Source organism: Drosophila hydei, unplaced genomic scaffold (assembly GCF_003285905.1).
Source record: "Drosophila hydei strain 15085-1641.00,03,60 unplaced genomic scaffold, DhydRS2 tig00008114-arrow-pilon, whole genome shotgun sequence".
Classification (NCBI taxonomy): Eukaryota; Metazoa; Arthropoda; class Insecta; order Diptera; family Drosophilidae; genus Drosophila; species Drosophila hydei.
The window spans coordinates 2,240,676-2,346,734 of NW_022045827.1; the positions used below are offsets into that span (position 1 = coordinate 2,240,676).

The 106,059-nt window shown below is 38.6% G+C and overlaps 9 protein-coding genes across 11 annotated transcripts; 5 read left to right on the top strand and 4 right to left on the bottom strand.

Annotated features, from left to right (window-relative positions):
• Positions 1–2,095: 2,095 nt before the first annotated feature.
• LOC111599065 (protein Star) lies at positions 2,096–33,754 on the bottom strand. The gene is made up of 5 exons (XM_030224386.1): positions 33,323–33,754; positions 13,680–14,854; positions 2,817–3,307; positions 2,592–2,756; positions 2,096–2,524 (listed from the first exon to the last, which is right to left on the bottom strand). Exons 2-5 carry the CDS (start codon positions 14,665–14,667, stop codon positions 2,291–2,293), a joined length of 1,878 nt encoding a protein of 625 aa, XP_030080246.1. The 5' UTR covers positions 14,668–14,854; positions 33,323–33,754; the 3' UTR covers positions 2,096–2,290.
• Positions 33,755–34,886: 1,132 nt separating this feature from the next.
• LOC111599064 (protein asteroid) lies at positions 34,887–37,937 on the top strand. The gene is made up of 3 exons (XM_023314584.2): positions 34,887–35,987; positions 36,058–36,214; positions 36,339–37,937. Exons 1-3 carry the CDS (start codon positions 35,185–35,187, stop codon positions 37,932–37,934), a joined length of 2,556 nt encoding a protein of 851 aa, XP_023170352.2. The 5' UTR covers positions 34,887–35,184; the 3' UTR covers positions 37,935–37,937.
• Positions 37,938–38,408: 471 nt separating this feature from the next.
• Positions 38,409–40,327, top strand: LOC111599111 (cysteine protease ATG4B). Its single transcript, XM_023314663.2, has 5 exons — positions 38,409–38,962; positions 39,067–39,409; positions 39,508–39,587; positions 39,644–40,192; positions 40,255–40,327. Exons 1-5 carry the CDS (start codon positions 38,785–38,787, stop codon positions 40,302–40,304), a joined length of 1,200 nt encoding a protein of 399 aa, XP_023170431.2. The 5' UTR covers positions 38,409–38,784; the 3' UTR covers positions 40,305–40,327.
• A 956-nt stretch (positions 40,328–41,283) lies between these two features.
• LOC111599071 (serine/threonine-protein kinase MARK1) lies at positions 41,284–48,649 on the bottom strand. Its single transcript, XM_023314598.2, has 7 exons — positions 48,430–48,649; positions 44,038–44,137; positions 43,851–43,968; positions 43,634–43,790; positions 43,452–43,560; positions 43,141–43,383; positions 41,284–42,411 (listed from the first exon to the last, which is right to left on the bottom strand). The coding sequence occupies exons 3-7, from the start codon at positions 43,904–43,906 to the stop codon at positions 41,600–41,602; spliced, it is 1,377 nt and encodes a 458-aa protein (XP_023170366.2). The 5' UTR covers positions 43,907–43,968; positions 44,038–44,137; positions 48,430–48,649; the 3' UTR covers positions 41,284–41,599.
• A 21,773-nt stretch (positions 48,650–70,422) lies between these two features.
• On the bottom strand, positions 70,423–75,254 carry LOC111599049 (DNA-directed RNA polymerase, mitochondrial). The gene is given in 7 exon segments (XM_030224383.1): positions 70,423–70,783; positions 70,838–72,060; positions 72,118–73,263; positions 73,327–74,080; positions 74,150–74,299; positions 74,355–74,763; positions 74,821–75,254. Coding segments are annotated over 7 exon segments (4,164 nt in total). The 5' UTR covers positions 75,173–75,254; the 3' UTR covers positions 70,423–70,653.
• A 127-nt stretch (positions 75,255–75,381) lies between these two features.
• Positions 75,382–79,694, top strand: LOC111599050. The gene is made up of 7 exons (XM_023314568.2): positions 75,382–76,659; positions 77,190–77,683; positions 77,739–77,987; positions 78,111–78,244; positions 78,309–78,828; positions 78,894–79,304; positions 79,487–79,694. Exons 1-7 carry the CDS (start codon positions 75,459–75,461, stop codon positions 79,625–79,627), a joined length of 3,150 nt encoding a protein of 1,049 aa, XP_023170336.1. The 5' UTR covers positions 75,382–75,458; the 3' UTR covers positions 79,628–79,694.
• A 908-nt stretch (positions 79,695–80,602) lies between these two features.
• LOC111599127 lies at positions 80,603–81,898 on the top strand. Its single transcript, XM_023314689.2, has 5 exons — positions 80,603–80,761; positions 80,833–81,130; positions 81,180–81,392; positions 81,466–81,621; positions 81,704–81,898. The coding sequence occupies exons 1-4, from the start codon at positions 80,603–80,605 to the stop codon at positions 81,600–81,602; spliced, it is 807 nt and encodes a 268-aa protein (XP_023170457.2). The 3' UTR covers positions 81,603–81,621; positions 81,704–81,898.
• Positions 81,899–84,025: 2,127 nt separating this feature from the next.
• Positions 84,026–102,233, bottom strand: LOC111599217 (protein pinocchio). 3 transcript variants are annotated; one of them, XM_023314815.2, is made up of 5 exons: positions 102,055–102,233; positions 100,920–101,190; positions 86,009–86,078; positions 84,730–84,979; positions 84,026–84,661 (listed from the first exon to the last, which is right to left on the bottom strand). In XM_023314815.2, exons 2-5 carry the CDS (start codon positions 101,188–101,190, stop codon positions 84,431–84,433), a joined length of 822 nt encoding a protein of 273 aa, XP_023170583.1. In that variant the 5' UTR covers positions 102,055–102,233; the 3' UTR covers positions 84,026–84,430. The 3 variants fall into 3 exon arrangements, with proteins under 3 accessions (XP_023170583.1, XP_023170584.1, XP_023170585.1); XM_023314816.2 differs by having other exon boundaries at positions 102,042–102,233; XM_023314817.2 differs by lacking the exons at positions 100,920–101,190; positions 102,055–102,233 and adding an exon at positions 87,488–87,907.
• Positions 102,234–102,308: 75 nt separating this feature from the next.
• On the top strand, positions 102,309–105,339 carry LOC111599216 (TBC1 domain family member 23). The gene is made up of 3 exons (XM_023314814.2): positions 102,309–102,560; positions 102,997–104,359; positions 104,417–105,339. Exons 1-3 carry the CDS (start codon positions 102,544–102,546, stop codon positions 105,113–105,115), a joined length of 2,079 nt encoding a protein of 692 aa, XP_023170582.2. The 5' UTR covers positions 102,309–102,543; the 3' UTR covers positions 105,116–105,339.
• The last annotated feature ends 720 nt before the right edge of the window (positions 105,340–106,059 follow it).

A 106,059-nucleotide genomic window follows, 5' to 3' on the forward strand; every position in this document is an offset into this window, starting at 1 on the left:
CCTTTTTTTACGAGATATATGTGTATATATATAGTTCTATATATGCGCTGTGCCAGATCAAAAGTCAAATTTCTACATCGTTTAATATATTCTTTTTTAGATTTTTTTTGGAATTTTTCGTTGCTTTATTTATGTTTTTATTAACTAACAAGTTTTTTCGTTTTTTGCTTACGTTTATAAATAATTTCGAGCTTAGCCTTTTTTTCTTGTGAGTGTATGTGTATGTTTGTATATGTGTGTGGGTGTGTGATGCCAAATTAAATATATATGTATATGCTTTAATGTTTAATGTAAATTAAGTCTACTTAAAATTTGGTTAAACGCTAATTTACACAGAAAAAAATACACAACTAAATTTATTACAACTAATTAGAACTTGTGTTTAATTAGCGCTAAGCTTAAATTTAAATGTGATGCTTAGTGTGTTGGTGTGTGTGTTTATGTGTGTGTCGTGTGAGTTGTTTTCTTTTGTACAAAGCGTTTTTATTTTTAAATAAATTGTTGTGACGGATTTGTTTAGTAACTGTGCGAGTTTTATGCTTGTTTAGCTGACTTTTCTATATATATATGTATATATATATATATAAGTGATATATATATATAATTCATATATGATCGGCCAGCACTGACAACACTTATAAGGCAAGTTTAAGAGGCGGCAATTTGTGGTTGACGGTTGTTGCACGTTTTCTACTTTTCTTTAAATGTTTAAGCTAAAAAATTTGTTTTTATTAATTTTATTTTTCGTTTTTTTTACAGTCTAAGTAAAAGGCACTGATTTGTATTTAAATATATATGTAATACGGCTGTGTGTGTGTGTGCGAGGTGCAACGAGTTGTTCAAACACAACAACAACCGTCAACCGTAGTGTGCGTGTGTATTGGTATGTGTGTGTGTGTGTGCAATGAAATATACAAAATAATAATACATTATGTAATTACTAAAAATGTAATTAAAATACGCGTGTTTTTGTGTGTTTTAACTGTTTTTGTTTATATCAATTGTAATTATTATAAATCGTTGTTGTTGTTCTACATTTAATTTACATACATTTATTTGCTAATACATAAAAATGTGCATGTGTGTGTTGGTGTGTGAGCTTTTGTGATTTTCTTTTTATTAGTTTTAAGCGCAATTAATTTTTTTAATTTTCAATTTCATTTTTGATTTTTTTTTGTATATTTTATTAATTATAAAATTTTGTTTTTATGCTGCTTCTTTTTATTGCTTACTTTTAACTATGAGTATGAGATGAGTTTTGAAAGCAGATTTTGCAATGAGTTTGTTTTTATTATAATTGTGTGTGTGTGAGGATGTGGATGTGGTTGTGGGTGTGGGGGTGTGTGTATGAATGTGCTTGGTTTGTATTTTGGTTCAATAATTTAATATAATTTAAATATTTGTTGTATTTAGTGTTTCTGTTGTTGTTTTGCTTCTTCTTGTTTACTTATGTTTTACTAAATAAAGCATTCATTAGTTAATAATTTATAGTTATGTAGTTTTTGTTTGTATTGTATTTAAGTTCTAGTATATCGTTATATATAGCAAAAAGCAGTTACAAATAATAGTTGCAAATTGTTTTAATTTATACATACATGAATCAAGACAAGTTTAGGGGCGCGCCTAAATTATGAAAAAATATATATACATATATATATATATATATATATATATATATATATATATATATATATATATATATATATATATATATATATATATATATATATATATATATATATATATATATATATATATATATATGTATATAACTATATATAGAGTATATGGTAGCATAGCTTATAGCAAAAATCATAATACCTTAGCTAGAGCTAGTTTTTCTTTTTCTTAAACGTTTTCCTTTTTTTTTGCATAATATAGCATTATAAACATAATTAATGCTTGCAGAAAAAAAACTATATAATATTAAACAATTTCGACACAAAAAATTAAAGAAATTAGAAAGAGAAAAAAAAACAAAAATCAATTACTTTTTTGTTATTGTTATCAAAGACAAAGAGAAACTAAACATACAGTATGCATATATATAGAGGTATATATATCATAATGGTTATACAGTATGGGTTGTATATAATATTTAACATGTATGCAGATAGATATATATATCGAGTGTATATATAATAATTATCATTATAACATAAACGTTTCTTGAGTTTATCGAAAGTATTTGTTTAATGCGCTGCTCTAAAATTTTGTTCGCTTTTTTATTCATTTATATTTAGTGCTTAATTCGTTGTTGCTGCTGCTGTTGTTGCTGCGCTTGCTGTTGTTATTGTTGTGGCGTTTTGAGCAGCAGTATATCCTTTTTGCGCGTACGACTGGCGCTGGCATTGAGTCGCTGATAGAAATAGTTGCGTCCAATTTTGCGCTGCAATTTATAAAATTTGCCCGCTAGGAACTTTGTTATGCTCTGCACATAATCACGCACATCCTCATGATCCTCCAGCAAATGTATCGAAATAATATCGATTCTGATTTTATCAAAAGGCAACGTCTGCAAGATCTACAATTGGAGAGTGAGGAGACTTATTAAAATCTATTTTTATGGGGTATTCATGTGGTTAACTTACCTCTAGCTCATGGCCCTGCACGCCAAGGCTGAGCAGATCGTATTCGGTGCGCTCACATGCCAGCATGATTGTGTAGAGCGGAAAGCACTTAACACGCGAGTTGAACCACGATGTCTCCTCGTCGTGCAAGCTATTTATGCGCACATCCTCATTGTGTATGGTTATCTGTGAAATGTATACATTAGTAAGTTACATTGATATAAGGCCATATGTGGTTGTGCTTACCTCTTTGGGATAGGTATTGGGCGAGACACAGGCATGCACCACCTGCATACGTTGCCTTTGCGCATTCTGTTTGAGCAACGCGAAATACCAGCGCGGCTCTGGCTCCACCAGCACGCCCATCCAGTTGAGCTGTTCGCTCAGCCAGGGCGCCGTTATGAGATGAGCCAGCGGCCCGCTTAGCGACTGGATGACTGCACCATTCAGCTTGCCGCCGACCAAGTCGGATACGTAATGCGCCAGCTGATCGGAGACGCTATTGCCGCCGCCGCCGCCGCCGTTGCTGCTGCTGTTGCCCGTGCCGGCGGGCGGTACAGCAGCGCTGGCTGCTGGCGCCTTCCCAGAGCTGGAGACGGCAGCGCTTTTGGCCATAGACATATACTTGCGCATATGGATCTGGCGCAGGAATGCAATGAGTGCGGGATCATCTTGTGATACGCTGTTCAGCTCGTAATCGCGCGACATATTCAGACGAAATTGCTGATGCCGAATTTCTGTTAAATGAGAAGATAAAGAAGAGAAGAGTAAGTAAGGCGTTCACTAGAAGTTAGGCGTATTACTAGGCGGAGTTTTGCATCTGAGTCACGGTTTCCCATGGGTTCTTCAATATATCTAATATTTCATCTGAAAGCTAGGATTACAAGACAGGTTTAACCCAAAACGTGAACCGGTTCGGTTTATAGAACCTGCTTAGCAGCTTTGATTATTTGCATTGTTTAGTTGCTCTTCTAAGTAATTAGATTTAATTAAAAGTTGTTGCACCACTGGACGCTGCAGCAGCACCACAGCGCCTTGAGTGCGATGGCGTGCGCCGCATCCACTTCGATACGCTCTGTTGCCAATTGCAGCGCATTGACCAGATTTGCATTGACCAAATTGAGCACGCGCGCGAGGGAGACTGACGAGGAACGTCTTGGCAATTGAAACACTGGACAGCAGTCGATTCAAGAATGTAATATTCATTCTTGTAATTGTTGCTCTTAGAATTTAAATAAGTAATATGCTGAGTATGCTTGAAACTTGTTTTATAGTTCGGCGTATTAAGATGTTTCATGACCAGGTGTTCCAACAGGAAATTATGGTTAGAAACGTTTCTGTCTTAACTTATAACAGCATCAATTCAATTTATTATAATGAGCATATAAAAAAGCTAACCTGAAAGGAAAAGATATGAATTATGCCCAATTTGTTTCATTTTCAAGCATTCCAGCTATATCAGCTATGTCTTCTACAAGAAGAACTAACCCATATCGAACTATAAATATGTTTCATAGCTCAATCATTTTGAAAGTTTTCCTCAGAATTTGACCTTTTCATAAATTGCGAAAAATATATTGTAAATTAGAAAAAACTGCATTAGGAAATCCGTTTTTTTTGCTAATGAGATGCCCTGACTATTTGGCATTAGTTTTTGGCCAAAATGTATGAGTCGAAGGTTAGATGGTGTTGCCAAAAGCGGCATAAAAAACGAACAAACGTCAAGAACTTTGGCAACGACCTCACCTGACTCGCAAGAGCCTTGAAACTATGCCGCAGCAGCGCTCGCTGGGGACCGGCCGGTAGGCACATAAAATATAATGAGCGCACGGCCTTTGATATTTGGCTCGTGAGCCCATTTCCCTGCCCTTTTAGTGCACATATACATATGCATATATATCTATATATACATCATATGTAGGTTTATATGGAAAAACAAGCCCAACGATTTGTTGTAGTTTAAGTTTTAGTTTCATTCGCGGTTCACTTCACGTATTTCATTTGCTTTTCACACTTTCCTTGTGCCAATTTACACTTTTTGTTTCGTTTTACCTGACCATAGCGAATAGTAGAAAATAAAATATAAAAAAAGAAGAAAAAAACAGCACAAAGTGCTCGTAAAAACCAATAGAAATTATAATATAAAATGTACTTCGTAATTGTGGCAAGTTGTTTGGCTTGGAGAACTGGCTGAAGGGGTTATGCATAGCTCGAGAGCCATGGACAGGTTGGCAACAAAGCCAAAGAGGCGTGTCGTGACAGATTGTCGTGAATTGTAGTGACGTTAGGTACAATTTGGCATGAAACGTAAATGCCATTTAGCCTAATGAAAGCGTAAGCTGTAAATTAAAGGGCGTATTTTAATAGCACTTTCTGATTCAATTACCAAGACAATTTGTCTTAGTCATAGAATAAATTGCAATTTCAATTGAGGTTAGGTACGAAATGGGATTGGAACAAAACATGTAATTGATAGGAATAACTTATATTACTTATATACATAGCTTAATGAATCCTTCTAAGTTGTAAATTAGTCTTATTTCTATTAAGGGTTAGGTACAAACTGAAATGGAACACAGCTGAGTTAATATTATTGAGGCTTTTATACTATTCTATATATTATATAAAATGCTTCAACTAATAATATATATTTAATATTTCTTCTGTTAAATAATAGAAAAAATTTGTGGAATACCGGAATGGAACACTTTTTATTGTTTACTATATCATTTTTGTAATTCAAGTGTTTATTCAAAAATAATTATGACTGACCATTGGTATTTATTGTAGCATTATTTGACTTCTATTGATTTTTAAACCCATTAAGTCTATTTTATGGCTGTTTATAATGGTAATCGATAAATCAAACACACACATTTGGTGCCGTTTTTTGCGCCCAGCTATAGTTTAGCCTTCTACTGTAGTTAGTCAGCTTTTGGGGCGCCCGTTCGCTCGAAGATCGACCCAGTTAGATTAGGCACGGTTCAGCGCGTTAAGGCCAATAAATCAGCGCTGTGCGCGTTATATATTAGCTGTTGGCACTAGACAACATAGCAGCAAAACTATTTAACAACAACAATTGCCTCTTATCGACAACACACACACACACACAACGAAACGACATGGAAACGAGCCATTTGGAATGGTAGCTAAACAAGCAATTACACGTCAAATGAGACCCGGACTTCAAAGCGGAGTTGTAGAAATCAATAATAAAAGTGGCAATAGAAATGAATTATACAACAAAAGCCAAAAAAAAAAATACTGAATAGAGGGAAACGGAGCTCTAAGCAGTGCCACACGCTATCCAGGGCATATATAAATATTACACAACAAGGGTAACATTGCCCCCTTTGGCCAAGAGAAAGGGAGAGAGCGCAGGAGAGAGGAAAAAGTTTCAGCTTTCCCTCACTTTTATTGCTGTTTGAATATTCTTTATTAAAGAACTTTAAGCGCGCTAGTAATTGAAAATGCATAAAAGTTGTTGTGTCTCCGTGTGTGTGTGTGTGTGTGGCTTTTGTTGAGTTATTGAATAGGGCGTGGTTGCACAACTTTTCTGCGACTCAGCTACCCTTGGCTAAAGTCCTGGCCCATCGCCCGAGGGCCAGACATCACTCTCAAGCCTCCGTCGAGCTTGACGTCTTTAAGTCGGCCGCCGTCGCTTAACCGCAATTAAACTGTTCGTTCGAATTATTTTTTGGGCCTTGCCCAGTCATTTGTCTTGCCACCCTGACGGTGGCCCATTGTACGCACCGTCAATGCCCTTCCCCTTCCCCTTCAGCTTCTCCTTCCCTTGCCCTTCCCCCCTTGCAAATTAGAAATGTCAGCGATTTTGACACCGAAATTGCTGCGCCTGCGGCCAGATTCCACTTTTTTCGCCTTTTTTCCACTCTTCCTTTATAATTGTTCCATTGAGGATTACCATATGCTCGCTTTTAATGGTTTTCAGGCGCAGCTGTCGCTGTTCCATTTCAATTTTTTTTCGTTAACAAACTGCGGTTAGCCCCAGCAGGCTTAATGACAGCTAAGCTGATGTTAATCGTTGCTAAGTGCATTTTTCTCTGTTTCATTCTATTTTAATTTGTGTAACTTTAGCTTTTCACTTTGGTTATTCAGCGAACTTGAACTCTGCTGCTGGTAATAGAATTAGTTCTGCTGGAATACATACTAGTTACTTTAGTTGTTGTAATGTTTCATTCCATTATGTTCCATTCTGGTTTTTTTTTTGCTTAAGCCAACACATCTAGTTTAAGTGTCTGCCATGTTTGTTGCAAATGCTGTGTAAGCAGCCTTGCAGCTGCCAATGTTCCATTCCATTTTGTTCTTAACTTATCATATTGCACATTCTTAGATCATATCGCATATGCTGCGGGTAGACACATTTATAAACCTTTCCACTTAACCACTAATCGCCCAATTGCCGTTGAGCTCATGAAATGCGATCTCCCGTTCCTAATAATAAACTCTGTCTATCATATATCACATTTCTACCACTAATAGTGGGCATAAATTTTCTTTTCTCTCTCTGTCTGTGTATTTTATATTCATATATATATATATATATATGAAATTTATGGAACTGCGCTGCTCTTGTCTCATAAACTTGGCGCACTTTCCTTTCAAATTACGGCCAGCAGCGGCGTTAATTAGTCCAAGTTTTCACTTGAGCGTTTCATTGCCGTCGCGTTACGTTTTCGATTCGGAGACAACAGCAGGTGCAGACGGGGGATTGGCCACCAAATTACTAAATTGTCGCCGTTTTGGCCAAAAACAAAATAATATTGTTGTTGGCCATTTTATGAGCGCCCAGCGCCAGCGACTGTTTCATATATATGCATTATAATAAACTTTATGGCCATTTTGTGACAGAAAAGTTTATTTTTTGTTTTTTTTTTTTATGTATATATTTTGGCGAAATTAACATAAAGCGGGAGGTTGGCATAGACAATGTTGGGAATTGGAATTGGAAATGCCTTTAATGGTTCAACAATAGCTAAAAATTTGCCCAAAAACTTAACATTTCGACTTTATTGCAGCAGTAAAATGCATAAAAAGAGCAGAGGAAATAGCTTCGGCAATTAAACTGTTATAGGTTTGTTTCATTTCCAGACATACCGAACCATGCCAAAATACCAGTAGTGAAATACAATATAAATGGAATTTGATATTTTTATATATTTATTGGCTAGCAAGTCAGAGATAATTCGTAAAAGGTGCTTAAGAAACGTTTAACTCAATTGAATTGTGTGTTTCATTGAAAATTATACCTAACCTCAACAAAATTTAACTGCAGATTTGAATTTGAAATTTCAATTGGAAAACAATTTAATTTTGTTACAATCAGAAAGGTCTAGAGAACAATAAAATTTGCATTATAGCTGCGTGACTTGCAGTCTTATCGCATGGCAATTGCCGCAATTGATTGCCCACTTTCATAAGACAAGGCACAGCCGAGAGGAGTTAGCGAGAGACAGGAAGGGAGAGAGAGAGAGAGAGTGAACCTCACACGTTGAAGACGCCACCGCCGACAAGAAATTGCGCAATTGCTCAAGTGAAACGCGCGCGGGGGTTGCAAAAACCTGAAACCCAAATGCGGGTGGCTCTAAGCCACGTTCCACAATAAGACGGCGGCGCAACCACTGAACCACTGCTAGGCGAGCGCATGCTGTGATAATGCTCTTTGAGCTTTGCTTTTCACATTGAGCACTCGCTGCGCTTCGCTCGTGGGGGAGTCGTCTCCGATCTGTGATAGACGCCACAAGCGGGGGTGGTTAATGCAAACACACACACACACACACACACACACAGATATATGCACAAAATTATGAATCACTAGACGATACCACAGGACGGCAACGACATCCGGTGGGCGGGGCAGCAGAGCAAGGCAGGGGTCGAGTCGGCCGCATTATAGTAATACGTGTGGCAAAGACTGCTTAGAATGGCAGGCAGCAAACGCAACGGGGCGTCGAAATTGTCGTCGGTGCATGCAACTTGTCGCAGCGTGCTGCTGCTTAACGGGAATTAAGTCATTATAGTGTGCGCGAGTATGTGTGTATGTGTGTGTGTGTGTATTTTCCCTTGTAAATTTCAATTAAAGCTGCAATTTGCAAATTGCCTTGGCAGACGTGTGAAGCTAATGCCTGATTAACATGATTAACGCACTGTGATTCGATTAGATCGCCACGCCCACAGCGCTTGGCCTCCAAATTAAAATAAAATAAAATTATATATATATATCTAAGTGAAAAAAACAACCAAATGTGGTGGCAACGTTTCAAGATTTGGGCTAATGCGATTTATGCTCGTGCTGCTGCTCGCTGCATTTCTTTTCTGCTGCGGCAGGTGGGGCTAATGACATTTGCCAGACGTCAGACGAATGCAACCTGCAAAAAGGCAATGCCAAGAATCGTGCAGCTGGGCCACGCGATGTCAACAATGCTAAAATGTGGCAACGTTGGCGCCCCGCCCACCCGCAACGCCCATTTGAGAACGGGGGGCGTGACAGTAGCCAAAGTGTAGTTGCAACAAGGCAAAGGTGCGCCAGGGCAAGCGATAAGTAGGCTATGTGTAAGAGAAACAAAGAGAATGTGAGAAAGTTAGGAGAGAGTGAGGGGAGCTAGAGAGAGAGATGGGGAAAGGGGAAATAATGTTAGCATAGAGTGTAGCATGCAATATATATAAGCAAGTTCAATGAGTTATTATATTATAGGTAAAAACATAATTTAACTCAAGAAGTTTTGAAGATATTACGCTAAAATTTGGTATGCTCAAATTTCATTTCACATTTAATATAAATAACATTTTATGTACTAATGACACACGCCTCTCATATGAGCTCTGTCAAGCACTCAACACATTACAACACATTTAATGATTATTGCGAAGTAATTGGTAATGCCTGACTAATAGAACTCTTTGTGCTGCTTGCAATAAGTTCAAGCAAACAAAAAGATAAGAAATATTCAGATAAAACGCAACGGCAGCTTTTAAAAGGCAAGGTATATGTACAACTACACAGATAAGATTAGTTGAGAAATGCAAAATAGAATGGAAAGTTTTTCTTTGATTGAGCCACAGCGCACACTCATCATATATCATCATCATCAACGTTCGTCATTATTATAATTATCAACTAGATGGATCATGATCAAAGCTGAAACGTGACATTTACAACGAGCTCGGGGATTGTAAAAGAGGCCGAGGACGCGAGCTCAAAGAGAAATGTTGTTACAACAATAACAGCGTAGGCAAGCACAAAAAAAAAAAAAAAAATATAAAAAAAAGAATATATATAAAACTAGAAAAGCGAAAAGAAAGAAAAAAAAACGCCGATGCCTAGTCTGGAATTTGGTTCGTTCTGTAAAGTCATGGTCGAGGTTGATTTTTGGATCAGAAATGCTTAGGCTTTGAAGCCACCACAAGAATTTGTCACTTTAATAAGCGCATTTGGGTTCACATTCTTTGGCTACTTTTTCTTCTACTTCTGCTTCTCTTATTTTGAATGATTTGAAGTTTTCGTCTGTTCTTCTTTAGGCCAATCGGCAGCAGCAACCTTTGTGCCACACGGCGCAAACGTGTTCATTTTTATATGCGGCTTAGCGGCTTTCGGCTAATTTATGCACAGCATGCTCATATTTGTATTATTATGGGTTATGAATCCGACGTATGGCTCGTATAAACCTAATAGAGCCATCAATGGGCTATAAAACTAGAGCTGCCCGCCAAATACAAAATAAAAAAAATACAAAACATTCAGGCGACAACAGAGCTGTCAAGCTGTTCCACCAGCCAACTGGCAGCTGCCACGCCCAGCAGTCCCAACAGCCCCACAGTTACAGTTGTGGCCAAGCCCCGTCTAGTCGACGTGGCGGCAGAGTCGAAAAAAGCAAAAAAGAAAAAGAAATGCAATGAAAGAAAACTGAAACAGCAGCCAGCCCTAAAAAGTGGGTGGCTATCAGCTGACTGACTGAGTGATTGAGTGATTGAGTGATTGAGTGACTGATTGACTGATTGACTGACTGTCTGCCTGTCTGGCAGTCTGCTAGCTGCAATTTGGCAGCGACTTTATCGACTTTTAATTCGCTGCACAATTTGCATATATTTTAATTTTTATTTTAAGACAAAGGCGCGCTGCTGCGGAAGGAATCGATCCAAGCTAAAGGAAGCACACAACAACTACGAAAGCTGTTGACAACAACAACAACAACAGACGACAACGAGCTGCGAAAATTACTTGTGCTTGAACGGAATTCACAATGCACTTCATTGCCAGCGACGCACAGTGGCGCTAAATGCACAAAAAACTAATGAAAATATTTAGTAAGTTAAAAGAATGAAGATATTCTGATGCAACATTATAAATATAATATTTTTAAGTGAAAAATTAGACCATAATGATTTATGTCGAAATGTCTTGAATAGGGATAATTTAAATGTTATATATTGAACTATATATTGAACTAAAAACCCAAACTTATATAAAAATCTAATTCATCAAAAAAAGTAAATAATTTTATTATAATATGATACGGCATCAAAATGAAATGTTGATGGTCCTATATAAGCTAAGATATGATCCACAGTCGACGTATCTCGATGTTATCTTTTACGATGTTACAGCTTAAATTTTAAATAGTTTTTATATCTTATATAGAGCATTAAGTATAGTATAGTAGTCATTTCATAAGCTTAAATAAAGTATGTTTACTTAATACAAATAAAGTTCTTGTACAACTTCTTTGATGAGCTCAACAATTGGCACATATTGATCGATTTGCCACCGTCTTAAGCATACTTTGAGTCACTGTGCAATCAGGCTGAGGCTGCTTCACAGCTGCTCAGTAATACACACTCACAATGGACTGCCATTGATATATTTTGGGTCTCATTGAAGTAAAGGAGAAAGAGGCGCGTTTCTTTTCTTCTTCTTTTCGTAACCACTCGTAGTTCGCCCTTAGTCACTTTGGGGGTATGAGTCAGCGAATGGTGATCCATCAGGCACTACGAAATAGCCACTGGGGGTGGGCATACAGAGAACTCTCTTAATTCATATGCAAAAAGCCAAAAGAAACAAAACAAAAATGAAACCAATTTCGCTGCTTGTTCGCTTTCATTGAGAAAACGGCACAAATTAAGCAAATTTATTTTGCCCTGTACTAGAGACAAGACTATATAGCAACTTACTATATGTATATTCCGCATACGAATCGGCGGCGACGACGGCGACATCGACGCAATAAAAACAAAATATTTTAGCGAATTAAAAGAAAATTGCCTCATCCGACAGTTATGCAAGGCTGTCCGTCCGCCCGTCCATTCGTCTGCCTGTCTGGCTATATAATTTGGATAGATGTAACTATAAAGCTAGCAAATCAGCAAATAAATGACTCATGCTTAAATAAATCAACTAAACAAGGCTTTTTACTAACTAACTAACTATTATAGCTTCAGCGCGATGGTGGGTGTATCAATTAAGGCAAGGTTTCTCAATTTCTCAATTAAAGCTAGCGCATTTCCCTAGCTTGATCTGCGGATATATATTATGTGAGACTGACTAATTCTTGTTGGATGATCGTGTAGAAACAAGATTGCCTAATGCTTAGCAATTCAGTTTCCCTTAATCTTAGCTTGAAGTTTTCTTTTCTTCAGTTTTAGATCAATTCAATATACGTCAGGAAAGGATATCAGATTCAGTCTGAGAAGTAGTTCCTGAGATTGAAAAAAAGACTTTATATTTAAAGTTTTCTTCTCAAAGCGAAATTTTATGTTTTTTTAATCACTAGAGAGATGGGGCTTTCCGAATATGATAATTTGATTTCAGAATTTTAAGAAGTTGAACAAATATATTTCACAATTATTATCATTTCAACTGCATAAGAGTTTAGTCTTTAAAATGTATGTCTTAATATCTTTAATAATCACTTAATTTCCAAAATTCTTCAAAGATCTTTTTGACTAACTCTATGTTTTATCCATATAATTCCATTGCTCTAGGTTATTCTATCCTTTTATCTATATATTCCCATCACTCAGGTTAAACTATCTTTTATCAATATATCATATATGCTCAGAATATTATATAATATGCCTTAAAGGAGTATCTTAAGGTCTTGAGGTCTCGCACACTGCTCCACAGCACACACTTTTACTTTGCAACACCTGAGCCACACTTGGGGCTCCAATGCAGTCAGTTTGCTGACTGTAGCTGTTTCTGCTGTTTACTGTTCGCTGTTTGCTCTTTGAGCCATTCATCAAATGGCAAATTAGAAATTCTTTTGGCGTTGCAGCGGTGGCCTTTGTAGGCAGGCACGTGTCGCCGTGGATGACGTTATGACAGCAGCTGCGCCACGGCTGTTGCCAAGTGAGACCTCATCAGACAACTTTGTTTGTTGTTTGTTTCTGTATTTTATTTTATTTTTTTTTTTTGTTGACAGGAAGCGCCACTGCGCCAAGCCAAGAAATACAAAAAAAAGGCAGAGACCCACAAAAAAACCAAGAGAAAAAGATCTATGACAAAAGATGCGCTAAGCATAAACTAAGCAGGACAGCCAGGACAGTGAGGACTCGGGGCTAGTTAGAAGGATGCGTAAACTAATCTGAAAAGTGTGCCCAGGAAAGGACAGCAGACAGCCAAAGGCAAACACAGCCTACATCCGGTGGAAGCAAACCCAAGAGAGAAAAAACGAAGAAGAAAACTTAAATAAAAAAAACCTGAAATTTAAATGAAGAAAAAAGTGAGCAGATGAGACATATGCCGAAGATATCATATTTATATGAATATATATGACATGAATACGAAGCTAAAGAAAACGAAGATTAGATACCCTAACGGTAAGATAAAGATACTATATGAGATCAGTATATACTAAACTCTATCCACAACTCATATAAAAACTGAATTTGTTTTTGCTTGGCTCTGAGTTAAGACTTTTCTGTTGCATAAGGAATATAAAGAACTTTGTAAGAAGCTGCATTACATAACCTTCACTTCACTAAGATCCATTCTCATAGTTATACATTCCCATGGCAATCAACTCTGATTTGGTATACCTCTAAGGTAAGGGTATATGGTCCAATGACAACTTAGAAGTGTGTATTTTGTCTCACCTGTCGTGTCCATGTAAACAATTAACGTGGCAAAGACCAGCGCAAACGAGAGCAGGCACAGGGCAATGGGCAATAGCTGGCGATACGGTGACGGGCTGAAGCGCGGATCAAGTTTCTTGCTCTTGTACGAGGAGGAGCCGGTGGCGCCACAACCCGCTGCAGCAGCAGCGGCCGCAGCATGATGATGATGATGGTGATGATGATGCTGCTGGCGACTGTTGCTCGACTGTTGTTTTTGATGTGGCTGGTGGTGGTGTGTGGCTCCAATTGTTGCTGCTGCCGCCGCTGCCGCTGCAGCAGCTTTCGACTGCTTGTGGCAGCAATGCTGATGGCTGTGCTGCAATTGCAGCTGCAACGGCGCCGTTCGCGTGGGCGTCGACAGCGGCGATGAGACGGTGCTGGCCGATGGTGAGCTCAATACGCTGCTCAAATCGCTAATGGAACCAGTTGAAGCGGCACACGTGGAGGCGACTAATCCGACCCCGCCTCCTCCCCCTCTGTCAAGCTGTTTGTGCGGCATTTGTCGGCTGTGGCGCTTGTGGCGCAACTGCACATGATCCGTCTCATCGTAGCCAATGTCTTTGGTTGTTGTTGTTGCTGTTGTTTGCCTCACAATCTGCTCCTGGCCAAAGTTGACATCATCCACATCCTCACACTCGATGTCATCATCATCGTCCACAGCCGCCAAATTTGTTCGCGCTGGCTGCGTTTTGCGCGTGTGACACGAATCGCTGCCACTCGCTGTTGCTGTTGGAGCTGCTGCTGCTGCTGCTGCTGCTGCCGCTGCAGTTGTTGTTGCTGCTGCTTTGGCTGCCGCTGCTGCAGCTGCTAGTGCCGCACAGCTTCGGCTGAGTGTGTACTTTTTGGGCGTGGCCTTCCGCCTGCTGCTGTTGGCGCTGCCACTCGCTGTGGCGGCTGTGGAGCTGCTCGGCGCTGCCAGCTGCTCAGCGGCCAGCGCTGGATGCGCTGAGTACACTTGCTGTGACATAGTTAACACAATTCTCTGCTCCTCTATAGCTTGCACTATCTCACTCTCACTCTCTCTCTCTCTATCTCTCTGTCGCTCTCACTGCAAGTCACGCCTACTTCGAGTGTCCTGTTGTGACTGTTTAGCTCCTCTCCTGTTGGCTGCTGTAGCTAATGCCGCGTTTTCTGCATCCTGGCAACCGACACGACTGCAAAAAATAAAGAAAATGAGAATCCAATTAGTTTTGTGCGCTTGCCAAAAAGAGTTGAAGTTATATTTGAAAGCTTTGTTATGGTGACTTAAGAATACCCTATAATAGTTTAGATGAATGTAGACAAGCAGTAGATATTGAGGATAAAACAAATTTTAAATACATTTACAAGCGATTAAATTTCATTTAAAATTTTTTGTTTATTTAATCATTAATAATATTAAAAACTTAACATTAATAATTAGTAATATTTTTTATATTTATCATTTTTAATATATTATTATTTAATTTTTATCATGTTTTATTTTTTTATTACTTATTTATATAATATTTTGTATTTTTATTTTTTTATTTCTTTATTTTTAAATTAATTATTGTTGTTATTAATTATTAAATTGTATTTTCTAATTTTTTATTTATTACTTCTTTTCTTTATTTATTAAATAACTTTTTAATGATTTTTAAAGATCTATTAAATCGCACATACCCTACACTTACTAATGATGCTGGGCATATAAAAACTAATTTGGCAAAGTGCATTGAACTGAACTCAAAATTGAGCTGAGTCCCAGAGCCTGTACAGCATCCTTCGAACAAGCTGTGTGTGTGACTTGGTAATCTTTTGTTAGCTGTCTGCGCTGGGCTGCTGTCTGAACTCATTTGCTGTTTTATGAATAGGCAAAAATACATTCAACAAGAAGGAAAAAAAATAACACCAAGAAAAGAAAACGTACCCAAAATAAAAAAAAAAATTAAGGAAAAAACTCAACAAGAGCCCAAGAGCAAAAGTCGTCGCCGGCGACGGCCCAAAAGAAATTGAATACAAACTGCACCACCTGTCAAAAATCGAGCGACGAGCATTGCCAGACGGTGGTGCTGCAGGAACAGCAGAAGCAGCAGCAGCTCGAGTCTTTAAGTGGTAGAGCAGCAACAGCGATTGAGAGAGAGAGAGAGAGGGGGGGAGAGAGACAAGGAGAGGAGTACGAGGGGTAACTGAGACGAAACGGGGCGATTGCTAAAGAATTTCAACAACAACGCGCGGTATTTTGTGAACCAAATTAAAAAAGACACAGAGCCAGCCAGAGAGGGGAAGAGAGGAGCCGAGGAGGCGAGGGGCGGTGGAGAGCGAGAGGCATTGCAGCGAGGCATGAGAATTATAAATGGAAAACATTGACGCGCAGCAGGCAGAAGTGGCAGAGGGCAGGGGCTATGGAGCAACCGAGCTGGTGGAGAGAGATGGAGCATCATAGAAGGTGGAGGAGTAGGCAAAAGCAGCGGCGGCTGCTGTCATGCTGCCAGTTGTACTCGCTGCTCTCGGTACTCGATACTCTCGGTACTTGGCTGCGCGCCTGCGCAACAGACGCTGTGCAAGCGAGACAATAAATGCACGAGACAGAGAGAGAGAGACAGGTAGTGATCAAGAGTGTGGCAGAGGGGGTGAGCAAAGCGAATCGAGTTCATCAACTGTGGCAGGCAGCAGATGTTTTTCCAATGTTTGGGCGGCTGTTGCTTGGTCGCGTTTTTTTTCTCTCTCTTCAACTACTTCTCTGCTGCCCCTGCTGTGGTTGTTGTTGTTCTTCTTCTTCTTCTGTTGTTATTCATTCTGGTAGTTGTTGCTGTTGTCTGCTGCTCGTTTTTGCTTTATGAACCATAACGTCTTCAGCTTGGGTTTTTTCGTTTGTTGTTGTTGCTGCTGCTGCGGCTGCCTCCTTAAAGCGTCTGCTTGGGGCAAGGCTGACCAAACGATACCCGTCGCCCGTTTTCATTTCAGCCATTTGCGCATTCATTTGACCATTACGCGTGCGCTCCTGGCCAAGACCCTAAGCCACAGCCAGTGCCCAAGACCCAATCCCAAGTCGTAGTCTCATGTCTTATATATGTATATATGTTTTGATTTGCTGGAATTTGTTGAAACATATAGCCTGTGATTAAATGCAGTCCGACCCTGCTGCTTCTGCGTTTAATGATACCTTCTGCAGTGTCTTTAAACGATATGATTCTTGGAATGTGCTCGCTCGATCTGAATGAATGCATGTAATATATGTTGCCAACTGCGCGAATTTAAATGATAAACGTTTATGGTGGACTGTAATCTAAGCTGCAGCATGGTTTTTTTTAATTTATTATTTTTATTCACATTTTTATATATTTTTATTTATATTATTATATATTTATTATTTTTATTTATATTATTATATTTATATGATTTAGTCCTAGAAGTGTATATATTTCGGTTGATTTATTAAAGCTGTTTAATGAATAAAGCTGTCCGAATGACAACAAAATTTGAAGAATATTACTTTCTCAATGTTAATATTCTTTTCAAATAGTTTTCAAAATATTGTTTCTTATTAAATTTTCTTGTCAAAAATTTACTGCTCAGTCGCATTACTACTACATCAAATAAAACATTACTGCTTCTTCATAACAATTTACAAAACACACAGTAAATTTAGTGCCAGTTTTTGTGAACTCCAAAGCCCATTTAACTTGACTCTAAATTATGTCTGCAATTTATAAAATTTGCTTACATTTTATATGTCTTAAATTGTATAATTACTACCTGCTCGTTAATGAGTAATTCTTCCTAAACGTTCGTTTATGCACCTCTCCTTTGTCTGTCACAATCAGCAAATAAATTGACATTAATAGCCCTTTAAATGCCATTAACTGTGCTTCACCGTAACTCCCTTAATCAATCAAGCTCAATTGCATATATCTCACTTGATTACCCTAATCTAATACATGCACTCGCTGAGATCAATAGACTCTTGTGCTTTCACAACTTTAAATTCAACAGCTCATTAATGACTTTATTAGCGGCAACAGTTTCGAATAAAACTAAATAAAAAAATCAAAACGAAAACATTTTAATTGTTTACATTAAAAATTGTTTCTTTCTTTTATTTGAACTGATTGCAACTTCCACGTTTGTTAATTCATTTTATTAGCGGCGTGACGCAAGTCGCAATTCAAATGTGTTTTCACAGCTTAAATTTTTTATGATTGAAAAAGCGAGGAGAAGAAACACACTTTAATGAGCTTTTAATTTGGTAATTAGTTTGGAGCTGCATTCGATTTGTTTGCAGCGATCACAGCGCATAAAAGTATCTATGCGTTGGCCAATGTATCTCATGGATATCAAAGTGCGCGCCGTGTGATTTACAGCCATGTCACACAGCGCATTAAATCGATCGATTAAAACTGGAGAGATTCTCGCTGTGAGCATATGCAAGAGTGTGCGTGTGTACGTGTGTACGTGTGTGTGTGTATAGCTTTTGTATTTGTGTAGCCTTGTGTGTTATTTTATTTTTTCTTGTGGCGTCGCTTTCATTGATGTTGAGCTCTTTTTTTCTGCTGCCTCGCTTTTTATATCTTTTTCGTCTGCCGTCTGTCTGGTGAAAATTTGTGCGACATGCGAAAGAGATTTTAGGTGACAGCGGCGCCACCTAAAAACAGCAACGGAAGCTCTATAAGACGATGATTTATATTATCAAATGAAGTGAGAAGTTCAAGTAAAAGAAGTGTCAGCAAAAAGAAAAACCATAAACAAATTTAGAGTTGGAGTAATCCGTTGAGTAGGCAAATTTTTTTTTTATATAAAAGTTTTTTTGTAGAAAAACTAAGCTGTTTAACTGAATCCCGATCGATTCAGCTCAGACTTGCATTATGTGTTTCTTGCATATGCTACAGATATATTATAGATATTACATTATCATTCTATACTTTTTTATATACTTTAGACGACTTTACTTATCAATATTCATTGATAACAAACACAAGCCTATTTAAATGTTAATAAAGTATATCCCTTATATAACTTGTCGAATTATTATCGATAACTGAGTAGTACATTCACATCACTGTACTTCCACAAGTATGCCCTCTACATCCTATTCACTTGTCTAAGATTATTTCTTTGTATATAGACCGATTCCCATTAGTTTCTCAGTCATGGGATAAACGATTTGGTTCGGGTTCATTGCAATCAATTTCTGCATTATGTGTGGTGCGACATATTTTGCGCCCTGACTTCCAAGAATTCGCTAAGCAAACAAACAGCCCAGGGGCAGCAGTGTGGCGCAGGGGCACAAGGCGAGCAGACAACATGTTGCCGAGTTGGCGATAGAACCAGCCCAACATGCCACAAGAACAATGTTTTGCGGTTAATGATCGTGCGACGACCAACGTTTCAAATGTAACAAAAAAAATAAAAAAAAACCAAGCAAGCAGAAGAGTAACAACAACACACAGGTACAAGATCGAGAGGGAGTGAGAAAGGGAGATATATATAGAGAGAGAGACGGAGGGAGGCGGGGTGAACTTAGAGAACGGCACAAGACATTTTGATAAACATTTACAAACGCACTGAAGCAGAAACTTCATAGCCACATCCAAACAACAAAAACAACGACGACACGAGGTAACCACCAAGTCGAAGACTACAACAACTACAAGAATAAAGACGATGACAGCCAGCCAAGTAAGAAATGAGAGAAGCGATGAGGAGAGCAGCAGCAGCAAAAAAACAACAGAAGAAGAATATGCTACGCTTTTAACCATATGGTTTATTTATACAACAACAACAGCAGCAACAACTCGACACACAGTGGTAGCAACAAAGTGGCAGACAATAAAAATGCAATTCTAAAAAACCAACAACCAACAAGAGCAACAACCACAGTGCAACGACTATCATCGTCCACAAAATGTTGCTTGGAATTTTGCTGCTACATTTTCTACACTTGCTTGTAAAACCTGGGGCCCCCGTTGACCAGAGCTGGCTGGCTAGTGGGACAGGGTTGCCAAATGCGAGGGCTGCTTAGCAAATTAATGCGAATTCTAATCAAATGGAGTAAAGATTACCAAGTGTGAAAATTTTTGTATAAGCCTAGGAAAATCGTTTTGCTATATAAAATGTATATAGATAATATTTAGCTTGTGTGGGCTTTTAATTTAATAATTAATATTATTTTATATGTAATATTAGATGAATATATTTTATTTTCTTTTATTATTTTAGTTAATATTATTTTATTTGAGAAACTTAACTTTCCATTACTTAAAATTATATTTTTAAACACTTTATCGGACATGTTGTTGTGCTAATTTCAACAACTCATCAAGTCCGCCTCGTGCCTGACCAGTCACCACTAAAAAGTTGTTGAAATTTACCGATTGTGGCAATTATTTAGTAGACGTTTGCACTCGTACTTGACCCTCGGACAGACCCTACCAAAAAAATGATTAAAAATGCAAGAAAAAAATGTAAACCTAACTGAGCCAAACGAAACGCTAATGAAAAAATTGCACTCGACGGTAAGTTAAGAAGGTATTTCGAGAAATTTATCGGTAACAAAAAAAAAAAAAAGAAACCAAGTAGCAACTGAGGTATGTGTGTGTAGCATATGCTGCCTGCCTGCAGTTAGGAGGGGGCGAGGAGAGCGACAGACCTCTGGTAACTGGCATTACCTATGTGTGGTCGTCTGCATCTTCTGCTGCTCCTCGCTTCCCTACTTGTTATCTACCTTGTTTATCAGAGCGGCGACGATGGCGACGCGTCGTTTAATTGTTTCTGCCGGAGGCGTCGCCGCATTTTGTAGGAGTTGCACAAGAGTGCAGCAAATGGAAAACAACAACAACAGATACAAAAAACAGTTATTTTAGCAAGTTGTTTTTTTGTATATATATTTGTTGGCAGTTAAAATTAGCGCGAGTGACTGGCGAATTGCCAGCAACGACTTTGTCGGAATCTAGGGTAAGCCCCCGCTCCGCCCAGCCCCGCCCCCGTTCCGCCCCTACACTTGAAAATTTGCAAATGTGTCTACGACTGCGCTGCTATTTTATTGCTTTAGCATGTCGGCAATATATTACCAAAAAGAAACATTTTATATACATGCATATACACTTGGAGAAAAGTGTTGAAAGATGTGCCCAAAAATGTATATAAGGCTGAATGGAATTGCTGAGCTAAAGGTTATATATAGCAATAATAATAACAATATTGAAATATATGTATTGCAGAATACAAATTATTCAAAACGTTTTTAAGAAGCTTGTTTAAAAAAAAATTTCTTTTTCTTTCAATCTTACTTAATTTAATAAATAAATATTAAACAAATATTATTATAAATATTTAACTTTATTTCTTAATGTTTTATATTTTATTTAGATTTTTTTTAAATTTTTGTAATGTTATTAATTTTTTGTTAAATTTTCATGTATATATTTTTTTCATTTATTATTGCTTGCTCTTGTCGCTTTCATTTCTCTCAGTGTTTGTTTACAAAAAGGGACATACGTTGTGGAACGTCTAGAATAGGACGTTATAGACTAGGAGGCAGTAAAATATGCATGCTATATACACATATATATATATATATATATATATATATATATATATATATGCACAACGGACAGTTGGCAGTTCTCGTAGTTCTCGGCTCGACAGCTGGCGTGTGCCAAAAAAAAAAAAGGAATAAGAGTCAACCGCGAACCGGAACTTCAAGACGTTGCCTGCAGGCAAGTGAAATTCCTTGTTGCCAGGCGGCGGTGGCGACGTTGCTGTCGGTTGCATTTTACATGCGCTGCAATTGGTGGTTCAAACTGATTTGCCACATGCCATAGAGCTTAGACAAAGTGCAGAGCCCTCAGAGTCCCAAGCTTATAAATCAAACCCAGCAGGTTGCGCTTATCTTAATGAGAAGTTGACGTGTTTGCATGCCAAACTAAATTCCAGTAAAAAGCACAAAAATTTGCCGCATTCTACAACAAAAATGGGCACAGATGGGCGAAAGTTATGGCCAAAACACACAGCTGTGGGTGGGCCCGACGAGTCAATAAAAATGTGTGGCCATTCAATTTGCGAATTGCGTCATAAACTGGCGCACAAAATAGATTTGCAAGCAATTTACGAGCTAATGGCGAGGTATTCGAGAACTCTAGCATCCATGTCAGAGGTTATTTGTGGCGTGGAATTAGAGCTAATGTCAGACTGAAAGACCACTTCATATATGTACATTTTAAAATGTGTTCAAGATTCTAATTGCTAGGCAAAGCCTGAGCAAGACTTGATTAAGATCTTAATATCATATATCATAAATTAATTCCAATATAAGCATTCTTCAGCTTGTTTTTGCAACAACTTGATTTGATCTGTAATTATGCAACTTGCTGTAGCAATTAAATTGAAGTCTTCTCTGTATAAAGCAACATTGTTTGAATGATTGCACAGCGCGTAGCTCATTTCCAGGGAAAAAGAACGTTATATTAATTTTACCACCCAGCTGAAGAGCAACAACAACAACAACAACCACAACAACGACAAAGAATAGCATAAATCACGTAGCATTGACGTGACTGCAGCCAAGCAAAGCTCAATGAAGCTGGTCACACAGCAGCAGTAACAGCAGCAATATCAGCAGCAGCAGCAGCAGCATCGGCAGCATGTGAAACAAATGCCAAACAAGTCGGTGAGACGCGTAATGAGCAACACGCACAAAATGAATAGAAATGGAAATGGATCAAGAGCAGCAAGCAGCGCGCAGCGAAATGCAACAACTACACACGTGCGAGCGGGAGAGTAAGACAGAAAGAGAAAGAGACAGGGACAGAGCATAATAATAACAACAACTGCAGCGCAGGTCAAGCAGGTACAAATGCAACAAGCGCTCGTTCGCTCGGCTGATTAGAAAGAGTGCAATGTGCGTGTCCAATGCGTTCGCTCTCTCAACATGCTCTCTCTCTCTCTCTCCCTCTCTTGGTAGTGCCGCTCTTTGTGTCAGTGAGTGATTGAGTGTGCGTGCGTATGCGTATGTGTGCTATTTGTTGAAAACATAAACAATATTTGATGGCTGCGCTGTTTGACTGCGGCGTTAGCGGCGACTGCTGCTGCTGCTGCTGCTGCTTCTTGTGTGTCTACACATGCATGACGAATGGTAAAAAGAATAGAAGAGACAGAGAGAGCGCGCGCACGAACAGAAGAGCAAAGGCAATGGGCGAGCATAATAGTTCACTTAATCAGGCTTGAGAGGATTTACCAGCGACGAAGACGTCGGCCAGGCACATTTATCAAAAAGGCAGCATCAGCTTCAGCAACGGCGAGATGGAGTAAACGAGAGAGCCTGATAGGAAAATTGGCCTGGCCAGATAATAGACAAATTGTTGCCTTTCAAACAAAAAAAAAACAAGCATGTTCGAGTGTGTAGATTCACACACATACATACATGTACACATTTTTGTAGCTATTTAGTTGGCCGTTTTGCCGCTGATAAGCGTCGGCGGCAGCAGCAGATTGTTGAGAGGGCTAAGTGCATGCGGGCAAGCGGGCCATTTGGGCAGGTGAAAAATGAAAATTGAGATTATGCTGAAGGAGTAGCCACCCCAAGTGAGCGAGCGAGAAGGGGAATGATTGAGCTCAGCCTCCGATTCGGGCTTCAAACACATGTCGCTATTTTCGCTGAGCAAACGGAAGACGTTTTTCTTTCCTTTTTATGCATGAGGAAACTGAAGTGGAAATTTTTCCTTCAACAGGATTGCAGAGGATATGTTATTCCTTTCAATGTCAGTGGCTGTGTGTGTGCGGCTGCATCTGGCTTTTGTATGCAACACGTTCACGTGGCGTATGCCATTGTTGCCAGACTTTTGGAATTTTTTCTCGATCTTTTCATCTAGCATGACATTTCGTTTTACGATTTCTCATAGTTTTTTCAGGGATTGCTCAAATTACGTTTAGTCAGAAATTTGGCTATGTGAATATATCTATGTCTACTGTCTGAGTTGTTTGGCAACAACAGCAGCTGTTAGTCTGATTTTTAATCTCTTGTTTTTGATATGCTCTTCAAACTATTTATTTTAAGTATTTTCAATTCTTGCGAATTCTATTCTAGCATCTTGTGTCTAAGAAAGATTATCGAAAGAATTAATTTTGGAAGCATAAACTATTTATATAAAGCTATTTTTTGTCTACATATTTTTATCAAATCATTGTTTTATGAAATCATAAAAATAATGTTTGTGGCAAAAATATTTAATATATATCAATGGTTTTTTAAGTTATTTTTATTGTTTGTATTTTATGTTTTGTTTTTATATTTACATTTATTTTTTATATTTTTTTCATTAGTAATATTTTATTTTTGTATTTGTTAATTTATTTATTTTTTGATTGAAAGCAAATTTCAGAAATCTAAAAACTGTACTCAGAGCGCCATTTTGAATATTGAGTTGCCTTGTAACGGTGCTTCCAGTTTGTATTTTATTATTTTTTTAACTTCGACTGTTCACATAATACGTTAAAGCGCTAAGCAACGCAGCCAAAGGGCAATAAATGTCAGTTAGCAAAGTGCAGAAGTCGTCGTCGTCGTGGTCGCCAACGATTTTGTCAATAAATCGTAATACAAACTCAATTTACGAAATTGAAATTGAAGCAGAGGGTTAAACGATGACAATGCACCTGCGCTTTAGAGTCCTGCCCTGTTCAATCGATCGGGGGTTCGGGCTTATACTCTGCCAGGCTCATCCTCAACGTTGATACATTTAAGTTCGTTTTTTTGTTGGGGTTAGTTAATGTGCAAATCAGTGTGAGGGTTGAGGGAACAGTTTGGCAATGGAACACACACACACGCAGAAAGGAAGGTGTGTGACCTCTTTGCCGTCTTCTTTTTAAACGCTAACGTGTGCGAAACATTAAGAAAATAACAAAAAACCCAACAATAACTAAAAGCATGACTGCGAAATTCGCATAAAAGTCTGAGAAAATATAAAACGGTTTTATATGCGGATTACAACAAAGCGCCTCAAATGGCAGCAAACTTTTTGTATACCCTATAAAATAAAGGGCAATGGGCCGAGTCACTCTGATGAGAATATACTGGATGACTAATAACAAGCTAAAATTTAATTTAATTAATTTTAGAAAAAATAATATAAAAATATTCTCAGGTAAAAGTGAAATACGAAATATTAAATTCTTGAATGATAGAAATATAAATATATTAGTTTCTTAAGATACGAAATATAAAAAATATGACAATAAAAAATTTAACATTATTTTAATAATTTTAATTAATATAAAGAACATCCATAACATTTTTTTAAATATACTATTTTTATTTATATTTAAAATATTTCAGCATATCCAAAAACATTTTCAGCACTCAATTTTATTTTTTTAAATATACTATTTTTATTTACATTAAAATATTTTTTTGTATTTTTAAACATAAATAAATATGTATAAATTTACATAAATATATTATATATTTACAGGGTATACAACAGTTTGAATTGCCATTGAATACGAAAGTTTTTGCAACCATTTTGTTTGACTAACCCGCTCGCGTTGTGGCGGCAAATCCGCGGCACGTGCGTTGCTTTATTTTTCAACCAGCTTTGGGTCAAGTTGTGGCGTGGGTGTAATTAGTGGTTGCCTGATATTGTGTGTGTGTGTGTGTGTGGCATGCAACGATCCTGGTCGTGGCTGCCACCGGGCGGCACCTTAATTTGCCAAATATATTTTTGCCCTGTGGCGTGATGATTTTGGTTTCATCAATTGTTTTTGTTATTGTGGCATGCCACAGCAGAGAAGCGCGTGGAGCGCATTGAACCCGAAAGTGTAACCAACTGGCTGCTCCTGTTGCAAGCAGAAAGTGTCTAAGTGTGTGTATATGTGTGTAGCCAAGCGGCGCATGTGCAGCGGCTTGTTGCAGGAAGCCGAACAAATTATGCCACAAACAACAAATACAAAAACTCATCCTCAGGTGCGAGCCGCAGACAGCGGCTCAAATGATTGAGCTGCGGTAATTTGGGTCCAAACTGCTAGCCATGACATGTTTCAAAGAACCGTCCAGCACCACCTTCCTGCACCCCTGCCCCCTTAACCGTTGCCTTTTGTAATTGAAAAGGTTGACAGCAAAATGGTGGCAAGCTCTACGTTTTAATTGATTCAACTGTACTAACGGCACATTCTCTCAAGCACTCTCGACTAAACCATCAACGGGCGATGCCCGGCTTAACAAACAGCACCTTTTAACTATCTTCCAGCACCTCTTAACTATTTCTTCTTTTTTTTTTTGTCTTTTAGCTCGATTTAAATGTCGCAGTTTTTGTGCTTTGTCATTGTCAGGGTTGTGTTTTAAATGAATGGACGTTTGTTTGTATTTAAATACCCTGTAAATGTGAAATGGTTCGAAAAGGTTTGACAAGCTCTCACTGTGTGTAAGAGTTAATCGAGTAGATCATATTTTCTTCTATTTTATACTTTTGTTTCTACATATTTTTATTATTTTTCTAATATTTTCTCACATTTTCTAATATCTTCTAAAGCTGCTCTACTTCTACTATTATCTTTATCTATTAGTTTTTACTATTCGAATACTATATATACTCTCGATAACTTTCTATATAACCCGTCAAGTCTACTTCTTACTCATTATAGAGGGCATCTGTTAGTCGCTCACGCTGCGCCTCAAACATGTTCTGTTATCTTTGTAAACTTGATTTGATCCACACACTACTACTGTCACGCCCCCCTCACACCTGCCGCCCATCAAGCCTACAGCTGCTGCTGCTGCTGGGGCTGCCCGCCTTTAATTCTTATCCATCTTGGGAAGTTGTTAAAGAAGAAAATACAACAGAAAAGAAAAAAAGCTGAGAAAACTTTTGCGTTGTCTGTTTTTGACTGTTTCTTCCGACTTGGTTACGTTTCCATTCAGAAACGGGGAAGAGAGTAAGTTAGAGAGAGAGAGACAGACAGATAGACACACACACACCTTTTCTTCCTCTTCTTGTTTTTGTTTTGGAACTTTAGCTTTCGGTTGAGAAGTTTTGTGGTCTAGAAAACTTGTAACCACAAAAGTTTAAATTTCAAAGGCACTTTTTGATTCTCTTCCCATTCTTCCCCATCTTCCCATTTCTTGGGTTACTTCTGCTTGGTCTTCTTCTTCTTCGTGTTTGTGGAACTGACGAATGTGACGCTTGGAGATATCATTTCGTTTTTTTTTTTCGTTATAATTATGGGAATTCTTATTGTGGTTTTTCACTCTTCGTGTGGTTTTTGGGCAAACGCAATTTTTGTTGTTGTTTTTGTGGTATAGGAAAGTGGGAGGGGGAGGCGATAAACTGGTTTAGGACAAAACGCAACCACAGGCCAGAAGGTAGAAAAGTGTCTGGGAATTATATATACATAATATATATACACATATATATATATGTATATGTATATATATATATATATTTATGTAAGTATGTTTACACCAGACAAATCACCATGCGTTTATATCAATCAAAATAACTGCAATACGAGACGAGATAAAGAAGTGGAGGAAGAGTAAGATGCACAGAGACGAAACTGTTTTGTTGCTTGTTTACACAATCGGCTAACTGCAAGAGTTTTGTGGGGCAAGATCGGTCTTCAGATATTGTTTGTAAACAGGCTGCACAAACGAGGGTGGTACGAAAAGTATTTGAATAAGAAAGCATCTATTATCGATAGACAGATACATATACGATGCGCAATGAACGGTAAACGATAGTCATCTAAAAATAATATAAAGGGAGACTTAAAGAGAGTAAAGAATTCTTTTTAATAAAAATTACTAAAAAACCACATTTAAAAATATTTTACAGAGGAAAAATTCTACTTAGTTTATGTATTATCATATTTAGAAGTTGAAATAAAGGGATAAACTGATTAAGCAGAAGAACCATCAATGAAGCTGACTGAAAGTTAATATATAAGATCGGAATTCAATTTTTAAATGTGATGAAATACTATAAAGCTGTGTAGTTTTGTTATTTACACCAGAGGACGTTGCCATAGAAAAAACTGGAACTGTCAAATTCGATTTATACCAAAACTATTATACTGCGCCTGAATCGATATTTATCGAAATTCAAAACAAAATATTACTGCCTATGATGAAATACTATGATACTGTGCAGCTTTCATATTTAAGCCAGAAGCTAAAGAGGGTTAGTGTCAATATAGGTTTATATTATATACGAACTATGAATCTGAACTATGAATATATCGTTATAGACAGCTATAGATAACGAATATTCAAATAAATATAGTTTTTCTTAAAAAGAAAGCAAGTGTCTATTTAAAAAATGTAAGGAATTTTCAATAATTATTGCCCTCTATATCATATATAAACTATTTTTATTCCGGGTATTATTTAGATAGAGTGAAAAACGCCTGTGGCTTTATGTGTAGTCGACGATGAAGAACACTCGCATTGCTTGGGCCAAATTGAAATAACACAAACAAATTGTGCAATGCGTTAGCTGTAAACTATAAAAGGTATGACTTATTCATAGGAAATATCTTAACTAAACCGAACGCCTCCAATACTCTTGATGACTGACTGCGACTGTGACTGTGACGGTCGACTGTGGGTGGGTTGGACTCATTCGTAGCTGCGCCAATATTTACAGTTCCACATTGATGGACATGTACAACATTTTGTTTGCCTATTTTGTTGAAATTCTTTTTACTTCTAATTCTGTTTGAAGCTATTTTTATAACTGGCTTACGAATTTGTAATTTGTTTAATGATTCACTTAGAGAGTGAGCTGACGAATTTTTTTATGAACTGTGGGAATTCAGGGCCCGCTCACTGGCAAGTATTTTTCTTTTCTTTCTCTTTTTTTTACCACACACACAGTCCCCATATATGTGATAGATATTTGTATTGACTTGTTGACCCACCTCGTTAGGCCAGGCATTCGTATAGACAGAAATCCTGATAAGATTATGGACAAGGGCATTGCCTCGAAATAACTTGGTTAAAACTTGAAAGCACTTGGCATGAAGTGCGGGTTCTATTAATCAGCCTTCAATTTAAAGAACAACACGAAAAGTTTCATTGACAGTGTTTAATTAGTTAAAATTTAATCTTAACAGTATTTGGACAGCGCGCGATAGTTTTAGTTCCCTGTTTCGGGCTATCCCAATCAAATGTTAATTACTTTAAATTAGCTAAAATGAAAAGAAAGTGCCCAAACTGAAACATATTGCCAAAAAAAAAACAAAATGTTGAATTTATAAACACACACGTGACGTCACAGAGCACAAGATCAGCATATAATAAAATTGAAGAAAAGTTTATTTTTGTGGTACGTCGTTAATTGAATACCCTTGCAGACATACATAAAGCAAATTTCAATTTTATCCATGAATGCTGTGCTTTTAGTCATAGTATTATATGGTAACGATATAAAGTGGTCAGCTGATTGAACTGATTGGAACATTTGTTTTTCTTGTAGCTATAAAAAACCGCTATACCACATTTTATCAAGTTAGGTTCACTAAAACTGAGTTCGCTTAGGTCTAAGCAACCAAATATAGAATAAACTTTCATTTTTCTTATATGCATCAGAAAATTAGTATTAATTTGTAGAAGAGAACAAAAATATATAATCAGATATGCAAGTGTAATTAGACTTTTCTTGTCTTTTCATAAATATATATTATATTAGTCCAACAGCTCCTATGGCAGCTATAAGATATGGTTTGCTGTTCGCGTCGATTTTGATCAATTTTTTTTATATCCATAAAAAGGAGCTATAGGAAAATTTCGTCAGTTTAAGTTCATTCATAGCCGAGTTCAAATAGGTGTGGCTAAGAAATAATCTATCTTGATAAGGCGCAACTGTTAAAGAACTATAAAACTATTGTACATAAGAAAATATTATGCAACAGGAAAACAATTGCTAAGTACATCTATATATACACATATATATACTATTATATACATGTATATGTATAGCTCTACTTATCGAGTCGTTTGTTTATTGTATGGCCTCATTCATGGTTCCATTCGCGATTGTTTCATGAGTTATTCGCAGCGCTTAAAGTAAGCGAATCAAAACAAATATCTACATTATATTCAATTAACGAGGCAATTCATAACAAATTTATTGCATTATTAAAATTGTCTAGACAAAAGTGAAAATTCTCGCGAATTATGCGCACGGCAACAAAATTAAAGAAATACTATTTTTGAACATCTCTCAGCTGAGAGATGGAGATAAATTTGAATATAAATTATAGCTAGAAAAGTGTGAGCTAACATTGACAAACAGTTAAATGATTTGTGCAAGCTAACCCACAAATAAGACTGATTTCTAAACACATTTCAAATGTATTATTTATGTTAATAAATAAAACTTGTATGACACCCTCAAATCATAATTTTCTTTAATGTTTCTGTTTTGGCAAATTTCCCAAGCATGGTTTTCTTATATGTAAGCAAAAGCAATCTTAAATCATATCAATATATTTTTTATGTTGAACTATTTATGAATATTTTGGTCATGTACTAAAAACTTTTGGCATTTATTGAAAGCAGAAAACTGATGACTCAGATATAATTATTATTGTTGTTGTTGTCGCATTACCTACTTTCAATATTTTGTGTTGACGCGCGCTGAATGTGTTTTAGCCCACTAAAGTAGACAGAGCAGCAGCAGCAGCAGCAAGAGCAGCAGCAGCCACAGCCGCAGACGCAGCAGCAGCCGATTGACAACTGTAAAACATGGCCAAGTATGTACGAATATGAATACGAACACAAGCACACAAATACATTTACGTATACGGCATGCAAATGACGTAAGCGCACGGTAGCTAAACGCCGCATAAATAGCCAAAACACTGGAGGCCAAATCGAAAAAAAAGAATAGAAAAAAAAAACAAACACTCAAACTCGCATTGGGCGAACAATTTACAATCAGCTAACAAGGGACACATGATTTATTAGCGGCAAACATTTGCGAAATTACAAAGCTGAAAGCAAAGGCGCACCCACACACACAAGTATACGACAGAAAAGAAAGAGAGAGAGAGAAAGAGAGCGAGTCAAGGAGAGCAATGCAAAGGCAAGCAAATACAGTGATCAATCGAAAAGTTGAAATCTTAAATATTATAATTATTAAAATAAAATTAATAACTGCGTTTTCAATGCATTTCATTTAAGGCAAAATTCCTGATGGTTCTTTCATGAATTTACATTTTCATAGTAAAAACGCCTCTCATCTTATACTAAAACGTTCCAATCAAATAGCGTCCACTGTATAACGTAACGTGAGCGCAGTACGTAAGCGTCTCTCATCAATCAATGTTGAATTCCGGCTGAGCTTTCAATTGATCGACGATCAATGCAAAACGTAAGCTCGACGTAAACGGGCAAGGTCGCCGCGTTTCATTCACAAATCCAATTAGGTTCCGGTTTGAAATGCGAGAGCATAGTATGAGCAAAAAGAAAGAGCGAGATAGGCATAGCGCGAGAGGGACAGCAAGAACGGGTTCAATGCAAATTGTTTATTAATAGTTTGCTCATTTTTTCTTTTCCTACGTTCTATCGCCTCTGTTGTTGCACGTGCTTACACCCGCAGCAACAACTACAACAACAAAGTTGCCGACAAGTCGCTGCCGACGCCGCTGCTTTTGCTTCTCGAGTTTTATTTTAAAATCTTTTTTTTTTTTTGTGGTGTTATTTTTGTTCTTTGCTTTGCTGCTGCTATGTGGAGCTTGTGAAAGGAAATAATTTCAAATTTTATTGTTGCTGCATTTTCGAGTGGAAATTCGAAAATGTTTGCAAGCTTTTCTGTTTTTTTTTTTTTCCTTTTTTTTTTGGAGTTAATTTTGGTTCTTTATTATTATTAGCTGTGCGCCGCCTTGCTCAATACCGAAAACATATCTAAACAGTAAATCGGACAGGAAATGCGCGCGTCGGTAATATAATTAAGCCAACTTGTAGGTCAAAACGTGGCTGACAGGCGGAGGGGGAGCTATTCGGTGTTGCAATAACTGTAAACGCATACACAGACAAAGACATACATAATCGTTCAAAAGCTCACGTCTTTCTGACAGCGGATGAGTGAGTAATTGAGAAAGTGTAGAGAGGCAGTGGGAGAGGAAGAGGGAGACATAGCGAGATCGGTGACAAATTACAAATGGCCGACAAATTAGTTGCAGCTTTAAACGGCAACTTCCGTGTAATCAGCGAAAGAACCAGAAAAACATTAGACAAATTTGCACATTTAATCAGAGACAATTGAATAATTGCGTGCATAAAATAACTGGAGTATAGACAAAGCATAACAACTGCTATGCCTGCATATACCCTGGAACAAGTATCAATTTCTTGTAATGTAGATATATATAATATTTATACAAAAATGTGAACTTTTAAACGTTTTTATATTATATTTGACCAACTCCAATATACCCCTTCTGTTACAACTTTGATCAAGTACAGGGCATGCACTAACTACCAGGAAGAAACCAGCACCTACACACTCACACACACACACATTCAAACTCGTATACGTATGTACTTAGGATAGTTGCTCTCTTGCCTTCAGGGGCGGCGGCAGGTGTGCGAGAGCGAGACAACAGTGCTGTGCCTAAGACAATTGTCAAGTGCTGCCTGCCACGCTGCTAGTTCTTGTTGTTGTTACTGCACTTCCTACTAGGAAATTCTATAGAAAAATGTGCAGACGGCGACAAACACCGCTTTCCAATGCAGTCGGCAAGTGTCATTTGAGACGCACACACAACCACACATACACACACACACTTAGATACAGCGCAAGATCTGTGCAGCTGTCACCGTTCATGAGCATGTGTGCGTGTGTGTGTGTGAGCATTTTATGCTCTTTTTATTGTATGCAGCAAAATGCATAAAATCAGAGAGCAAACAAACAGCAGCTGTCGCAACAGTAAAACTTAAACTCCACTTCCAGTCGAAACGAGGGATGGAGGTGAGGTGGGGAGGCGAAGCCTGCACCCCATGAACTTTTGTGCTCAATAATCCACTTGCCAAAGTGCCTGGACAATGGCAAAAAAGAAAATTGCATAATGCTGCCAAAACGCCATTTGGCAGCCAGCGGCAAATCAATTTAGCTTGATTAATGCAAAACAGCAGCAGCCGCGCCAGCGCCCTCTGGCGTCGAATTGTGCCAAATTGCAGCATTCTCAGTCCCATTGGAATGATCATCATCATTATTTATTTATCATATGCTTATTCATATTTTTCTGCTGGAAGCTGCGGGTGGCTAATTTTTGCGCATTTTCACATGTGTGTGAGTGTGCGTGTGTGTATGTGTGTCTGATTTTTCCATTTCTCTCGCCCACCTATGGTGGCATTCAACAAAAATTTGTTCAATTTTGGTAATGCGGGAAATTTTTTCCCTTGCTACCTGCTTCGACTAGTGGTCATGTGTGCGTGTGTGTCTGTGTGGCAGGCGTGGGAAATGCAACTTGTCGAAAGAAGGAAGGAAAAAAATTGCAATTGTCGACGGTGCAAGGACGTGTGAAAATGTGCAAATGACAGGAAACGTGAGCGTGTAGACGCCCCGTAGCTTCCAGCTAGTTCCTAGAATACCATCCAACTAACTGACTTCCAGCAACATAATTGAGCCATAGCAAATAAGTAATAACTGTAATAGTGTAATACGCACCTTTTTTGCTTTCGGGAGAGCCTCTCTCACACAGTGAGCGCGTATTCCAACACAGCAGCTTCCCGTTGCGTTGACAAAACGATCGAAGACAACAACAACGAAAAAAAACTTTCGACTGACAACACACGAAATTGTCAAAATTCCATAAACACGTACGAATACACTCACTCGCGAATATGACGTATGGAGCGTGAAAGAGTGAACCACTTGAGAGCTTTTGGATAATGCTCTTAAGTCGTGCGAGTGTTTGAAACTCGTATTTTCCTTTTTTATTTATTTACTTTTCTTTCTTTTTTTTAATTTTTGTGTGTTGAGTTGCCGATTTTTCACACTTTTGTTACGCTTTTGCCGTTTTTCTTTGATGCAACATAATTATTTATTTGCTTTGGGAGTAGCCACACAATTTATTTATTATAAATGCTTTGGCTCCCACACACAAACACACACACACGGGCACGCACACACACTGAAACATGTACGCAACGCAACGCACCGCGCGCTCTTTCTCTTTCGCTCTCCGGCGCTGCAGACATACATAGACAGAATATTCATTCACGATACGTTTACGATACGTATAAATGATCTGCGCGCTCGCTCACACCCATGGGGGCGAGAGCAGTGGCTGCGGCTGCCGATGTTGTTGTTATTGTTGAATTTTGTCTGTTTGTCTGGCGACTGTGGCTGTGGCTGCGGCTGCGGCTGCTGTTGTTGAAGAAAATCCAAGAAAAAAATAATACTAGTATATGAAATGAATGCGACCGTAAAGCAAAGACGCACAAAAGTAATTAACACGAAAAAAATGAGTGTTGTTGTTGCTGTTGTTGTTAATGCGCTTCTCGCAGTCGAAATTCTTATTCTATACTTTTCGCTATTAAGCATTAAATTTTTATTTATTTTGTTTTTTTTTTTTTGCTGGCTTTATTCAATTTTTCATCGTTTTATGATGTCTTAGACGTTGTCTACCTGTGCCAGCGCTGCCGACGCCGTCGCTGCTGCTGCTGCTGCTGTTTTACGTTGAACAAGCATACAAAAACAACACACACACACGAAACGTAAAGTGGGCAAAAGCAAGAGCTAAATACGATACGCTGCGGAACGAACGGAACCCGTATATATGCACGCGCTGCTCGCATTTGGAAAGGCACTCGAGATTACACGTCAATTGCACATAACGTGCCGCTCATATGAATTTACAATTTTATTTGTTATTTGGTTTTTTTTAGTTCGCTTTTTTCGTTTGCGTGTTGCATTTGATTTCGATTTTTAATTGCTGCTGCGGATTTTTTCACTGTGCCACAAAACCCACTCGCGTTACGCGTTACGTTACGAACGAAAGACAAGCGTTTTATCTGCTTGACAGCGACAGTCTGAGTGCAGTGTGGCTGTCAGTGGCTAACATTAAAATGTAAACCGCACACCGCAAAATACCAAAACAAATGTGCGCAAGGTAATGCGTTAACATGTTCCATTTTGCGTTAACAGAAGTGCGCAAGTGCTGCCCATAAGTGATCCCTATTGAACAGTGAGGGCGCGGACGAATTGGTCAGTTGCTTCCAGCTTGGGTTACTATTTGAAGCTTGGGAAAATATTGCACATAATCAAAGCAAAAAATGCCGAAAACCTTACTAAGCTAAGGCTAACTTTATTTCTGCACAAAAAATGGTTCATGTCTTGTACTATTAACAGACTGCAACAGGCGGATACGTTTTAACAGTAAATATTAAAGAAACGTATTTTTAGTATTATTTTTAACAGACCTGCAACAGGCAGCCACATTCATATTTAGGGGCAGCATTTTTCATATTACTGTGATAACATGTGTTTTCAACACGCGCTTTGTTTTGTTTAAATAACTATAAACAATGGGTGTTCGTGGCTTAACCAGCTACATCGCGCAGCGCGCCGAGATCTACCTAAAGCCGTACGAGCTGCACAACACCGCTCTGGTCATCGATGGCGACAACCTGGCCTGCAATCTCTACAAAGATGTCACCGGCAGCTACTCGGCCTTTGGCGGGGATTACGATGATTTCTATAGAGCTGTGCTGCAGTTCTTCCATGTGCTCGCCGAGTGCGATATACGCGCGTACGTTCTAATGGACGGCGGATATGAGGAGCGCAAATTGCGCACAGTTAGCAAAAGGCTAAGAGGAAAAATTGCCGTGATAAAGAAGATAAATCCATGCGATTCGATTACGCTCTTTCCGCTGCACCTGAAGGAGGTGTTCGTGGACGCTGTGCGGGACTGTGGCGTGCCCGTCATGCGTTGCGTCTTTGAGGCCGATGACGAACTGGCCGCACTCGCTCGCAAACTCAACTGCCCCGTGCTCTCCTACGACTCCGATTTCTATATACACAATGTCAAGTATATTCCATTGATTACGCTGACGGTGAAGGTGCTCACAAAGCGGAAAAGGGAGAAGCCACTCGATCGCAGTTTGCGCCGTAATGAGGTCAAGCACGTGGAGAAACGCACCAAGGCGCACAAAATCGTCTCCGGAATAACGACGACAAATGCCACAGCGAAATCGGAGAAATCCTTTAAGACCTATAAATATTTAGATTGCTGCATCTATCGCGTGGAGCACTTGTGTGGCCGTGGCGCACTCAGCGCCGAGAAGCTGCCTCTCTTCGCAGCTCTGCTGGGCAATGATTATATAGCACGGTTTGTCCTTGAGCTTAGATCTCTTATCTGATCGGAATCCATTCTAATTCCAATTTGTTTACCCTTGCAGCTCGGCGTTTAGCAACTTCTTTGCCGTGGGCATGGGCAAAGCGGGTCGCAGTCGCAAGCTCCAGAAGCAACAGCGACGCATTCGCATTATTCTGCAATGGCTGCGCGATCAGACAGCCGAATCGGCGCTCGCCAAGGTGTTATCCAGGCTGAAAAAGGTGAATTTAAAAGCGGAGACTAGCTGCTGCATGTAAAGCGTAACTGAAGATCTAAGGCTAGACTTATAGATTAGTATTAAATGTAATCCTAAAGCTAACAAACTCTCCGTCTATAACCATACAGTCACAACGCGATTCGTTGGTATCCCAAGTGCAGGCAGCCATATCTGGCTATTCGAATGAAATCTGCCACGCCTACGACTTCTTTGACAAGCACTACGAGGATGTCTTTCCGACCATTGAGCCAGCCAGCGAGCCAGAAGATGAGGAGGAGGAAGCACTAAGCGAAACAGAGCATGAAAATAATCTAGCAGAGGAAAGTTCGGAGGAAGCGGAAGAGGAGGTGCAGCAACCAGATGATGTACAAGAAACGGAGTTACAGCAAGAACAAGATGATGAAGAAGATCAGGAGGAGGAGGAGGAAGAGGGGGATGTGGACGATACAATAGAAGATAAAACGCTGCTGTTTCCACAATGGTTTCTCGACAAGCTCTATCCCGCCCATCTCTCTCGCTACTTTGTGGATCTGCTGCACCTGCGCAAATACATCAACAATCCGCAAATCGAGCATTTCCCCTACCATGATGCGAATGCTTTGGCTCTGCCCATACTCAACTACACCTTCGCCCTGTTGCATCATGTGGCGGGCGCTGAGGCGGAGCGCCAACTGGATGACCAAGGGCAGCCCGTATCCATTGAGTATACGTATCTAACGCGTGCGCTGCGCGTGACGAATGTACGCTATTATCGCCAGCCCATTGAGAAAGCACCTGCTCATCCATTCGAGCCCTCCAATCCGGATGCAATTCATCTACGCGCCGTCTTCGAGGCATTTGTGCCACATGCCAATGTGCCGCAATTGTTCGAGCAACTGGAGTTGCTGCCCTCGGATTTGCAACTTTACTTCCTGGCCATTGTCTACTGGCTGCACAGATCGGAGCACTGTGATATGCTCCATTTGCATGCGCTGCTCATCTGTCTGGTTGTAGTGCGCACCGTGGACGTGACCATCCCAGCCGAGCGGGATCCCAAGGAGTTTCAGCAACGCTTTGGCAAGATCCTCAAGCAAGAGCGTGCGAAGCGCGACTTGGAGGCAACCGAGGGGGTTAAGCGTGGCGTTAAGCCCGCCCTGCTCGAGCTGACTGTGCCGGAGCGCATGTCGCATGTGCCGAAGTCTGATTGCTTCTTGGTGCAGGAGAAGCTGCTGCCACATTTTCACATGCAGGAGATTTTCAAAAAGAAATACGATTCGTACTCGACGACCGTACTGCATTCATTTGCCGAGTTCCAGTCGGTGGTCTACCAGCTGAATGGACTCAATGCGCTGCTGGATCAACCCCTAAGTAGTCCGCGCATGAATCGTCTCTACTGCGGCGCCTTCATCTATAATCTTTACGATTTGCTGCGCAATCGTATCGATGTGCGTTACCACGTCGAGCACTTTCTGCTGGCGGATTCGCGTCTCATGTTCGACTTCTATTGCTATCTGTTTGATTGGTGTGCGCCCTTCGTGCCGAGCTGGAAACTGCAGTCTGAGGCGGACCACGCAGCAGCCAAGGCGGTGGAAAAGAAACGCCTGAAGAAGCAACGTCAAGCGGCACGCAAAGCGGCAGCTGAAACGGAGACAGCAGATCCTAATGAAGAAATGTTGGCCAAAACTGACAACGATGAAGACGAGTTTTTCGATTTAAATAACAAATTCTGTGTATTAAAAGTATAAATATTGAACAAAATTTTGTACATTACATTTTGAAATTTACGCGCCTGATTCAAACGCGTTTACCAACATTGGCTAATTCTGTGTAAATTGTTTACAATTTTATGTGGAAGCGACAGTGCTCAAAAGCTGCAACGAATCTATGAATCTCAAAGTATACAGTATTCCAAATAGCTAAATGCAGCGGAAAAGTAAATACAAGAATTTATCGGCTCCAATGGTTATACAATTATAAAAATGTTTGCTTAAACTTTCAAGTTCACGCGCCACAGCCAGGAGATTCAACGATTAAATTTATCGAAAAGCAACAGAGCAATATATCGGCTGTTTAGTAACAGCACTGTTAACTGGATGACACTTACTTACAATTATTAAAAGTGAAGTGCATAGGATCCAGAAACAATATAATTTAACTAGCTAATTTCAATACTGCCTAAATTAAAATTGAAATTAATTCAAATTTAATTGTACAAAAGAAATTAACAGAAAATGCTTAACCGATGTAGGCATGCAAACAGCTGCATGTCATACCAGCATAACGCCAACGCGTCGACTGCGCAGCTGACGACGCTGCGAGCACAGTTTTGTTATCGTTGTAATCAGAACACACACAAAAAAAAGCTAGCCAAGAAAAACAGTTGCTGCGAATATCAGACGGGACAAAAACAATTAAGCGATTAGCTTACAATAAACAATAACAATTACACTGCCAGCAACTACAGCAAAAACAATAGCATTTGCAGCAGCCCTGGCAACAGCATTAGCCAAAGCAAAGACAAAGCTGAAAAAACACAACGTCATTTGGTCAGCGACTGCGGCAGAAGCGGAACGGCGGTCAGGGCGCAGGGCGTGAATGCTGGTTAGCCTGTACGCACAGTTAATTCGCGGCATGGACAGCGTATTCGAAGCTTACCTCGGCCCGGATAGCGTCTTGGCTGGCGCCGTGGGCGGCGCAGTTGGCGAGTTGGATGATATACCAAAACGCAATACAGATGTTTGGCTACTGGGCAAGCGCTACAACGCCATACAAGGTGAGACGCATATGCAATATGAGCGAAGACACGCTTCCACCAGCAGCCACGACTGCTGTACAGCTATATATGATACTATAAATCTGCCTTTTCCCCATCTCTAGAACTGGAGCCCATTAGACGTGATATCCAATCTCGCCTGTGGTGCACGTATCGTCATGGATTTGTGCCCCTGGGCGAGGTGCAACTGACCAGCGACAAGGGCTGGGGCTGCATGTTGCGCTGCGGCCAAATGGTGCTGGCCCAAGCCTTAATCGAACTGCATCTGGGTCGCGATTGGTTCTGGACGCCCGACTGCCGGGATGCCACCTACCTGAAAATCGTCAATCGATTCGAGGATACGCGCAAAAGTTATTATTCAATACATCAAATTGCCTTAATGGGCGAGTCGCAAAACAAAGCTGTGGGCGAGTGGCTCGGACCCAACACAGTTGCCCAAATACTCAAGTGAGTGATTGATAAGCCAAGACATTGAGCATATACGCAAGACTGCGGGACTGACTGACAGCTAATTCCTTAATGCTTCTGCCTCTGCTTCTTCACAGAATCCTCGTGCGCTTTGACGACTGGAGCTCGCTGGTCGTGCACGTAGCCATGGATAGCACCGTGGTGCTGGATGATATATGTAAGTAGAGACCTAAAGGCATGGGGAGGCTTTACTGAAGTGACGTTTCTTTATAGACACCTGTTGCCAGAATTCCAACGAAGCCACCTGGAAGCCATTGCTACTGATTGTGCCGCTGCGTCTGGGCATTACCGAAATTAATCCCATTTATATACCCGCCCTGAAGCGCTGCTTGGAGCTGAGCAGCAGCTGCGGCATGATTGGCGGCCGGCCCAATCAGGCGCTCTACTTTCTGGGCTACGTGGACGATGAGGTGCTATATTTGGATCCGCATACAACGCAGCGAGCTGGCGCAGTGGCCCAAAAGACCACAACGGCCGAGAAAGAGCTGGACGAGAGCTATCATCAAAAGTATGCGGCACGCTTGAACTTTGGCGCAATGGATCCCTCGCTGGCCGTTTGTTTTCTGTGCAAGACGCATGACAGCTTTGAGCAGCTGCAACAGCAGCTGCGGCAGGACGTGCTCAGGCTGTCCACGCCGGCGCTATTCGAGATAAGTCAGTCGCGTGCCGTCGACTGGGATACGGCGGATGATATTGAATGGCCGGCCATGCCGGACATTGATTGGCCCGCCAGCAGCGACTCGGAGCCTTTCGCCTTAGTGGGTGAGTGCTAAAGCTAAAGCTCACTCAATTTCCGTGTCTTATCAATGCGCTCCAATTGGCAGGCAACAGCAGCGACGTCGACAGCAAAACCCGAGAGCGAGGCGGCGACTGAGAGAAAGCGAGAGAGAGAGAGAGCGGCGACTGCGCTGTGCTCTATATATATATATGTATATGTATTTATACACACATATAAATATATAGGTAAACCTGTACGAAATTGGAGCAGCTGCTCAGCTGTGCAGCTCAAGCGGATGCTGTGGCTGACTGAATGGCTATAAACTATAAGAAATCTAGTTTTAAATTTTTTAGTTTGTTTACGATTGAACACACATATATAAGTGAATATATATATTTATATATATATTGCACACATATATATATATATATATATATATATTTCATATGCTGCTTTATTGTACGTTTCATTGACTCCACGGGAGACAACTTAATACACACACACACATACACTTACAACACACACACACAAACAAACGCCATGTTTATGCTTTCTATAACGCTGATGAATACAAACTACCTTATTAATTGATTAAAACACCATTTTTATATGGAATTTAAAGAGTAGTCTGAACTGTGCTTTCCTTACTGGACATATATATATATATGTATGTATGTATGTATGTTAATGTATATGTTGTATTCGTATAATTCGTATATATATGCTCAAAAAATGGACCAACAACTAAATACATAATACTTGGACTATATTGTATGTATGTATGTAAATTTCACTAGATTTTAACGCACATTAAACTGGTTTTATTTTTTGGCTAACATTTTCAGATCGTATCAAAATTGGGACCCCATGTGAGAATTATGAAACATTTATTTAAATAGTTAAATATTATTGTTGACATATGAATTCGTAAATCTCTTATAATTTATCGCGCAAATTTGTGTCGATTTTTTAAGCCAAGACTCAAGCAAGATTTTAGCTTGCATTTTTTTTTCATTTTATTTATTGATCTATTGAATATTTTTTCTATTTTTGAAAAATTTCTTAACGACAATTCTATGTTTTTTATTTTATTTTATTTTTTTCGAATAGACTAAGAGTCAATATTATGTAGAATTTTTTTCTTAAAGTTTAATTCTTAAGTTTTTGCACCCAACACTTTTTAGGGTCGTTACCAGTCTAATGTGCATTGTTTACATATCATATTTCGCAATATGCTTCAATACAATTAATTAACATTTTACACAACTCAGAACCTAGACGAAAATAAGGAACTCTTCAGCTCTGCAGCTCTTCAGCTCTTTCGCTCTTCACTAATAACAAGAAACACACGTGACTTCTGCTTGGCTGCCCTGCCTCAAATTGACACTAATCATTAAATATTAATCAGTAATTGTTAGTTATTAGAATTAATTGTTAAACATTTAAGCTGCCTACAAGATGCAGCATTGGCGTTCGATGCGCTTCTCCGGTTTCGGCTCCATTTGCAGCGCCATCTCCACATGCTTTCGCGCCAGCCACGATTGCTTCTGCAGTCGATTGACTATGATGCGATAGGCTCCAATGATATCGGATCGCGGGCCGCTGGGCGTGGCTGCTATTAGCATTTGCGAGCTGACGCCCAGCTCGGCGAGCAGCTGCCGGGCCTCGAACTCCAGGGCGCACAGCTGGCTGAGATCGTCCGTGTTGGTGGGCAGCATCACACAGCTGCCCGTCTCGGCATCGTAGTTCTTGAAGAGCGGACAATCGTCGGCCACCTCGATGCTCCACTGACTGAGCTTGGCCGTCGGCCCGCCATTTGAGAGCTGTTTCTCCGGCTCCGTTTCGATGGGCGTTATCTTCTTCTTCAGCGTGCCGCAGAAGAGATAGCGTCGACCGGGTCCATTGCGCTTGGCCGGCTCACCATTGGCCTCGAGCTCTTTGGTATTGACGCCGACTGCGGGCTGCTCGTGACTCAGCTCGATGGGATGCAGAAAGCTGTGCACAAACAGCTCGTCCTGCTGGCGTGTATTCATGCTAATCGCTGGCTTTTTGACCACCTCCGCATAGCGCTCCCGCAACGAGGCGCTCTTCCGCAGCCGATGTGACTTGCGCACCCAGAATATGGAGCGCTTGGCCGGTTTGCTATGCAAATTCAACTCGAGCTGCATCAGCTCAGCGCTCAGCTTGGGGCAGGTGACAAACTGACTGTTCAGTATGTCGTCTATGGTGGGCCGCTGGGCGGGCACATGGATTAAGATTCGTTCTAACAAACGGGAGTTAAAAAGCGGAAGAATTATTATTATTATCTTGTCTGGAGCAGTGAAGCATATACCACATGACCATAGGATCATAGGAGTACAAGACCTTAGACCATTAAGCCACAGGACCAAAGGTCTATAGAACTATATGACCATATGACCCTATAATCATATGATCATATGACCGACCATAGGTTCATAGAAACATGTGATCTAAAGACGACTGGGCCACAGAGCCATGGGACCAAAGGTCTATAGGACCATATGACCGTATATGGCCATGTGACCGTATGTTCATATTACCATATGACCATATGATCATATAACCATGACCATATGATCATATAACCATGACCATATGATCATAGAACCATATGACCATATATGACCATCTATGACCATATGATCATATAACCATATGACCACATATGACCATATGATCATATAACCATATGACCACATATGACCATATGATTACAGAATGATAGAATCATAGGACCTCAGAGCCATTGGACCATTAAGTCATAGGATCAAAAGTCTATAGGACCATACACCATAGGTCCATATGACCATATGACCCTATGACCATATGACCATAGAATAAAAGGATCATAGTACCTTAAACCAGTCACTGAACTAAAGGTTCATAGGAGCATATACCATGTGAAAATCTGACCATATAACCACATAACCATATGACCCTATGACCACATTATACCCTGATAAATACTTACGAATTAGTCTTATGCAGGGCAAGCTTAGCTGGCCAGGCAGCAGATAGTCGCCCTTGAGTATGGCTGCCTTGAGGCCCGGTATGGTGGGTGCACGAAATGGCATATTGCCGACGACCATAAAATAGAGCAAAATACCCAGAGCCCAGACATCGACGGGAGCGCCTATGTAATGGTCATCGGAGAAGAGCTCCGGTGCCGCATACGGCGGAGAGCCACAAAATGTGTCCAGCTTCTGATTGGCACCTAATCGAGAGACGCGCACAAATATAAATCCTTCAGTCTATAGAAACCGAGCTGGGATGAGCACTTACCATTGATGAGCTGTGTGCTGAAACCAAAGTCCGCTAGCTTGAGGCGATCCTCCGAGAGCAGCAGCACATTCTCCGCCTTAATGTCACGATGCACATAGCCCAAGCTATGCTGCAGTGGAGCATAAAGAAAGAATATGCCTTGCTTAAGGGGAACAGATGTGAGGAGCTTAGGTACAGCTTACCATATGCTTGACGGCGAGCAGCAGCTGCTTGAAGAGCGGCGCAGCGTGTATCTCGCGCAGTGGCCCACCTTGGGTGATGTGATTATATAACTCCCCGCCGCGAATCCACTCCGTGACCAGATACACGCGCCCCAGCGTCTCAACCACCTCAAAGAGCCTGGCAAGGAAAGGAACTATTTAAGATCTGCTGCATGCAGCAAGCAGTTGCAACACTCACCTCAATATGTTGGGATGATGAACACACTCGAGCGTCGCTATCTCGCTCGATAGCATACGCAGAGCCTTGGCATCGAGGCCAGCGCGATCCAAGTCAACTACCTTGATGGCCACCTTGTCTGCACGTTCAGAATACTCGTTAGATATAGACAGGAATCAGCAAGCATATATAGTCCGTATGAGCTTACCTCGTGTCAGCTGATGCACGGCCAGTTTGACTTTGGAGAAGTTGCCGCGTCCGATGTCGCCACAGAATCTGTAGAGGCCAATGCGACGGCCAATGGTTACCTGGTTGAAGAAGGTCAACAAAGTGAGAATATACAAAAAATAGACAAATAAATTTAATTTAATTTAATTTATAAATCATTATTAGATAAATGTTTGGAACGAAATGGGTCAAATATATTCAATTCAATTTCAATTAAGGGACATATCCTATCAATGAGGGACGTACCTAAGTATTAAGGTTAAAATTAAAATTTATATTCTTAAAAAGTTTTTAATAATATAAAAAAAAAAATGTTTCTATTTCCATAAAAAAAAAAACATAATCATAACTAATATTTTTTTGAATATATCTGTTGATTTTTTTTCAATAAACTTTTGTCCTTTTTTCGAAAGTGTAAATACACTTTTTCAATAATATTATTTAATTTTGTAATTTTTTATACATTTTACTGTATATGAAATATATTTATATTTCTTAAGTGTGTTTATTCATTAACAAAAATGGATTTAAATGTTTCCATTTTTTTTTTTATTGAATGCTGATTAATAATTTTTGCGAATAAATTTTTTTTATATTTTTTTAATAGAAAAAAAGTTTCTATAAAGCTTATTGTTTTCTTGGTTTAGGATTTTTAATATATCAACAATTATTTTTATTATTTAAAACTGTTTTTAATTTTTATTTTCTAAACTTTTTTATGATTTTTTAACGAAGAGAAATCGTTTTTAAATTTGTCAATTAATAATATTTTTTTTTTGTAAATTATTTTGTTCAAAAAGCTTTTATTTGTTAAAGTTTCTATGGATGTGTTTCCACAAATTCAATTTATTAGACTTGGAATGTGTGATCATAGAGTGAAAATATTTCTATACAGAAAATGTTTAAAAAAATGTTTAATATTTAGAGTATATAACTAATATTTCCTCTAGAAAATTTGTTTACTACTATTAAACTCTTTCTTCTACATGGAATTTCCAGCTGCATTAGCTAATTATATAAAGTACTTCAATTATAGCCGCATACTTATATTCGAAACATATCTCATAGTTCCTCTTAGTATATTAACTATCAAACAGAAAGCTAAACATCTGCTGAAAAAGGTGATTTTCCAGCAGAAGGCAAATATTTTCAAGAGCTCTCAGGCAGCTTGAGTTAATAAAAAAAGCAGCAGCAACAATTGTAATTGACTTACTAATGCAATTACTAGGAATTGGACAAATGTCTGAAATGCAATTCGTCGTGTAATCTACTTAGGCGAGGGTCAAGAGCTCACACACACACACACACAGAGCCATGCATATGACAGTGAATGTTGGATTTTTGAGTGTGGCTCGAGCTCAAGCTCATTTGCTTAGACGAACTTGTGGTTAGCCAAGGTCAAGTGGTTCTGCAATTTGGCTAAATGTAATTGGAGCAGAGCGCTGTAGCGTTTGTAGTTGGGCTTTTCTTAAGCCAAAATGAAAGACTAAGCAGCCGCAGCGACGATGCAGTCGTCCGACCAACGTTAATTAACGCCGAGCAATACGTGGCGTACGAGCCCCAACCACTATTAATTCGAACAGCATGTTTTTTTTGCAGTGCGCAATGTTTAACACACTATATTATCAATACTACTAAAGATAACACATACCAATGCATTTCGTCTCAAAGAGAATTTTATTCTCTTCACGACGAAAAAAAAAGTTTTGCTCTATTTCCAACAACAACAAAAATATGAGTAATTTATTCAAACGGTTTGCTTAAGAGATAAGAAAAAAGTGACCACTATTAATTCGAACGCGGCGTAAGCTTACCTTAATCTCAAGAAGAGCAAAACAAAAGCAACTAATGTAACGGAATCATTATCTAGTTATGATCTGCAAATAATGTCACAATACAGCATGCAAAAAAATTTTAGAATTGCTGCAGATCAGTAGAAGTTTAGCAACGATGGTTCGTGGTAAACCTATTTCTAAAGAAATCAGAGTATTGATTAGGGATTATTTTAAATCTGGAAAGACACTTACGGAGATAAGCAAGCAATTAAATTTGCCTAAGTCGTCTGTGCATGGGGTGATACAAATTTTCAAAAAAAATGGGAATATTGAAAATAACATTGCGAATAGAGGCCGAACATCAGCAATAACACCCCGCGACAAAAGACAACTGGCCAAAATTGTTAAGGCTGATCGTCGCCAATCTTTGAGAAATTTGGCTTCTAAGTGGTCGCAGACAATTGGCAAAACTGTCAAGCGAGAGTGGACGCGACAGCAATTAAAAAGTATTGGATATGGTTTTTATAAAGTATGTTTTGTTATTACCTGTGCATCGTACCCAATAACTTACTCGTAATCTTACTCGTAGGCCAAGGAAAAACCCTTGCTTACGCTTCGTCAAAAAAAGAAGCGTTTGCAATGGGCTCGGGAAAGGATGTCTTGGACTCAAAGGCAATGGGATACCATCATATTCAGCGATGAAGCTAAATTTGATGTTAGTGTCGGCGATACGAGAAAACGCGTCATCCGTAAGAGGTCAGAAACATACCATAAAGACTGCCTTAAAAGAACAACAAAGTTTCCTGCGAGCACTATGGTATGGGGATGTATGTCTGCCAAAGGATTAGGAAAACTTCATTTCATTGAAGGGACAGTTAATGCTGAAAAATATATTAATATTTTACAAGATAGTTTGTTGCCATCAATACCAAAACTATCAGATTGCGGTGAATTCACTTTTCAGCAGGACGGAGCATCATCGCACACAGCCAAGCGAACCAAAAATTGGCTGCAATATAATCAAATGGAGGTTTTAGATTGGCCATCAAATAGTCCAGATCTAAGCCCAATTGAAAATATTTGGTGGCTAATGAAAAACCAGCTTCGAAATGAGCCACAAAGGAATATTTCTGACTTGAAAATCAAGTTGCAAGAGATGTGGGACTCAATTTCTCAAGAGCATTGCAAAAATTTGTTAAGCTCAATGCCAAAACGAGTTAAATGCGTAATGCAGGCCAAGGGCGACGTTACACAATTCTAATATTAATTAAATTATTGTTTTAAGTATGATAGTAAATCACATTACGCCGCGTTCGAATTAATAGTGGTCACTTTTTTCTTATCTCTTAAGCAAACCGTTTGAATAAATTACTCATATTTTTGTTGTTGTTGGAAATAGAGCAAAACTTTTTTTTTCGTCGTGAAGAGAATAAAATTCTCTTTGAGACGAAATGCATTGGTATGTGTTATCTTTAGTAGTATTGATAATATAGTGTGTTAAACATTGCGCACTGCAAAAAAAACATGCTGTTCGAATTAATAGTGGTTGGGGCTCGTATACGTAATGCGGCGGAATTACATTCGCCACACGCGCATTTCGTATGCACACAAAGCGACGACAAACAACAGCAACAAAGCCAAAAGCGATGAATGAACAGAGGCACACACCCACCGACATACACACACACGCACAGTCTGCCTCTGTTCATGGGGGCGCAAGAAAATTAGCCTTGAACCACGACATAATTGCAGCGCAGCAGCAGTGACGCCAGCGCCAACGCCAACGTCAACGCCGACGTCAACTGCAGCTGTTTGGTTTGTGCATTGGCTAAGCTGCGGCTAGATGGATTGTCTTAAGATTCTAGCATTATCTTTGTTATAATTATTTAAACTAAAGCTGTTTTTGTTTATAAATATAATCTTTAATATAAACTAAAATCGAAACTAGCACATGCTTCAAGCCTTCATAAAAAACACAATTCAACTAATAATAAATAGCTTTTGCTGCTATTTAAGCTGTGCTATATATAAATATATATATAAATATATAAATAAAATATATATATATTTATATATAAACAAAACTATTTATAACCTGAATTAAATGAGTTTACTTAAAGAGCTGCCACAACTGTTTCCTAATCAACGCCTGCTGCTGGCTGTACCTAAACTTGTACACAAACTTCATATTAAATGAGGTATTTCAATCCAAAAACAAAATTCCTGACTTACTCTAGCTACAACAACAAACTCTTCTCTTATAACAAATAAATTATATAACAAAAATAAATAAATTAGTTTCATTATATATTATAGGCTTCGCAAGCTGTTCGTACCACCCTCGCATAAACAAAACTATTTACAACTTGCATAAAATGTGTGAGTTTGCTTATGGAACTTATGAAAAGTTTTATTTATTCAACTAACACAACTCTATTCTAATCAATTTTGCTCCTGCCTGTGACGTCAGCTAGGCAGCGAGGACAGCCCAATCACCCAACCGCCCAACCACCCAGCCACCCAGCCACACAGCCACACAAACCACCCATCAAAGTTGGCTGACCGCAACTGAAGCTGAACTCTTTATTGGCACTCACCTCGTGGCCACATCTGGGATCGCATTGCAACGCTTTGGTCAGCCGCTGATAAGGCGGCGTTGGCGCTGGCGGCTGACAAATTGTCAGCGGCGGCAGCGGCGTCGACAGCGACGTCGACAGCGGCGTCAACTGCGTCGCTTTCACAGTAGCTGAACTGCGCAACGTATTGGTATCCACGGCTGCCGTTTTGCTGCTGTCTCTGTCTCTGCGCCTGGGAGGGAGTCAGTCGAAAGGGCGTTGATGGCAACTTGTTGGACGCGTCGTTGTCGTCGTCGTCGTCTAGCTGAGGGTGTGTGTCTGCTTCCAAGTGCTGTTACACTCTGCCTATTCAGTTGACTTTTGTTGTTCCAGTTGCTGCTTCAAATGACCAGCTTGTTGTGTTTGCCTCGCTTCTTGGTTGGCTGCCCAAAGTGTTGCCTTACATCATAAGGACTTGCGCTGAAATCTGAAAGCAAATTAATATATATACACATATATATATATATATGTAGTAAGGCACTATATAACAGAGTAATGTTTATTAGCTATTTGAAAATGTAAATGTAATCCGAAAAAGTTTAACAGAATTTAATTACTTTTAGCCAAAGGAAGTTGCTGAAGAATTCGCTTGAAATTAATTGAAATTGCAAATAAAACTTGAGTAAAGCAAATCAAATTTCTCGAAAATTCAATTTTTCATCAAATAATTGCCAATAAAACTAATTAAATTATGCAAAAAAAAAAGAAAAGCTTATTTGATTTCATATTTAATTGGATCTGACCAACAGCCGCTCCGACTGTTACACAACTGTCTAATAAAGGTCACAACTGTTTTGATATTCTGCAATAATTAAGGACAAGCGCTTACGGGCACAGACATTTGCGAAAGTTTTGCCGGCCCATCGTAATCAATATGCGTCGGCAGCGCTGCCCTTATCCAATTAGGATGGGACGACTGGCTGGGACTAACAAGTTTAGTGCTGCGAGAAAAGATTTCCGACAAAGCAATAAGCAATGCTGTGTAATAATTTAATAATAAAAGGATCCAGTGAAGGGGCAGCAAGATGTGGGGCTGCAGTCTCAACTCTTCCATCAAATATATGCCCAAGACCCAGGAAGACCTTAGGGGAACGCTCGGCGCAGCACGGCAAAAGTTAACGTGAAGTAATTACGTAAATGGATTTTTCTGCGTTGCTCAAATTTCCTGCACGTCCTCTCAAATGAAACACAGACAGCAGCAGCAACAACAACTTGAGCAGCAGCAGTAACAATCATGTTTATATGACTGTTGCCCTCGAAGCGTGACAGGAAGTTGCTTAGGAAGGAAGCTAGCAGAAGGCGCGCTCTAGAGATATGGCCAACAATATTTCAACTATAAACATTTTTAAAATATTATGGTAACGGGCATAGAGGATGCCGCAAACTTTTATGACAACTGTGCGACAAGTGACGTAATTCTTATGATTGACTGACAGCCGGGACGCAACGAGCTATTGCTGCGGGATCTACAGTTGTGGTTGGGCGCATAGAGATTTGTGGGAGTGGCAGCAGCAGCTTCAAGTGTGCGTGCAATTAAATTTACATTCACATTCACAGTCGCATTTCCATATACACATTTCCATTTACATTTCCAGATAGCGTCGCAGCAGCCGTTGGCATTTTTCCATGGCGCTCAAAAGTATGCAACAATTTTTTGCGTTGTACTTATCAAACATGGCGCAGGCAAAAGCACTCGAATGTAATTGCAGCTGTGTGTGTGTGTGTGCGACTGTGTTGAGTTACCTTGAATGTTTCTTTTGCCACTCGACACTGGAGCGCATACATTTGCATGCTAATGTTACCTACGCCCCGCTACACGCCCCCATTCACTGCTCTAACAACTTGCTCTCAGGTGCTTGTGCGTGCTGCTAGAATTACACTTTTAATTACAAAACTAAACATGAATGCATTTTGATATCAAACGAAAACCGAGACAAGCCTCACAGATGTCTGCTGTAGATATGTGTGTGGGTCGGGACAGAAGGGCGGTGGAGGGCGTGGCAGTCACATCTAGCTGCCAAAGAGATGAATGCTCAGACTCAGTCTGCGAAATGGGAGCAATGGGATCTACACTTAGACTGGTCATATGTGGGTCATACATATTTAAGTGCGCACAGCAAATTGCAACTGGTGTCTGTCCATGTGTCTATCGGGCTTCTATAAAGTGCATAAATTGAAACTCATTGGCTGCGCAGTCGAAAGAAAAATATTTTTAAAAAAATATGTTTTCTTTAGATTTTTAATTATTTTGAATTAAAATTTAAAGCAAATAAAATTTGTATCTCATTTTGCTATAGTTTGTAATATTGATATTTAGTTTAATTAATTAATTTAATTTAATTTGTTTAATTAAAATTTTGTAATTTAAATTTTCTTCAATCATTCAACAACTTTTTATATATTTCTCATTTCATACGTTTTTATTCCAATTTAATTTCAGTCGCTTAACATTCCCTTACTAGTCTTCATATTTTCTCGCAGTGCAGCTGCAGTTTGCTGCTTTTCATTAAAGTTTCTTCTAATTGGTGCTACACATATTTCACTTGTGCAACTCGCATTTGGCAAGAGCATTATGCAGAGCATAGAAAGATACTTCCAAGTATTACAAAAGCGGTTTTTGTTTGGTTTTGTTGTAAAGATAACATCGAAGCTATGTTACGGCATTAATTAAATATTTTAGCAGAATTTTGAAATTTGAATTTGCTTTGCATAGCAACAATAAAATAGGAATATATCAAATTAGCCGCTGCAGCTTAGCAGCTATGTTTAACTAGCTGCAATAAATCTAATAAATTTCCATTAAATATATTATAAGTAAGCACTTGAAAATAGCGAAAGAAATATAAGCAATTTGATTTATAATCAGCTGAAAATTAATTGATTAAGTCTATGCCTGAGTTGAACTATAAACAATTTAATTTGTGCATGGCGCATGCGAAGACCTTCTGCCATAAATAAGCAACAATTATTTATGAGTGAGTGAGCCAGGAAAAATCGAGTAGCTGGGCAATATATGATGCTCGTTTATACAGTGATGGGAGTATATTGGCTTGGTGCAATGTCCGTCCGTTAAACCGAATGAATGCAAAGCATTTTGTTGGTACTGAGCGAGAGAATATCTTCGTCTTAAAAAGTGTAAAGACTTAGAGGCGTGGCAAATTGGAAAATATTATATATGGTCTGATGGAAAGGCTATTATTTAAGCTGTTAAAAACTTGAAATTTTAGCCTTGATCAAAAGTTTACATATAATAATATATAACTTAATATTTATTTATTTCTTGAGTTGCTCTACTGAGTTAGTGAATTTTAGAAATACACTCCTTGATAGCATGGCAAATCAGAAAAAAGTTACTGCAGTTACCAGCCTTAAGACTCACTAAGAAAAGATTCTACTATTTGTAACTACGAACGTGTATTGTGCAGTCGATAACACCCTAGTTGCTATACACTCAAGTGCTGCCAAGGCAGCTAAGCAAATCAATTTGTAATGCAGCTCGACTAGGCAGTTGGTTGAAGCCCTCAGCAAATAGGCTATGCAGCTCCTCTTCCGATTTTCATTGCACATAATTTTATTATTAATCTTGCTCTTGAGCGCAGCCTCTAAATAGAAAAGAAAAGTTTGCAACGCTTTTTTCTTCTTGCTTGTTCTGTTTTTGTTGTTCCCATTTTGGGTCAAGTTCAATTGGCAACATTAATACTAAGGACTTGGCGCTTGGATGCGGCGCAAGTTCAAATAAATTGAATGCCTCGTAGCGCTAAGTGAGCGTGGCGCCTGCTAACCCCATCCCGTAATAGCGACCCCATCTCGCACTCGATGCGCGAGATCTAGTCGAATTTGAACAAGCTGATGCTGATGCGTTGTCTGTGCGCATTATTAAAATATTTTCATGACTGATTCATGTGCGAGTGCAAGAACAAGTTGCGTAGATGTCGCGGCGTGCAAAAATAATGCAACACACGCGAAGCGGGGCGTGCCGGGGCAGTGGGTGGGTGTGCGGCCTGAAAATAGATGTGCTCCAAAATAAGCTGCAGCTGGCTAACGGGCACAAGGACACTGAGTCTTGTTGTTGTTGCTGTAATGTGTGTGGTCAGCCAAGTGCAGCATCTGAATAATTTGTTATGCCACGCCCACTACATGCCTAGAAAATCAATGGAAATCTGCATAACAAGCGCCACAACATGTTGAAAAACAATATTAACAGCAAAGCGAAGGAGATGGAGTGTAAAATAAACAATGGACTTTAGTGGAGCAGCCGCTCGGCTTAGGCTCAGCAGGCTGCATAGAAATGGCATTTATCACACAATTTGCACGTATAATTAATTAGTTTTTACGCTCGAGTCAAAATAAAACCGGAATTCCGCATTCCACATTCAAATTCAATTTCAATTTGAATTTCATAAAGCAAAAGCGTCAACAAGAAACAGTTAAGTGCCAGTTGGAGCAGAGAGAAAGAGATAGAAAGAGAGGGGTGTAGGGAAAGGATGTGCCGGCATGTCCTTCAATTTCAATTCCAGCTGAAGGAGAAGCAGGAGGGAGGGACTGTGTGTGGGCAGGGTGGCACATAAAATGCTGTACAACAACATCGAATAAATGAGAACGCGGAGCAAGCGTTCGAGCACCATAAGTTGAGCGAAACAACAAAGCGAAAGCTGACGACACACAGAGACTCTTTTATGTGATATAAAACGATGATATGATATGAAAATAAGCATAATAAATAATGATAATAAAATGGATTTTATGGCATTATTTAATAAGATATAAAACATAATAATCAGATATCTAAAAGTAAATGAAATAATTTAATGAAAATAATTTAATTAAAATTTAAAAATTAAAAATAAAATATATACAAATTCTTAAATTTTAAATAAATAATATATGTCACAAAGTTAATTTATTTCAAGCTGAATTATTTTTAAAAATATACATATATATTTATATATATTTTTTTGTATATGTTTATTAATATATTTTTTAATTTTTTTTTTATAACTTCATTTCTTAAATTTTCTTTTTACATATAAATATATTTAGAATTACAACTTTTAATTCTTTTATTTTTTAATATTTATTTAGTATTTTTATATTTATTATTAATTACTTTTTTATTTTTAGTTAATATTAATTTTTTTTCTTTTTCTTGTGTATAGAAAGACTTAAATATAATTTTAATGTAACTAAAAAATTAGAAAATTTCTTTTAATTTATTTTAACATGTGATCAAAATGAAATTAGTTCCACCAAATTCTACTTGGTTTATTAGCCTGCCGAGTCGTGGCTGCCACTTGCTACAGATAGCTCACGTTTGCTATAACTAAATTATTAAGCTCTATATAAATTATAGCTCTCTCTCACACACACACACAGAGTCTAAGTGCAGCTAATAAATAACACTGGAATTTGGGAGCTTGGCTAAGTGCCTGGGCACTGGCTCTTTTAGCCGTGTTACAAGCAACTCAAGCGAACCAAAGTGCCCACCATTATAATTCTCTAATGGGAATTCGCAATAATGCAAATACTCGCACTTCCCAGTCAACCACAGGCGAACACATGGAGCACTCGACCAGGCCAGAAGAGACCAAACGCCGATAAGGCTAGCAAAAATTTCACTCTTTCTATACCCTGTACGCTGTACTTAATGAAATGTGGGAGTGATTGGATAGAGTTATAGTTGGATGTGTCTGTATGTAATAGACTTTATCGAGAGAATCAGCTGAGGTGATCGTTCACATCTTATAGGCAGAAAAAGATGGATATATATATATGTTCTTAATCTGGAAGAAAAACAGAAGCGTTTCTCATTCAATTGTTCTTTATCAAGACTATCGATAAATATCGAAAAAAAAACTTTCTTTTCGTAGAATATATCTCTATATTTAGTATATACATTACACTGTGTATAGGGTTGCACTTCACGAATCCAAAATTTCGATTTTTTAAATCTCTTTTTCAAAACTCTAAAAAAAATAAAATTTTGCCTTGTTTCATTGCCTAGCTCTGCACTCAGTACAGGGTACTTTTCAGTTAGTCACTCTATACGGCGGTTTCTTGGGTTTTTTCTCGTTGATAGCTAAGCAAACGACAACGCTGACTACCAGAAGTTGGAGTTCGAGGGAAGTACGAGGTCTGAGTCCATTTCAACGCGTTTTTCCCAGACTTTTGGCCAAGAAATGAAATAAAAATTTGCATACAATCAAAAAAGTAGAAAAGCAAAAAAAACCGAAAGTTTTTTGCGGAAGTTGTATGCGAATGTTCGCATGGGCGGTTGACGTAAAAGGGCGTGGCCACGAAGAGACGCCGTAAGGTGTAATGACTGTAGAATGTCGTAAATTTTTAAATTGCTTTGCTTTTTGCAGCGTTGCGCTGTCTACGCCTGTGTGTAATTTGTGCAGTTATTTCCACTTGGGGCAGACACTGACCCCCACACACATACATCACACATACACACACACACACACACATACCTACTGGGAGTTTTTGTGTAGCAAGTCAAAGGCAAAGCTTAGCAAGTGAGCCGCCTTCTGTTAACTGAATGTCAAATCTATTGTGGCGATTAAAAAGGCGCTGATAAACACTCACACACACACATACACACATACTCAGCCACACACACACAGCGGACGCCAACTGCTGAATTGTCATCGAGCTTAAACAATTTAAAGCAATCAAAAAAAAACTGTGCAAAAACATTTACAATAAATACAAAGAAAACACATATAAATGCAATTGTCGATAATGCTCGACTACGAGATGCTCTGTCAACTTATTAAGGATTAGAATTGAACAAATTAAGTTCAATTAATTGATCAGCTTTAGTTATATATAATATATTCAACTATCAGAGATGAAAACCTAGTGAAGAAAAAGCTCGAATTTTAGATACTCTGTAAACTTGTACTGTCCTAGAAAGAAGTATTTACCTACTTTACTAGTCTTAAATATACATATTGGCTGTGTTAAATGCAAAGTGCATACTAGCACGACTTTAGAATACCCTGTATGAATTTTCTATAATTTCTACATATATTTTTTTTGCCTTCAGTTAGTCCATGATCATTGCTGAATATTTATGCAGTCTGAAGATATTTTAAATCTGCATAGCAGCTCGATCTTAAGATAGTCTCTCAGCACAAATTATTAATTTAAATATTTTAAGCTACCTGCCATATACAATGATTTTTTCTGCATATATGTTAATGGTTTCATAAATATCATTTAGTGAAAATTCTGCCAAACGAATGGACCCCAGCTGCACACTGTTTACGGGGTATACAAAGCTGCTTCCCATTAAGTTCTTCTACATATCATACACATCTGACTACTCAGTAATATGCTCCACTTGTCCTCCGTTTACAGGGTATACAAAGAAATAGAGCAGCTTTCATAAGCCATGTGTGAATGGCCAATGAATCGACGCCCAAGCGAGCGACACCGAGAGATGATGTCAAGCCTAATTTGTTGGCTATATTGGAGCAGCCGTGACCAGGCGGCACTCAAGGCCGAATGACCCACTCAATGGAGGGCGGCTCAAGTACAGCGACACGCACTTGTGACGTGCTCACGGCGACGAGGCAGCGCATCAGCGCGTCAGCTCATTGATCACAATTGCTGTGTGTGCAGCCTCTCATCGATAGATTTGTTTTGGTCTTTTGTTGACAGTCAGCCAATACACAAATATATATAAATATATAAATATATATATTTTTGTATACGTATATTTACTCATGTATATAGACGCTAACTGAACGGCGCCTCGTGCCATGCAAATTAATAATAATTAGGCGTGTTTCAATTTCCGTTAGCTTTTGTCTCAATTTTCAGCGGCCAAAACAACGTCGTCTAATCGAGATGAAATGCCCAGATTAGCAATGTGAGCAGACAAAAGAGTCCATTGTGCATACGTAAGTACATTAATCTTAACTGCCGAACAGCTGGGAAAGTCATTTGTAGTTGCAGTGCAACAATGTGAAACAGACAAACAGAGATAAAAGGCCATTGTGCTTGAGAAACTGAAGGAAAACGAACTTAATATCAAGAACTTTAATTTCTTCTTCTTCACTGTGAACCGCAGCTTGAAACGAACCAGTTGTTCAAGTTTGAAGCCAACCAAAATTTGACTAAAAATAAAATCAGCTTCGGTTAAGCTCTGATGCCATTCTGATGCCTAAAAAGCAACTGCATTACAATGATAAACATAAGCACAGATATATATGAGAATCTAGAAATACTCGCTAATTACTATACAAGTATTCTTATTTACAAATAGCTAAAGTTTCTATATATATCTAATCTCAAGTAGAGGCGTCTGTGCATTAGCATTTTTAATTGCTCCATAAGCGATATGATTTCTAAAAATAATATTCAAGTAAACCAAAACAAAAAACAAAATAAAGGCCGCCCGCCTGTAAAAGATATCAAGGGTATAACCAAATATACTCAGCGACGTCAGCTAAAACACAAAAAAAGAGTCGTAAACATGACTGAAGACAGTTCCACTATTTACTGGTTCAAGCACCTCAAAATGTTTACATATTTCTGTATATCCAAAAACTATATAAGGCCTAATATAAATTAGAAATACAAAAAAATAATATTTGCATTGTAAAAGAATTCCTAATAATAACTTTATTTATCAATTTGAGTGCAATTTATCAATTTAATTTTAAACAAAATGATCAGAATTTTTAAAAAATAATTAAAATAATAAAGAAATTAATAAATGATTTTTATGCCGAAAATGTGATTGATTTTAATGTAGTCAGGTAAGTTTAACCCAGACAACTGACTCAACTAGAAGATATGGTAACTAGATATGTTTTTTTGATATGATCTTTGAGCAACATTTGATTACTAAAGAGAATAATATTTAGTACCTTTATAGTTATTCATTATATAGTATAAATAGGGATTATTTAATTAATTAATTATTGTTTTAATATTTAATATTTTAATATTTATAATTCTCTTATTTATGAGCTTGAAAGACTAGCTCATAGTCCAATGCACTACAAATTTTTAATATGGATTGAAAATTAAAATAAAAAGTGTAAAATGAATTAAGATTTAATTAATAATATTGTTGAACTTTGTAGGCTTCTATGCAACGTATATTCGATTTTTATTAATTTCAAATGCTCATTTTTGACAGCTGTTTTCTTTGGACAGCTTTTTTGGACAATCTTTAACTTTAACTATTCCAAAAAATAAGGCGTAAATAGATAAAAAATAAAAATAGATCTGTCAGCTTATTCCTAACTAAAGAGGCTCATGTAAAGAAGATAATACGTGAAGATTGAAAGGACAAAGATGGCAACGAAGCAGGAACGCAACAAGAGCACAAAAAAAATTAAAAAATTGGAGAAAACTTAGGCACAAATATATTATAACTGAAGGGAAGTACTTTGAAGTTAGCAATGTAAATATTCATGAATAAAAAAATTTTGGTTCGAAAAAGCGCACAAAAGTTGCCATAGTTTTTGAACAGAAGTCGAACATAAATAAATACCAATATATATATATATATATATATATATATACACATATATTTACTCAAATTTCAACTCGATTCAATTTTAACAAAGTTATGGGAGTTTAAAATCCGTGAACCACAAATTGCGAGCTATATAGAATGAATGTGGTAAAGCGAAAATTCAGAAAAAAATAGAAATTTATGAACAGCAAAAATCAGTTAAGCATTGAAAAGTTTTCAAGTGGGCTGCCACAGACCTACCCCAAAACCTCACACACACAGAGTGCAACATAGAAACAACAGAAACAAGTTTAAGCGCAATAAATTTTCAGTTTGTTTGTAATTGCATGCAACATTTAATTTAATTTACACTTAACATATTTAAATACTTAATATAGCAAATTATTTATTTAAATGCAGTCATGCTTATTATGCGGGTGTGTGTGAGTGAGTGAGTGTGTGTGCATATTTATAGAACAGATGGTTGTGCGAAGACTTTGCGCATGTTTTATTTATAATAATTTTAGGCACAATGAGCAATGGCAATGAGTATTTGAATAGGCCTCGACTTGAGTGCGTGCATGAATGAGTCTTTGAGTGTGTCAGTGTGTGTGTGTGCATGTAAATATACATTAATATTATAATACATACTTAATGGCAACAAAAAGAATTACAAATAATAAGCTGCACGCCCATTTGCACAGCAATAAAGTCAATTTAGTTAGTGCCGCGCTGGCTTCATTAACTGCAGTCAAGCGCGCGACATCGTCGACAAACACACAAGCACCACATCCCCCTCCCCTCGCCCACAGACTCACTGTCTACAGCTTTCCTTGGTGCCTGCTGCACATACAAATATTTGACGTAGCTGCTTTACTTTACATATTTTTTTCTTACTTATTTATTTATTTGTTGCGTGTGAATTAGGAGCTCAATTTGCTTGATAAGAAGCGTTGAAGCTGACGTTGACGTTGACGTTGAGACTGTTTATAAGTAAGTAAAATACTCCGTGGCCAGAGGGTATGCAAACCAAATGGGTATATTCGCCTTGACTTGCGTGGGGTATGTTCGTGTGCGAGATAAACGTAGTTGAATAATTGAATCTTTGACAATTACTTGGAATTCGCATTATCCTCATGTCAACTGAAGATCTTTGGGTATGATAAAATTATTATTATTATATTACAATTTTTAATGAAATGTAATTTTTATTTGGCATAATCTGCAATACTCTTTAATGCTCGAGTGCTTGTCAAAGTAGGTCTAGAATTTAGATGTGAAGATGAAAAACTGTGCTCTCATATAAAACATATATTTGAGTATTCTTAACAGTTCCATTTATTCTAGTTATTCTAGTTGATAGCAGGTTAGTAGTTCTAACAGTTTCAGTTAATATAAACTGATATCCTAGTTGACAACAGGTTAGTATTTTTAATAGTTCCAGTTATCAGTTGCAGTTATCCTAGCTGACAGCAGGTTAGAATTTTCCTAACAGTTTCAGTCAACAGTTCCAGTCATCCTAGTTTACAGCAGCTTAGTATTCTCAAGAGCTTAATTTAACATTTGCAGTTAAGTTAGTTAATATATTTGACATTTCCATTTAACAGTTGACGTTATACGAGCTGACAACTATTTCAATAAGTAAGTCAAGAGTCTGTCATATATTGTCAATGCATAACAATTTATTCAAAAATAAGCCTAAAGTTTCGAGTCGAGCTCAAAAAGTAATTCAAATTTAATCAAAAGTCTAAAGCCTAATCTAAGCTAACAACTTTGACTCAAGCACTTATTCATAAATTCCGAAATGCGCCGACTAAATTCCAATCATACTTCGCACGCTGACAGAAATTTCTTTTGACTTAAGCTTGATTAAAATGCGACATTCCTTGACGCTTATTAAAATCTTTATATGCTAGAGTGAATCACTTGACAGCCGTCAGCGTCAAGGCTCTCATATGGAAATTTCGCTCAGTGCACCCTTATGTCTCCATTTAGTATGCAATGCAAAGTTTTTCAATTCCTTTTTATACCCTGATCCCATTAAAAATGGGAAATCAGGGTATAATGGTTTTGTGCAAATGTATGTAACAGGCAGAAGGAGGCGTGGCAGACCCCATAAAGTATATATATTCTTGATCAGGACGACAAGCCGAGTCGATTGAGCCCTGTCCGTCTGTCTGTCTGTCCGTCTGTCCGTCTGTCCGTCTGTCCGTCTGTCCGTCTGTCCGTCTGTCCGTATGTGTGAACGCGTGGATCTCAGCATCTATAAGAGCTAGAGACTTGAAATTTTTTTTGTAGGTCCGTGTATAGCACGCGCAGGTCAAGTTTGTTTCAAATATTCGATAACTATTCGCATTTAATTGTTATCGAATAAAAACATTATTGAAATGCAGTAAATAAATTATATCTCGAACGTCTTAAGAGCTAGAGCTTCCAAATTTTGTATTTAGTCTTATGTATATTTTATGCAATTTTGATTTTTGTTGGATTTTGGATACCGGCTCCAAATTCCCCCAAATTCTTAGAATTTAAGTTTAGTTGGAACTAGGGCCATTATGTGAAGGCGTTTGCATCTCAACCAAGCCAATAGGATATGTAGATCATATGCTGAAAATTTCATTAAAATCCATTAAGTGAAACAGAAGTTATTAAACAAAACGTTTGGCCAATTTGCAAAAGCACATGTCAGCAGCGCCACGCGCACGCATTTTTCCTATGCGTGTGCACACATACATTCAAATGCGTGCATTCTTTTCTATTCCAAGAATTGAAATTGCGATTGAATTGTGCTGAATTATTAGCTGCTACTTATGTTCAAATTTGCAACATCTCGCATAAGAAGGGAAGTGGCTGCGTTGGTAGAGACGCCGCTCGTATGCAGCTTGGGCCGGGTTCGAGACCAGTGGAGATGAAATGTTTTTATTGTTCTATTTTTTTTTTAGTTATGAAGTGGCGGTGTTGGTAGAGTTTGTGCACGTTGCGCAAATAATCCGGGTTCGAATCCTGGTCTCGCAATGTCGATTTTTATTTGTTTTCTTTTTTTTTTGAATACTCGATACAAACTACGGAAAATTTAAAAAAAACTCAGAGGACTGGGATCAGGGTATCTCCTAGTCGGGCACCCCGACTAGAGCTTTCTTACTTGTTTTTTCTTACTCTTTTTTTGGTTTTTGCATAATGTGCGTTTAATAGGGCTGCCAGCGCCCGAGATGTTTGAGAAGCTGACAAAATGTAACGCATACGCCATGTGGCACGCCAAGGCATTGTTAAGGGCTTACCGATGTGTGTGTGCGCGTGTGTGCGTGTGTGCGTGTGTGATGTGCATTGTTAACTTTGCTGCCTTGAAACTGATTATTACTGGTTGACACATTCGCTTGACTCGTCAACATTATCGACAACGGCATCAAAATGAAGCATACGACACGTTGAGCGACTTATAGACAAAACACTGTGCACTTCTCTGTGTGTGCGTGTGTGCGTATGTGTGTGTGTAGACCCTCTTTATTTGCACTGGCAGTCGTAATACGCTTTAGTTTTGCAATACGTTTTACGCTTGCCAGGCAAATGAGAAAGTGTAAATAAATAAACAAACATATTACGACAAATGAGAGGAGAGAATGTGGTGAGAGAATGGGCATGAAAATGCGGTAAAAGAATAGGCAAGAAGTCAAAGACATTTACGTGTGCGTGAGCGAATGGGGAATCGTGAGAATATATTCGACATTTATTGTTAGTGCTGAAAATTTCGATATGCGATATGCGACATAAAAGTATTTTTGTTTTTATATTTTTGTAATCAATAGACTTATTTATATCAATTATAAGTATCTGAAGTTCATAACTTGGCTCTCAGCTATATGGTAATAATCGTTATTAAACAAGCTAAATTATCATCGACTGCTTTGTCGAATTTGGCTTTTTTAATACATTTCTTAATTTCTAAGAATATTTTAATTTAGCTTTCATACAGAGTGGAAGTGTATAGTATTTCTTCTGATTCAGTAAATGCAACTTTTTTATGACTAGACAATTCGTAGAATTTCACAGAACATACATTTGATTCCACATCTAAGCGATATATGTGTATATATACGTATGTAGCGCATCACCAACTCGTCTGGGCACATACTCTTCGCTTTTTTTCGCACACGTATTTTGTAATCTTTAGCCGGGGCAAAGCTGTTGCTACTAGTTGCGGGCTATTGCCCCACAGCGCATTACATTTGATTATGTGTCTTTACGTGTTTGAATGTTTGCGTGTGTGTGTGTGTGTGTGTATGCTTATTAGTGTGTGTGTCGGTAGCCGGGTACTACGCCTTATAAATTCGTTTGCCCACTCTCATCCGCTTGCCCCTTTTTTCGCCATTGCCCATTGAACGAAAGACGAAGCGAATGACGGCGACGCCGCCGCCAACGCCAGCGCTGGCAGCGACGCCAGCAGCAAACGGCAGCAACAGTCACAGGAAGGAAGCTTCAAGACACGATTAAATCAGCAAATAAAATAGCAAGTGAATGGCAAGAGAGCAACAAGAAATTGAAGAAAGGCAGCTCGAAGCGTATGCGAATGCAAACGTTGCAGAAAAGAAATAAAGAAAAATAACGGGTGGACGGCAAGGGAGAGTAAGCAAAAGAAAAATAAAGTGCGAGTCGGGCAAATGCAAACAACATCAATGCAAAAGTAAAGTACAAAACAAAAAAAAAAACAGAAATACAACGGTTCTTTATGATTCTTTGCTTTGCAGTGTGTCGAATACCCTTGAAGATATATGAGCAGAGACTAGCATACGAATAGTTATTGATACAAATGTATGCAGAGAAGCTTAGCCAAAACGATTCCTTTCGATTCGTTCATGAAGTTATGTTAGCCATATGTAGAGTATACTGTGTGTGAGTATGAAAATAACTACTTCTATGCGTACACACATTGCATATCAAAGTCAGAATACCCTCCACGAGTAAAGCAAATGATTAAGAAGTGAATTTTTCAAACCAAATTTGTTATGAATAAGGCAAGGTAGCAGCAGAAGGAGAGTGGAGAGGCAGGTAGGCGCGCAGACAGCTACTAGTACAAGTAGTATAAGAGCAAAGGAAAGCAGCGAGCGTTGACTGACTAAGGTCGACTTTTTGATTGAATGCATAGATAAATGAAGGACAGGTAACATTCACAGAGGAAATGGAAAATTGATTACAGCATGCTCAGAAATGTAAATAGAATGCGATAGGCGAAGGGCTTATACACTAAACACATACATACACACACACACATATATATGACACATACACTTTTTTAGATAAGCATTCAAATTGCTAGAGATTGGCCCAATATGTTATCACCATCAAATTATTCATTGCCGTCTATATAAAAGGTGAACAACTGCAGCTACCATCTAACAAATTACAAATTGCGATAAGAACAGTTATCATTATAAATAATGTTGACTGTTATTTGACTGTACTTGACACATAGATAGGTTATTATATTTCAGTGTGATATTATTTATAGCACATTATAACCCGAAACAGGCGTTAACAAACGTAATATTCTGTCAATTATGCATATCTGTTTACATAAATATTTCGCTGTTTACTTTCCTTTTATCTACTTCAAACAACAAAAATAAACATTTAAATATAAGAATAAATTAGATGTGTATAAACATTTATCTGCAAGGCGCCAAAGATAAATACTCTCGATTCTTGATACTTTCCTTTAATAAAAATATATATGAGTAAGCGTGTCTATATAAATGTTCAAAATATATATATGTATAAAAGCTTTTATCATATGGACAGATGACTTGCGAAAAAACGTTAGAGCAAAACAGTAGAGACTTCGCCATTTATGTAGATGAGGCAATAAAGTTATGAAGTAGTAGGGGTATGGGGACTTTTTAACAGAGATACAAAAAGAGAGTTTGGCGAACAGAGAAAAGATAGGAGAAAAGCAGGAGAGGGTGAGAGTGACAGGGAGAGCAGGACAGGGTGGGGGAGTCTACGAGAGAGCGAGCAGCAGAGATAGAAAATGAGAAAGGAGACAGAGCGATAGAGAGAGAACGGGAATTTAAAAATTTGAGAGTGAGAGAGCGAAAGTATGACAATGAGAATTAGAGTGAGGAAGAGAAAGATAGAGAGTGAGATAGAGATAAATAGAGAACAAGTAAAATGGATGAGAAAGATAGATAGAGCTACAGAGAGCGATGTAGACAGACACAGCAAAAGTGTGATAGAGAGAGAGAGAGAGAATGCGAGAGAGACAGCGGGAGTGGCAGACGGATGGAGAGGGCGAGAAAGAGAGATAAAGATAAAAATTCATAAGTATTTTTTCTTTCACTCTATCCCTCTATTTCTCTCTCTGTCTTTATTCATTACTCACTCACACACACACACTCTCTCTCTATCCTTATGAATTATTCACAATTTAAACGCATTTTGGTTTTTCTGAAGTCGAAAATGATCTATTTTGAAAAAGTGTAATTAAGAGTAAAAAGTCAACCGTTTCCTGAAGTTTCCGGTTCAGGCGAATTTTTAATTGCTGACAAAATGCTTAATTGCTCAAACAGCTTAAAGTAGAAGCGAAATGAAATGCTCATTAACATTGAATTACCTGTGGCCTTTGTATCAATTAAATATTTCAGGAATAGCACAAGAGAATTTACATTTTAAATATACACAAATATATACAATTGTGCAGATAAGTTAAAAAAAAAAGAAATTGAATTAAAATTAAAATTCGGAAAATATTCCTCTTATTTGATTAACAAGCAATTAAACCGATATCATTTGATTGCTTTTAATTAAACGCAATGTTCTGCACTATCTAGCAGATGCTTTAATGAATGCTTGCATCTGATATATTACAAAGTTGTCAGCCAAAGCCTATTTGGAATATGTATATGTGTGTGTATATATGTATATATAGTTCAGTTTATAACCGCACACGAGCTGAATAAAAAAGAGCCTGACAATAATGGAGAATAAAATGCCAGGTGGAAGTTGTTAGCACAGGTAACAACAATATCTGTAACATATATATATATATATATATATATATATATATATATATATATATATATATATATATATATATATATATATATATATATATATATATATATATATATATATATATATATGAAATCGCATTATTTTCCCATCTTGTGGCAATTACGTAGGGCCAGTAGCCAGTTGAGTATTAGCCACAGTCCGAAGTCAACGAGCCAATTAGACTACAATACGCAGCGCAAACCTAATCGAGAGATGGTCGAAATAAGAAAAGAAATTCACGACCAACTTGAAGTCACAATAAAGTTACGTGTCGTTGTACAACCACCGCAGCACCCGATACACCCCCTCTGTAGCACAACAACAACGAAAAAACACTCTGGCAAATCATTGTCTAGCAAATTGCTTCGCCTCTGAGAAGTTGGGGGAGATTTCATTCAGTTCGTTTTTTATTTTATTTTTTATATCTGTCTGCCCAAAAGACAACTCATTCGCATTGGTAGTTTCCCAAGCTTTTCGCGCTTGTTCTGACATGCTCTGTCTCTGGCAAGGAGGGTCGGCTCCAAGCGGGGCCGCGGACTGCGAGGGGCGAACGTTTTTATAGCAAGTCAAAAACCTATTAATGCTCAGCCAGCGCGTTCAACTTGTAACAATTCTTTACGTTTGACTCTCTTTTGTATTTGTGTGTTGTTTTTGTTTTTGTATTTCCGTTTGTTTGCAAACTTATTTATTATATACCCTGTGGTGGGAATGAAGTGGCAGGGTGTGCGGAGTTGATGGGAATGAAAGTGTTTACGAGTAATTTAATTTGAATTTTCAAATTCTATAAAACTAAAAATTCTATATTATCTAAAAATTGTGATGATAAATTAAAAATAATATTGAAAATAAAAATAAAATTGAATAAAATATAAAAAATATAAATATATTAAAAATAAAATATATTTACATCAATTTATTTATATGAAAATTAAAATAGTTAAAAAATATATACTTTAATTTCTGCATATGATACTTAGAATTTCTATTTTAAAACTTAAATGTTTTTTTAAAAAATGTATAAACTATGAGCTTATTTTAATAAAAAAAATCTATTACAATTTATTTTATTTTAAAAATAAAATATTAAAAATATTAATATTAAACAGAATGTATTTATATGAAAAATAATATTTAATTTACAATTTTTTTCTTGGGCTGTTATGTAGTGATTTGCATTTGATTGCCCATATCGAAATGAATCAAATTTAAAAACAATAAAAATCAATAGATTGATTGAGATAAGATATTATTGCCATGCGAATTCTGTAACATAATTTATATACGTAATACAGGCATATGACCTCAACATGGCGAACAGCTTTCAAATTTGTGTCGGCTTTTTTCTAATACTTTCTAGTGTCTATGCTATTATTCATTTGTAAGTGTTCCGATCAGCTTATATGTTCATACATCATGCTGACTACTTAAATAGTCAATAAAGTGAACATTGAGAACCGAATAAAAAGAGGACGGCATCCAGTCAATATTCTAGCAGTTGTAGATCCATAAGCTATCCAACTGATTAAAAAAGTGCCAGGGCATTTCAAAGTCAATCAGTCAACTACTTAACAAATTCGAATGTTCCAGTAAATAAACGGCCTTCACATTTCTAAAAGATCCCAAAATGAAAATATTATTATTTTGAACTGTTTACCAGGGTATTTCATAGTCGATCAACCTATAGTTGACGATTATTTATGGTTGGACATTTACACTGGATTTGCTCTTTTCTAACTGCCCAAATAAATTGACCCTGGACCAGGACAATTTAAAGCAGTTTTCCAGGGCATTACTCTGTCGATCAGTTTATTACATGGCCATTATTATTTATTTTCAACAATTTCCGCTAGTTTGACTTTACTATGTGGCTTTGCATTAGAGTCGCTTCTGCTGTATATGCTTTGGGTACGGGTTTTTTTGGGTTTTCAATACCTAGTCTACCCACACGAATTTATCTCTCTCCCTGAGTGTGTGTGTATGTGTGTGCGAGTGTGTGCTTCATATGGCGCATTGTTTGATAGGCCTGCCCTTTCTCCTGAAACTCGACCCGCTGCCCGCAGTATTTGGCACTGTGTCGCAACTTGAATCGATACATGGCAGCAATAACGGCGGCAAATTTCATAAATAGCTTCATGTCAGTTGAAATTTTTGACTTTCGGCTATGACAACCGCGCCCGCTCCGCAACCCGCTTGATTGAGTGCAGTATATGTGGCCCAAAATGAATTTCAATTAGGGTAAGTGGAGCAGCTGGCTGCCTGGCTGGTTGCCTACCTGCCTCTAATTAAGCGCTGCGCGTGCCTGTCCAGGATCATTTTGGTTCTAATTCAATAAGTCAACGACGGCACATCAAGTGGACATTGACTGAAGGAATAATCACCGGAAATCTGTGAACGGAAACGGACACAATAATGGCACCCAAAGCGGACAACGTCGCCGTGGGCCCGTCGCAATTTAGCCAAACAAAGTGCTGGCCGCTTGTCACGGCCAAGTTCAAGTGCCAAAAGCCAAGTGCTAGCCCGCATCCCAGGCCCTAAACAAAATGCCTTTCAGCATGCTAAAGGCTCATTAATTCGCATTCATAAATTACGTCGGAAAATCCAAAAAAAATGTCCAAATGAAGAAACAGTCGAAAGAAAATGGAGAATAAAATCAAAATCAATGCAATTTCTCAGCATATCAAATCGGAACAAAAACGGAGTCTGACTCCGGTAGGAACGCTTCATAATTTCGTCAGGCAATTCGAGCATTAATCTTTATAATGAGGACTTATCACAGACTGCGTCAACCTTTCAAAAACAGAAAAATTTCTTTTGCATATTTGGCTCGACTACGTTCTGCTCTTGTCCACGGGGATTTTCTCTTAATCTTGACATTCAGTTTTATAGCTTTTATATTAGGCCTTTAATGCTACGCAATTTATTCTCAATTGCGACATTATGATGCTTCGTCAAAATTGTAGAAAAGCGATAAAAAAAAGTAGGTTTCCGGTTTCAATTTTATGTGTTATAAAATATTGGGCGGAACTAGAGAAAGTATTCGATTCTTGATGATTTGAATAGAAAATGGATTGGTCATTCAAAAAGAGATGTTTATATAAATATATGAATATTTATATTATTTTCTCTTTTTATGTTTACGGAATTTATATACTTATATTTTATATATTTATTTATATATGAAAAAGATTATCACAAAGTTTCATTCGTCAAATTAAAAAAATAGGTAGAATTTGCTTGAATTCTTGCTCCTCTAAATATTTATAAAATAATAATATAATTTTGTCGATCTTTAGAGAGCCTCAAGATTAAATTAAGTGCTTATTTGATTTGCCACACCCACAATAGGCCTAGGTATATCTATCAGATATACGAATATATATATAATATTAGCGAAATTTCTGGCCTCTGTTATGTCAGCTTTATGGCACGTTCCTCAAAACCAATATACCCTATAAGCTTAAGTCAAGTATGCAAGTAATATCAAATTAATTGTTTTCAGTGTACTTTCGTATTTATTACATTATTTAGATAAGGTAATCCTTCTAAGCCGCACAGCGTCACCTTGAGCTAATCTTTATGGCTGTCCCTTTTGCAGTAGCAACGCCAACAAAACATGCTTTAAATTGTTTATTTTGAGTGTTTCATTTAACAAACTCCAAATGACTTAAAAATAGAAAACTTACAAATAGAATAAATAAACAAAAGCCGTCTCTAATAGCAGTTAGGCCCGCTCAGAAGTAAACTCTTCCCAGACGCACAAACCAAATACACATATAACGTATACGCCGGATTGTGCGTCATGGTAATTGAATCAGTTGCCAAAAAGCGTCAATAAAACAATTTGAGCATTCAATCAAATGTCAATGCATTAAAGTGTGGTTACTTATCAAACAGAAAGAGACAGCGAGAGCAAGAGAGAGGGAGGGAGAGAAAGAGATGGGGACAAACTGCGTCTGTTGCACGACTCGTTGCAGATAAACGACGACAGACATTGCCCCAATTACCAACACATTGTGTGAGGTGCATGTGGTTTTTATCAAACTCCCCCAACCCTAAACACCCCCACACACACACGCTTACACATACACACAATCAGTGAGCCGCACACTTGGGAGACATTTAGATACTTCTGTTGCGGCTACTGCGAACTTGGCTTGGCTGCTGTAGCGCAATTTGCATGGCGCATGGTTTATAATTGAATTAATTGTAATATGATACGCGGCGTATGATACGAAGCTTTTGATAGCAGCAAGTCGCTGATAAGAATATACAATTTACAATTCTTTTAATGCATTTATGAGCGCAAATTGTGCACAATAAATGCCCAAGCACGCAGAAGCTAAACTAAAGCGCGACAATGCCAAAGATACAACAAAATGCAGTGCAAACAGAATATAAAGGAAAAATAAACAATTGTGTTTTTCTTTCGCTTTTTATTTTCAGTTTTGCATTTTTTCGCTGTTATTTTCGAATTTCGAATTTGCTAAAATTTATTTGCACTGCACTTTGTCAGTGCTAAAGCAGCCGCAGCCGCAGCAGCAATAGCAGCTGAGGCCGGGCAACGCGTGCCTGTGAGATATGCGATAAAAAAGTTTAGCAGCTGGTTTTTTTTATTTTATTTTTTTATATATTTTTTTACCTTCTTAATGTCGCGTCCACTCAGCAACAACAGCAGCGACTGCCGCATGCCTTCGCACGAAGAACGAACAAAAACAAAAATTGATTATAAACTTATAAAATGTGAAAGAAAACACGAAAACAGAGACGCCAAAATGCAAATAACAATTAAGATGCGTTTGCTGAATGTTAACACTATTTAAATTGCGAATTAACGCTAGTTGCTGACCGCTGACCGCTGCGTGGAAACCGTTACGTTCTTAACGCGCCGCATGAACTTTTCAAACTGAGACCACCGACCAGACCAGAGCAGAGCAGAGCAAAGCAGAGCAGAGCAGCCAGCAGCAAGCAGCGAACAGCAGGCAGCGATTCGCATACGAGCGACACGAGGCAACGAAGAAAATGCCGACGCAGCGCCGGTCGCCGGCAGCAGCGAACGCAACAACAACAGTTAGTAGCAGCAGCAGCAGCCCCGTGCAAAATAGAAAAGGAAAAGTGGCCATGGGGTGGCACTCAAAATGTTGAGTGAGAGTGAGAGAGTGTGTCACAAATGAGCGAAAGTGGCGTTAGTTAACAGCGCTGTTAAATGAGCGTAGTTAACAGTTGAGTTAACAGTTGAGCACTTCATATGCAGTGACAAGAATACTTTGATAGCAATTTCGTGTGATTTACACCTTTACTAGTTAACTAATTAACGAAGTAAAAATATTTAAAATAACTAAATTAATTGTTTTAAATATTGTATAACAGTTTATTGATAAGCCTGCAGGCGCGTTTTATTTTCAAGCCTCAATTATTTTCCAACTTTTCAATTAGAAATATACCTTAATTCAAAACCAATTGTCGTAAATACATAAATAGGCATTTAATATAATATAATATTAGATATATGTTTTGTCTGTAAACTCTTACAAAATCACATTTACTGCACTGACTGGTCTTTGTTTTTAAGTAATTTTTTCTTTTGGTATTAAAAGCTTTCGAATTGTTGGACACATCTAGCAAAACTTAGACTTAAAGTAAATGACTAAATTAATAGTAATTAGGCACCATTGTCATAGTTCGACGAACTAGCTGAAAAAGTAGACCGAGTCCAAAACATTACGTAGATCGAAGTCCCCTTTCTGTGGCAGTTGACGAAGAATACGATTCAGTTGACGCTTAGACAAATCCTCCACAGAGCCATCGTTTGTCAAGTCACTGCAAGGAATTACATATAATATTGCTTTTGGTCCAGAATTTAAGATTACTTACGCGCTGCTGAAACTGTAGGTGTGCTTCATGAACTCCGAAAGCTGTTCAAGTATTGGCTGCGAGTGGAGCGCGACAAATTGTTGACGGCAGGCGCGATTCAATTCCGGAACAGTGCAAGCGTGGGTCCAAAAACAATCGTGCACGGAGACAAAAGTAATACCTTTTCGCTCGCAATGCAGTGAGGTGAGCATCATGTGCGACGAGTCCAGCGAGTGAATGAAATTAGGCGGAAAGGCGTTCTTTTGTTTAAGAATATTGGGTCGTTCGAACATATCCATCGACATGTTGGCATTCACGCGCAGCCCTTTGCTCTCAGGATGCTTCATCTCCTGACGATTGTAGGGCTGTACGACAGGCAGACCCAGTGGTGTGACCCACTCAACATTTTTACTACAAACACCAGCTATCAGTCGCGCGCACTCCGTGAACCAGTCTTGAATCTCACGCGTTGAGGTGAACATTTCGCGCAGACTTTCAAAGGTCTTAGTGGTCAAATATGTGGAGGCGGGCCACACCCAATCCTTGGGAAAGTCATCGATGTCCTTCAGCTGACGCGCTATCTGCAGCCGTGCACCATAGCGTGTTACGCCGTAAACGGTGGTCATCACCGTCTGCTTGATGACCTTGCGTCGCACGAAGCCCTCCAGAGCTTGCGCAACATGCAATCCGGTTTCCGCATCTGCTTTCCGAGTGCGCTCTACGAGAGCTGCCACTGCACTGTACACATCCTGTGGTATCGCCGAGGGGGCCAGATTAACACTGCATGCACCCGCCTGATCACGACCCAGCGCTGCGTAATGCTGCAGCCCATTACAGGAGCCATCCTGATGTATGGGAAAGCGACTCATATAGGCGGCAGGATCGGGAGAACGTTGTACGTTGGCAATTTCCATGCAACAGGCGAGTGTTTGCCATGGCTCATCCGACTTGGACCACCACATGCGACCCGTGAGTGGATTATCGGCTGAGTCCAAAATGTCTGGCATTATTTCCTCAGCGTAAAGCAGACGCTCGCGCACTGAATCACGCTTTTTAAGGCCCGTCAAATTGATGCAGTGCAGCTTTAGCCAGCTAAAACCATCCACGCCCAGCGGCTGAGCTTGATCAAAGATAAGCATCGAACGTGCCAGATCTGAACCCAAATGATTTAGATGTGGGGGCACAGGATAAACACGTCCACGAAAGTCCATGTTGTGTGGCAGCCAGAACACCTTGTCGCGGTACTATAAAAATATATTAATTAGAAATTTAATGAATTTAGACAAATAGAAGCTATTTACATGCTGTGCCAGCGACAAGCGATAGAGAGCATCACACCACAAGCTGTACATTTCGGCCTGCTTGCGTCGATGACCAAGCTTTTCCCGAAACTGTTTGGCACGGTCCGCTGGCGAAACGCCACTTCCATCCTCGCCCACTGGCAGTGTAGGCAGAGGCGGCAATGAGCTCGGTGGCTGAGGCACATCCAGCTTGGCATCTCCACCATTCTGGAATACCTTAATGATCACATCGAGTAGCTGTGTATTGACACGCCACGGTACGCTGGCCAACTGATTGAGTGAATCGAGCGCTGGATAAAGATGCTGGGGATTGGAGGCATGTATGCGTTCCCACTGTTGCACAGCCTGATGGGGCAGACGTATCAACTCCGATTTGTTCAACAAGTAACCACCATTATGCGGCGTACTCCACGGTTGTGGTGGACACAACATGGGCACCAGATTCGAGTCAAAGGTGAGCGTCTGTTGGCGCGAGGCGCGCAATAGACGTGACAGTACTGGATGCGGCTTCACTTCCTCCTTGACGAGCCGACCCTGATTGCGGAACAGCGTATAGAAAGCCGGCAGTAAATTCTGTTGCATTGTCGTCGCACTTGTCTTCGATTTGTTGCTCCTCTGGCGCATGATATGCGCATCGATCTTAATGTCGCGCATAAGTATGTTGTAGAGGAAACGACCCACGCCGGAGAGCACATTGTTAGGCCATGGTACCTCGGGCAAATCCATAGACGGTCCGCTGTGTCGCTGTGCGTGCACCAAACGTTGCCACATTTGTCGCGTATTATCCTCCGTATATCCGCTAGCCCACAGATCGCAATAGTCGCTATAAATCTCTCCAATCTTTTCAAGCGTTCCATTATGTTTCTTCAATTCGATTTGATAGCATTGCTGCACCTTCTGACCAAGTTCCTTGAACAGTTGACCCACCGTAGGACTAAAAGTTTCGGATCCCTCGGCCAGCTTGTACAACTCTTTAATGAGTATGTCCGCATAGTGATGTGTGTCGAGGACCTTAAGGTACGTATAGTAGTTCATGTAGCCGTGCGGCTTGAAACGCACTTGAGCACGCAACGTGTTCAGATCACGCATAATAGCTGTAGAGATTTGTTTGCGCCAGTTCTGCTCCAACTCTTTCAACTTAGTACGCTGCAGAAATCAAAATTAAAAATTTATTTGCTTTCAATAATAATCAATATATATATAACTTACGCAATATTCAGCATTAGCAAACTCCTTGGTTTTTTCAATAGATTTGATAGTTATACAACCGTCCAATTCAATTTGCAGTTGTTCGCGTGCCAGTTGCTCCAGTTGAGTTTTACTGTAACCACGCTTTGACCGCATGATGATAGAGTCCTCCGGTGCTTCAGATGCAGCCTCTGCGCCTACGGGCTGCACCTGCGCATTGAGATCATTGAGCAGCTCATTATCGTATCCCAGCTGGGGCGGCATATAAACAGGTGTAAACTTTGGACGCACTCTCCTTATGGCGTCCAGCGCTATGTCACGCTGATCCGATATAAATTTGGAGCGATCCATTATTTGATTAAGGCTAAAACCCTGCTGCTCTGCCTGCTCTATGTATTGCTCAATAAACTCTTGATTTTGTGCATTTGGCTCAACTCGACCCAGGCACTCAAAGATGGCCGCATACGTTTGTTCGCTAAACGGAAGGCCATCCTCCTGAATCAGTTTAAATAGCTCCTGACAGCGCTCGAAGGAACCCCTGCCCGCATAACCATGTAACAAAATATTGTACAGATCAATGGTGATTAGGTTCGTGCCGGGTTTGGTTAGATTACTCTTCTTGGCGCGACTGCGATAAGCGATGATTGTAGAGAGGGCACGGTTTAGCATGTTTGCCGAGACGCAAACATTCAGATATGTAGTTAAGTTAATGATAAGCGCACGTTGCTTGGCCTGACGCTCCTGCTCCTCTGAGATGTGCACCTTGGACTTGAAGCTGTTGGTGAAAACGGCAACATTGATAGATTGAATATATGAAGATTAGCTATTTTGTTAAGGGACAAACCGTTTCTTAGATTTGGCTATAACGGCATTAGTCTTGAGGTGGCTGTCGGCTGGGGCAACTGACTTAGGGGATTCCTCAATGTAGGGTTCAATTGCCTCAAAGGGATCCAACAGTTCCATGTTTGCAGACACGTGCTTGGGCACATTTAAACTGAATACAATTAAAGTTAGTAATTGCTTTAGTTGAAATCTGGGAAATAGCTTACCCAAAGCTCGCTAAGTCTGCCTCGACGTGCTCCTGTCCATCGTTCTCCATGCCCTCAATGATGTCGCGATAATTCTGAAAGCTTTTAATAATCTTATGCACTTCCGATGGATTGGATATGATCTGTTTGGTGTACGTCTCCTTGCCAAAGAATATCAGTGGCTTATCATCGTAGAGACCCGCTTCAAGTATGGAGCTAGCGGCTGCATCCAAGTCGATCTTTTGATACTCTGCCGGCTGTCGCAGTACGGCCTCTTCGCTGCCCGCTTTAACCTTCTTTTGAGCGCGCCGGTCGTCTCGTTCGCGTTTATCCAAGATTTGCAATTGGGTTTTATATATGAATTCGGCTAGTTTCTTCGATTTTAAACGCTTAACGCGTGACTTACGCTCATTGGCTGTGAGTTCGGTGACTGTTGGGCAAATATATAATGCATGATGTCATAATTTGAAAGATTCATGATGCCTACCCTCTAGCAGCTCCACATATTTGGCGTAACGCGGTTTGCGCAAACGTTTCTTTTTCGCCAGCGCTAGGGCATCTGTTTGTGTGGGCGTGGTCGATTGTAGGCGTACGACAGTTGTTGTTATTGCTACCAGATATATTTTCATTAATATTTCGCTGTTTATTGCTTGTTATTGCAGCTACTCACTTGCCGGGCGATAGAGCATTTGATAATATTGCTGATATTGTGTTAAATTATGCGCAGCGCTGCTTTCGCTGCCACCCCTGCAGCTGCAGCCGCAGCCGCCTGTTGAGGCAGGCAGCCGCAGTACTCGTTGCATGGCTGTCGCACCATTGGCGCTCAGCAGACGATACATTTTTGCCAGACAATTGCAACGTTTAATCACGAAATTTGTTTAATTTTCACACAAAAATGTTCGATGCTTGCATAATATTTTGTTGTCCATTGCGTTTCACGTGTTGGCTGCCCAGCCCAGGGCTACATTAACCGAATAACGATAACATCGATAAGAACGATTATTTTTATGCACGCCAGCCTGCCAACTTGCGCTAAATAAGAAATTCGATATTTTGAAATTGCACATCATTGATTTTAACGTAAAATTGAAAAAAAAAATTTATGTCTGTTATAATTCCAAAAAAATGCCACCAAAGAAAAACAAAAAGACTTCCCTTAAGGAAGCACCTCCCGCTAGTGATAAGCCACTGCCACCCAATATATTTCTATATATACAGCTGGCCGGCGTGCATACACTGCCCAATATAATTGATCCATTGGAAATACATTTGGATCAAGGCGGCAGTCTTATTCTCAAATGTGTCGAACAATATAATACCGAAGGAGTCATAGCACAGGATGAGTTCTTTCTAAAGCCCACATATACATTGGTATTCCAGCAGGACAATCTAGATCGGATCAATCATGCAGCCGACAATCCATTATTGATCAAGCTTTATATGCGCCAAACCGATGAACCGACTATCTACGATGATGAGGAGGCTGAACTGGAAGCGGAGACATCCGACTTATTGAATTTGCTAATAGAAAAAATCGATGCGAGTCCCAAGGAAGACGACGAAAATACTTATTATCAGCCTAAAGTCGAGATGATCTTAATGTGTGTGGGTTATCTGGATATAATTAAGGTATTCGGCCATCATCGTTGTATGCTGCACGAAGAACTCTATCTCTATCCAGTGCCCGATTGCCCAACTAAATGGCGTCACACAGTAAAAACTGAGTGGCACCTGTATACCCTTGTGCCCATTGTCAAGGAAGTCTCCTTCACCAACATGGCCTTCGTGACATTTGAGTCGATCTATAATGTGAAGGAAGATTACGTCATTGATACGGAGACTATGAATGTACAGTTGAGCTTTCGTTCCATGCAACCGGTGGATCGCAACGAATATCACGTGATACCCTGGTGTAGCTTTAATACATTCAAAGAATGTTGCATCGCTGAACAGGTAAATCATCATGTCTTCGAATACTTTCGCCAAAGTGTGCCCAATAGCAACTGCATTGGACTCAAATCCAACATGGACGTGGAAATGCATAAGCTATTTCACAACCTAATGCGATCGGACAATACTAACATTGATTTCGATGCGGTCAATATTATCGAGGATCAGGCTCTGGTCTGCAATACATTCCATCGTTTTATACTCACCAAGAATATGTCGGATATACTGTACGCGGCGATCGCCCGGCGGCGATATATTATCGCTGTCGATGTCTTCAGTATGACCCCAACGGAAGGCAAACGTGGGGTCAAGGCATTGATCAATAAAAAAGTATTCTCAGGGACACTGGATCCAGCCATTCTACTCTATCCCAATAGTAAGTAACGGAGCAAATGATAGCTTTCACATTCTTAATATATATAATAATCGATAAATATCGATGCACATACTTGAAGTTTTTATACATATACACATATACCTGAAGATCTTTCACATTTTAAAAGATTTAAAAAAAATTATGATTTGTAAATATTGATTAAGTTTTTTATAATAATATTCGATAATATTCTAACTTGCTTATTGTCGACAATTACCGATTGCTATTTAATAAAAAAAAGAATACTTTCTGTAGTTGCTTTCTATACAAAGATTCAATATTTTTATCTAATGAGATGACAAATATATATAATTATCGATAAATATCGATACATATGTCAAGTGCTTGAAGTACATCTCATAGGTCAAAAAAGTGAAAATAGTTATACGAGTGTAAATGTATCAAAATTTACCGATAACAATTCACACTTACTTAATATCGATAATTATCGACGATCTTCTTAACACTTATAAACTCTTTGTAGATACACACAATTTCACATTTCACATTGAGCCACAATTTTCTTTCAGTACACGGAATGCGCTTTGCCGTGGAGCTGAAATACTTGGGCGTAAAAAAAAAGATGAACCAAGCCAAGTCCAAGCAGCCAAGCATATCAAGTGTGCGTAATCGAGATACTCGATTTAATAATCAGATAACCAATGAAACCTCGACTTTTGCTATAATCAATTTATGCCTATTGGCGCCTCTGGGACTGGTGTACGAGGAGCTGAAGGGTTTCCGCGAGAGTTTCATTAGCCAAAATCGTTTGCTCTTCTGCAAGAATAAAATAACCGTAGTGGACTCATTGCCATTGGCCGATATACAACGGACGGCGTACACACATTTCGATACATTCATGCGGGACACTATCTGCTATATAGTCGAAAAGCGGATATTCAACGTGCAGCAGAAACGGAGTCACTTCTGTTGCGCCGTGCAGAACTTGACCAACATATTGCTGAAAGTCGTTGGCAGTGACTTCAATATGCGCGTGCGCACCACCACGAATGTCGAGTTTTCAGTTAGTCTAAATATACTTTAATCATATGCAGTTAAAAACACAAAACATTCTGCAGAATCTATGCGTCATCGCGCACAATGAGCTGGAGCAACGCATACACAATCTGCTGGAGAAGATCGAAGACGAGGGCCTCGATGAGCTCATTGTGGATAGAACTGCTAAACAGGATTGTCTCATCGATCATTTGAATTCTATCAAAATTTTGACCGCCGTCGGGGACCTTCGTATGGCCAATCTGTTCCATGACAAGATGGACGGCTGGATGTCTGGCCATTTCAATGACAAACTATTCGCAACGCGTCCAGTTAAGCATCAAATTTACTTGAGCATTTTTATTGAATTACAGAGTATTAATTATATACAGAGTATTAATTATATATACTCCATATGTGTTGACTGCGCCCATTTAATTCGAATTTTCTTTTAGGAAAACTCAAATCATTTTCAGAATCTGTTTGAGTTCTATGATTTGGTGTCCAAAGTGGAGCGTGGCGAATATGCAGCAGCTCGACGCTACTTCAAGGCGGACCGCGTCTCATCGATTGGGCACGAGGCATATGTGTACGTAAGCCCACAGGATACCCATAAAAAATATATCAAGTCTATATATATAGTGTTTGTCCAGGGGGCTTATACGCATTTACCTGGACTATGTGGCCACACGAGATGATCCCGATCCGAAGGTGTCCGCCAATGCCAATGAGTGTCTATTGAATTGCCTAACGCTCTATGCGGAGCACCGCGAGTCGGAACAGAATGGCTGGATATTGCTCTATTGCTACTACAGGAGATTCAACTATGCGCCTGGTTATTCCTACGCTAGCTGGCATCTCGACAACTTTGTGAAGGAAGTAAAAGGCCACAGTTCGCCGGCGCCGTATAGCCTTTGGGGCATATCGCTAAATATGAATCCCAGATTTGAGCACAACCGAAGCCATACGTTTTTCGACTGCATTAGGATCTTTGTGCGTCTGGGCCTGTACGAGTTCGCTCAGGTGATATGGGAGGAAGTGCGGAGCGACTGCAGCCAAGCGCAAAACTATATGATAACCACACAATTAAAGATCTTGCTCGATCAACTGCCAGACGACTTCGAAACGAAGACATTCACATTCGAGAGCACCGAGGACCAGGAGGATCAGCTGGTGCGCCTGACTAACAGTTGTTTAGCGACATTTATTGATTTCAATTCAATTTCAATTCTTTGCAGGCCAAGTTTAATGCCCAGGTCAATGGCAATGTGGAGTATTATCGCGGTAATTTCGAGCTCGCTGCCGAGTTCTATGCGGAGACTCTGACAGACGAACATATTTTGCCCCGGGATAATTTCATGCTCAGCAAACTGCACCTGGCCTACATCGCCTTTGAGTCGGGCGACTATCAGCTAACGATCAATGCACTGAATATGCCCAAAGTGGGCAAGCTGATGCCACTGGTCACCTCCTATCTAATGGGCAAGGCCTACTATAAACTGGAGGATTACTCCAAGTCCATGGAGTGTTTTATCAATTGCACCAAATTTGGTGAACATGTTCCCGATGTCTGGGGCTTCCTGGCGCTGCTCAATCTTCAGATGAACAACAATATGAATGCCATCTCATGCTGGAAATATGCTAGAGCTGTAAGCTGCTTTTCTCTTTATCCATCAACATTTATCTTAGGTCTCCTTCCATCAAGTGCTATATAACCTATAAAACGTCGAGTTTTTCGCTCTCTAAACTCCTTGCCCTTCTCTACCAATACCAACTACCCTCCACGTATTCTTCCTTTATGCCCATTCATCAGACATTGATTCTCCCTTAGGATCCCATCAGAAACATCACAGATGAGCTCATCTACACCGAGCTGGACTTGATCGATATTGACAGCGTGGATCTATATATAGATGTGCCCAGTCCCAATAATAGCATCTCGTCTTTTCAGGGCGACGAAGATGAAGATTAGTATCGTACGTCATGTCCCATCATATTTAATTGATGGCAAAAGCTGTGAAACAGAAAACACATTAAACCAAGGCTTATCAATGAATTCGATTTGTGTGTTGATTAAATGCTGAAATGCGATTATATCTTATATGGTGCAGCTCATGCGAGGTATTTCAATGTTAAATGTTACCTAAATTCGGATTCATAATCTAAGAGTTTATCTGAATCTCATTTCTTATCCATAATCTCAGCTGCTTAGACAAACAACTATTGCATGTCCTCCATGGTCATCTCCCAGTTCTTCATTGAAATGGCTTTTGCTTGCCTCTCTCTCCCTCTCTCTCTTTCTCTCCTGTCTGCTTCTTCATTTTTATCTAACAGTTGTGATTATGGTTTCATTAGTTGCTTCCTATGCTTGCAACATGCAACACAACTTGGCAACTGTCGCCATGTGGGGACGCGAAGTGTATACCCTGTAAAATGGGTTCAAACGGGGTATGCTGGTTTTTAGTTTTTTATAGTATTTATTTACAACATAAAGCAAGGACAAGAATTTTTGAAAATTGCACACAAAATTAATCAACTCAATATACCCTCTTTAGCCAGTAGCTAGAGGGTATTGAATATTTTATTACAACTAGAAATCTTAGAATGTAAATTTGAAAATCTGGCTTATCCCTAGGCAGCTGATCTTCAGGCAAAGCTCAGTTGAGCGCTTACGGGGTATCTGTCTAGTCGAGCATTAGGCATATTCCTACCTGTTTCTTGTTTTTTGTTGTTGTTTAGCAGCCGTGACTTGTTGACACAAGGTAATGAGACAGCCCGCAATTTGCTTGCATAAGACAGCAGCACAAACACACACAAACACAAACACACACACATACACATACAGCTGCACAGTGTGCACATGCTCTTGTACTTTTTATAGCATACTTTTGAGCGGCGCAGAAATGCCTGGCCAGAGCCGCAGAGCTGCCGCAGTCAGCATCCAAGCATGGCCAACGTTGGTGGCTTGGACTACGACGACAAGCTGCCCGCCATAGGCGGCGTGACCAGCAGCACAGCCCTGGCTATACGGAACTCGACCATCATAGCGCATCGCCTGTCCATCTACTTGCCACAGCTGCTGCTGCCCACGCGCGATCCGCAAAAGGTAAAACTTATGCAATTAAACGACATGCAAATGCATCGGCCAACTGCACCTCTCGCTCTCCATTCTCTCAGCTCATCATGGAAATCAATTGTTATGTGGCACAATTTCGCGAGCTGCTCATCTTTATAGGCCAATCGCGCGATTCACCGGAATTGCGGGAGAAAATTCGTCGCTTGCGACGCAGCTGCGTGGATGCGTGCAAGCACACGGCTCACCTGATCACGCCACAGCCCAAGCATTGTCTGGGCAGTGCCAGCGAGCACTTGAATCTGTCGCTGCTCTACCAGCTGACGCTGCAGTTTCGCCACGAGCTGCTCAAGAGCCATCGGCTCATACAGCTGGTGCCGTATGACATGACGGACTACTATGGTAAACTGCAGTCTCCGCTTAGAGATCAAGAACTCAATTCCCATTTCAGCACCCGCTCGCACGGCACCCTCGAATCTGGGCAACGTCATCAGTCAGATATTGCTGTGCAAGCAAATCAATCCGGACTTTCAGCAGGAGGAGCTGTGCAGCATCGCCAAGGATGCTCAGGAGTTGAACGAACTGCTCGACGAGCTGCAAACGCATCTGCCCAGTCCCGAGACAGCCAACGAGGCGGACCTGTACGAGCAGCTGCCTTACAGCTGTGAGTAAATGCAGTGTGAACTGAACTGAATACGGCTCTATAACCAGCTTAACCCTCTCCACAGCCGCAGCAGCAGCTGATGTGAACCTGGCCTTCCTCAATTCGCCGCCCGCTTGGTATAAGCAGCAGCGACGCCGCAGCTGCCGCACTCGCAGTCGCAGCCTCTGCCTCTGCTGTTGCCTTAAGTCATCCCAGGTGAATTCGTTTTGAAACAAAATACGATAAACAGGTAAGTGAAAGTTGTGCCTGGTATATGACTGCCCAATACCCTAGACACGTTCAGGAATTACCCAAAGTCTGTTGATTTCCAGTTACATGTGGCGCCTGTCATGAGACCGCTTCAAAACTAAATCCATACTATAAATTAGTTTAGCTTAGTCTTAACTTATCTAACACTCAATACAGGAAATTTCAAATAAAGCGAAAAATTCCAGCTGATAGTGCTCAATGGGCGAACAGCTTAATGAATGGGCTTTACGTATAAACCATTTACTAGCATGATATAGGAGCAGAGCTGAAGAGTTAATATTAATATGAATACAACTTGGATTTATTGAGCAAATATAAAAAGGTTGTCAAAAAAATAATATGCCAATAATAATATTAATAAAAATTATATTTATTTCCATGCACTCTGTATTGTTATAGGTGATTTAAATAAATCAAAAAACCTTGCGACTTACGAAAAATTCCCTCAGCTTTGAATAATATATGTATGCCATATGTCATAGTAAATAGATTATCTGTACAGAACGGAATTTTTTCATTTTGTTGGGGGTTTTTTACAAGCAACCTATATAATGAAAAATTTAAATATATGAACAAAAATACACAATATATACGAAATATTGTTTAATAGATTAACTAATAAGAATACCTAAATTAACTTAAAGTGAGCCAAATCGAAATCCAAAAAATAGTTTTATACCCTGTAAAAAACTCGTCTTATAAATTTTTCAATATTGCTCCCAGAATAATAATAAAAATGTTTTATTTTTATATAAGCCAACATTTGGCAAATGACTTAGGTAAAGAATAATTATGGAATTGTGTATAATAATCTTTTTTGTTTTTTTTTTTTTTTTTATAAAACTAAACTTATTTTGATGTTAGAAAAAAGCATTTTTTTTGTTTACTAATTTTTTATTGCTATTCACATTCACTGCTCATCAATTGCCAGTAATTATATTTTTTTCATGCATTTAACGAAATATAATTATTCCCATAAATTTGATTTGATTTGATTATTTTTTTTTGTTTTGCACACTTTGGCATTTTCCGCTAAATTAGCTGCCCATACAGCATTTCAGATTTATGTGTATACTAAAAATGAAACTGTAAAAAGGCTGCACAAAGTGGTGTAAACTTTCAGCGTTCACTGTTAGTGTGTGTGTGTGTGCTAGTGTGTGTGAGTGTGTTTAATTTACAGTTGACAAACCTGTAGCCAGCGACAAGGAAGTGAATGTGGCACAAGGCAGTTAATGAAATATATGTGCATGTTAAGTGCCGTTATAATAACGGCAGAGCTGCATAAAGGGCAGCTTCGAGATTTATGAGCAGTAACCAAATAGTACTACAAAAAACAAATTTATATATATATATATATATATATATATATATATATTGGAATGATTAGATGTCTAAAGCCGTTCACTAAAGTTACGATGATGAAATTGTTCAATTTAACCTTCAAAGGGTGCCAGCCCCATAGTAACATTATCAGATGTGTTGATAAGGCCAGGCGTGTGTTAATCTCTGCCTTCCACTGCAATTCGTGTGTACTTATAGCTTATATAGAACACGCCCCCTTTTAGTATAGTAATTTATAACATTTTTCAATTGATTTTTGCATTTTTTGAATATATTTTTGAATTTTAAAAATATGCTTTTGTCTTTTTACAAAACATATCTCTACATTAAAAATATATAATATATATGTGTATATACTTTATGTAGCTATAGTAGATATATATATATATATGTAAATGTATAGGTTGTATATATAAGGTATAAACTTCTAGGTATATATATTATTATATGTCATATGGATTTTCACAGAAAATCTTCAACTTTCTTTTGAGTAATGCTTACTTTCCCAATTGTTTTTCTTTTTTCTTCTCTTCTCTTCTCTTCACGTTTTAGCATATTATTCTTCTTTGTGTTGTTTTGTGCATTGCTGTTCTCTCTGTGTGTATGTGAGTCTGTGTGTTGAGCATTAGGCTTATGGAAGATTCTTGTTCAATTTGTTTGTTTGTTTTTTTTTTTTCTTTTTGCTGTATTGCAATATTTCCAACGATTTGTTTATAAATTTTTAAATTCTTCTTTGATTTGTGCGTAAAATTTGGCAATTTGTTAAAGCAACAATAAAAACTAAAAAATGTTAACAATTATTTTAGATCGTTGGACTCTCCATTTGACTACAATTATTAAATTCACTATTTGTTTACGAATATTTTGCATTTAACATTTTCTCTGGCTAATATCACCTTTATCACTGCGCAGCAAGGCGCTTAAACTGGACTTAAGTTCAAGCTAAATGTAGTCTCTTCTTCTTTAAGATAAGTGTAGTGTGTATGTGTGTGTGTGGCCATAATTACAGTGTAAACAAATAATTAATTAACTGCTTAACGCTAATTCAACACAATCTACATTAATTCTCGCTAAAACTCAACGCGTGCACATCAATCAAAATATTTTCAGTAGAAGAAGAATTCAATAAAAAAAAGAAAACACTAAGAGCTAATAAAAAAGCTTAGTTAATTTAAGCACTTAATTTAAATATGAAGTGAGAGAGGGAGAGAGAGATTCTCCACGCAACGCAACTCCTCCACGACGACGACGACTCTCTCCAATGCAGCAATAAAATAATAAATGTGGTGTGGACTTTATGTTTGTTTGTTTTGTTGGCTCATGTTGTGGTGTGGCATGTGGCATGTGGCTGATGGCTAATGGCTGACGATGCTTGTGCTTGTGTTTTAGGTGGCGCCAACACTTTTTGAAAAGGAACACTGTACTGTATTACGCCCACTGCGAACGCTTCATAGACGCGTCATTTTATTGGGCGCTGATGACGATGCCGTCGACAGCTGCTCCAGACGCGAGCACAGCTCCTGGGCGAGACGCAGCTGATTCGCTGCGGCAGCGGCACATGATGTGGCGGTTGTTGCAGCCACATTGCTAGCCACGGGCAGCTGTTGCACAGCGGCAGCCATTGCTTCCGGAAAACTCAGACAGACGCCAACCCAACGCGCTTTGCTGCATGCATGCGACTGTAAGCAAAAAATCGAGAATTTAGTCATGGAACTCTTAGTGAGGCTGATGGTTTCAAGCAACTCACCATGGCGAAGTCACGTTTCCATTGCACACCGCACTGGCCATCACACAGAGGGCAGGGACGCTCCAGGCTGTAGCCACCGCATTCGCTGCAATCGAGCGAGACATGATCATCGGTCCAAGAGACGCCGCATGTAAAGCACGAGCCCAAATGTTGGCGCAGCTCCTCAATGGTCAGCACGCTGTCCATGTTGATCTCCAGTGGACTGCCCACCAAATCGGGCAGCGAGGCAGACAGACCCAAGCTGTGATGACTGCAAAAGATAACAGAGTAAACAGATTAGCTACAGTTGGCAGTTAGACAGGAGCACATTAGCTGTAGATGACGAGCTGATAACAAGTTGTATAATTTGAAGCTAGACGATATTTGAATAATTATTTATTCAGCTATACTACTGTATGATATATTTGATTTCCTTGTTGCTACTTCATGGTATCTTGGGCCTCATGTCAACCTCGAAGCGCACCTGCAGTAGCGAAAGGCAAGCAGGCGTACCAGGCCATGACCTTGCCTGGTGGGCGGACATTGGGGAACGGCGTGCGTCGCTGCTGTTGGCGTGATTATGATAATGAGCTGCGTGATGGCGAGACGGCGACGGCGACGGCGACGCTAGCGTTTCGGGACTGTACCAACGTCAGACAACAGCAACAACAAAAACAAAAACAATGACAGACGGCAGCTTTCGCCCGATCATGTGAGCGCCGCATTGTCGCCAGCGTTTATTGTTAGCGCAAGAGAGCACAAGATAAACAGAGAGAGAGAGAGCGGTACAGAGAGTGGAAGAGGAGAGAGCAGACGAACGGGAGAGCTTTTGATAATATATCAGACTATAAGCTAATGCAGCTATGCGGCATTTAGTTAATGCTGTTGTACTCTGCACCCACAGTTTTGCGATTAGATTGCAAAATTATGAATGGGCCAGACGGCATTAGCAATCATTTGACAGCGACTGTTAACAGTCACTGCTAAACAGTCACAGTCGAAGTCGGAGTCACAATTCCCACTAACTGGCCCTGGCTTTGTTTATAAAGCTCACAAAAATTTCGCACATTGAAACGATCAAAGCGTGGCGAAGGAGGGGCGCGGGGGACAGCGCGCGCTATTTGGTTGTCATTCAATAAAAACGGAAATGGCGCTTCAAGCTAAATTCAGCTGTGAATCACAAGGCGTATGAGCAATCTGGCCATAGATAGATACATTTGTACGTGTGTGTGTATCACTGTACCTCCAGCTAATCTTTTTACATATCTTTTGACCATATATCTTCATAACTTTTACTTACGAGAGAGGACTGCAAATGTCGGCAATTTGGGGAGCATGTACGCTGGCACTCGACATAGTTGCTGCTGGTACTGCAATGAAAAACGAGAAATGAGGAAAAACATTAAAAAATAAGCACAGATAAATATAAGAGTTCAGTTCGCGGGGGGAATTTCCCCCCTTTGATGGCATATGTCAGGGGCAAAACGAGTACGACAAAAATACAGGTAAACAAACGCACGAAGGTAAACGAGCTAGTTGTGCAGCTGTTGTTAGTGTTGTATGAAGTTAATGATCAAATGAGTGTGTGTGTGGGTATTATAAAACACTTAAATGTCAAAAATGTATATATATATATATATACATATATTGCATTGATACAAGCCAGGCACAACTGTACCTACATCCACTTGCTCTTAGCACATTTTCCAGCTTGATGGCCAATTTATATATACATTTAATGACATTCTGCAATAAACAGAGCTAAAAGACGATAAAATCCGGTTGAGCGCTAAGGCCATGCACAACAAATTACAACTTGGATTGGATATTGCTGATGCGTCATATCAAATTATTGTTATACTTATACACTGTAAACATTAATTTAACTTCGGCTGAGACAATTAAAATAAAGTCTTAATTTGTGCCAAACTGAAACTTTTACGTTTCCAGCTAAATTGCTGTGACAGGCCATATAAACTGAGACGTATATATATATATATGTATATATATATATATATATATAGGTATCTATAGATTTGTTTGTATGCCTGTATATATAATGCAGTGTTGTATTTATAGCGCATTTAATGTCGGCACGAGCATCGTGTCTGCCATTTGAGGGGCTTTACGAGGGAGGTGCACGGTGCAAATCTTGCTGATTTTGGCAGCATTGCAAAATTTTTATTTTTGACACACAGCGACAGCACATGACTTGGCTGGCTGTCTGGCTGGCTATCTGGTCATAAAAAAAAATAAATATTCTCATTTTATTTTTGTTTGGGTTTTTTGTTTATGTTGTTGCTATATTTAGCTGATCATATGAGAGCTACAGCAAAGCTGCGCGCATAAACTGTAATCAAATTAACGGTACGTGTCGAAGCAGGACTGCAACAAGTTGGCAAATGTAAATGTTATGCTAATGTGAATGTTAATGTTATGTTAAGCGAATGCAATCATATACATATATATATATAGCTGCATATGCAATGAAGTTTTGCGAACAACTGTAAAATGTAAACTTCAATTTACTTTATGCATACAGTCACTATATATATGTATGTATATATATGTTTGTTTATATTTAGACTTGGCATGCAATGCGGTTGCCTGCAACAACTCACAACTAGTTGCATTTAATTAAATTTGATGTGATTTATTTATAGAAGGGCACACACACACACACACATACATGCACATGTAGCACAGAATGCAAGTTTTCTATGTATGTGTGTGTGAGAGTCTGAGCTGTTGAGTTTATTTTGGGCACGGAAATACTTACAATTTGTTGCTTTTGTTGTTGCTGCTATTTCTGCTTTTACAGAATATCTGATTGCTAACGGCGCAAAATATTAATTAGGCGCTATTAATAATCCAAATTGGGCTTTGAACTGTTATTGTCAGTTGTATTGTTGTTTCAGTTGGCCTTGCGTAAGCGACAACAATGGAATTGCTTTTCATAAAAAATTGCAATTAAAGTTTTTTTTTGTTTAACTTTTCACACGCGCTTCGCAACAGTTAAACACACGAATTTCGCACAAAATTAGCTTTGATTTAAATATCAATAAAATATTGTGACAGTAGCTGCAGCACACTTTTATAGTTGGGCTTTGTATTTGAAATATGTTTTATTTCTCTTTGATTTAAACTTGCTATGTTAGTTCAACAAAAGCCTAAAGACCAAGTGGCGTGCACGACAACACAAAAATAACTGAAATGAAGTCGCTGAGTGCGACGGCCTTTTATAGCAAACTGAGCGGATGTGTGCGAGCGAGAGAGCGATAGCAGCAATAGCAGCAACAGCAACAGTCGACTGTAAGTGAGCGCACTGATATTGCAGGCGAGCTGTTGCTGAGTGCGCGAGTGTGAATGCGAGAGAGCGAGTGTATGCTCATAAGTGTATGAGTGGCATGACAAAGCAAAGCTAACGAACTTGTCAGCCTGAAATTTAAAAATGCGCACCAAACGGAGAGAGCGAGAGCGGCAGAGAGACAGATACAGAGAGCATATAAAATCTGCGAAGCGCAGAACAGCGTGGTATAGGGTAAATCAAAGTTAATGCCCAAACGAAACAAGACAAACCTAAATACATAAAACCAAGTCAGCAGATGCTGGCCAAATTGGCACTATAAGTGTGTATTTATGTAGTTGGCAACAGGCGAAGATGATGATAAACAGCAAAACAAAACAACTGCGGTTTCTTCCAGAGAGAGCAGCGCGAATGAGAGCACGATAAGAAGCAAGAGAATGGGAGACGGAGAGAGAGAAAGAGAGAGCGATCGTTCATTTAACGGTCAAACCACAAGGCAACAAAAACAACAAATATTAAAAAACCCATAGGCACACAGGCAATACCAATACTTGGTAATACGTATACGCCGCGTGGAACAAGTATAATACATTGACTAAATGTAAACTCAAGGGGTTGTTGACGTAGGTAATTTGGACAAGCGAATATACCACGAGGAACAACTAGCGTCAGCAATGACAGCGTTTCATTTAAATAACAAATAATATTTGCCATTTTGACAGGTAGACAACAGTCCAGGGACAGACAGACAGCCAGACCGATAGTCGTAAATATCCTCAGCACAACAGGTACTTCACAAATAAGCGCGACCTGCGTTTTATGACTTCACGAGAACTGATTATCCCGTGCCAAATGCTTATCTAAAGCAAAAATATAAATCATTAAAACAAACCCAACTACACCCACATAATCTTATCGACGCGTGGCTCTAACTGTAGCATGAAATCTAAAACACTGTAAACTGCAGAGCGGTATCAAAGTCGAAATGTAAGTTATGTATATGGAGCAGAGGCGAATGGAAATTGCCAGCCACATGTGCTAAAAAGCAGCAACAAAATATTCGCAAATTAATAGGAATTGCTTTTTTTTTTACCATTTTTCTGTTTGCTGTCTACACGAGTCGCGCGTCGCGTCGTAGCTCAAATTTCGCTGGGGTCTACGAAAAAACGGAGCAGCACAGCTAGAAGATCAACTCAAAAGTGACCCTCGCCAAAAATAATGCAATTCAGCAGCGACGCCAACGTCAACGTCCCAACTATAAAACTATAAACAGAAAGGCAGACACAGACACACACACACACACATACACACAACAATAGTATTTATATTATAAACAATTGATGTTTATTTAGAAAGGCTAGAAAATGTGCTCATGATGATCATCAAACTGTTCGTTCTCTCACTTTTTTCCATATTCCTAAGGCATCGTTTTTTCCTTCTCTTCTTTTTTGACTGACATTCAACTTTTGCATGCGTCGCAGTTTCACATTGTTGGGGGCAGATTTATTCATTTGTTGATATTATTTATATATACATATATTTTTTTGTTTCAGCGGGGTTACGAGAGGGATAGAAAACCATTGTCATCGGAGAAGGTCGCGCGGCAATTACTTGAAAGACACCTCTCCGCTGCGTTCAAAAGATTGCGTCAGTCAACAAACGTGAACGATATTAATATGAACCAATAACCCACGGACAAGCAATCCTCAACAATATATACTTATATAAATACATATGCACATATATAACAAGACGAACCAAATAATATTTAAACAACATATTGCAAACCTTTTAAAAAGTTATTAAGTGTTCAGCTACGTTCGTTATTTGTTGGCACATATTTGAGTTACCTGCTTGAGATGCAGAAATATTTACATACATATACAATGCAGATGAATATACGTATATATGTGTGTATATGCATGCCCAGGTAGCTCAAGTTGTGGCTGCATGTAGAGGTTATAGCCCTGAGAGCAACTGCAATTGCTTCTATTTAAGTGTTGTGAAATCTTTTGTGAAATCGGGAAGTTTTGTGAAAACGTGGTATTAGAAAAATATATTAGAAAAATCAATAGGCTTTTCTAGAAGCAAGAGTAGTACTCTACGTTGTAATTCGAATAGTATAGTAGAAATTGTAGGCATAAAATCTATGCTTATTTCTTAAGATCAATAACATTTTTACTAAGAAATATTAGAAAGATGAAATGAGTTGACTCATTTACTATTTTCTATTATTCATATATAGATATATATAAATATAATTACCAAAGAAATATCTATAATTTTCTAAAATTATTAGAACATTCTCTAATTAGTTTAATCGTGAAATTATATAGCAAAAACAACTATCATTAGCCGCTCGTGAGCAAGAATATTATAAAATGAAATGAGTTGACTGAATATAATTTTGGATATATTATATTAAGATATCACAGATTATATTATATAAATTATATATTGCGTATTAATTACGTACACTCATAGATACAAACACTACTCCTTCCTTCCCACTCCTTCAACATAAGCCTATTTGAGCACTTTTCCACTGAAGTATTTTATCTATATTCTGTCTTATAGATACAAACTGCTCGAACTCTTCTAGTCAAGATTATTGTATCTATATTCTAGTTAAGTTATTTCTTAGCAAAGTATTTGATTCTGATGATGATGTAATCGAGCTCTACTTTTCAGCAATATTCCACTTTCATAGACACAATCCCATTAAACCTTAAGCAGCTACATACATTAGCTAGCAGTTTTCCAACAAAGTATTTCGACCTCTTCCCACTTTCCTGGATGCACATGCGTACGCTTCAAGCAGCCCTCGTCAAATTTGAAGATATGCGCATACGCTAAACGGTAACAGATACTATCAGATATTACGATACACTCGTAGACGAACAAGTGCTGCTTGAAGACATGCGCTTCCTCTTTAAGTCTGCAGTCAGTTGAAGCAGCTCGTTTTTTTTTGTTTCTTTGAGACGCAGCTACGCAAACAAAGCTGCTCCTGCAAGTGGCTTTCAATTGTTATGCGATTTGTGTAAATAAATAAATACATATGCATGGAACGGATGGATCTGTATGGTGTGGTGAGGTGTGACATGCTATGGCTAAAAGCTACGATCAGATGTGCCCTGCAAATGTTGACGTCAATGCGCAAAAAAAAAACCGGAAAAGCAAAGACAATAACAAAACACCCCCAAAAATAAATAAAAGCAATTCATGTAGAAGATACAAATACAGATACAGATACAGATACAGATACAAATACAGATACAGTTACAGTTACAGATACAGATACAGATGCAGTTTGTTGTGATCAGTGATGAATGGATGATTCACGACTTTACGAGGAACTCTAAAAGCCGCATACATTAACTATTAATACTGAACTGAGAAATTCCAAATTAATGGGGCCCCAATCAAATGCTAATGAGTTCAACGCAAATCTAAACGAGTTTTATTATATATTTGTGTGTGTATTCAAATATTTTGCGGGCTTCCCTCGTTGTTAGACCGGAGCACACAAAAATTCCAACAATTGTTTACTTAATTAATGGAGGAAAAATATAACTAAGTGTAGTTAGTCTAAGCTTATTACGACTCAATATATGCATAAATCTTCCATTGAGGGAAGTAGAAACCAAAAAAAAAAAAAAATATATATATATATAAAGGGGAAATAAAAAATTAGCTATTAACTCACGAGCTGATAGATAGATGCATGGGAAAGCCAATGCGAAAGCAGCTGTTGACAATGGCAATTAGAAGTGTGCGAATTATATATGACCGAACGAACGAGTGACCAACCGACGGGTCGGGAGGGCGCATTTGCAGTGAAAATTCTGTAACCTTGAACTTTGATCAGTCTCTTTTTACGAGTTCCCTGTACTTGGAATTTTCGCATTAGTTATTCTATAGAAATTTGCATGCTTTCATGGATAAAATGATCTACATAAAATAAGTAATTGTATAAGAATTGAAAAACTGCCTAGACAATAAATAATTCAGTTTAAACTAGACGAACTAGTTTTCGAATACACAAGAAAACACGATGCCTAACGTTAACATAGAGTAGACAAGCCAACAGCTGTTAGCCTACACAGTACAGTTGCTGCTTCTGTGGCTAACAGTTAGCTAACTTAACAGCTGTTAGTCTGTCTGTGTGCAAATCTTGGTTAACTTCAAACTTGTTTAGGGCAATCAGAAGAGCTACGTAGACCTCAACACCTGTTAACATGCTTTGCGCACAGGTGTAACAGCAACTGGAAGAAATTGTAATACAAAGCTATATATATATATATATATATATATACGTAACATCTTGATGCTGGTCAGAAACAAAACCCCACAAATAGATTAAAGTCAGAAGAGCGAAAAAACACCTGCTAAGCCAATATATGTTATTATATTTACAATTGCGACCATATTTCGAAAGCATTTGTCATAAAAGTTGCAATGTTATTAGATATTGATAAATTACATAGGCCAAGGCCTTATCGTAATCGATCGTTTATGGATTGGCGATAATGTGGGGGCATGTCAGCTGGCATTTAGCGCTAAACACAATGTGAATTTCGGTGAGTAAGCTATTTAGTATGCAGGAAAGTAATACGAACGCTTTGTACATTGCCGAAATCAATTATGTCTTTATCTCAGCTAAACAAAGAAAGGGGTACAAAAACAACAGTAAAAATTGATTAGAAAATAACAATTTCTTTGCTCTGTTAGTTATTGATTAGCTTTGTTTTTGCTGTAAGCCTAATCAATTATATATTTGAAATTGTGCAAATGTTTTTCATCATATTTCTAGAAAACTCTTCCAAATAGATGCGATCTAGAGAATTGCTTACTTAAGTAGTCATGTGATACTTGCTTATATTATGATAAACTCAATTTACGGCTTTATTTATGATACAATAAATCCATTATGCACTGGGAGCGCACAGTCTCTCTATATTCACGCCAAATCATGTTTATATATAGAAGCTGTATTCATTGTTAACCCCACATATGCGAATAGAATTTTTTAGGAATTGTTATAAATACCCTCCTGGGCAGTGCCTGACGTCACAGTATACCCATATACATATATGTGTTGAACAGATTGCAATACTTTTAATATTTGTACTTTGAGTATTGTATTTCATATAGGAATTGCCCCACACGCGAACATTGAACATTGTAAAGTCCAAGTATATATATATATATATATATATATATATATATTTCCTATTATCTGAACCCCATTTGCATCACTTAGTGCGCAATCGAATAGTAAAATAATACCTAGACACAACTAGTCTAGGGTTCCCTTTGGGCTACACCCCAAAGTATATTTGTAGAGAAATTCAATTTGAATATCAATTGAGTTTTTAAGGGAATAACTTTTTGTTCTTTAGACTATATAAAACCTGAGCTTCTAAATATAGAAAACTAGGTACAAATTTGGTTACAACTGCCATAGTTGCGCATTGTATGAGAACTTAAAACTGGTAAAAGAAATCTTTTAAGCCTAGTTTACTAGACTTTGGCCTCGAATTATATATCTGTGTTTCTGAATATAAAAAGCTTTAATAACTAGTATGAGACAGCTCTTATACATAGTTATCTATATTCATAAACTCACAAGATATTTAAATCGAGCCTCAGCCGAATCTTAAGCACTTAGGCCTTAGACGACCTTCAAAGGTTGAAACTTTGATCCTTAAGTCAAAAACTTAAAAAAATCAATATTATTACAGGTAATCAATGCTCTGGAATTATGCATATGATAGTTCTAGATGCGCATAGCCTCAAGATTCTAACTTTAAACCGAATCATCTAACACTTTAGGCCCACTCGCCCTTCAGACACAAGCTCTACAGCTTTTTTCAGTGCTCGTTGCATATCACGACGTTGTGTCGTGTTGTATTTCTTAAACTAATGATGCAGTTTAATATCTTGAAGTCGAAATTGGGTAAACAGTGCAATTAACAGTTTAGTCTGGCTTCACACTTAATTATTTGATGCAAATTGACGACAATTCTCGCTAATTACACGTGACAAGTTTTCTTAAGTCCGGACTAAGCAGGGCTTAAGGCTAGCTAAAGCTGGCCTCAGCCACATATTTAAATATATATGTATATATAGACGTGTGTATATAGCAAATCTCTGACAGCTCAAGTGATCTGACCGACTATTTAGTTGACGTTCTTTTATGCTTTTTGACTGGCCGACGTCATCATGAAGCATCATCATTGTGAGCATCTCTCGCTTTGGCATTTGTGTTAGATTTGCGTCGCACGAATCGTTTATACAATGCACACACACGCCCATCACACACACACACAAACACATACTGAGAGAGAGATGAGTTAAGTTTCCAGTTTAAACCGATTGCTACTAAATATAATGTCGTAGTCGTTTGTCGTTATTCGTCGTACGACTTAACTGATGCCAGACTGTGTGTGTGTGTGTGTGTTAGTGTGTCTGTCTGTGTGTGTGTTAAAATTGTAAATTGATAAAACAATGAAGAGCTGCAATGAATGAATGAAGCGCAATTTAAATGGAAATCAATACATACAAGCAGAGCATAGCATATACAGTGAAAGCTGGCTAAAGGCAACAATCAAGGTGCAAGTCTGAGCTCAAAGCACTTGCTCTATTATTATATATATATATATATATATATATATGCATTGTTGCGAGAACATTCAGTTGTTCGCTAATTGCGTCTTTTACTGTACTCTATAGTGATACCTTTGTAGTGAAGAATGCGTTGTTGAATGACCCAGCCAGCCCCTTGAAATGTGCTCCAGCCCTGAGCTCGTGTGAATGCCAAGTGAAGCGAGGTGGGGAAGGGGCGGTCGGGCGGGCGGTCCGGGTCGGCTCGGCTTGACTCGACTCTCAAGTGAACCACATTGGCGCACGTTCCATTGACACTCGTCGCGATGGTATTAGAGGGCAGCACCGCCAAACACCGAAGCTTTGTTACAGTGGCTCAAGTAACGGGTTTCTGGTTACTTGACGCGCTGTTGAGGTTATAACCGGCTGTCACCCAAACGAATCGGTTAGAGGCCGAGATATATACATATAAATATATATACATATATATATATATATATGTATATATATGTATATATTAAATATATGTATACTGGCGCCAACTGGCACTACGGATCATAACACTTCATGCCACATTATAGCATGACACACACAGACACAGGCGACAAAAAGGTCAAACTCTATCATCGAATTGCATTTTCTCAGGTTTTTTTTGTATTTAATATTTTTTTTTTTTGTGGACCTGACCACAGCGCAATTTGAGGCGACGCGTGGACATGACGTCTTATCAGCAGCTCAAAATAAAATGTATAAAAAAACTAAAGCAACAACACTGCCAGCCAGGCTGAGGCTGAGGCAATGGGCTTGGCGCATGGCTGGCCAACCCCGCCCCCTCGTCAGCGTGTCGCATGGGCTGATGTTGTTGATGTCAACATTTCAAATAAACCAAAAAATAAGCGAAAAAAAATACTCATAAAGTGGACAAAACGCAACTAAACGATGCCAAACGACTAACTAGATACCCATTGGGGCAGCAGATTACATCAGATTGAAGATTTTATAGAGAGACATTCACGGTTTTTATGTGAGAAACATATTTCTCATACAAATAATATTCCCAGCAGTGAATTAATGATATCTGATATTGATATATACATATTTATACCCAATATATATATATATAAATATAAACATAGGAAACTTTTGGTATGCTTCATATATATACGTATAATAACACAGTAACAAGATATAACCATATATTTATATATAAGCAATAACAACTATATATTTTTTATTATATATATATATATATATATATATATATATATATATACTACTACTATTTTTGTGAACACACCTGTATATACTACATACAATTGCCAAGCCATATAATGCAACTGTCTAAACATTAGCTTCAGATTAATAAGTATATATATAATATGATATGCGCAGTAATAAAATTTATCTATATACTATATATGTCATTATACTTTCCATATTATTCAAGCGAAAGTAATACAAAGTTCAGCACACCCTGGCACCATGGAACGTCAAAGAAAATCAATTAACATATTATTTACCTATGTAATTGGCAACAAATTCTAGCACAGCCTTAACAAATAATAATAATAAAATTGAGTGTGTCATGGAAAAACTGGAAAACTTAGCTCATTATGCTGAGCTATATATCATTTGAATGTTAAATCGACTTGTTAAGTATTTAAATAATTTATTATTGAAATGATTTATCTGCGACATGATAATGCAACAATTTGTGTGTATATCAAATGCAAATAATATTTATTATTTTGTCATAGATATTCGATAATGGTTTAAGCAAATAAGCCAAAAAGTGAGAAATTATTTAGCATTTAGCATTTAATTTTCACTTTTAAATATTTACTTTGAATATTTAATAATGAAAATGCCAAATAAATAGTAAACATTATTGCAATGCAGATTGCAAATTTATCTAGAATCTTACATAATAATAATAATAAAAATAATTATATAAATATATTTGATAAACATTTATATAAAAATGTCTAATTATGTGTGGTTTTCTCTTAAAGTCATTTGTTCATTTATAAACGCAGATAAGGAATGGAAAATAAGTTTATTCAAGCGATGCAAAAATAATAATAAAATCTATATGCATGAAGTGAGCAAACATAAGCATATGCCTCCTTTGTTTCATATTCTAGGGTATAAATAGTCTGCGCGTGGCATACAATTTGGTTTTTGTCTATAATGAGCATGGGAACCGTAAAAACAGCGGAACGATTTCTCATATGCAAAATCAAGCAAGAGGCAACAGTTCGAAGGTGAGGCAGCAGGGGGATGGCTAAAGCTTTGGCAGGGGTTGGCACAGTGCGAAATTGAAAACGCTCATACATATATATACATATTTATATATATAAATATGTATATTTAAAAAAAATTGTCATTACGTTTGTCGTTTTAATAAGCAATTGCATAAAGCGCAACGTTTATGTAAGCAAACTTGCATGACGGCCCCGGACTGCGGCCCCATGGGACCAAAAACTTTAGTTCCAAGTGCATTCTGAGCACTTTTTGCAAATGATAATCGAGACGGCAATAAACTGAAAGCGATTTTAGAGCGAGCTGCGGGGTGCGAGGTACGTGGTGAGGTGCGCTGTCTGGGAGCAGGTCAATGTCTGGTGGATCTTTGATTAAACAACAAGCGACAGGCAGACAGTTCGATGATATAAGCGTAACTATTAGGGCGAAGGTGTGGTGTGTGTAGTTGTCTGGGCTGGGGCTGGCGCTGTGATTCATTAATGGAAGTGCGAAGATAACATGCAAATCATGATCACGATCATTATGAACGATAAGGCTGTCTATTAACGATAACGTAATTACATTGGGAAATACCGTAGAATAGAAAAGCACTCGAGAAACTTATTTATAAAATATAAAATGTATTCCAACTAATTGAAAAGATGTCTATTGAGATACCAGGAAACGTTAGATAGCGACAGAGTTATAAGGAACTGCTGATATAAGCCCATTTTATCTATAAAGCAAAGCCAGACCAGATCTTAAACCACACGCATTTTGTGATATATAATATTTAATAGAAGTAAGCCATATTATAAAGATATAGCTGCTCACGTTGCTTTTCCATTCATATGAAATGCGATGCCAAAAGCAAATAAATCATAAAAGCAACAAAAAAAAAATGAAAACAAAAACTTCTGTTGCTCAAGCTATACAAAATAACCTCCAGCTGATAAAATCCTAAATTCAATATAAATATAAATATTTATGTAGTAAATTTAAGAATTTGTCGCTTATTTATTTTTTGACTCAGATTTTACTTGTGATAATGTTAAAAAGAATTTCTTAAGCCACTTTTTTTATTGCAATAGAATTATTTTTAGAAATGCCCAGATGACTTCGATAATTGACTTTTCCAATTTTTCTTAAGCAAACAAACGAAGCTAAAGAATAAGCAAAGCAAAATTGCGGAGGGAGTAGTCGACTCAGCTATGCACTACAGCGCCAGAAAATATATAATACATTTATTTTCTGGCGCTGTAGTGCATAGCTGAGTCGGCTCAAATTATTGCTAGCTATAAATTAATAACTATAGTATTAGGTTTTTCTACGATGTCATTTAGTATCTATAGCTGTCACGTTCAGTTATAAAGCTATTGATTGATCTATGCATAAAATAGAACTGATGTATTTAAAGATTAAATTTGCTTAACACTTCAAGTCCTGCTATTCGAGTTCTAAAAGCTGACCCACCGACACGCAACTGTTTCATGGGCCTTAGCGTAATTGACGAGTTTATAAATTTCCTAAACGATCCACACGTGTCGAGCTCTACTATAACAATGAAAATACTGGACTTTGTAGCGCCACACGCAAACATAATTTGCCCAACAAAACAACAAAAAAAAAAAAAAAAAAAAAACAAATGAAAAAAGTGAGTTAAATGAACACGCATAATTCCGCAGCGCAGGTGATTAATGTTTGCACGATTCGTAGTCCCCTAAGCAAATAGGAGAGCAAAAGTTCCGAATAGCAAGTCACATGATAAACGCGTGAATTTCATAAATTTCCAGCGACAACAGAAACGTGTGAATAAGCGGGCCGCACGCTTTGTTTATATGGTTAATCAGATCGCTGATAAACCTCAAGCCAGAGAACCAGCAGCACACGAATTCTTTATTTTTTCTCTATTATGATCGAGAAGGTACATAACAGCACACGTACATAATTGATAGACTGGGTGGGCGGGTTGGTTTGAATTGGTTTTTCCACTTTCATATGTGACACATACAAAAACAATAGTTACAACTAGTTTTTATTTTAATCGGTTTCGATAAAGCTCTGTGACTGATGTTTCCATTTAACGCCAAACTATGAATCAATTTGGTAAAAATTGATATAAAGTTTTCTGAATAATCGCCTTACTGTACCATATAATTCGAAATTCATTTTATATACAACTTTATATAGTATGCCTCACATTTGATCGATGAATAACTGCTGAACAAGTGTTTATAAAACACTAGTTAGTTCTACACAAATTTCCATGGCTATATCTTGTATATACAGATATATCTATAGCTGAGCATTGAGTTAATTATCTAGTTTTAGCTTGAATTACATCAAATGGTTGATTGATTGGCAATTATAAATGATTAATCGTTCGATTAGTACAACAATTTGATGGATATTTAGGCAGGCATTACTGCATCTGACACATAATCAATTGCATTTATAAATAGAGAACTCAGTTATATATAAAAGGCGATCGATTTTTTTATATGTTATCGATTATTGTCCCAGACATAAGCGATGAGAAATACTCAAGTTTGAACTTTCGACTAGCGAATCGAAATCAGCAAGAAATGGTCTAATATAAATTGATAGCCAGCATATTTGGCATTATATACTAGAGTGTGGCATCCACTTGAGCGATAAAGCTCACTATCGCTAGCAATTGATGTTAATAAAAGTGTGCACCAGTTTCCGCTCGCCCATATAAAATGGAATCAAAAAATGAGTAAAATAATTGCAAGTGGGTCGCACAAAGAGCACAGGGACGCGATATGGATAAAGTATATATATCAGTATATACCATATATAAAGTATAATCTTACTTATGTATTTGCCACGCCCACGCACCTGTTAATGGCACGACGCTGGAAAAACACGCAGCTGATAAGCTAGACCGATGTCCAGAAGTATATACATAAACAACTAGCTGCCACGCTTGTCACAATGTTAAAAAATTCCAGCTTTAGGTCTATCAGCACATCAATCGTAAATATTTGTACCGCTAATTTATTCGCAAATCTTGTCTAGACCTGAGAGTCTATAAATAAAACGTACCAACAACGTGCGCAAATATAAGTCAGCATTGTAAAGCATCTAGTACATATTATTCTCTATTAATAGAAATTCTAGTTAGACTATACCGGGGTAACCCCAGCAGTGGACCAATAAAAAAGTTAACTGCATATTTTGTGGGTAAGGTAACGTTTATGGGTTAAGCAAAACTAGCTTTGTCCCACGTACTTCTATTGATAAGTGCATTTCTATTAAGCAACTTGGATAATTTTGCATATGTGCTAGTTAACAGCAGTCGTTAATAGCAGTTGCTGTTGGCTTTAACATTTCTTCTTATCTAATGATCCTTAACATAGTTGTGTTATCTAACATAGTAAAAGCTTTTACATTGCGTAATAATTAACATACAACTGTTAGCTAACATATTACGATTTCTTAAAAAGATCAACATATATTATTAATAGTATTTTAAGCACGAGTGCCAAAAGTGAAGAAGATAAATTGTCTTTTGAACATCCCTGAACCGGTTTATATATAGATTTCCGTTCATTCACCAAAATGTTCAATGAAATTATTCAATTTAAGAAAAAATCTCAACAATTCCTAATTGTTTTTTGTTTTGTTTTGTTTTTAATCAAGAACTAGGGTAACTTCTGACAAATTCTTATCAATTTTGCTCTTTAAGGTCAAAGATTATAAAATTGTGTGCCAAAATGTCTTGTTATAAGAGGATTTGAACAGATGGCATTCATAACAATGCCATATGTCGAAATTCGCAAAAATTTCCTTGCTTCTTATATTTAAGAAGATTCAATGAAAACAATAACCTTTTATTAACCTATTGTTAGACGATGCGTTCAAATGAAGTTAAGCTTGAAAACTGAATATGCTGTTATTAACAGTAGCATGCCATGTTAAGTAAATGATGTTAAAGTAAACTATATATTTATATATTATATTAATATTTCACTTTCCCCTTGTTACTAGCTACGTAGTGTTAATCAATTGCTGATAATCATTCTCTATTTACCTATCAAATTCAGATTCCTTAACGCTGCCGCACAGCTATTCGTGGCTGTTGTCAGCCTGTCAATGACGACGGTTGAAGGGCCGGGGCAAAAGTCTGGATCATCCACATCAAATATGATCCCCTCATCCCATTCACTAACAATATGAGTTAATTTCGATAGTTGCTGTTGCGGCTGCAACTGTTGTTCAAAGTCGGTGTTGTTGTTGTTAATGATGTTGTTGCCGAACGAGTTGTTGTTGTTGGTGCCACTTGTTGCAGAGCCTTGTTTCATCTGGGTGACAAACAAAGAAAATGCAATTAAAACAGAATTACAAAGCAAGTAAAAAAAATAGTTTAAGTTTCAAGTAATCAATTTAGGCATACCCTGTGAATAACCGTAATATATACCCATATCTATGTCACTCAAGTCTGCTGTATTTAGACAGGCTTATCTGTCAACGCTAATCAAGAAACTAGATACATTTCGATTCTTCACACATACCCTGTTTAGTAACACAATGGATATGGGATATATTGATATGAGTAAGAATAACGCATAAGTTAAAAAAACTTCCGCTTTATCAATTTGTTTGCAATACGCCTTATTTCGAAAATTTATAAGTGTAGGGTATCATTGTGAAGAAAAAAGGTAATATGTACGTGATGCTATGCAAATGCCAAGCGACACACGTGGCTGCAACTGCGGCATAAATGCAATGACAAAGAACACGCAATTGTTAACAAAACGCTCTAAAAGCGGAAAAGGTGCGGAGGGGGTGTGAGTTATGTAGCCAAACTGGAGCGGCAGGACAGCTGTTGCTGGCTGTTGACTCGAGAGGTCAAAAAACACACACATGCACACACATACATGCACAGTGAAGCGCACGTAAATCTTGCAAGTAATGCCGCTTGGCAATGCAACAGAAATGCATATGCAAAATCAATAGATGCATTATTTAGGTGAAGGCTGCATCAGAATGTGCAGCTACATGCACATAAATATAATATATGTGCCATTAGTTACACAGGCAAAAACAGCGTAAACGCTATTGTTTTTGCAAATTGTATTTGCCTGTACGTCTTTGTGTGTGTAGTGTTTGTGTTTGCATGTGTGCGTGTGTGCGTGGGCTCGGGTGCACTTACCCCAAAAACCTACCTTACTTCAAATTACACGTTATACCAGCTGCCCACTGCTTAGCAATTAATTTCCTTTAAAGAAAACGATTGTCCTCGTTTAATATGATCTATTGTTCACTAAATAAGCAGTAGATGCATTAATTGTTAAATCGTTTGAAATTAAATGTTATGCTTGAATTTTGCCAGCGGACTACCAATTTGAGCATTCACAACGACTGGGTGACACTGGGCAGAAAAAAAGTTGGCATTTCTTCTGATTTGTTGCTTAGACACTTATCGGCAGTAATCGGTGAGCCACCACCAAAACGACTTCCAATAAGAAAACATTAACTCATACAAAGTAAAGACATTTTTGGCGAATCTTAACGAAATTCAACATTTATAAGCATATTAAAATGCGTACTAGCCTATTGCACCAACTAAAAAGTGCGCAATAGATTGACAAAAAACAAACTCAATCGAAGATAAATTTTCCAGCCGTGAAACTGTATATGTGGGGCCCACGGCCATGGAGGAGAATATGTGGTAAATAAACATTGAATAGTAGTAAATAGAAACGAATGTAAAATGTAAAATAGCTTTTCTGAGCTAAATATGAAGAGGACTATGCAATGGCCTTGCTGGCATACCTTATGCAAATGCGTGTGACAGAGTGAGCGAGCATTACTGAAGAAACCGCCAGCATTTTATTTGAGTCAGCAGCCAAAGAGATAGGCAGCTTTTTTGATGTTATCAGCAACAGCTGTGCCAAATTGGACACGTTGAATTATAAGCGCAAACAAACGCATTGGTTCACCTTTACCAGAGAGAAAGAGAAAATGGGCGGGCCAAAGCTTGACTGATCAGTTGAAAGCTCTCTTTTCTATAAGGGCGAAAGCTCTAACCGTACAAATATCGCTCTCTCAGTCTCTTTGAGGATTCATAACATAGCATTAAAAAATCCTATTTCTCTTTATTTCAGGATAATTGAACTGGAGTCAGCACTGCTGGACGACTGCAATGTGAATGATATTTATAGCATTTGCCAGGGGAAGCCTCTGCCCGAGGCTTTGCGTCCGGATGTTTGGCAAGTGTGTCTCGATGTGCGAAATAAGAGCGATCAAATGTCTCATTTCAACGAGATCTACGATTTGCCCTTTCAAAGTCAACTGCGCGAGGATTGTCAGCGGTATGTGGAACGCATGGGCAACGATGAGGAGGACAAAGTGTCGGTTGTCTCCGATCTGGAATCGATAATGACCTTCTATTGCAAGAATCGCAATTTGCAATATGAGCCAGATAATGGTTGGATCGAGCTGCTGTTGCCGCTCTTCGCGCTCAAATTGAATCGATCGGACACCTTCAATATATTCGAGGCCATACGGGATACGTATATACCCAAAGGCTGCAAACCTAAGGGCAATGTCTTCCATGTATTTCGTTTGCTGTTGCTCTATCACGATCCGGAACTATGCACTGTGCTGGACACCAAAAAGATCACACCGGATCTGTACTCCTTGACGTGGTTTCAATCGCTCTTCGCGTCCTGCAGCAGTCTGTCTGTGATTATTGCCATGTGGGATTTGTATTTCCAGAATGCAGATCCATTTATGGTCTTCTTTCTGGCTTTGATTATTTTAATTAATGGACGCGAACAGATTATGTCCATGAAGGACTCCACGAAAGAGGAGATCATCAAGTTTCTTATCAACATGCCTTGCGCCCTGGAGGTGGACGATGTGCCAGACTTCTGCTCACTCGCCCAGTACTATGCACTTAAAACCCCAACGTCCTTCAAGACAGATTATCTGAAGGCTCTTTATGGCAAACAGAATGATACGCCGCGCAGCCAGGAGGAGTCCAATAAGGTGTCCCAGGCATTGTGTCTGCCCGTTTCCGTCTATGAACTAGTCGAGAATTCGGCCACAGAGTTTCCAGTGCAGGATTCCGTACGTTTCTTTCTTGTGGACTGCCGTCCAGCCGAACAGTACAATGCGGGCCATTTGTCCACGGCATTTCATCTCGACTGCAATTTGATGCTGCAGGAGCCAGTGGCCTTTGCCACTGCCGTCCAGGGTCTGCTCACCGCCCAGAAACAGGCCATCGAAGTCAATTCTAATGCGGGCGGCGAACATTTGTGCTTTATGGGCAGCGGCCGTGTGGAAGAGGATCAATATACGCACATGGTGGTGGCTTCATTCCTGCAAAAAAACACACACTACGTGTCCTTGCTAACCGGCGGCTATGCCTCCATTCACGATTACTTCGGCGAGCACATGGCCGACTGCCTGGAGGATCACAGTGTCAGCAAATGTCTCGTGTGCCAGCAGCACAATGCCAAGCAGGTAAGCGAAGTCAAGTCTATCCAGTCATAGCCTAAATTAATTCCTTTTCATTTACAGTCCAAGTCAACGATGCTCAAGGTATCGACACCCTCATCTACAGATCTATTCAGTAAATTCTCCGCAGCCATGAAATCAAAATCAGCCGAGGTTAAAGGCCGACTGATGGACATCATTGTAAATCCCAATTCGAATGGCGCCGGTGCTGGCGCAAGTGGAGCCACCGGCAATGGCGCTGGCCAAACACATGCGGTGCAGGAACGTCATGTCAGCGCCAAGGAGCGCAATGGCAAACGCTATCGCAATGTGGCGCCGGTTTTCAGCATCGATGATGAGAACGAGGACGCTTACGATCCAGCGGAAAAGGATGCACCTCAGCCCGCTGGCGTTAGCAAAGAGATTGTCAATCTCAATCAATATTTCAAGACGGCGGACATTATAAACGCATTCAAATGCCAGGACGTACACATCAATGGCTATATGTACGATAGCCATCTAATTATAACGCCCACACATTTGGTGGTGCTACGCGAATTGGGACGGGGCCAGGCCCAGATCATGGTGCGTCGTCCACTCGCTAGCATTGTGAAGATCACCGCCAAGAAGCGACATCGCGATTTGATAACATTCAAATACGGTTTTCCCGACGGTGATGGTTTGCTCATAACCGATATGGATCGATTTCTGATACCAAATGCCACAGAGGCCACAGCTATTGTCTCCAAGCAAATAATGCATGTGCTCAACAAGGCAAATTAGAGAAATCAATAGATCAGTCCACACTTAACACACCCACACACGCATAAACATTAATCTGTTGCCCCTGTATCCCTTGCACACAAACACAGACACACATACCTTTTCTAGTTATAAATTTATTGGCAATTGTTTCCTTGGATTAGCCTACAAATTGTAGTCTTAGCTTTTCTTTTTAACTAAATTGGCAACTGCTATATATTTTCTTATCTTCCTTTTTGTTTTAATTCATAAAGCAAATGTAACATACGACACGTTCAAATACGCAAGATCGTTAACCTGTGACCCTTCAGTGCGATTCTTAAATTCTAAGTGCAGTAAAAAAGGAAAAGAAACAGAAAAATATATTACAGACCCCGAGAAAACCCTTAACTTGGAAGCCTTGAGACTTACAATGTATAATAAAGATTACAACAAAAATATTTATTGCAATGAAACGCGGTATAAATAAACATGTATTATATTCAAAACAAAGCAAAAACAACTTTTCTTTAATTTAAAAATGTTTTAAAAGAGTGCTGAAATTAATTTAAGAAACTAACAAATATTAGAAAATAATTTCATTGGTTTTATGGGTGCTTTGAGCTATGTATATAAATATATATATGGGAAAGTATTCAAAAACTATCAAAATATTTATATATGTATATATTTTTTTTCACAATTTTTTTGAATAAATTTAGACAAACAGAAACTTAGCTTTTGACACGACTTAGATCAAAGTTGCAAAAATTTTCTTATAAAATTTTTTTTTTAAATATAAAAAATTGATTTTTTTCAAATAGTTTTTGATATTATATATTAATTCTGAATGTCAAGATGTCAATAAACGTAGCATTAGAAATGACAGTGAGATGACCAAACTTTATGCTCAATATTAAAAAAATGTTCATTAGCTTTTAGACTATATATGTATATATACTTCAGTGATTGTGTTAAAACTAATG

Bases quoted from the DNA above. Each gene is read 5' to 3' on its own strand.
- LOC111599127 (XM_023314689.2), top strand. From the start codon at position 80,603: ATGGCCAACGTTGGTGGCTTGGACTACGACGACAAGCTGCCCGCCATA. The intron at 80,762-80,832 runs GTAAAACTTATG...CCATTCTCTCAG, and splicing joins CCACGCGCGATCCGCAAAAG to CTCATCATGGAAATCAATTG. The intron at 81,393-81,465 runs GTGAGTAAATGC...CAGCCGCAGCAG, and splicing joins CGAGCAGCTGCCTTACAGCT to CAGCTGATGTGAACCTGGCC.
- LOC111599064 (XM_023314584.2), top strand. From the start codon at position 35,185: ATGGGTGTTCGTGGCTTAACCAGCTACATCGCGCAGCGCGCCGAGATC. The intron at 35,988-36,057 runs GTTTGTCCTTGA...TTACCCTTGCAG, and splicing joins GGCAATGATTATATAGCACG to CTCGGCGTTTAGCAACTTCT. The intron at 36,215-36,338 runs GTGAATTTAAAA...ATAACCATACAG, and splicing joins TGTTATCCAGGCTGAAAAAG to TCACAACGCGATTCGTTGGT.
- LOC111599065 (XM_030224386.1), bottom strand. From the start codon at position 14,667: ATGTCACAGCAAGTGTACTCAGCGCATCCAGCGCTGGCCGCTGAGCAG. The intron at 3,308-13,679 runs GTGAGACAAAAT...CTCATTTAACAG, and splicing joins TGTTTACATGGACACGACAG to AAATTCGGCATCAGCAATTT. The intron at 2,525-2,591 runs GTAAGTTAACCA...CTCCAATTGTAG, and splicing joins TGCAGGGCCATGAGCTAGAG to ATCTTGCAGACGTTGCCTTT.
- LOC111599071 (XM_023314598.2), bottom strand. From the start codon at position 43,906: ATGCTATCGAGCGAGATAGCGACGCTCGAGTGTGTTCATCATCCCAAC. The intron at 43,561-43,633 runs GTAAGCTGTACC...GCTCCACTGCAG, and splicing joins TGCTCGCCGTCAAGCATATG to CATAGCTTGGGCTATGTGCA. The intron at 42,412-43,140 runs GTAAGTATTTAT...CCCGTTTGTTAG, and splicing joins GCCCTGCATAAGACTAATTC to AACGAATCTTAATCCATGTG.
- LOC111599111 (XM_023314663.2), top strand. From the start codon at position 38,785: ATGCTGGTTAGCCTGTACGCACAGTTAATTCGCGGCATGGACAGCGTA. The intron at 39,410-39,507 runs GTGAGTGATTGA...GCTTCTTCACAG, and splicing joins ACAGTTGCCCAAATACTCAA to AATCCTCGTGCGCTTTGACG. The intron at 40,193-40,254 runs GTGAGTGCTAAA...TCCAATTGGCAG, and splicing joins GGAGCCTTTCGCCTTAGTGG to GCAACAGCAGCGACGTCGAC.
- LOC111599217 (XM_023314815.2), bottom strand. From the start codon at position 101,190: ATGAAACAAGGCTCTGCAACAAGTGGCACCAACAACAACAACTCGTTC. The intron at 84,980-86,008 runs GTAAGTAAAAGT...TATCTTTTGCAG, and splicing joins GACATTTGCAGTCCTCTCTC to TCATCACAGCTTGGGTCTGT. The intron at 84,662-84,729 runs GTGAGTTGCTTG...TTTTGCTTACAG, and splicing joins GGAAACGTGACTTCGCCATG to TCGCATGCATGCAGCAAAGC.
- LOC111599050 (XM_023314568.2), top strand. From the start codon at position 75,459: ATGCCACCAAAGAAAAACAAAAAGACTTCCCTTAAGGAAGCACCTCCC. The intron at 78,245-78,308 runs GTACGTAAGCCC...GTGTTTGTCCAG, and splicing joins ATTGGGCACGAGGCATATGT to GGGGCTTATACGCATTTACC. The intron at 79,305-79,486 runs GTAAGCTGCTTT...ATTCTCCCTTAG, and splicing joins GCTGGAAATATGCTAGAGCT to GATCCCATCAGAAACATCAC.
- LOC111599216 (XM_023314814.2), top strand. The intron at 104,360-104,416 runs GTAAGCGAAGTC...TTTCATTTACAG, and splicing joins AGCAGCACAATGCCAAGCAG to TCCAAGTCAACGATGCTCAA.